The sequence below is a fragment of the Podarcis pityusensis genome (assembly GCF_964106645.2).
Source record: "Podarcis pityusensis genome assembly, chromosome: 3".
Lineage (NCBI taxonomy): Eukaryota > Metazoa > Chordata > Lepidosauria > Squamata > Lacertidae > Podarcis > Podarcis pityusensis.
This window is the reverse complement of record NC_138026.1, coordinates 94,620,393-94,749,408: the sequence shown is the minus strand read 5'-3', so window position 1 is coordinate 94,749,408 and position 129,016 is coordinate 94,620,393. Positions and strand designations below refer to the sequence as shown.

At 43.5% G+C, this 129,016-nt stretch overlaps 1 protein-coding gene across 1 annotated transcript; it reads left to right on the top strand.

Moving 5' to 3' along the window:
- Positions 1-10,837: 10,837 nt before the first annotated feature.
- TGFB2 (transforming growth factor beta 2) lies at positions 10,838-98,132 on the top strand. Its single transcript, XM_081000586.1, has 7 exons — positions 10,838-12,617; positions 72,397-72,560; positions 88,402-88,534; positions 88,653-88,763; positions 90,483-90,657; positions 92,931-93,084; positions 96,546-98,132. The coding sequence occupies exons 1-7, from the start codon at positions 12,272-12,274 to the stop codon at positions 96,702-96,704; spliced, it is 1,242 nt and encodes a 413-aa protein (XP_080856712.1). The 5' UTR covers positions 10,838-12,271; the 3' UTR covers positions 96,705-98,132.
- The last annotated feature ends 30,884 nt before the right edge of the window (positions 98,133-129,016 follow it).

Sequence of the window (129,016 nt, the reverse complement as noted above, 5' to 3'; positions counted from 1 at the left end):
GCTGGGCTAGGGCCAAGTTCTTGTAGTATCGAACCAACATTAGCTTAGTTTATGCATTTGTGAGGCATGTATAAAAGGTGCTGGCATTTAAAACCCAGTTTCAAGTTCTGAGTTTCATTTGTTTTCTTTCTTGCTGATAGTATATCTTGCTGATAGTATGGCTCTGGAACAGATCGTGAATCAGATCCCTTCACAGATAGGCTGCTCAGCAACAAATAGCACTTTGCTTTGGAGCAATCTTTAAAGCAATAAAATAAAGAGGAATACAGTCTTTAAAAAGCAAAGTTAAACATATTTAGAATAAGACATTTCCCCAAAAGGAGTAGTTTTAAGAACTGCATGTCTGCACCTGCACTGTAGAACATAGATTCTGGAACAGAACTTGATTTCCTAGGAGATGTTCTTCGTATAATGAAAGGGTAGGTTGTCCTCATGGTGGCAGTGATTTGAAACTGGAAAGCATATTTGTCAAAGGGATGGTTGATTCTTAGGCAGTTTGACTTCTAATACATGGTTATCTAGTTTTACTGAAATGTGTGTAGCTGATACTGCTAATTCTTCTTTGGGATGGTTTATGAAGCATTCCTTGCTTTGTTCGGCATGCCCAAATAATATTTGACCTCTTTATTGCTCTCCTGTGATTTCCATCCTTGGGTGGGCATGTGCATTCCTCAGGTGCTCAATTTGGGTTCTGTAAATGGAAGCAAGGGGCTTCCATTGAACCAGGTCCTTGCGCAAGTGGAACAACTTCACTTTGCTTCCCCGTTCCCCCCGCCTGCATCTTGCGCCACACCCAAATTTGCTCTGGAGACTTGGGGAGCGGGGACCCAAAAAACAAAATTTAAGAAGCATACAGTGGAAGGGGGAAGTCTGTTGGGCAAGAAAAAGTAATTCCGCTAACGCAATGATTTACTTATGGCTATGTTGAATACAACCCAAGATCTGTGGTGAGTCATTTAGCCACCAGTGAGCCTTGCAGTAACCTTGTGAAATAGTTTCTCATCTGTAAAATGGGAATGATGTTGACAAGGTGCTGAAACCATTACAAATAAGGCTACGGCTGACTATGGATTTGGACAAGGGTGGAAAATGAAGATAGAGAAGGATGTGTGTCTGTGAACCTCTGGCTCCTGTGTGACTGGGATGCAGAGAATTGTACAAAGACAGTGGTGGCATCTGCCGTCCCAGCCCATTTTTGCCCCTTGATGGCTGCCCATGGCTGACTGCCGCCTCTGACTGGAAAACGCTCCCCATCCCTGATGTAGACCCAGACATCCCATGTCCGTGTCCAACACCTGATGGGATGTGGAGGCCACTTGCTTTTTCATCTTGTGTTTGTCTGCTGCCCTGACACGTCATGAAATCAGTCCTGGTGTTCCTGTACTGAGCCAGCTTGAGACCAGTAATTGACTCTTTGCATTGCTTTTTCAGCTCCTGAAAGGCTGTGAATAAATCTTAATTATTTTACTCCTTTCAGCCATTCGTTTTTTGTTTTGTTTATGTTTTTTAAGAATCTTTCAGCCATGATGCAATCATCTGAATTCCAGGCCATTCCTCCTCCTAATTAACCTGCTTTCATCATCCTAATAAAGTTATCCAAATGGCAAAGTGTAATTTAGATTAATTTGCTTCTCCCTGCAAGTCATGTTATTCAAGTAGTTAGATTTTCCAGCCAGATAGCATGCATGGTTGGTGACAGTAAATGTGAATGTTATGTCAACAGCAGGGAGCAGAAGAATTAAAGAAAGCCAAATGAAGACCATTTGGGTCAGGAACTGAGCGCAATGAGCGGATCTGAACATTTTCTTTAGAAGACGATGTATAGACCCAATTGGGGATTGTTGGCCATTCCGATTTTGATGAAGCACAAATAAGGATAAACATTTGGTCTTTTCACTGTTTCCCAAATGTAGACCTGTTGATAAAAAAACTAAACACTTGGCTGCTTGTGCAAGACTAGGGGTTAATCAGGGAATAATTCCCTGGATGTTTGCATAAATGCTGGCTAATTTAAACGAACAATGAAAGATGTTTTGGGGCCAGAGCACAGAGTCAAAAGCATTTCCATACAATGCAACGTGGTTTGTCATCAGTTTTGCCCAGACATACAATCGTATTATGTGACCCGGCAATGATGCCTGTGGTCCAGTGTAACTTTTCCAAGGCATTGAGCCATGGGAGATGACCTTACTTCACTTTACTAAGCCAAGATAGTAATGATCCTTTTGGCTATGTATGCGGTTTTTGTACCACCAACCAACCAAGTCTCCCATTAACTACAGTTTCCCATTTTGTTAACTATGGTTAACATCACTGGAATATGCCAGGAGGTTAAGCCATGATTTGAAGTTGGCTTAACATCCTGGCTTGTTCCAGAGCTGTTAACCGCGGCTCCCCAGTTTGAGTGAAACGGGAAACTCTAGTTAATGGAAGACAGCCTTGGTTTGTCTGCTCCCGCCATAAAGGGAGGAGCGAAAGGGCTGCAAGGCTGGCCAAAATGCTTGTTCATATCTTGGCTTGTTAAGATGGGAAATGATAATCTGAACTCTCCCAGTATGTGGCCCGGCAATATTATTATTATTATTATTATTATTATTATTATTATTATTTTATTTATACCCTGCCCATCTGGCTGGGCTTCCCCAGCCACTCTGGGTGGCTTCCCCCCCAAAATATTAAAATACTATAATACATCAAACATTAAAAGTTTCCCTGAACAATGATGCCTGCGGTCCTAGGAGAGCTTTTACAGTGCATTGCAACCACAAGAGTTGCCATCAGGAGGCTGAACTGTGCCTGGATGTGCCAGGCTGCATATTATTTTTGACTACATCCATGTGGGTGGCAGGGATGCCTCAGGTGGAAGTACTTTGTTCGCCCCTGAAAGCAGGTTCGGGGGATATCTAAAACATCGTTGAGATGTAATAAAGCAATATATTTAGGTTGCATTTGGAGTGACTGGTTAAAATAGTTCCCGATACTGAGGTTGCATTTGTGCAAACCTGGCTCAGCAGTTTCCTCTGCCAAATTATTCTACTTCCTTGATTAATCAAATCATTCTGCCAGTAATGATACCTTCAATCATTTTCTCCTTTCTGCATTTGAAGCTAGGGAAATATGCCAGTTCAACCTATGGTATTTATTTTTAATGTAATTACATCTATAGAACTGCCTTTCTTCCATGATGGAAGTCAAGGTGGAAGTTACAAGCTTCTTAAACTCTTACCAGAAATGTCTAATGTTTGAAACTAGTAAGCTTGAACATTGTTGCACCTACACTATAAATGGGGGGGGGGGGGGATTGTTCAAATCTGCTTTGCATTTCCCCCAACTAAATCTCTTATTTATTTATTTATTTATTTATTTATTTATTTATTAGCTATATTATTTAACTCTAGTCATATTACAGTGACACCACTGTTCTATGTTGTGCTCTCAGAAGAATGGACATGATGAAAGATTTTTTAATCATCATAAATTTCCACCACATCTTGACACTTCTAAATAGGGCTGAGGACCACAGTACCTTAAGGACTGCCTCTCCCCATATGAACCACCCAGACCCTGCACTTGTCATCTGAGGCCCTTATCTGTGTGCCTCCCAAGCGTTTTGGAGAATTACAACATGAGGACGGGTATTTTCTATGGTGGCTCCTCATTTGTAGAATGCTCTCCCCAGAGAGGCTCGCCTAGCATCATTAGATGTCAGGCGAAAACATTCCTCTTTACCCAACAATCTATGGCCTTTAAAAAGGCTGCTACCATTTTCCCGTGATTGTTTTAATTTTTGGTATTATTATTGTTATGCTTTGTAAATTAATCTTTATCTTCGGATAAAGGGTGGTATATAAATTAAAAAAATATTTTAAAACAGCAAATTATATGTTGTACTGCAAAAATAATCCTGCCTTCCTTACACTGTTCATTATCACCTCCTGAGGAAACTCTCATTAATGTGAGATCTATTTGTGGAAAACTAAGTATGTTGCATAATGATATTCTCTCTCCCCCCCCCCCCAATATTTTATTGTGCCTGCTGTAACTGTTGAACTGGCATTTAATAGGCCGTATTCTGTGAGATGCCCAGAGAACTAAATGTTGGCCACACAAACATTTAGTAAATAAGGATACAGTAATGTTCTCATGTTTTGGACCAGAAAAGGATAGGTCCCTGTTCTGAGAAGCTTACAGTCTAAAATTTGACACAAAGGAAAGGGAGGCAAGAGGCCAATAGGTTAAGATAGGACAAGGGGTAGTTTTTTGAGGATGGGAGATAACAGCATGTGAGAACTATCAACTTCCCTACATTTCCAAATACTTAAAGAGTAGTTTCCAGTGAAGGAGATTCATTAGAGCAATGATCCCCTCCCTCTCCTTACACCCCTGCCATCAGCTCTCAAGGGTTGGGGGACCCCTGAAATATATATAGCAGTGTGTGGGAAAGGTAGAGATATTCCATTGTGCAGCCCAAAGCCCTTTTATGAACTGCTTCATAGGAACCACCCTTCGTTTTTCACAGCTGAAGTCTCCCAGGCTACCATCTAAAAACAAATATTTCTTACAACTATTGTCTGTGGGGAGGTAGGTACCTGGGCTTCATTTGTCTCTTCATAAATAAAGAGTTTTGGCCCCTCTAGTGGCACCTGAGTTTCTGAGAAATACATGGATCAGGAGGTTGAGTCTTTATAGCTATTTTGGGGCACTTTCTTCAAGCCCAAGGCATGCTAGGCCACTGGGTGAAGTGACTTGTAGGTTGTAGATGAGGGTGGTCAGTGGTTTCTAAAGTCGCATCGATATATTCTGAAATATTGGCACTAGGGACGAAATGGTTGGATAATGTTCTCGAAGCTACCAGCATGAGTTTGACCAAACTGAGGGAGGCAGTGGAAGACAGGAGTGCCTGGCGTGCTCTGGTCCATGGGGTCACAAAGAGTCGGACACGACTAAACAACTAAACAACAACAGGGGGGCTACGAAAACCCCAGATTTCAAGTCACTTTCCACGTTTAGCAAAATCTGATGACTCTGCACCTGCTCAATGTGCATTTTCTTACTTTCGTTCCTTGGCTCTTGTGCTCCAAATGCAAACTGGTTTGCAGGCCGTAAAAGTAGCTCTACCAAAGTCATGGAGCCTGGAGTAAATGTGAGGTTTGAACGAGGGACAGCTGAGAGCCAACTATAAGCTTGGGTGGCCTTTGCAGCTGTTTGCCGCTTTATTTTAAAGGTGGATTAATTTGGGAATGCTATAGAACAATCTCTCAGGATTCTAAACCGAATAAGCAGAACAGCTGAATGAAAGTGAAAATACTGATTTATATGACAGGTTTGGTTTTTGTTTTTTTTTTAAAAAAGGATATATGAAAGAGGTCCTAGATGTGCCTCTTTTTAGATGAGAGATGTGCTGCTGAGAAGGCAAAGCTATTATTGTCATGAGAGAAATGCTGGTTCCATTGCCCACTATGCCAGCTTGCTGTAAGCTGCTGAGGCAGCATATCTGAATCAGCCTGGCCTCTGTCATGCCTCTTCTCTGCTGTCCCCTGAACCACACTGTGCTCTTGAATTGCCTAGAGCTGGTCCTATCATTAGGCAGAGTGAGACAGCCTCCTCAGGCAGCAGTGTGGAGCTTATAGCAGGTGTGGACAATTTTGTTTGTACCAGGTGTGGGAGCTTTGCTTCTCCAGACTACAACTTCCAGAATGGTCAATGGCTGGGAATTATGGGGGTTCTAGTTCAGCAGCATCTGAAGGGCCAAACGTACCCCATGCCTGGCTTATACCACATGGTCTGCCCTGTAGGATCAAGCTAGCCTGGTCCCCTCAGCTACGGTATGTTGCCCCATTACCAGTGTTCAAGTAAGATTTCACTCCCCGTTTTGTCAGTTTCTGTATGCAGGATGTGGAGTCCCAGTTTATGCTTTGCCCCTGGACAGCAGATTATCTCTCACAGGCCCTGCCAAGACTATCTTCTGCCTTTTAAGACTGGCAAAGAGAGGATTTCTTGTGAGGCTTTCCACTATTCAGTTTCCATACCTACCTTTCTAAAGCCAGTGTGAAGCTTTTCCTAGACAAACTTTCACCTCCCTCACTTGAAGCTGTTGGCAGATGGTCCATTGTTTAGAATTAAGCGGTTAGGATGGTCATGAGGATGATAACACAGCGTCACAGGCAATGACTGGGAAGGCTTCCACATTGCTGCCAAATTTCATCTTATGTCATTACAATGAGGGTTTTGTGTTCTAAAATTGTATTTGTTGGGGAGAGCCTTCTTTCAACTGTTAACAAGAACCATCTTAGTCCCAGCATACAACTTGGAGAGACAGTGAGGGAGAAAGAACACAAATTAAAGTTTTTTGAATAAGACTTCAATCTGCCTTAGGACTGTAACTACCTTGCCACAGAGAAGGGAAATTGTGCAATTCTCTGACGCTTGTTGTCATTGTGCAGCGCATGAAAATTACCTCTTAAATTCCAAAACATATTTTTCCTCCAACAATGGTCTTTAGTGTAAGAAACATAGCCAGCCTTCTTATGTAATGACTGGGTCGTCAGCAGATGCAGAAGGAGTCTTACCTTTACGTCTTACATAGTGCATTTGCACTTAACAATGTAAAAAGAAACCACAAGATTGTTTTTAAAAATCTAGATCACTTAATTTTTAAGTTAACAGGAAACAGAAGATCCTTATGCTCAATAAAGTAACTTTCCAGGTGTCCCTATTTTTGTCATGAGAGAGCGAGAGAATAATAATAATAAAAAGTATGTGGAAAAGGACACCATTGTATTCACATGCCTGTGGTGGAATATGTATGTTAGGAAGTTGATTTTAGAAAAGTACATCCCTTTCCAGAATGCAGAGTTCAGAAATGTATTAAAGTCAAGCCCCAGACTTATTTTGGGGCCTGCTTAGGCCTAAATGTAACACAAACAAGTGAAAGGAAAGTGAAATTAAAGGAAAGCAAATGCTTTGCCGCTAACTGCTTAATTGGGGAACATATTGCAATGCAATGGTGGGCTTAGTTTGAGGATACTTATGCTGTCCTGGGAGGCATTTGCTTTCAGGACATCAAAACCTGAATTCAGGCATCATCCAAACTGAAAAATGTCATGTCAGCCTTCATGTCAAGAGTTCTTTCCTCTTTTGTCAAACTCGTATTAGTTACAGAGGAACGAGATCTTTGCATATAATTTCCTGATAGAAATGTAGAAGCGAGTGAAACTCATTCTAGCAGTCAACTCCTAAGGAGCCAACTCCTAAGGGCCGAGAGGTCTTTGGGGCCCCCAATAAAATATTTGAGGGAGCTGCCGCCCAAGTTGATGGGCATTGCCATTCAAATGGTGTCCGTGCTCCATGTTTTGTTGTTGTTTAGTCGTGTCCGACTCTTCGTGACCCCATGGACCAGAGCACGCCAGGCACTTCTGTCTTCCACTGCCTTGGTCAAACTCATGCTGGTAGCTTCGCGAACACTATCCAACCATCTCGTCCTCTGTCGTCCCCTTCTCCCTGTGCCCTCCATCTTTCCCAACATCAGGGTCTTTTCCAGGGAATCTTCTCTTCTCATGAGGTGGCCAAAGTATTGGAGCCTCAGCTTCAGGATCTGTCCTTCCAGTGAGCACTCAGGGCTGATTTCCTTAAGAATGGAGAGGTTTGATCTTCTTGCAGTCCATGGGACTCTCAAGAGTCTCCTCCAGCACCAGAATTCCATGTTATGTGATCGATTATGCAGGGCAGGGCTTACTTGACCCCCCCCCCCCAATATTTTATTCAAGTTTGCACCCCGACTGTAAATTTGCTAGTCTTGAGATGTACCTCAGGATTCTTTGTTGTTATACACGTAGTACAGGATTGGGCACTTAGGCTTGCCGCCCATCACGTTTGTGATACACTATGTAGCGTATATACCTGTGCGTGTTGACGTATATGCCATTTGTGCTATCCTCTCTTTCTATATTTTTAGGGTTCACTTAAGTCTATAAGAGCTCACCTATGGCTTGACGTTATCTTACCAAATCAAGCTACTGCGGGATTCTTGTCATGCAAGAAGTATGGCCGCATGACTAAACTTCGGCTGCTATTTCTGAGTGCTGAGATATTTAGGATTCTGCCAAAGATAACAAATAATTGCTCTGGATTCTATGTTTAGGAAGAGGTCAGCAGCCACGCTGATTCACAGGCCTAATTCATGCACAGACCCTCTGTAGTTGTAGTAGGAGTAGGGGATTCACGAATGGTTTACAGCCACAATATGCCAGCCTTTTGTGTCTGCATGGATGATTTGCTTGCTCTTCCTTCTGTCCCTCGGTTTGACAGGGGGACTTGAATTCCCTGCTTTGAACCATAAAGTGCAGCGAGGTGGTTTAAGCTGGAATGTTTCCATGTGATTCTCTATCCTATCTTGCATTTAAATTCTTCCTTGCGTGCCATCAAGTGGTCTGTAAGTGATGATCAGGACATATGTCCGGTAAGGGGAAGCTGTGATCCTTCAGATGTTGTTGGACGATAAATCTATATTTATTCCAGGTAGCAACCATTTGCAGACATTGTTCATGTGAAGAGATCTCCCGTGACATTAGGAAGTTTGTAAGAATTCAATAACTGATGGACCTTATTGCATTTATACTTGGGGCAGGCTGTAACAACCCTCCCCCCAACCCCCCCCCCACTCTACAAATGAAACCAAACCAATATAAGAACATAAGAATAGCCTGCTTGCTCCGGCCAGTAGTCCATCTAGTCTAGCTTCCTGTTCTCACAGTGGCCAACCAGATGCCTATACGATATGATACAATAATCTTTCTTGTCATTGTCCCATACAGAACAACGAAATTGAAAAATCTACATAAGACATTCAAAAACCAACAAGCCTGCTATCCCAACCTGGTTAGCCCCCTAAAAACTCTGATACCCCATTTTTAAATACAATATACTCCCATAGAGACTCCTTAGGTAAAGGTAAAGGGACCCCTGACCATTAGGTCCAGTCGTGACCAACTCTGGGGTTGTGGTGCTCATCTTGCTTTATTGGCCGAGGGAGCCAGCGTACAGCTTCTGGGTCATGTGGCCAGCATGACTAAGCCACTTCTGGCGAACCAGAGCAGCGCACGGAAACACCTATTTATCTACTTGCACTTTGACGTGCTTTCAAACTGCTAGGTTGGCAGGAGCAGGTACCGAGCAATGGGAGCTCACTCCGTCGCGGGGATTCGAACTGCTGACCTTCCAATCAGCAAGTCCTAGGCTCTGTGGTTTAACCCACAGCACCACCCGTGTCCCTCTAGAGACAACTTAACACTACATTTAAAACCAAAATCGCATTTGGATAGAAACTGTTTCTCAGGCGGCTAGTCCTAGTTTTTATAACCCTGTACCTTCTTCCAGAAGGCAGAAGCTGAAAGAGATCATTTCTGGGGTGCGCACTGTCCTCCACTATGGGAAACCAGCGAGCAGAACATGAGCACAAGAGCCCTTTCCCCTCCTGTGGTTTCCAGGAAATGGTATTTGGAAGCATTGCTGCCTCTAGGAAGAGCGTGGTGATCCTGGCTAGTGGCCACCGATAGTCCTCTCCTCCATGAATTTGTCTAAACCTCTTTTCGACCCATTCAAGTTGGTGGCCATGACTGCCTCCTGGGGGGAATGAGTTCCACAGTCCTGACTATGAAGAAGTGAAAACAAGATTTACATGCTATGCCGGCCTTCCCATACCTGGTGCCCTCCAGATGTTTTGGAACAACCCACCATACCATCCCCAGCCAGAAGAGCTGTGCTGGCTAGAGCTAATGGGAGCTGCAGGCAAAAACATCTGGAGGGAAGACCTTTATTGGGATCCTACTGCACAATAACTACCCAAGCACTGTCTGTATGTGCGTAAGTCTGAATAAAGCCCCAAACAGCTCGTTGTTCCTCGTTGGCATCCGTCTGCCTGGGAGGCAATGGAGAGGTGCGGTCAGTTTGTTGGAAGGTTGTAGCACCTGCGGTGGCTCTAGAAACAGATGCGGGAGAGACATATTTTATGTCATATACAGTGGTACCTTGGGTTACAGATGCTTCAGGTTACAGACTCCGCTAACCCAGAAACAGTACCTTGGGTACTATTTGCTTCAGGATGAGTACAGAAATCACGGCGCGGTGGCAGCGGGAGGCCCCATTAGCTAAAGTGGTACCTCAGGTTAAGAACAGTTTCAGGTTAAGAATGGAACTCCAGAACGAATTAAGTTCTTAACCCGAGGTACCACTGTATATGGCTCCTTCAGATGCTAAAAAGAGGTGGGAACCATATGAGCCAACTCCTATGGGCCGAGGTCCCTTTGGCCCCCCAATAAAATATTTGAGAGGGCTACTCCCCCTCCAAAATTGATGGGCTTTGCCATTTAAAGGGTGTGCATGCACGTATCCAATTATGCAGGGCGGGGCTTACCTGACCCCCTCCCCCCAATATATTATACAAGTTGGCACCCCTGGTGGAAATCAACTTTTTGCATAGTCTCTCTTATCTTTTCGAAGCTGGCTTTAAAAGTAGGGGCTCCTTAAATCTCACCGGATTCCTTTATTTCAAGACGCGTGAAATACTGTGCCCTTTCTCTCCATAAAGGAGGAACTCTTTAAGTTGAGAGCTGGCCTGGCCCAAGGAAACTTCTTCCCTTGGCCGCGGACGGGGCTCCCCGTCTCCTTCCCTGGCCCCGGGGTCCAGGGGCGCCTCGGCCCCACCAGTGACAGAAAGCGACGGCGGAGGAATCTTCCGCTGCCGCCTCCGCCGGCAACCCCCGCGCGTCACCTCGCCGGGGAGGCCAAGCACACGCGCGCACACGCGGTGCGGGCAGCCCTTATAAATTCTCCCTCTGCCGGCCCAAGCCCGCGATGTTGCTCTCGGCCGGCGAAAGGGTCTCTCTCTCGCTAGGGCAGGAGCGGCGAGAGGGGCGGACCTGGGGCAGCGCTTCAAGCCGGGGAGGAAGAAGAAGTCCTGGGCAGCAGCAAGAAAGCACCTACTCGGGGGAGGAAGGTGCCAAGCAAAGGAGGAGGAGGAGAGAGGCTGCCTGGAAGACTCCAACTCTTGCAGTCCACTCGAAAGGAAAAAAGAAAGAGGTTGGGGAAGGAGCAGCTCAGCTCGCTTGACTGTGTCTTGGGTTTTCCTTCTTCTTCTCTCCTTTTGTATTTTAATTGTGGAAGAGGAGGGCGCTCCTGGAGAAGTCGGGCAGCCAAAAGTAGCCAGAGGAGAAGAGGGAGACTAGCTGGCTGCTTGGGGAGCAGCAGGAGCAGCAGCGAGAGGAGCAGCCCGCGGGCCCGGGGAAAAGGAGGAGCAACTCCACGCGGGTGCAGGAGACGGCGGGGAACCCGGCGCAGCCACCTTAAGGCGCCCGGCCGCGCGCCCCTGGCACGGCTCGGCTGCTCCCCCGGCGTGCGCGCACACGCATCCATACAAACACGCACACACGTGGGCGCTTGCCGCCTCCCAGCGCGCTGGGGCGCCGGCCCCTCGACCAAAGGGGGAGCTGCGGACTGTCTCCGGCAGGAGGAGGAGGAGGAGGAGGAGGACCGGGGGGCGGCATCCCCCCTGGACGGGCTTCCCTCCGACTACCAGCCGGTGCCATCTCACTTGAGGAGCGCGAGAGCTCGTGGGAAGCCGGAGATCCGCGTCTCGGAAGCCCGCAGTTGAATTGGTGGCCAGTTGCCTCTCTTTCTCTCCACCCGCCCAAACCCCTTCAGCTCTCTAAGAAACTATTGACGTGATTATTATTATTATTATTATTATTCTTTCGGGGTTTTTTTTTTAATCAGTATCGCCCCTCTTCTTCTTTTTTCCTTCCTGGCGGAAGCGCAGCTACCATTGCTGATTTGCAATCTGTTTGCTGTGGTGGTAACAACCTGCTTAAAAAGAAAATCTTTGCAACCTGTTGCAGCTATTTTCGAAAAAAGAAAAACCGCTCATCAACCTGTTGCAGTTTTTAATAAGAAGCGACTGCCGGGTTGAACTTGCTGCTTCTGCTGCAACGCCACGGCTGCTCGCAATCTTGCGACCCAAATCCCAGCATTTTGGAGGCCAGAAATCCGGTGCAAGCTACTGTTTGGACTAGCGATCTGTTGCATTCCTCCCCTCTCTCCAAAATCTATAATATATATATAAATTCTCAGCCTTATTCTCACGCATCCACATAAGCAAGAAGACCGGAGGGGGGAGGGGGGAAACCGGTCACTTTTTTTTTTTTTTTTTTGGGTAGGGGAGAAGGTGAAGAGTGAGAAAACGTGCTTTTTGGTGCGTTCTCTCTCAACCTTCCTAAAAATGCACTGCTACCTGTGGAGCGTCTTCCTCACCTTGGATCTGGCCACGGTGGCCTTCGCCCTGTCGACGTGCAGCACCCTCGACATGGATCAGTTTATGCGCAAGAGGATCGAAGCGATCCGGGGGCAGATCCTGAGCAAACTGAAACTCAACAGCCCCCCGGAAGAGTACCCGGAGCCCGAGGAGGTTCCTCCGGAGGTCATCTCGATCTACAACAGCACCAGGGACCTGTTGCAGGAGAAGGCGAACCACAGGGCAGCTACTTGCGAGAAGGAGAGGAGCGACGAGGAGTATTACGCCAAAGAGGTTTACAAAGTAGACATGCAGCCTACTTTCCAGTCCGCAAGTAAGTGCGAATGCGCGCGCCTGCGGCTGTTTGGGGGCAGAAAAACGCGCACGCGGTCAGAGCGAGCCTTGCTAAGATCAAAATCTCTATAAAATAATATAGGCTGTCCTGACTGTTTAAGCACAGCCCAGGGGTACAGCTACCCAAGAATAAAATAAAATTTGGGGTCGCCTCTAAGAATACCGAAGCTCCTCCCAATTTTAAATATTTCTGCATTTTAAATATTTTTCCAGATCTGGTTCTGTGATGCTGGGGTGGAGATGAGATACGGAGAGGGCAGGTGAATGAAGCACCTTTGCACCTCAATAGGGTTTATGTTCAGGCTCCTGTGTCTTGGGGATCATCCCCCCTGTTTTTCTGTGTGGGACCTCAGTCCTGGCACATGACACATAGTCTCTAGAAGGGCATTCTCCAGAGCATGTGCAGAGTGCTTTTCCTTTGCCTCTCTACTGGACAGGAAATCTGAGATCCAGAGTTAAGGGCTTCCTGGGAATACTGTGCGACTCCCACCTAATCTTTGTCTCTGGCACCTCTCATTTTGGAATCTAAGCACCCGGGAATCACCCTTCGAAAAGAAGGGGACATCTGGCAGTTCTCCTGCCTCACTCCCATCGTTTTTGGCAGTGCCTGGTGCCTTCCGATGCCAGATACATTAATAAGCCTCCTTATCTGTTCTCATCCTCAAATTCCCTGTTTATTTTTCAAAGCCCTCCCCTCCGCCCCCACTTTGGGTGGGAACAGTGGCTTCTCAATCTGTTCTCCCTGGATGCTCTCCATCCAGTCTTTGCCTGCCCCTAGCCAGCCAGCAATCAGTGTATGTTTCCCCTTAGTATTTGGCCAACACCTGGGTCAACAAACTTTCCCCTTAATAGGATTAGTTTACTTTGTTAAAGCCCACCCCCCACCCACCCCAAAAGTATTCTCTCAGCTCTTTTCTTATCACCTGCCTAGCCCCTCCCCCCTTCAGTTCAGTTGGTAGCTTCCAAAGCTGATCACTTCACTTCCCACTGCTGGTTTGTGTCTGATATGGGCAGTGGTCCATTTCAATGTACCTTGGAGAGAGGGGAGCAATCTAGCTCAGTAGTGTATCCACCCCAAAACCAAGTTTCTTTTGAAGCTGGCTGCTGCAATTGGTACAAGCAAAAAAAGGACAGATCCTCCAGGAAGTGCCTCTTTAGATCCTATTTTCAACTTAGTCGTTTCCATTTGTGGTGACCTTATTTCCAGGTACAAAATGATACTCCCTTAATTCTTTTTTTTTTCTTTTCAAGTCCAGCTTCCTGGACACAGTCTGTGAAGGCTTCAGCTGGAACTGATTATGTGCACTCTTTTCTGAAAAATAAATTAGAGCTTGAAAGAGCTGGCTCTGTGCATTGGGCCAGAGCCACTGTGGTCCAGAGACTTAGTGTTTGGAGGTGGGAGACATGAATTCAAATCCCACCTCTGACTTGGACTTGTTGGTTTGGCTTTGGCCGGCCGACTCTTGTCTAGCAGCCGTTCTGAGGAATTCTATGCATTTACTCAGAACGAGTTTTGTACCCGAGTAAGTGTGCATAGGATTGCAGCCTTGCTGTGCAGTAATTTACAAGCTTACTCAGAAGTAAGTTCCACTGCATTCAACAAGGATAGAAGCCTTAGTCTTTTCAGCTGTAAAATGGACCCATTCACATTCCACTGTAGTCAGTTCACCTTTTTTGCCAGCTGGGGTGGGTGGGTAGGAAGGGAAGAATACGTAGAAAATCAAACCCCAATGTTGATCATTGTAGGAAACTTCGTATGAGAAAAAAAATGAGGCAGCTTTACTACATGCCTAGGCTAAGTGTTTCTTTCCTCTGATTTGTTTTCCAGTCTTCCCCCTCCCCTCCCCCCCCCACCCCTATAACTTTATTTGATACTCATATACTTGGTCTGTCTCTGAAAAGCGCATACCTCTTTCCGAAATGCGTAATGCAGCCACCTTGGCAGCTTTAGCCTAGACTTTCTAATTGTAGCCTCTTCTATTTATTTTGAAGGCAACCAAGGTGTAGGCTTTTGAGGCTTGCTGGGGCTTGCTAGCGAGAGTCCCAGGATGCCAGCCAGGGAGCTCAGACCCCCCCCCTTTTTCTCCTTGTGCTGCTGCCTCCCCCTTTTTTATTTGTTAAAAATGACAATCTCTGGAAGAGGACACCGCTGGCAATCAAAGGGTTTTATTATTGCAATTAAGGCACCATCCAGAATGTCTGTGATAAATGTGCTCCACCCTTGTTGCCCCGAGGGAAGGAAGACTTTGTCAAGTGTGCTGGAGCCAAGTGGGTATGCGCAAGCTCTCTAGCGTAATTTGTAGCAATAACATTGAGACACAGAAGAGAATGGCAAGGCTGCTCCCCCCCCCCTTCTTCTTAAATAGACGTTTCACCCACCCACACTGATCTTCCGCTGGCTCATTGGAGATCTCTTTGTTTGTTTCGCAGGAGTCTGTGCTCTGAGACTGTTTACCAGCCAATCTATAATCCTAGCAGCATCTTGATCTAGGCTTATCACCTTTTAGCTGGAGATTTTTGTTTTGTTTTGTTTCTGACATCTTTCTAACCACACTTCTCCTCCTCCCCGTAAAGAGGCAACGCTAGCCTGGCTAAACATTGCCTTCTGGAGAATGTAAACGATCCAAGCTGCGATCCGGGGAATAATTAAAAACCCTGTGAGAATCTCCTCCAAAGCTGGGGCTGTAGGCAAAACAGCCCTTGGAGGACAAGTGCGGATATTGCAGGTACCCGCCAATAGAGAGCATCATGAGTTTAAGAGCTGAGGCCCCGTCTCAAGCTTCAGCCAGCCTTACTGTGGAAATGCTTGGTTGGGAAGATCACAGTAAGTGGGTTAACTGTTTTTCCACTGTCTAGTTATATATGCTGGGCTGGACAAGACATTCTAAGGAAGAAAAAATATACAGCCAAGAAGAAATATATAATCTGAATGAGTGAATTGAAAATGCAGGTTTGGACTGCTTTGTACACTTTCCTTCAGACTTACGGGGTGGTGGGTCTTTTTTCCCTTTTTTTTTTTAACTCTCCAGTTCCTGCATTAGTTGAGCAGGCAGTGATGCGGGAAGAGAAAGGAGATCTCTGCAAACACACTGAGGTCATAGAGTGAAAGGCATGGGAAAGAGCCATCATTCAGAGTTCTTTTTAAAAACTGCCCCCCCCTTTTTTTACCACAGAGATGTTAGCATTTGGTAACTGACTATGGCCCAAGTATTGCAAATATGCTCTAATTATACTCACAGTCGGCTATATATCACTAAGCAGATCCCTGATAGGTCTTTGTGGGACATTTGTAACATTCAGTCTAAATATTTTTAGCAATGGAGAGATTTAAAAGGAAAACGCAAAGAGATATTGTATATATCCCAGGGCATATTTTGTCTTAAATATTATCCTTGGCCAACTGTACTATATAAATACAGTAAATATGAATAGCCTTGGCATGTTGCCAATCTCCTGGGATGAATTTTAGTCAAGAAGGTATTTATGGGATATAAATAATACTGTGTCAACATTTAAAGAAGGGATCTGATTAGCTCAGAATTTATTCGTATTAATCTTTTCACGTGCTGTTAGTTTAAGGCTCAAAGCGAAGTTGTGTTAAGGTTTTGCCGATAGTTTGCACCAAGGGAATGAAAGGGCACTGGGCTTTTTTACATGATGGTTTGTGGGAGCACAAAAGGAGACAGTGACTCGGGTCGGGCATGGAAATCAACGTGTATCAGGAATTAACAGGCCTAGATTTCTAAGATACAGGCAAGGAAATATCCCTGAGTGGCTTGGGGCATCCTTTCATTAGCTGTGCTCTGTGTCTCCCTTACAAGTCTCAAATTTGTTTCAATTGAGGTTACACAAAGTTCACAACTATAATGTACATTGCATGGAGGTCAATGGAAAAAGCTTAATGGACTTCCATGGGTCCTACAGCTGTGAATCAAGGGTGGGGAACCTTTGTTCCTCCAGATGTTACTGACCAGCTCCCATAATCCCTGGCCAATGGTCACATTCAGTGTTTGTTTTCTGGAGGGACGCAGGGGTACGTATACCCCTAAACATTTTGTGAATCTAAGTTTGGCCTCATTGAGGGGCAGAATTACAATATGAGTAGGAAAATGAGAGTACCCCTAAACACTTTTTAAAGAAAAAAAAAGCACTGGCCATGTTTGCTGAGGTAGATGGTATTTGTAGTTCAAGAACATCTGGAAGGCCAAAGGTTGCCACACCTGCTCTAGATAAACACCGCAAACATAAATAGCAGTTCTCTTTATCTAGGAATCCTAGAATTGTAGAGTTGGAAGGGACCCCAGGAGACATGATTGAGAACCCTGATCTCCCAGGCTTTCTCAATCCCCCTGGAGCCTCCATAGATACAACAGTTGTGAAGCCTTGGGGGAGGGGCTTAACGTGTGTCCCTGCAGTCCCACTCTACCTGTGTTCCTCCATAGCTCTGAAGGACTCATTGCTCTTTGGCTGTGAAACCTGTGTTGATTGTGTGTGGAATTATAATTTTAAGAACATAAGAAGAGAGCTTGTTCGATCAGGCCAAAGGCCCATTTAGTGCAGCATCCTGTTGCCACAGTGGCTAACCAGATGCTATGGGCATCTGGCAAGCAGAAGATGCCTTCATGGCTGGTGATTTGGTAAGATGTCCAGAGAGTAAGCTGTCCTGTATAGCAAGGATGGGCAACCTGGGGCTCCTCTGCTGTAGCTGGACTTCCAACTCCCGTCAGCCCCAGACAGCAGAGCAAATGGTCAGGGATGATGGGAATTATTGTAGCCCACTAACATCTAGAGGTCCACTGGTTCCCCATTGCTGTCCTGTAGGATGACCCTAAACAGCTTTTAAATGAGTAAGAAATAAATGCATGCCTGATTACTTGTCCCCGAGTGTGCGGATGGAATCTATTGAAAGTATTGTGTTTGAAATGATACAAGAGGATATTGTAAGAGGATATTGTACATGATATTGGAAGGACAAAATGTGGGGTATTGCATCTTTGGTGGCTATTGACACATGCAGGCTATCATTTGATAGGCAGTCCATAAACATAGATGCATGAATCACAAGCAGAACTGTGTGTGATAGGGCTGGTCTTGGTAGTTTAAGTGCTGATGAAGCAAAATCTGGCGCAGCTTTTTGGTTCCAAGCATCAGTCACCCATTTGAAAGCAACAACAAAGCCTCTCTAGCTTTTAATAGATGTGAAGCGCATCCTCTTTCTTTTTGGCATTATAGTATCAATTCTCCTTCCCCTCTTCCTCTTCTTCTTCCTTTAATAAACTTTATTGAAAAGATAACAGGATTACAGGAGTGGAATATAAAAGCAAACCTCATGTCATACACAGGGCATTGAGGATAAGAGTCCATCAGGACAACCAGATTTTCCTCATTTGGGGCAGATTTTGTGTATTGGTTCCAAAAGTGTAAGAAAAAAATTCCCACCGTGTAGCCGCATAAAAACATTCCAGATCTTCTGATCCATTAGAGACCTTTAAATTATGGGACTGCATCTTTTTCATAATTTCTTTTAGCCCTGAGGTTAACCAGGACCACATTCATGGTTTCTGTGTTAGTATCGAACACTGGAAAGCAAATTAGGATGACATGGGAATTTAGTTCCTCCTCCAGAGAATTAGTAATGTACCTTTCCAGAGCCTGACTTGTACACCTTGTTTCTAATAGCTATAAAAGGACCAATTATGTCTTTTCTTTCTCCTTTCGCTGAGGAAAAACTTTGCTTTCTGTAATGAGAGTTTTGCTTGAGTAAGAGCTGGGCTTAAGTTTAGAGAATAACTTACCCCTTTGAAGTTTGGACGTTGGGATATAAATTTACAGAGTCCTGAAAAACTGCAACTGTTTATACTTTTCGTAGCAGTTCCACATGAAAGTTAACTAATTTAATGCAGAACAGTTCACCCCCTGCACAACCGTACTCCTTAAATTGAATCTCTAGTCTACACCTCAATTTTATGAGAGCCACTGGTGTGATTTATCCTTCCATTAGCTCTGTTGCATGAATATTTGCTTCCCCCCCTTCCTTTGCTGAGTATTTTACCTAATGAAAGAAAACATTATAAACCAGCTACATACAATGGCATGTTTCTACTTTATCAACAAGGAATTGATTTACTAGTGTTTATATGTGTGTAGGTTTCTTGTCTTCAGAGGAATTGGGTTACTAGTAGAGTACAGAAGTAGCTGTGGGCTTTTGTTTTCCAGAGGGTTACACAGCCCCACCAGGGTGGAATGGATAATGGGGGAATTAAGATATCAGCCCTAATCACACTTACTGGGAAGTAACTGAATTCTGTGGAACTCACTTCCAGTAAGGATTTGGGCTGCGGGGAATTTGGGTCATGGGAATGAGAAGTGGCTGAAGGGAATGGGAGATATCACAGCTTCAGAAAGTGTGCTGCTGCTCTGGTGTTTGGAGGAGGGACGTATTGGCGTGGAGTGACATTCCTCTTCTTCATGTGGAAGTAAGATTAAGTGTTTCTTGTAACAGGTGCCAGATAGGTGGACAGATGCCTAGCAAAGAACATAAGAGCCTGATGGATCAGGCCAGTGGCCCACCTAGTCAAGAATCCTGTTCTCACAAGGTCCAACCAGCCTGCAAGCAAGGCCCGACAGCGTTCTCCCAAATTGTGATTCAGAAACTTGCCTTGAGGGGCATACTGCCTCTGACAGTGGAGCTAGAACATAGCCATCATGGCTAGTAGCTGTTGATAGGCGTTATCTTCCACAAACCTGTCTGAATTTAGTTTAAACGCATCCAAGTTGGTAGCCAGCACTACCTCTTGCAGGAGTGAATTCTAGAATTTAACTAAGATGCAGAGGCTAGACTAGTCAGGAATCTGTTGGAATTTGAGGACATAAGTTTTGATCAGCACATTTGAAGGAGATGGGTAAGGTGTAATGAGTTCTCAAGTCTTGCCAAAACAGATTTTGAATCATTAATACACGGTAGCCAAAGTGGTGGTGTATGGACAACATGCCCTACCATCCCTGTCTGGTGGCCATGCTGGCTGTAACTGATGGGAGCTGTAGTCCACCAACATCTGAAGGTCACCAAATTGGCTACGTTTGTATTAATATGTTGCTTAGGAAAGTTGTGGGACCATCTTCTCTGAAACTTTGAACACCCTGTGAGACAGAGAGGCCACCTTGACAAGTAAGTGAAGCATGGGGGTCCCCACAGTGGTCTGCTGTGTCACCCCATTGCCTCAGATGCTACTCCTCTATACTCCTCCACTCGTTCTGATGTGGTATCACTCGAGAGAGCTAAACTTTGCCCAGAGCCCACGAGTTGTTGAATCATATTTTGAGATAAATAGGGACTAGCTTCATGCACTTGCCGATAAAGCTCATGAGTGAATCCTTTACAAATAGTGAAGTAGCTGGCTCTTGGGGCTGCCATGCATCCCACTTGTGTTGCAAGATATGGTAAAGGTAAAGGACCCCTGGACTGTTAAGTCCAGTTGAAATTGACTATGAGGTGTGGTGCTCATCTCGGCTTTCAGGCCAAGGGAGCTGGCAATTGTCCACAGACAGCTGTGGCCAGCATGACTAAACTGCTTCTGGTGCAGTTGGACACTGTGACGGAAACCAGAGCACATGAAAACACCATTTACCTTCCTGCTGCAGTGGTACCTATTTATCTACTTGAGCTGGTATGCTTTCGAACTGCTAGGTTGGCAGAAGCTGTGACAAAACAGGAGCTCACTCCGGCGCACAGATTTGAACTGCTGACCTTAAGATTGGCAAGCCCAAGAGGCTTGGTGGTTTAGACCACAGCACCACCCATGTCCCACACGATATGACACAGGTGGTGCTGGCTGCATTCAAGATTCCATATAGCAAGGCAAGTCCATCTTGATGCTCCTATGCATAGCACTGCCTTCAGATCTTTCAAGTCTCTGTATAAGGGGCATCCAGTGTGAGACCCTCCAGAAGTTACACTCCCATCATTCCTGACCATTGCCGATGCTGGTTGGGGCTGATGGAGCATGGGTCCAATAACATCTGAAGAACTCAATGTTGGTTTCCTATGGTATGTATTTTATCACTATGCAACATTGTTAGATTTGGTACCTCAACCAGTGGAGGCTGGTCCACTTACTCTTGGTCTCCTTGCCTTCTCCCCAAAAGGCGCCAGCCACCACTGCTCAAAGCATCTTCATCAGGTGACTATACTTGATTAGTCCTTTTGCACCATTCTCTGCAGCTGGCAGTGCTGCCCATATATTATCATAGGAGATCACCATGCATGGCAGTTTACTATTCATTGTTAGCATTTATTCTATACCTTTTTAATAAAATATCTAAGGTAGCTTGCAAGCAAAGAAGCTAACCAATGCTGGGACCTGGATTCTGACCTTCCTGAGAAATTGCCTGGAGTGGAGTTTGTCTCATTTTGGAGTGGAGACTTAAATGCAGAGACTTGAAAAATGAAGTGCATCTTCTCCCCATTGTCTGCAGTTGGCACTGCTACGCAAAACATGCATTATGACATTTTCACGGGACACCATCACGCGTGCCAATGGTAGAACATGTCTTTAATTCTGAGCCTATTGGGGGAATTGGCTTCAGATGAGCTTCTCTCATTTTGGAACAGAGACTTAAATCCAGACACTTGAAAATGAGTCATATCTGGGAAAGGTTTATAGGCTGTAAGTACAATTTGTACCAAAACCCTCTAGTGTAAAAAGTGAAAACTATAGTCACCAGGGACAGTGATCTGCTGAGAGAGAAAGTGCCTTCACATTAAACTGGCTGAGGCTTTTAGAAGAAGAGGGTCAGGGTTCTTCACTGCTCCTTATTAAATTATGAAAAGAGTAATTGGATCTCCAATAAAGAATGTCTTAATAGAAATGGTAACATCTGGTGGGTCACAGGTTCCCTATTGCGGTTTTCCAAGATCCCAGCCGTCAAATCTATGAGCTGTCTCTGGGTGAAGTAGTCGTCGTTTTCACCTGGAGGGCTATTGCCTACATGCCACTGTTGGAAAAGGGATGCCAGACTAAATGGACTTGGGGTCTGCTCTTCTTACTGTTGCGGGTTGATGGACTTTCTCCCTTACCCTGATAACCATAGCTATTCTGCATAGCCTAGGTGTGCTTAAACCAGGCATAGGCAAACTCGGCCCTCCAGATGTTTTGGGACTACAGCTTCCATGATCCCTAGCTAACAGGACCAGTGGTCAGGGATGATGGGAATTGTAGTCCCAAAACATCTGGAGGGCCAGGTTTGCCTATGTCTGGCTTAAATATATGTGCTTAAAGCTAGGTGTGCTTCAATATGTGCATAGAATCATAGAATTGTAGAGTTGGAAGGGACCCTAAGGATCATCTAGTCCAACGCCTCTGCAATGCAGGAATCTCAGCTAAAGCATCCATGACAGATGACATGTCTGTTGAGTCCACTGAGACTTACTCCCAGGTGGATGTGTATGGAATTGGAGCCTAAATCATTAGGATTCAGTTATGATTTGCCAAACTTTTCCCATTGACTTCTATGAGACTTCAGAGTGATTTTTTGTGTGCAGAGTGGGAGCAAGGAGTGTCGGAATCTGCATGACCTGAAGTAACCTTTGTAGCTCATAAGAACCTGGCATTTCATAAAGAATCACAAGACTCTCTGAGTTTTAACTCATTTCCGAGAAGAATATTGGCAAAATGCCCATCAATATAATGTGTGTGTTGTAAAGTTTCTAGTGCTCATGAAGACAGAATAACAGAATAAAAACCTTGCCGTTTCTGCACAAGCGTTAAGTGTTAGAGAGGGCCATCCGATTGCCAAGAAATTCATTGGGCACAACTGTCTTCCATCTTTACCTCGGTATCTGACAAAAAAATTTATGAAATGACAAATGCTCGAGGGAGGGGAAGATTAAAGTACACAGTTTAAGAACATTTGTCACAATGATTTGTGTAAATCAACATTAACAAAATGCCCATCTACATCGGGTGTGTGTGTTATATAGGGAACTTAAAGTTGCAGTGTCTGTTGCACGCATTCCCAGGGAATGCTTTCGGCAGAGCAGGGAAAGGGGCAAGTTTTGCCTTTACCACAATGGAATGCAGCAGTTTCCTTTTTATCACAGGAGTGAATGGCAGCCATTCCCTGATATGGGAGAAAGCAAAAGTCTGTGCCTAGAAGGGGCTCCATTTGTGTTTGGGGTTACCTTTGTCCCTGGCAGATCCATGGGGGAGGGAGAATAGGTTTCCCCCCACCCATCAGTCTTGCTGGGGGTCACCCACTTAAATCTGTCCCATTCAATTTCACGAAAACCATGAAGACCTGAATTTGCTACCCTGGCGCTCAGTTCTCTTTCTTGCCCACTCTAGCTGATTGGTGGTGAGAATCATGGGGCTCCACAGTGCAGCCAACCCCTGCCCATAGCAGGACTTCTTGTACAGGAAGCCCCAATGGAATCTGCTGCTCAAAGTGGTAAAAAATACTTTGGGTCACTTGGTGCTACTGTGATGTCAGGTGCCGGCTGGATCCTAATTTTCACGTCTGCTCTGGAGTGTAGACAGAGAACCCAGGAACTTTATATCCACAATGAATCTATTGGAGAACTCCACCTCCCTTCTGAGGAGTGAACATTTACCGAAATGCCTCACACAGCATGGACTGCTAACCATCAACATCAAAGGAAATGAAATACTAGGTCTTCAGTTTTTAGTTTTTCTGCTTTCAGGGACAACGTGATCTGAGAGCAGGCTTGCCCAACCTGGTGCCCTCCAGATGTCTTGTACTACAATGACCGTGCCCTCTGGGGCTGACGGCTGTTGCCATCTGAAACATCTGAAGGGGGTCAGGTTGGGAAAAGCTAAGGAGTCCCTTCCAGTTGGCCTGTACAGTGTCTCTCCTTGGAGTCTTTCTCTGCTACAGATTCAGTGGAAGTTCCCAGTGCATCTTTGACAAAACAAGTCATTAGTGAGAATACACAAATGTTTCCACTCCCGTTGCAAAACCTTATGCTATACTTAGTTCTCTCTCTCTCTTTCTCTTCCTCCCCCCCCCCCCAAGGCATTTTTCAGCATGGGAATGATATGTTCCCCAGGTATTATTTTAATTTAATAAGTGCATCAACAGCATTGTTTAGACTAAACACATTTATTTGCTCATTTGTTTAGAGTGTGTTTGCTTCCCAATTGTAACTGGGCTGGCGTTTGTTTGTTTTTTTGCTTCTTTTTGCAAAGATGCTATCCACGAGTCGAGTGCTTAATGGCATGATTTCTATCACTGTGCTTTTCAGCATGGTTCAGTTTCTAATAGTTGTTTTCTTTGTTGACAAAATCAATTTTCCCCACATTGTTTTGATTTAATGACTAAGAATGCAACGTCTGCAGTGGACAAAGAGATTATAGGAAGGGTGCCGTTTAGTGAATGTGTATGATGGCAACCTTAGCTCAGTTTGGATGCAAACACTAAACCGTGGTTTAGTGTTACAGGAAGAAGTCCTGGACTTACATGCTTCCTCCCTCTCTCATTGCATCCTTGACTCTGTCATGGCAAATCATAATTACGTCCAGTAATTACAAACTAAAGTGCATCTGTAAATCAGAAATGACACAGTGTGATTTCCAGTACTGGCTTGTACACAAGCAAACCATAGTTTGCTCAGCTTAATGTAATGGCAAACTGTGGTTACAATCTAGTTCGTAAATTTATTATTCTAGCCAAAGGCCATGACAAACTTGTAGCAATAGTATTAATAAAATAATACAGACCACCTATCTATAGTTAACCTGTGGTTACATAGAATCAAAGAATTATGGCATTGGAAAAGACCTTTGGAGTCAAGCAACCCAACTTCCTGCTCAGTACAGAATCTACAATGAACATATAAGCCCACAGCGCCTCTGATAGATCTCTTTTTGCAGGACAAGAAGGAAGGGAGTGTGGGAATCCATGATTCATTCACGTAACATGAACTGAGCTGAGCTGGTTTCCTAATCTTTTCATACCTGCAGCGCATTTCTTTTTCCTAGGCTGTAACTGGAATAGCACTTCACTTACTAAATTCAAAAAGATACACCTGCATTTCCTTAATCAGCTCCCAGCAAGTTGGTACTGGTTAAAATTGCCTCCTGGTGTTCTGTGTCTCCCTTTGCCTGGTAAGTCAAGGTTCAGGTATACGCTTTGAATACAGTTATGTTGCTTCTGGGATTCCCTGAACCTACCAGGTATAGAAAGAACTGTCAGTGAATCCTGGCAGGAGCCTCAGGACAAATGCCACTATTCATATATTGAGAAATGGCGGAACTCAATGAGCCCAGGCTGATGGATGCTTAACTTTTCAAACAATGCTTCCATCCCTGTTGTGATTCACTAGAGCAGGGGTAGCTAAACCGGTGCCCTTCAGATTGGACTACAACTCCCATCAGCCCAGCCAGCATAGCCAGTCATCAGAGATGATGGGAGTTGAGAATCCCAAGAACATCTGGAAGGAGTCACCATGTTATCTACCTCTGCACCAGAGTCCCATGGCATGCATTTTAAGAACTGCTGGGCTTTTCGTGCCACTGACGAACACTGAATGCACATCTGCAGAGTCATCAAATGCTAAAAGTCTGGAGAGCTCTGATACTTGCAGATGGTTACTCTATTGGAAAGGAGCAACGCTTTCAGCGGAGGGAGCTCATTGTTGTGCCTGTGGATAGGATCTCCCTTTTGAAATGGGAAGCTCTGCGCACACACAAGAACATGTGGAAGGATGGATTGGTGCACTTTGTAAATGCGTTTATGTATAATTTGCAAAGGCAGAAGTAAAGTCAATGTATTGCATAAGCTATCCTTGAGTAAGAGTCTGTGGAAAAAACAAGACCATATCTACTTATTACCACCCACAATTGCTGTATACTGGCAATTGCTTAACTTAACATTTGTGGGCGTTTCTCTGGGTGCCCCCACCAAAGAATAATAACAATTAATAATAATAATTTATTATTTATACCCCACCCATCTGACTGGGTTTCCCCAGCCACCCTGGGCAGCTCCCAACAGAAATAATAATAATAATAATAATAATAATAATAATAATATAATGTGACAAAACATAAAACATTAAAAATTTCCCTAAACAAGGCTGCCTTCAGATGTCTTCTAAAAGTCAGATAGTTGTTTATTTCCTTGACATCTGATGGGAGGGCGTTCCACAGGGCAGGTGCCACTACCGAGAAGGCCCTCTGTCTGGTTCCCTGTAGCTTCACTTCTTGCAGTGAGGGAACCGCTTCTCGAAGACTTAGAGTTTTGAGAGGCAAGGCAGATGGGGGTCAGTAGCTAAATCCTTGATGGTGGCCACATCATCTTTGTATGACAATCTCTGGTGTGCGATAAGTGTTGGTATCTTTTAAAAATACTGTATTCGTGTAAACATGGGGTCTGTGACTAATTCTGTAGCTATTTCCCCAAGAACTGGCCAGTATTCTGTCATTGTTCAAGTAGCTTAGTGTCTTTTAAAAAGAGAATTGGCTGTTTCAGGTGATCTCTCCATAATGGCACTACATTAGAGGATAAAACCTTGGAGTTTTCAGAGGACATTTGTCCTGCTTGAAAGGCAATTGGTGGGAAGCGTTCACAGATTTCCACAGTCCTCTGAATCCTGGGCTCCTGGTTTCAAGAATTGCAAGGTTAACCATTATAATAAGGCAGGGCCATCGTTGCTTTCAGCCCTCTAGCAGCTCAAACAGCAAGGGGCATGCATACCTCTACAGGACTTGAACCCTCCCACAACAAGAGCAGGGAACATTTGGCCCTCCCGGCGTTGCTGAACTACAACTCCCAGCAGCCCTTGCAAGCATGACCAGTGACTTGGGATGATAGAAATTATGGTTCAGCAACATCTGGAAGGCTAAAGGTTCCTCGCACGTGTGCTATAAGAACCTGAGAGGGAATTGCAGAGCAAATAGTTTGAGGTACTTCAAGCATGGGGAACCTGTGGCTCTCCAGATGTTGTTGGGACTCAACCTCGCATCAGCCTGAACCAGCAGCTGTAGTCTATCCACATCTGGATGTTTCCTGCTGTAGAGGAAAGCACAGGGTTCTGATCATCTGTAGCCAATGTGACTTGAGGGGAAGATTCCAGTATATAATCATTTATGTACAAGGTCAGTCAGGCCTTGAGGAAGTCATTCCAAAGGAAAATTTAGTATGCTTGACTCTTTTCTACCTTGGCAATTTGTTCCGGTGGTCAACTCCAGAGTAGCAGTCTAGAGCTCTACTTGCATTTTATACTATTTTTCATTAAAGTCAAGTACAGTGGTACCTTGGTTTACGAACTTAATCCGTTCTGGAAGTCCGTTCTTAAACCAAGGCATGCTTTCCCATAGCAGCAGGGGACTCAATTTACAAATGGAACACACTCAACAGGAAGCGAAACATGTTCTTATTCCAAGGCAAATTTCACAAACCAAAACACCTACTTCCGGGTTTGCAGCATTCTTAATCCAAGTTGTTCATAAACTAAGCTGTTCTTAAACCAAGGTACTTCTTTCCCTGGACGTATTTAAGGAAATGCTAGATGACCATCTGTCAGGAATGTTGCAGATTCCTGCACTGAGCAGGGAGGGTGAGGCTAAATGTCCTTTGAGGTACCTTCCCTCTTTAAATTTCTATAAGCTTTCTGAATGGCGTTTATTGTAAAGTTAAAAGATTGAAAATAAAATCCTGTCATTGATAGTAAAAAAATACTGGCTTGCACATTGCATTTCAGTAACCCCGGTAACATTATTCTAAGTCAAATGCAAGAGGAAAGTGAGGGGAGGAAAAATGCTGTGAATTTGACCTTGGCCACGTTTGTTTGGCTCTTTGCCTCACTGTCAAATTCACACTGTACTGACAAATGCCGCATCTGCCCTGACACATCTGCAGGCGTTCATTCATAACGCCAGGTTCTCATAAGGATCCATTCGTTACTTCCTTTCACAATTTTGGATTGCATCTTTTGGGGCTGGATCCAGATCTTGTGATCTGAATCTCCACTCAATTTTTCATGTCCAATTGATTCTTTAAAAAAAAAAAAAAAAAGTTGTTGCAAAAAATCCAAGAGGGAACTCTTGCCTGGGAGAGAGCACTGTATTATATATGTTTTAGATAGTACGTGTATATCTGTTTAACAGCATCAAAACATATGTTGTTGCCAAAGCCCAAATTGGAATGTTCTGGGAAAGATAATTTAATTTTTAGCGCTTGGATCAGTGTCAGCGATGGATGGGAATTTTGACACTTCCTGGGGAGAGTCTGCCGGTGGTGATTATACACACGCAGCAAAATGCAGCAGTAAATCTCTCATTCTTTCAAACTCCCTTTCTCCATCTCATAGAAATCCATGATATTTTCCTTGTTTGGCCAGTGTCAGGGTGTTTACACTGGCATACTGTCATTCAAAACTCTGCCCTGAATTTTAAAAGGCAGCCCAACTGCTGCTGAAGGCGTTTTGGTTTTTCTGATTCTGTTTTTTGTTTACATTTAGCATTTGCAAGTCAGCAGCTTGGTCGGCTCAGATAGAGTTTTGTGGGTAAAAAACAGAGCATCTGTCACACTGCCTTGCCTGGAAGGTAGGGAATCGCAGCAGTCTACATCTCTGCACAAATATGAGGATGGTATCTGGCCTATGAGGAATGGAAAACACTGGTGCCATGTTCCGAAGTGTGACAGGCTTCTGATACTTAACACAGAGGTCCACAGAAATGATTTGCACCCTTATCAATAGAAACACTAGGGATACCAATAGAGGCACTAGGAATGTCAGGCATACACAAGGGCCGAGTGCCAAAGTGGGTTTGAGCAGATCCCTAGGTGACTGGTTTTTGGGGTGTGTGTGTGTTTGTGTGAGGATGCCAGCTACTTCATTTTAAAACAGGAAGCCCAAAAAGAGGAGAAATCGTTGTGTGCATGTGCACAGTTGAAAGATTCACAGGACAAACGTTGGCATGTTAGTGGATACACCAGAAAAAGCAACATGGTCTGTGAGGCAAAGAGGTCATAGCAAGTGGAATGCGATCAAAACTTACATTTCCGCTCAGCCTAAAAAACCGTCAGAGGGAAGCAGTAAATATTCCCACCCCAGTACATTATAAAAAGTTTGCGAACTGACTTGAAGCGACTGAGAGAATTGAGATATCTAACTGGCACATTTTAATATGCACAAAAGCGATGGGGGAGGGTGCCAAAGGAAAGAAAAAGAGATACAGTGGTACCTCGGTTTTTGAATGTAATCTGTTCAAGAAGACCGTTCGAGTTTTGAAACGTTCGAAAACTCAAGACGGAAAACTCAGTACAGAAGCCGCATGGCATGTTTGACTTCTGAGGTGTGTTTGAAAACCGAGGCATTTACTTCTGGGTTTTCGGCGTTCGAAAACCGAAATGTTCAAAAATGGAGACATTCAAAAACCGAAGTACCACTGTAACACCTAAGGCGTATCTGTATGCCTTTTAACCATGTAACATTTAACCATGGTTTAGCAGCGTATGGATGAGCCTGAGTGAGAACAATGAAAATGCTGGGCTTTCCACCTGTCACATGGCCAAGAGAAGGGGTTTGGCAGGTAAAAAATCACTTTTGAAAGGATTCCAGCTTAGCCTTATGTTCAAACCTAGGGATCCTGGTTTAAAATGAACAATGGTTAGTTTAATAACCCAGCATCATAACTCATGGTTTGAAGTCATGTTGTTTAGCAACTAACCATTACTAATGCTCAACCGAGATCCTTAAAAAAGTGAAACTCAATACTTGCTGAATTTCTCCCTGCCACATGGGGTAGTTTGTGAGCCTGACTCTTCACCCAGGCTTGGCTACGTAGCACTGAGCCATGGTTTAGCGTTACACAAGACAGCGGGCAGAGAATAGAACAGGAGAAGCAGATTTATTGTGAAAGGAGAATAGCAGTCGAAAAATGTGGGATCACTGGACTTACTTGCAAGAAAAGGCCTAAATCCCCCCCCCCTTTTAAAAATGAAGCACACAAGAACATCTCCACTAGGCCAGAAAGTATTGAGTTGCTATCTTAAATGTAGATATTCTTCTTACCCATGACCGCTAAGTCTAATTCATGCATTATCAGGGACTGTTATACATTTGGCTTCAATTTTTATATATATATATATATATTTAAATGATATTTATTAAAGTTTCAAAAAAAATACAAAAAATACAGAATACAGAAAGAAAAAGAATAAAGTTTTTTTAAAATATAACCAAAAAAGTAAAAAATAAAAGAAAACATACCAAATAAAACAATTAAAAGGACATTAAATTTCCATAACCTATCTTCCTTATACTTATTTCCCCGGACCTCCTCATACCTCCCTTTTTTGTATTCCAGTTCAATTTGTTGATTCAGCAAATCCTTACCATTGAAATCACCCAGTTGCAAACCTTTTTTCATATCTCTTAAAGCATTACAGCTAAAAAAAACCCTTCGTTTCTATCCAACATCCTTCTAAGATTCCTTAATTTTACAATATTTCTGTAAATAGTCTTTAAATTTCTTCCAGTCTTCTTTCACCGTCTCTTCTCTCTGGTCTTGGATTCTGCCAGTCATTTCCGCCAGTTCCATGTAGTCAATCACCATTTGGCTTCAATTTATAACCTCTAAACTCAAACAGGTTGGGAATACCTCTTCTAGGGGGTAGTATATTGGCTACAGTAAGAAGCAGGAAGTTCCTCTGTGTCGGTTTTCCGTCATTGGATGACCACACGGTATTGTCTTTCTTGCCCTCATTCATTTATGGCAGTGCCCATGCAGAGAGGAGGAGAAAGCAAGGCTCTAGACGTTCAAAGCTATGTCTATCTCTTTTCCTCCTGTTGCTTTCAGATATCAGAGTTGGTCCTTTATTGTCAGGCAGAACCAAAAGGATGTGTGTGAGAGCTCTAACTGTGGTGCAGTGTGTTCCTGTCCCCATCCCTGTTTACTGCCCCAACCCCTCCTTCCCCTGGCCTTTTGCTCACTGAAAATGAAGCTCAGCAGGGAGAGACTAAGCTGAACACAGAATCTCTCCCACAATTTGGAATCCCAATTGCACAGGGTTCCTGCATCTGCTATTCTCAGAATAGTTCCAAACAGCCATTTGCAATATGGCACTTATGTTTGCACGAAGTTCTGGTTGGTTGTATATCTGATGCCAAGATAAGTGTCGCCATGTCCTCTCCTCCCCCTGGATTTTTGAGCACAAGAACATAAGACCGTTCTGCTGGCTCGGGCCAATGTCCCATCTAGTCCAGCGTCCTGTTCTCATAGTGGCCAACCAGATGCTTGTAGGATGCCTGCTTGCTGCCCACCTGCGACTCCTAGCAACTGCCATTCAGAGGCATGATGCGTTTGCAGTGGTGTGGCCAATTGCCTCCTGGCAGGAGCTCAGCGGAAAAGCTTGTGCTTTGCATGCAGAAGAACCTAGATTTAACCTCTAGCATCTCTATGCACGTCTGGGAGAGATACTTTTTTGAAACCCTAGGAAGCTGCCGCCAGTTAACATAGACAATATAGAGCTCTGTTGCACTGAGTAATGGTCTGAACTTGTATAAGGTGGCATCATGGGAGTCCTTCATTGTGTCACTTGAGCTGGGATGGGGAATCTCTTTCAGTCTGAAGGCCACATGACTTTCGGGAGCTGCAAGCCCAGTGGTGGGCGGGGCAATGCGTGCAATGTTTACCTTTGTACAACAGGTGACATTCTAGCCAAGCGAAATCCAGAAGTTTCTACCCGCCATCCTCAAAAAATCTCTGCATCCAGGCAGGGGAGAGGCCGTATCACAGTTCAGTGATAAAATCTGGCCAGGCAAAAGAGTAAAACGAGTGCCATCTGGGCCTGGTTGTGCTCCTGTTGAAGAAATGGCACTGTGCATTTGTAGTCACCCTTTCAAGAAAGAGCCCCAGTTGCAAGGTATTTTGGAACACCTTTTTGAAATGTGGTTCTTTGCCTTTGATGAATTACCATCAGAGCTGTAGTTCTACATGAGCTGTTAAAAAAATAAAGGAAAAATAAACAGAGTGGCAGGTTACTGGTAGCAGCATTTGATAGCAGTTGTCATCTGGTAGCAACATATGGCAGCAAGATGGGAATAGCGTGTGGTTTCGGAGTTCAGGGAAATAAGCACAAGTTTATGCACTGTACCTTTCTGGTATTCTACACGCACACTCCTTCCCATAATAAATGATAATCTGACCGTGAAGACCTTCCAAATAAACATGTTTTAATGTCTTTCCATCATTCCTTCTCCCAAAGCTGTTACTCATCTAAGAGTCGAAGTGGGCTGTATATCTGAAAGGCTCTCCAGGAACAAATGCAAACTCGCACCTTTTTAACGTGCATAAGCACTAAATCTTCCAAGAGCTACAAATAGGCAACTATGATTAGAAAGAAAAGCAAGGATAACATCCGTCAGCCTCTTTTGACTGAGAGAAATGGAGTCAGCTGGCAACAGAAGTACGAGCCTTGCCAGGCATCTTAGAAGCAATATGATTTCAGAACGAGGCATGTGTGCCAAGGAGAAATGTGTTGTTTGGCTTTATGTGGGGTAAACAGATGATAATCATAATGATAGTTGCATGACGTGATCTATAATACCAAGGAAGTTGCTTGGGAAGTAAACTGATGCAGTGGAAATTGTAGTCCACCTTGGGCCATTTGGTTGGGTTTGGGGATCTTTCATCCAGGTCATAACCTTGCATATTGAATCCTACCAAGTGATCATCCATTCCAGCCAAGTCCATAGCATCAGATTTGTTACGGGTACAAACAAACCAAACAGCTTGGTTGCCATTGGTTCCTTTTATGAATGACCTACCAGAGCTTCCTGGGCTGCCTCAAAGCAGGACTTCTGGGCATATTGTGAATCAGTCCCAGTGACATACAGGGATTTAACCCTAAAACCTGGGTGCAGTGTCAGGGATAAGTCCTCTAAGGTATATTGTGATAAAGGAACTCTGTGTGAGAGAGTACTTCTTCATTACCATTGATTTAATGACTTCCAGTGATCGCTAATGAGGGATGGGTTAGGGAGAATTTCTAAGTCAGGAACTGGTTCTTTTTGGTAGGCATTTACCCCAACACAGCTCATTTGGTAGACCGTGAGACTCTTAATCTCAGGGTTGTGGGTTTGAACCCCACACTGGGCAAAGTATTCTTGCACTGGAGGGAGTTGGACTAGAAGACCCTGGGGGTCCCTTCCAACTCTATGATTCCATTGGAATTTCCATCTGAAAAAAGTCATGCTGGTGTATATCATCATCATCAAACCTTTATTGGCATCACATACAAACATTCAGAATAAATAGGCCAGTGTGATCTCATCGCCATTTCAACAGTACAGTACAGTCATTTGCCAAAGGGAAGAAGAGGCGAGCAATCTATTTCATCTCTGTGGGTCTCCAGCAAGGGCAGGATCCTGTAGCGTACTTTGGTGACAAAAAATCAAATAGAGGAACTTACCTACTGTCTTGGTGAGCTACTGGTCTCTCCCCTGTAATAAGAAGCGTATAACCTCTGTCTCTGGTTTCCATGTTGGAATACATAGATGTCTAAAAATTGTTGGCTTTCATGGTTACTCTTTTGGCAGAGTGCAGGATTTTTAAAGTCTAAATATGATGTCCCATGTATCTGTATTGATGTGGGGATGCTTAGTATAAATGGGAAAGGCCCCTATACTGTCCTGTTCTAGTGGAAGGCTGACTAGCACACTGGTGTTTAACTAATCTACTTAATGACTGCAGAGAACAGCCTTTGCTCAAAACACTTTCAAAGCAGCCATTTCTATAGCTGCTAATTAACTGACATCATTCCTGTTTTGGAATGGAAGAAAATAATTTGTGCATGTGCGTACATCAGCCAAGCGTAAAACCGGGTAGTCTCCAAAACAGCAACAAATACATTGTAACTCTGAAATGATCTGGGATTCGCATTGATACAAGGCACTGCCTGCCAACCGTGTCATTCTGCCATTTATACACAGGCCAAACAGGTCACTCGTTATACATGGACACAAACCAGTAACATGAAAAACACCGCTGGGGAGCGTTTCAATCTTCCAGGAGATTCTGTCGCTGTTGTGCGCCAGCAATAAAAAATAATAAAAAGTTTCAAAGGACATGTTGACCTGAAGCCGCTGAATTGGAATTCATTAGCAATTTTGACACCGTGAAATTGGGTCTCAAATGCTGGAAATGGCTAGCTCAATACAAACTCGGTTTTCTCCCATTGAAAACAATGCCAGCTTTTACACTTAAGCAATTTGACACACTTCATTTGAACGTGCACTGCAACCATGGTTGGCTTTGCACTAACAGAAATGGTTCTTGTTACCGATTCCTCCCAGAACAGTTTTCCAGGGTGATGCAGTGGGTGGGGTCAGTGAACACCTTGTTCCCCCTCTTGTGTGTGAACAGAAGGTTTTATTTCTGTTTGTAACTGGATACAACACTGTATAGCCATGAGTGATATTGTAACTAACCAGTAACACTGGGTTGTAGCCATTGCTCATCCTACTCAGCGTAGACCCCTTGAAGTTGATGGACTTAAATGAGTCACGGCCATTCATTTTAATGGCTCTACTATTGAGTAGGGACTAGCATTAGATGGCCTACAACCCTGTTTTGCTGGCAGATCCAAATCGTTAAATAGACTTGGGGAGGAATTCCTTGTCATGCTATTCTGATCCTTCCATCAGTGCAGATGGAATGATTCTCCCTCTCCTTGTGCTGTTCTTGGGCTTCTCCTGATGGTGAGGGGCATGCAGGGAGCAAGGGGGAAACCCTGTTGAGCAAGCAGAAGTCCTTACAAAGGGCTTCTACTGATGGGACCCATTAGGTGACTCCTGCCCTTGCTTTTACTTGAATTTGCATGGCTTATAAATTTGTTCTTTGTATTGTCATGAAAGGTACTGGTAATGCCTGAGATATAGTTCATTTGGAAAATTCACAGTGAAATTTACAAGCAAGTTCCCCCCCCCCCTTAAACAGGTAAATCCAATGTCTATTTATAGTGTACATTGGTTTCTTTGGTGACTTTTGGAAAGAAACTAAAAGCACCAGGATTTTACTGCTGTTAAAATATTTGCAATTTTGTGTGTGTGTGTCTGACTTGGCTTGGGTTTATTCATCGTTTAGTTAGCCATCACCTACATTTGTTTTTCAGTTTCATAGAACTTTTCGAATTTGGTTCTTTGGTTGACATACTAAACTTCCCCTAAAGTTTGCTTGGAGTGCGGTCCTACACCTATAGACATCGGTGGCAAACTTCATGTTGGTTTTAATGGCGCAGAATAGTAACTTTGGACAGTCCAACCTGCTTTTCTTGAAAATGACTGACTTTCATTTCCTTCTGTAGCCAGGGAATGGTTTGGAAATTCTGTTCTTTGGAGCCCTTAGAGAACTCTCCAAAGCCAGCATTGCTGCAGCGTGCCAAAGAGAACAGGAGTTCTTCCTGGCAGAGAGAGCGCGGGGAGCGGAGGTTTGATGAACAGAATTTATCTGTGCAACAGAAACCTCTTGCATCATTCTATCTCTTTCTCCATCAGGATGCTACGCTTTCCCTGATGACTTTAACGTTTTCTGTTCACAAATGACTAGACAATCGAGGTCCCGTTTTGAAAAAGACAAAGGGAAAGCTACTTGGTTCTCCTTCGCCGCCATCCCCCCTTTATAAACAGTAATTGAGTAAAAATGTTAAGTTAGCCTGTGCCAAAGGGGCAGGCTTCCAGCTTAAGAGTGAATTTCTCCATCCTGAGTGTGATTTTGAGGACTCGTTAAGGGAAAATATGCTATGCCAAGTCGCTGTGAAGTACCATCAGTATCACCTTGCATGAACTGGCTCTTCTCAAATGGCTGTGCTCAAAATGTCTCGCTGATAATAGGGATAGTGGTATAGTTTGCGCATCTCTCTTTTATTGCTTTACATTAACTCTTTAAAATGCCATGCTAATCAAAGTCGCTCAAAATAAACAGCAACCAAGTATAAGTACATTTCAAGGCAGGCAAAAGCCCCTGAATTCAGAATCACTTTTTCCTATCGTGCTGCCAGTCGTCATAACTGCACTGCAAGTAAGTTCAGTTTGTGTTTCATGCTTGTGTTTCAAAGACCCTGGTGCTGAAATGGCTAAAATCGCAGCTTCTTTTTATTATGTGAATAAAAGAACATGGGAGTAATTGCCCCTGAGGGGGGTCTTCTGGGGAAGCCACATTTCAGTGGGGGCAAGAGCAGGAGGGCATGCCCCTGGCTTGCTTTCATGGCCATAGGGAAAAATTTGAACATGCAAATGTAGCCCCTGGTCTGGATATGAGCAGGCAAGACTATAGCAGTTGTGGGTTTCAGGAAACCACACGGCAGTATTAATTGCTGAGGAGGTTTGGAGTGGGGAAATCTCTCCCAGGATCTTTTGAGGTCTGGCTAAATTTTCTACAGTGCTCTGGAAGATACTGTGTTCAGGGCGTTCTTGAAGAATTAAATGGCAGCTGTGGGACCACCACTGTTTACTGCCAGGTGAGCTTATTGGGGATCATAGTGGGTGGCACCATGATAGCAGGAGAACTAGAGAGCACAGTGCCATACTTAACATAACCCATCAGCCATGGTGGCACACCAGAAGCTCGATAAAGCGCTTGGCTTTGTCGCCTGCAGAAATGGCAAAGGTTTTGCCAAGCGCCTGGCAGGCTACATGGCATGGCTAGTGATTTGCACTTTGGCTTTGCAAGTCGTGCATGCCTCTGGTAGACTAAAGTAGATTTTGCATTTAGCATCTGCTTTCACACAAGTAGCTGTAGCAGTGTCCATAATCTCCTCTGTGTGGGTTTTTTCAAACATTGTGAATTAAGAGTGCTTCGTCAGATGCTGGTGAGCTACTGACCCACTTACTGTCGGAGTCCTTTGAGATGTCCTCGTGTGCAAAGATTGCCAAGCTAAATGTGATAACCTAAGCCTGACACACACATGTTATTGCGTGCCCAGCTGCAGAGTCCCCCCTCCCGGCGCACCTAACTGCTAAAGTGGGGAAATGAATGGACACAACAACAGTCTGGGATTTTAAATGGCCGCAACTTTATTGACTTTAGATATAGGAAGCCTTGGCATAGGCACTGGCCGTATATCCCTCTCAGCCCCTCCACACTGGGGTAGTGGGAACTGAGGCATGACAGGGACTATTCAGGAATGGATCCATCGCAAACCCCAGGTTTATGCAGATGGCGACTCTGTGGCCCACTGGCCCCATGCAACTGGTTCTTTGGACAGAGGCTTCCCAACAAACCCATTTAATGGGGTACCCTGTTATCGCCATTGCAGAGACTGGGGGGGGGGGGGTTGAGTCACCACTTCACCACACCCCGATTGGATGAAAGACTATAGGATTCTGCCCAAGGCCTAAACCGCCAAGTTGTGACTAGTGATATGGGGAAGGTGAAACCTGCAGCACAGGGACAATTCCTTCCCGGCCCCAAATCAGACCAAAGCAAAGCCCTCCTAGCTGAAAAGAAAATGGTTAAAGCAGCAAGGAAGAAGAGTTTGGATTTGATATCCCGCTTTATCACTACCCGAAGGAGTCTCAAAGCAGCTAACATTCTCCTTTCCCTTCCTCCCCCACAACAAACACTCTGTGAGGTGAGTGGGGCTGAGAGACTTCAGAGAAGTGTGACTAGCCCAAGGTCACCCAGCAGCTGCATGTGGAGGAGCGGAGACGCGAACCCGGTTCCCCAGATTACGAGTCCACTGCTCTTAACCACTACACCACACTGGAATTAAAGTAGGGAGGGGAAGGGGGGGTGACGCTCCTGGCCGACTGTATAAAGAGCACAGTGTCGGCCAAGATATATAGTAGGAGTTGAGTGAAGCCTGCCTGACTCAGGTCCACTCGCCAGGCAACACACCCCAAGGCTGCCATGGATTGGCCCAATTTGAAATGGGGGTTGGTGAGAACCTGTGAGCCTCAGAGGGGGACGCGCACAGACAAAATGGTGCGGTGTGTCCGGGCCGACGGAGGAGGTGCTGCGTCAGGCCGCAACCGCGCTCACCTGTAAGGGAAGTAAGCAGCCATTAGCAGATAATTTAGCTTTCCTTAAACCAACTCCCTTCTATCAGGAAAGTCAGACTTCACTTTCACTTCCAATTAGGCTTAAGGCTGTAAACCTTATCTGAGAATAAGGCCCATTGATCTGAGTTTGTTGAACTTCTGTGTAGACGTGTATAGGATTGCAGTGCAAAACTACAGTAGCATCCATGCTCTTAAATATATTTACATGGAAATATGCTCCACTGAAATTGGTGGGACTATAAGAAAATTGGCTTCCAGGTGGAAAAATCAAAATTAGAAACAGAACTGTTAGAACCCAAAACTAAGATTTTGTCAAAGATGTATAACTTGCTGTTGAAATGGAATACTCAGGATGAAACGGTGAAATCAACTATGATTAAATGGGCACAAGATGTAGGACGTAACATTATGATGGCTGACTGGGAACAGTTATGGACCACAGGTATGAAGTTTACGGCATGTAATGCCTTAAGAGAGAATATTATGAAAATGATATACAGGTGGTACATGACCCCAGTCAAGCTTGCAAAAATTTATCATTTGCCCGATAACAAATGTTGGAAATGTAAAGAAACTGAAGGTACATTCTTTCACCTTTGGTGGACGTGCCCAAAGATTAAGGCTTTCTGGGAGATGATATATAATGAATTGAAAAAGGTATTTAAATATACCTTCTTGAAGAAACCAGAGGCCTTTCTCCTGGGCATAGTCGGTCAATTGGTGCCAAAGAAGGACAGAACTTTTTTTATGTATGTCACAACAGCAGCAAGAATACTCATTGCAAAGTATTGGAAGACACAAGATCTACCCACTCTGGAAGAATGGCAGATGAAGGTGATGGACTATATGGAATTGGCGGAAATGACTGGCAGAATCCGAGACCAGGGAGAAGAGTTGGTGGAAGAAGATTGGAAGAAATTTAAGGACTATCTACAGAAATATTGTAAAATTAATGAATGTTAGAATGATGTTGGATAGAAATTAAGTGGTTTTCAGCTGTAATACTATAAGGGAATATGAAAAATGGATTATTAATAGGTAAAAATTTAACGTCACAATATTTTAAGATTAAAGATTAGGATAAACAAAGAGGGTAAGGATTTGCTGAACCAACAAACTGAACTGGAATACAAAAAAGGGAGGCGTGAGGAGGTCCGGGAAATAAGCTAATGAAAAATAAGTAATGGAAAGATTGAGTTGTTTTTAGCCATTTTTATTTTTGTACTTTTTTCTTCTTTTGTTTTTGTTTTGTAACATTTTGAAAATCTTAATAAATATCTTTTTTAAAAAAATGAAATTGGTGGGACTATAATGGATGTCAGAGCAAACCTGGGGGTTAAAATTCAGCAGCCTAAGTCCTTTCACAGACAGGCACCTGCTGATGGAGGCCAGTGCATTGAGGATTGGGGTGCCAGTGTGTCCTTACCTCACCACAGACCATATTTATTGTTCCCATTTTACAGATGAGGCTGAGGCATGGTAACTTGACCCACTGAGTCCACAGGTGAGCTGGGATTCAGCCAGTACCAAATAGCATACTTTCCAGATGTGGTTTCTAGAATTTTCTCCCTCTGCCTTGCTCTTTCTAGTCCCCTGTATACTGGGGAGAGGGAGGAAGAGGAGTGAAGCTCATGCTAGCAGCACTTAGGCTGAATTTATTCCATTAGCTGTGATGCAGTGAACAGAATACTAATGTTCACAGCCTTACAAGCACATTGAGCTGTCTGTGTTCTCTTGCACAACGCCATTGCCCCTTGAAGACCTGGAGCTGTTTCCCTGGATTGCGGTGAGGGATGTCACCAGGACTAAGTCAGATTAAATCCAGTCACTTTGATTTAATAACTGGGATAGAACCATAGGAACCTGCCTTATACCAAGTCAACCATTGGTCCACCTAGCTCAGTATTCTCTACTCTGACAATGCTTTTCCAGAGTTTCGGACATGGGTCTTCCTCAGTTCCCACTGGAGATCCCAGGGAAAACAAAGCACTGCACCCCACAATTCAGAGCTGTGGGGGGAGAAGAGGATAGGCTTGCCTTTGCATCCATAGCAGGTGATCTGAACTCAAAACACCCTTTGGACGCAACATCTAATCCTGTACTGCTTTGAGTGTTTTGTCTTGTGACTACTATGCTTTTTTAAAAATACCTTTTTCTTCTTTCTGCTTCATTTTTATACAGTGGACCCTCTGTATACGAACTTAATTCGTTCCGGGGGTCCGTTCGCATGCCGAAAATTACGTAAATAGAGGTGCACTTCACACTTCTGCGCATGCGTGCGGTGCAATTGAGCACCTCTGCGAAGGCGTGCAGAGCACTTCTGTGCATGTGCGCACGACGAAACCTGGAAGTATGCACTTCCAGGTTTGCCGTGGCCATAACCCAAAGATTCTGTATCCAGAGGGATATGCAAGTAGAGGTACAACTGTACTTGTAAGCTGCCTCAAAGAACTTTGGATGAGGCAAGGTGAATAAATGAATGAAATGTGCAAATGTTGTGCCCCTGCTTAGCATTGTTATTTGTTATGTTGCCCCCTCAGTCTCTGTATTTAGAACTTCTTTCATTTCCCCTCTGGATCTGTTAGCATCCTGTGGATCTACAGTGGTACCTTGGTTTGCAAGCTTTTTGGATTACAACTGTTTTGGATTACAACCACGTCAAACCCGGAAGTGTGTGTCCCTTTTTTTGGATGACAACCCATTTTTTTTTTGGAGGCCCCATTAGTGAAATCGCGCCTTGGGTTACAACCTGTTTTGGTTTACAACCAGACCTTCAGAATGGATTATGGTTGTAAACCAAGGTACCACTGTACTCTTGTGTAGTGCCCTGCATTGATTAGCTATTCCTGTGGAGAATATCTAGATCAGTTCAGTTCTCCTCAGAAGAACAGCCTCCCAGTGGCCTTGCTCTCGGCCACTTGAGCTGCAGCTTGGAAGACCAGGCCTGGCATTCTCTTTTCTCCTCATCCAAACTATCTCTTTTGTGTCACCGAGACTCAACCACCCATTAACCAACCAAGTATTTGATCAGCTAGTTGTTTGTTGCTCGAGTTGTGTTATCAACAAAGTTGAAGGTGAATCTGCATGAGAGTCTGAATCCCATGTATGTTTAGCTAACAGGATAAAGTGGTTCACACCCCAATGTGTGTTGATACCAGAACCTTATGTGTGACGGAGAAACTTTTTAAAAATACGTTGTGTTACCCCAGCTGTGGGATGGACCATAGATCTACGTTGAATTAAATCCCTATCACCATCAGTTAGCTCACAGAACTCTTTTAGCTGGGCTCCAAGACATGTTTAAATTTAGAAACCTTATCAAAATGGAGGTGGTCAGGTTATCTCAGACGAATGTCTCATGACACTATGTACCTGGGAAATAAATTAAAAACAAAAGTACTCTTGATTATTAAAGGTTGTTGTATGATGTCTTTGTGTGGGTTCAGGGAGTACCTTTATAAATTTTCTGTGTAAGAGAGTTTTAACTCCACTATCTGTGGGGTGTCCTCTAAGCTGGGGATCACTGTACTACTGCCAAGTAGAAGAGAAAATTGGGAAAGAGAACATAAGGAAATCTATTTGCAGTTGTTTATCCAACGTTGGGTGTTTTTATTAGCACACTAGATCAGAAGCAGCAGTCAGTTACTTCAGAATGCTTTTAGTCAAACAGTGTGGGAAGAGAAACCCTACCTCTCCATTTCTTATGCGCTTGGCCTGTGATTTATTATTTTTTAAATGGAAATGTTCTGACATTCTGTCCCCATTAAGAACGAAGAAAACCTTTGGCACACCAGAACTTTCTTTAGGATGGAAATTCCATTTTTGAAGCAGATCTCAAGGGTGTGCGGGGCTATCCAAGGGATGAATCTACCCTGATAGAAGCATAAATGGTGCTGTTTTGATAGTTGCATACTGAATGAATTCAGCAGCTGTTTAAGTTTCCAGCTGCTGACCCAGTAGTCTCGCAGAATATCATGCCTGACCTTGAGCTAACCAAGATCCCTGGAGCCTTTGCCTGAAATATTAACTTTTCATCCACTTGAGGGAAAGGGGGGCTGGGCTAGGGGAGGCATTCACTTTCTGTGAACGTATCCCTTCAGCCTTATTTGGGGCCTGCATTACTTTGCCTTCACCCGTTCACTTCAAGGGAAGCTTTTGTTTTCTTTTTCTGTCTCCACTGCTGTGGTCGCCATCTTTCTTTACAAAGGACACATAGTTCTTCTTGTCAAATCAACAGTGTTCTGTACGTAATTCTTTTAGCGTCGAGGAACATGCCGAAAGGAGGTATTTGGGTAGCTTTGACAAAATGTGCATTGAATTGATAGGTTTGAATGGGCAAAGTGCAACTCGAGGTGGCAATTGAGATTTATAGATAAATAATGAAAAGAAGCCATTTAGGGTTTGTTTTTGGTTGGGTTTTTTTGTTTTGTTTTTTACCCAGTGGGCTCCAGTGGTTTTTAGTGGGTAGGCTTGTTTGAATGTGCATATTCAGCAAATTGTCATGGAAGGATAGAATTTCTGTGGAAATATATATACAAGTCAAGTTGCAGAAATAAAAAAGTAAAACTAGTTTATTTCCCTCTTTATTCAGTGTTTCCATTTGAAGATATTAGTAAACCATAGTTTGGTGTTAGATGCGTGAACCTACTGTCCCACTTCTGGAATGGCCATGAGGAAGAGATATGAAGCATTTGCTCCTTTCTTCAACTAAATATGGTTTGTCATCATGTCAAAATCTGGAAACGTGGCTAGTTTTAACTATGGTTTATCCTGACAAGCCAGTTTGGAATTGATTTATTACATTAGCTGTAATATAGCATAGTATACAGGCAGTGACCAGTTTAGGCGCATCCAGTATGTGCCTGACTGCGCACGTGCGCATCACACCAAATCCGGAAGTGACCAGAAAACGTCACAAAAAGGGGCAGTGCAGGGTGGAATGAGGGTTTGCAGGCGTTTTCAGTGGTGTTTCAAATATACATGATTTCATTTAAACGTGAGGTGCCTTGGAACGTAACCCCACACACATTGGGAGTTGCCTGTAGTATAGTATCAAAATAAAGAAAAAACATCTGGATTTACAACCAGAAACAGTATTCATGACTCCAAGAGCATTGGCTATTCTTCTACAGTTCCCCACAACATATTGTTGTGAACAGGGAATTTCAACTCTGACAAATATGAACTATCAGAGAAAAGTGTGGTCCAGAGAATAACGTTTGAGAACCACTGCCTTAAACTAATGACACACTATGGTAGTTGGAAATGGGATGGCAGCTGGCATCCCGCCCACCAGCCAGAGCTGGCTCACTGAGGTGGTGGTCTACTTTTATCTAGTTTTGCTCAACCCTTCCTTGATAGGGTCCAGGATCACTGAGGTTTTCCAAGGCCTCAAAACTCCTCCCTGCAAAGGGTTTCTGAATCACCAGTATAATGGTATTTAATGTCTCCCTAGCAGAGAGATGGAGAAACTGCAACCCTCTGCCAAACTACAACTCATATCATCCCTGATCATTGGCCATGTTGGCAGGGACTGATTGCAGCTGGAGTTTGACAACATAGGGATGCTTCCTTTCCCTACCCTAGCAGTCAGGTTCTTAGCCTAAGACATTTTACAGGTAACTCACCTGCTGCACTCTGGAGTGCTTCCTGAGCTTTCTCCTGCCCAGGTTTCCTTTACCTCTGCATCTGAATAACTTCTCAGCTTTGAAAGAAGACCGTGACTTTGCCCTGTTTATTGGGAGCAGGAGTTTGACTTAATTTCAAGGATTCCTGAATAAAGCCCAGTGTCGACTGCCCTGCGCTCCACAGCACAAAACATTAGGAGCTTGCATCTGCATTCAGTTTGCCACCTTATCTTTTGCTTGTTTGCTTTCCTCTTCTGTTTGCTTTAGCCCCCTTGAGTCAAACACTGCGGTCTCCCTTCTCTTCGCTTTCCAGCTCAGTGGGAGCTTTGCTACGGACACCGGTGTGCAAGCCAGGACTTCCTTCTATATTTCTTCAGGCACACTAGGTTTCTCTGACCCACTGAGTGCCAGTGGTGGAGATTAATTCTCTCCAGATGTAGCTGAATTAGACAACATTTTTTCCAGGTCCGGGACATAAAATACACAGGCCTCTATTTGATACCAGAAAAGGGACTTCTGAAACATACGTCGTTGTAAATATTCATGATGCATAAGATGAATTTCATGACAGCATCATGTGAATTTTCAGAGCACTGCAGTCAGGGGCTCCTTGCTCATATGTTGGGATAGCTCATCAGTTCTCCAACCTCTAGCACAATTCCATGCTTCCCAGCCTAGCTGACTGAACGATACCCTTTATATTTCAGTGTATACCTCCTCACTTCAGACAGTGTAAGCTTTTCTCCAGAGCTGTTTAGTAACCTGAACAGTAGAGGTGGGGTTTTATTTCTCCTGTCAAAGGCTGCACTCCCTTGGGGGACTCTGATTGGGGCTACTTGCTGGGAGTATAATGTACTGGTTGCATTGCCCTTTCATACACCAGGGCTAGTTTCTGGGCAGCTCACAAAATAAAAAACAGTTTAAAGACAACTATAAAAATATGCAGCGCAGTAGGCAGATTGCAGCATTAAAACAGCTCCAAGCTAAAATACAGAGCAAGATGAAAGATGAAAGAGCAGGGAATAAAACAGCTAAGAGAAAGTTGCAGCTAGCTTTTGAAAGCCTAGGAAGAGAAGAGTTTCACTAGGTCCTGAAAAGAGAATAGCAGTATGATCCTAGACATGTCTACTCAGTCATCTCGCTTAGAATTATTTCCAGGCAAGGAGCCACAAGGCTTTGCTGCACTCCTGGGTAGTGATATAGAATTGCAGTACAAAGAGGGTGCCAGGTGAGCTTTCCTGGGAAGTATATTCCACAACCAGGGTTCCACCACTAGAAAATCCCCTTTAACTTGTAAAAGAGGTACCCAAAGAAGAACTTTGAATATAGATTTTAGGTTCCAGGTAGGTACATGTGGAAAGATGTCTGGTCTTCCGTGTCAAGGTTTTTCTTGTTACAGGTAGGTAGCCGTGTTGGTCTGCCATAGTTGAAACAAAACAAAACAAAAAATAGAATTAAATAAAAAAAATCCTTCCAGTAGCACCTTAGAGACCACCTAAGTTAGTTATTGGTATGAGCTTTCTTTTGCATGCACACTTCTTCAGATACCTTCTTCCATTTTATGCGGCTCAATGTGGGGCCTTCCATAGTGCTAGTTACAGGTAGGTAACCGTGTTGGTCTGCCATAGTTGAAACAAAACAAAACAAAGAAAATAAAAATAAAAATAAAAAAAATCCTTCTAGAGACCAACTAAGTTAGTTATTGGTATGAGCTTTTGTGTGCAATGCACACTTCTTCTTCCTAAACATGTATTCTTCTAGGCAACAGCAAAAGTAGTTTGTGCACAAACTGGTATTCCTGTGTAAAGACACTAGGAAGTAACTTTTGCATCACTGACAGAAACTGCTTTTATGGCCACAGGTTCAATGTCTTTATCTGAATTCTCTTCAGCCAGTTGAATACAGTCTGGCACCAGGCAACCATGTCTGTGCAGTTAGATGCCAAGAAGAGACTCTGCATGGATGCTTTAAATTCCAAACCTGTTTTCTTGCAAGTGTAATATTTACCAGGTTTCACTTCAGCTGGGAATGCAGAAAGACCGTTTGGGGGCGGGGAGGGGGAGGAGGAGAGCAGGGAGAGAACAAAAGAGTGGCTCTGATATAGATGGAGTTGGTGCTTTTGTCAAATTGGTGCTGTGATGTTTTCTGGGGTTACAATGTTCACCCCTCATTTACAGCCTCCAGTTGTTGATTCCTTTTGTAAAGGAGGAGTGGAAAGGGGAGAATTCACTTAGGGACTGTGATCCTACTTCAGCAAAAGAATGTGAGAAGCAGTTTTATCAAAAAGAAGGAAAGACGTGGTGATTCGGCTTCCTGTGGCAGCACCACTGTTTCCCATATTTGGAGAGTGCCATCCATTGCAATCTGTGGTTCCTGTTTTCTCCTGTGTGGGCTGGTAGGGATTCGGGGCCAATTTGCATGTCACAAGCTTCGTATAATCCCATCTGAGTGGATTGGGTTGGGGAGATGTGTATGAATTTACCTTCCATGTTTTCTCACATTTTTTCATGTCCGATAGTGGTTACGTGCCTAGTTTATGCTTTGTTTTCCTTCTTCCTTTTATAATAAAAATAACAACAATAATAATAATGTTTTATTATTTATACCCCGCTCATCTGGCTGGGCTTCCCCAGCCACTCTGGGCAGCTTCCAACAAAATATTAAAATACAGTAATGCATCAAACATTAAAAGCTTCCCTAAACAGGGCTGCCTTCAGATGTCTTCTAAAAGTCTGGTAGTTGTTCTCTTTGACATCTGGTGGGAGGGTGTTCCACAGGGTGGGTGCCACAACCGAGAAGGCCCTCTGCCTGGTTCCCTGTAGCTTGCTTCTTGCAGTAATGGAACTGCCAGAAGGCCCTCAGCACTGGACCTCAGTGTCTGGGTAGAATGATGGGGGTGGAGACGCTCCTTCTGATATACTGGACCGGGGCTGTTTAGGGCTTTAACGGTCAGCACCAACACTTTGAATTGTGCTCGGAAATGTACTGGGAGCTCAGAAATGTATATGAAAGGGTTCCTTCACTGTCTCCTATTAGCCAGTCAGGAATCCTGTAGCGAACATAGAATCATAGAATTGTAGAGTTGGAAGGGACTACAAGGGTGATCTGGTTCAACTCCCTGCAAGTTGATGGGACATCATATGTCCCTTTCATGCATTTGTCACACATAGGACCATCACACATAAAAATGGGGAGCAAGGCCACCCCACTGACCCAAAACCTAGCGTTGCAGTGCCCCACCATCAACATCCAGTGGGATGTATATTTAGATCCACACCCCCACTCACTTTCTGTCCTTGAGAGGATGACCCAGAGCCATCTCACTAGGCAGTTATGAAAGGGCAAGGAGTTGTTCACTTTTTAGCTTAGTATTACAGTCATACCTTGGATCCCGAACGCCTTGGTACTCGGACGTTTTGGCTCCTGAGTGCCACAAACCCGGAAGTGAGTGTTCTGGTTTGCGAACGTTCTTTGGAACCCAGACATCTGACGGGGCTTCCGCGGTTTCCAGTTGGCTGCAGGAGCTTCCTGTAGCCAATCAGAAGCCGCGTTTTGGTTTCCGAATGTTTTGGAAGTCAAATGGACTTCCGGAACAGATTCCATTCGACTTCCAAGGTACAACTGTATTGCTTTTTTGTGTGCCAGGGATGGGAGAGAAACTTGTGGAATTAACTTGGCTAACCATAGATACTATGTACCTTGATGTGGGAATGCAGAACTTTGCTGGTGCTCCTCAGATAGCAAACTGTTGTGGGCCAGACCTTTGGGGAGCCTTAGCCTGGTTGCCTTGGTAGAAGAGTGGCAAGGGGATGTGAACTTGTCCCCTTGGTAGCAGTTTTGCATCTTTCACAAAAGGTCTGTTACAAACGGCCCAATAAATTGCATTATTATTATTATTATTATTATTATTAAAATTTGTATACCGCCCTATACCCGCAGGTCTCAGGGTGGTTCACAGGATAAAATCAGAATACAAAACCACAAAATACATAATCAAAATGAAAACAAAAACAACCCAATAACATCCCAGTTCCATCGGCAGGTTCAGCACCTAAAGATGCAGTATTATTATCCAGGTATTCAGAGAAATTTACAAACTCTATGTGTGTCTTGGATAGCCTTAACTGCTGTCAAACATAAGCAACATTGGATTGGTCCTTGTAACTAGGGTTGCCACCTCTACTCTGGGAGTGGGGGAAGTGGCGGAAATCCAGATTATATTCATTTATATATCTTCATTTATTGAAAGGTTTGCCTGTTCCAGAGTAAGGAATTTGAAACAGTGCCCTGCTGACGGTGGAATAAATTTATTGGATCAAACAATTAAAATCAAAATCCCTATTATGCTGGTTTAAAACTCTGTAGGAAATAACCTTGTATGCAAAAGCATACATTTGCACATAGCGCATCTAGCCACAATACTTTCCAAGGATGGAAATGGGGAAGGTAGTTCTTTGATCATCGCTGGAACATTTGCGTTCAAAAATAGGATCAGCAAATGAATAATGAGCCCAAGTCATTTTCCGTTCATTTGCTTAGTAATTAGAATTACAACAACTGGAAATGGCTGCCATAAGCTGATTTTGTTTGTGACAGTCAGATGTCACGAATGCTGCATTGCGTTTGACCATCTTTGCAGTTCTAAAAGAAGAAATACGGCCGTTTCCCAGGCTTTAGAACTGAAAGGAATTGGAGCAAGTTGCCAGTTATCTCCAGACAAGACAAACATATTAGCTTTTTCAAGACTGCAGTCTGTGGAAGGTGCTGCAAAAAAATAAAATAAAAAAAGTTTTATTGAAAATAACTTGTAAATCAAAGAACAAGGGATGTTTTTATTGTAAGGAATTAATTAAGGAGGGAAGTGACTCAGTGCTCAGAGGGAGGAACATTTAGTTATGTATTTATTTATTTATTTATTTATTTATTTTCCTGCCATTATAGACCATCCTTTTTTCCAAGCTGGCACACATGTGGTTTCCAGGTGGCCGCCCATCCAGACACTGACCAGATCCAGATCTGCTTAGCTTCAACAAGGTGGTGGCCTCATGTGCCTTCAGACCATATCCTGGGAATAAGGCTTTTCCAAGGGAAAATGGGTTCATAACTCAGTCGAACCACTGGTCAAGTGGAATAATTGCCACTGAAATTGACTATACCACTCTAATGACTACCCTACCCCAGAAGTCAAGAACTTCTTAGTTGAAATAGAGCCAGTGCAGGAGAACTTCTCAACAGAGATTCATGCTCCTGCTTTAATAGCAGTGCAGACAACTGTGGAAAGCTGCCATTACACAGTGGCAAACCTGAATCCACGTGTTTCTTTTACCTGCTACGTTTTTAGATTTACACCTGAAAACCTAACCTGTGCCAAAAGTCAGAGTCGAGTTCAAATATCTTTAAGAAGGAACCTTACAAGGGGAGATAGAAGCCCAGTAGGTACTGTTGATATTTGCATATTGGTTGGCAACCGCCTGTCTCAGGAGACAATGAAATAGCTCACATTTTGGGAATGAAGTTAAACCGTTGGAGAGTTATAGCTCCCGCTGTGGCTGTAGAGATACGGGAGAGACATGTTTTATTGCAGGTGGAGCAGATGAAGATGTCCAGTTTTGCTGATGCAGGTGTACCATGGCATTTTAAACCCAGAAACATATGCTGTTTCGGAAAAGGTAGAAAAACAGGTCCAACTCTGCTTCAAAACTAAAAGTGTATTGTTAAGTTCTTTGATTTGCTTTCAAGGATGGAAGTCATCTTTTACATGGACTCAGGCAGCCCAACAAGCAGTGAAGTTAGTCTATATAGTATTGTTGACCAGTAAATATTTTAAATTAATTAATACATTTATATCCTGCCATTCAATGCATGTGTTTCCAGCATGACTAACAAAGTCACATCATCATCATCATCATTATTTACAAACAAAAAACAGTAAAAGCTTTTGGTTAAAAACCAAAACAACTGTCAGGAGCAGGTCAGCAATGACTCACATGGTGCCAGTGAAGTTAACTCTTTATTCAAAGAAGCAAGACAGCTCAGGAGGCCAGGCCCAGTGAGCACAGCAACTCTTCCTGGTAGATCTTGCCCCAATGTGGGGCTGAAGTTCCTTGTCTCCCCACAATTTCCTAATTCTCCTTCTTCCTCCAGTTACTTCCCAAGCAATCTGATACTTCGCCACCTTGTCTTCAGCAGCCTTCCTCAGCTCTGCCTTTTGGCACTCCTCCTCTCCAGCCTCCTGAAAATGCAGGCGTCTCCTTGCATTGAACAACCCAGAAGACAGGAACCCAATCTGAGAAGACCCATTCCTAGTCATTGCCAGCCTTACCTCAGACAGTTGGGGAGGGAGATTCAGGAAAGGCTTCTGCAGATGATGTGAAGTGCATCAGCAGGTGGATGTAGACATTCGTTTGTATTACTGATCCCCACCCCATCCCCAAGTCGATTCAAAGGCAGCCCCACATACAACACATTTGCAGTAATGTCACCTGGAGGTTACCTGACCAGGCTATTTTCTGCCTCACATTCCAAACAAAGCAGCACCCAGGCTACAGCTGGAAAGCAAATTCTTTGTCCAGGTACCTACCACACACCCAGGCTTCCTTTTCCTTTAGTAAATGTATCTAATATACACCACTACAGAAGAAATGAGAAATGCACATGTTAAAGTTAAAAATCTTGTGTTCATAGGGTTTACAGTTAAACCAAGCTCTGGAGTAAGAATTATTTACAGAAACTACTATGATAGAAGGGTGGCGATGTGGGTTAAACCACAGAGCCTAGGGCTTGCTGATCAGAAGGTCAGCAGTTCGAATCCCCGCAATGGGGTGAGCTCCCGTTGTTCAGTCCCAGCTCCTGTCAACCTAGCAGTTTGAAAGCACGTCAAAGTGCAAGTAGATAAATAGGTACTGCTCCAGCGGGAAGGTAAACGGCGTTTCCGCGCACTGCTCTGGTTTGCCAGAAGCGGCTTAGTCATTCTGGCCACATGACCTGGAAGCTGTCTGTGGACAAATGCCAGCTCCCTCAGCCTATAGAGCAAGATGAGTGCCACAACTCCAAAGTCGTCCACAACTGGACCTAACGGTCAGGGGTACCTTTACCTTTTTACTATGATAGAGCTAACAGTTTCCATTGTTCTTTGTTTATGCATTCAGGTGGACAGTTAGGTTTGACTGATTTGGTTTGGTCCACTTTCAGCTCTGATGAGGGCCCACAGTATGAAGGGATCCACAGCTCTCCTGCTTATCTGTTTGCTTCCTATCAACAGCACATCATTCATTCTATCTCTAGGCCCCTTGTGACTTAGTCTCCCATTTTTCTTTGGGTCCTCCTTTACCATCTTTTGATCTCCCCCTCTTCCATCCCTTCATCTCTCATGTCCCTGCTTCTGTTGCCTTGGGTGTGGGTACTACAAAAATAACAACCATGGTCAAGCCCAGTAGTTATGCCTGCTTGATGATGTTGGTAAGGAAGCCCTGAAGGACTGTGTAGCGCAGTGCATGCAAATCGCCACAGGTTCACATCTAGGCCTGTGAAATAATCTGAAACCATAGAGAGATCTGTAGCTAGTCGTTGTAAAGACCTAGACGGACCACTGGCCTGAGTCCTTTATTAAGGAAGCTTCCTATGCATGCCCCTTCGTGCCGTTGCTAGAAGGATATGGATACTGAAGGATTTGGATACTGTGACTGGATTACGGGAAAGGGATCAAGAAATAATGACCATGGAAGAAGGATAAGAAACCGTGAATTAGAGTAGACAGGTTAAATGGCATGCTGGCAGAGTGTCTTTCTCTGCTCTGCGGAGTAGTATTGCAGTACACTATTGAAGGATGCTGGCAGGATAGTATTACATACAGTTTTGCATTATGGACAAATAGAGGGATGCAGTCCAGCAGTTGTTGTTTTTTTAAATCACTAAAGCTATATTCAACCCCCACTCCTATCAGCCACAGGCCTTGGTTTTAAAAAGTTATAAAAATAATTTATTCAGGTTATTAGCTTTCAGGAGAACCCTCAAACTGAAGTTCATTTGGCTATATAGCTAAAGGCTTGAGTTTTCTGTAAATGTAAATTATTACATTAGTAATAATAGTTACTATCACCATCATGCTGTTCATCATGATTTTATCCATCTATCCATCCCACACACATTTATTTCCAGTTATCCAGATGTCCCTGGAGGTTAATCAAGAAACAGTTAAAATGTTTCTAGGGTTTTATTGTTTAAAAACATTTTACAAAAGCAAGAACATTGTGAGGGTTGAAAGGAGCAGATTTGGGGTGGACTCCCCTGCACTAAGGTGGAGACACATAAACACAACAGTATAATGAGCCCAGCTGAATTGTGAAATAGCTTGAGAATGTCGTTTTACTGCCATTTCCTTGATTTCAACACTACCAAGTTTGTCATGGATGACGGCTTTGTGGTTCTTGTGACACTGCTGGAGAAAATTGGATTTGGAGAAAGTTTATTTAGCTCTCTAAATAATTCAAAATGTTTTCAATTTGTCTTTCCCCCAGCACAGCATGCTTCAACTGTGCCTTACATTTCATACAATGTAAGAAGAGTAACTATCTGTCCTCTTCTTATTACCTCCGGGTTTGGTTTGGTTTGCTTTCCCAGGAGTGATGTGGGAGAGAGTGGTGTTCAAAGCATTTTCTTGGATGTGGAACCACACTTGTAGCTACAAGTCCTTTGACACAGGCAGCTATAATAATGAAGCTGTGAGTGTTTGTTCAAAGAGGGAGCCCACTGTCCTAGCAATACATAAGAAAAACTCAGCTCTGTGAAGTAAGTCAGGTTGCCTGATCTTGGGTCATGGCCTGGCAGGACCACAGGCAACCAACATTGTTGAGGGCAGGTCAGAGGGCAGGTTTTAGAGTGGACAGACAAGGATCCTAAGGGCTAAAGACAGATGTGGTCTAAAATGAGCTGGTGGTCAAATTCTGGAAGCAACCTTGAAGAAGTATCTATATAGTGATTCCGGCCACTCTCGAATCCCAATGTCACATGGTCTGGCTGGGCTGATGAGTCACTTTTTGGCCATTATATAGGTGACACTGTTCCTCAGCAAAGATCAGGCTATTAACTCCCCAAGCCTCAGTGCTGTCCTGGTGGCATAGTGAGTAAGGTGCCTGGACCCTACTCTCATGCCTTATTTGTAAGACTTGGGTCACATCCACACAATAACTGAAGGAGCGTCTCCACCCTCATCGTTCAGCTCGGACACTGAGATCCAGCGCCGAGGGCCTTCTGGCAGTTCCCTCATTGTGAGAAGTGAGGCTACAGGGAACCAGATAGAGGGCCTTCTCGGTAGTGGCGCCTGCCCTGTGGAATGCCCTCCCATCAGATGTCAAAGAGATAAACAATTACCTGACATTCAGAAGACATCTAAAGGCAGCCCTGTTCAGGGAAGTTTTTAATATGTAACGCTGTACTGGTTTTAACACTTGATTGGGAGCCGCCCAGAGTGGCTGGGGAAACTCAGCCAGATGGGCGGGGTATAAATAATAAATTATTATTATTATTATTATTATTATTATTATTATTATTAAAGCTCCAAAGAATCTTGGGAACTGTGGTTTATCCCTCACAGCAATTCCCAGCACCGCTGGCAAATCACATTTCTCAGAATTCTGTGGGGGAAGCCGTGTGTTTTAAATGCATGGTGTGCCTGTTACCTAACCTTATGGAACCAGGTTATTCCAGTTTCAGCATCATAGAGTTTTATCTGTGGTGGAATTCATCTGTGGTGGAATCATGATTCAGTCCAGATAACTTTGTGCTTGCATGATACCTGTCAGTGTCAGGCAATTAACTGACTGAAAATAAATTTATGCAGGCTGTAACCCTATACCTGGGAGTAAGCCTCATTGAACTTAATGTGACTTACTTCTGGGAGGTGTATCGGAATAAAGAACTCCTGTGAGCCCAGAGTAGCCATCCACAAATACATTTCTCCAGGGTTCACAGCTTTGCACTTGGGCTACATAGGAACTTGCACTGTGCCAGGCCAGACTTATTTTTTTCCATCTCCCCAATATTTGCCATTCTGACTGGTAGCAACGCTGCAGACTCTGGCAGAGATCTTTTGCATCAGCTGTCAGGGGCCGGAGTCAGGGGCAAGACAGCAATAAAACACCCAGTGTCGGTAAAGTTAATTCTTTATTCAATGAATCCAAAACAGCTCAGGCCTAGTGATCACAGTAGGTCTTGCCCCAAGAAGGCAGTTGCAAGGACTGAAGGTCCCCGCCTTCCAACCACTCTCTAAGACTCCTCCCTTGGGTCCTTCTCCAGCAACCTGAGGCAACTTCGTCTTGCCTCTCTTTGCTCTTCTCTCTTTGTTCCTCTCTGTGTTCTGGGAGACCACAGGTGAGGGAAGCTGGTTTCAGAGGAGGAGGAACCTCCCTGGCTTCTTCAGCAGTCTGCCTCCACTCTGCCTCTTGACCCCCATCTGCTGCTGCCTCTGATTCTGGACTGCTCTCTGCAGCACTCTTCCTGCTCACTAAACCCTGTTACCTCTTCACCTTCCAACACCTCCTTCCAGCCAGCTCCCTCTTCTCTCTCTGACCACTCATCGCCATCCCACCACCAGTCCCCTTCCCTTGGGGGTTCTCCAGCTGGTGCCACCCCACTCCTCTTTGTCCAGCCAGTCCCTGACACCACGCAAGCCTTTTAACTAGAGATGCTGCAAATTGGACCTGGGACCATCTGCACTGAAAGCATATGTTCTACCACTGAGCCATGATTCGTTGATTGGAATGAGGGCAAGCCCAGAGCACTGTAGGGCCCAGCTTCCTTTGAGAGTAGGTGTTTTTTTACTCCTGCGTATTCTAAAAGAAAAATGTCCAGGTGAAAGAATAAAGTGGGCTTCTGGTTTTAATTCATTATTTTCTTTTAAAAAAAACCAAGTTCCTCACTCATCTCCTCCTCTAACGTTTGAAGTTGGGGCTGAGGCATGTGTTCACTTTTGTAGCCGAGAGGAGTGGTGCAATTTCTGGAGACTTGAGGAAGTTCCCTCCCAACCTGCTGGATGGCCCCCAGAATCCTCAAATATTATGACCTACATACTGAACTGAGAATGTTTGTGTAGATTTCGGCTAGTTCTAAAAGCAAATCCCAATGCTGTGTTCCCTTTCTCTGCTTCATGGCTCCCTATATCTAGAACATATAAGCAAATGGACAGGAAGGAGCCAGCAAAAAGTAAATGGATGATTTTATATAAGCTAGCAAAGAGGGTAGGCACATTACTAGCTCTGTAAGTGGCCTAATTCACAGATAATGCTGAACTATAATTTAGTGCTATGTGCATGAGCTGGAAAAGGCCTAAGCCTTCTCTCTTTCCACACTGGCCGGAGAAGGAGTTTGTTTGCTGTTAGCTTCACTTTCCATGAATCTTAGCTTGTTGTGACGCACACATTAGAGACGATGGTTTAAAACAAGCAAGCGTACGTCAACCTACCGTTCAAGAAACTGTCTTGTTAAACTCCCTACAATTTAAGTTGCAATCTTTTGTGCGTACGTAATGACAAGCCAAAATTCATGGAAAGTGACACTAAATGTGAACACAGGCCTTCTCTTGGGCACATGGCAGGAGGAGAGGGAGGGGCACACAAATTTGGGGCTTCGTTGAGACTTAATTCCTGCTTGTTTTACCATCTGAACCAGGGATTATGTTTAATAGGCTCTCAATAAACCACAGTCTCGTTCTGATCTAACTGATCGTGGTTTGTTGGAGCAAAACCAACCACTATCTTTGGTTTGGGTACAACACTAAGCCAAGGATCGTGGTTTGTTCCATCTATACAAGAGCACGGTGGAGTAAAAAGGACCTGAAAGGTGCAGTTGTGGTGAAGCCCTAAAGTGTGGTTTCTCATAATGTGCAAATGAAGCCAGAATTGGTCAGCATAGATAACACAGGGACAGATGGATAAATTGTAGTGTGACCTGTTACAGGACAGCTTTCTTTGTTCCAGTTTCTCAGCGGAGAAAGAGAACCCTTGAAAATGTCATTTTAGATGCCATGCCATCAAGCCACTAAGAAAAGGCTTTTATTTTAGAACATTTCTCCTCCTTGCAAATATGGCAGTGGGTGAATCTAATAATAATAATACTTAACATATGTTTAACACTTTGGAGTGCATTATGTAGTTGTAATCCTTAACAACCCTGTCAAGTTTAGGATTACAACTAGCTAATGCACACGAACCACTTTGAACACCCAAAAGCACTGTGTAGATGTCAAATATTATTAGATTTACCCACAGTGTAAAGTAAGCCAGTATTATTATTTCCCCACATTGCAGAGGGGGAGAGTGGAACTGCATTTGGATGGTTATATCTTGGTTTAAAAGCCAAGATATAAAGCATATTGCAGTCCTTTGTGCAAAGAAGCAAACTAGGCAGGGATTCTTCCATTAACTGTGGTTTGCCATTTCATATGAATCAGTAAACCATGGCTAACTGTTTGGAACAAGTCTGAATATTATCTCATAGTTTGAAGTTGGGTAGTAGCCTTCCTGGCTTGTTCTGAAGCTGTAAACCACAGCAATAGTTCAAACAAACTGGGAAACTTTAGATAATGGAAGAAAAAATTCCTAGTTGGCTGGCTTGAGCAAAGAGTCCAGGTCAGAAGGATCAATCATATCTCAGTTTCTGAGCCAATATATGATCATCCATACTCACCCTGATGTTGAGAGAGAGAGAGAGAGAGAGAGAGAGAGAGAGAGAGAGAGAGAATAAGTTGCCAAAGGCCACCTAGTGAGGTCATGGCAGAGTAAAAGTTTGAAATGGGCATTTATGGGTTCATAACTCAGTTTCTCAGCCATTACACTACACTAGCTCAATGGCCAGCTCAACCAACTTTGCACAACCAAGCTAGAAGATCTACCTTTTGCCAGTAAAAGGAGGGTCAGCTTGCATCCTCCTCCTCCTCCTGTTTCCAAGGAGCAGATAGGAGACAGGGTTGTGACTCACACACATTAATCCAAGATGGAAAAGGAGCAGCGCTTCATGGAAGAAGATGAAAGACTTGTGGATATATATTTTTATTTGATTTAGAAAAAAAAAGATTCCAGCATAAGCAGAATAGCAAAGTGCATACCTGAGAATTTTCCAAACACAACACACATTGACTTGCATATTTGATTTCGGCAGCGATACATGAGAGCCTGGGATATTGCAGGCCAAGGATGCGAGTCTGATGGTGATTTGGAAGGAGCTTTGCCTTTCTCAGATGTTCTGGCAAAATGTGAAGGACTTTTTGTTGCTCGTCTGAAATAGCAGAGGAGAACATGGACAGCCTAGACAGTGCTAGAAATGCCTCTGCCAGCCTCAGTTGCCAAGAACTTGACTTAGGTGCAAGAGAAGCTGCCTTATACTTTGCTTTATACCCTTTGGGTCATCTTGCTTAGTATCTTTCCACACTGACTGGCTGTGGCTCTCCAGATTTTTAGACAAGAGACATTCCCAGCACTACATAAGAGATGACGTCGATTGAACCTTGGACCTACTGCTCCATCACAGAGCTGTAGCCCTTTCCAGAGAGCCTAACTCTCAGGTTAAAGGTAAAGGGACCCCTGACCATTAGGTCCAGTCACGACCGACTCTGGGGCTGCGGCGCTCATCTCGCTTTATTGGCCAAGGGAGCTGGCGTACAGTTTCCGGGTCATGTGGCCAGCATGACTAAGCCGCTTCTGGCAAACCAGAGCAGTGCATGGAAACGCCGTTTACCTTCCCGCTGGAGCGGTACCTATTTATCTACTTGCACTTTGACGTGCTTTCGAACTGCTAGGTTGGCAGGAGCTGGGACCGAGCAACGGGAGCTCACCCTGTCGCGGGGATTCGAACCGCCGACCTTCTGATCGGCAAGTCCTAGGCTCTGTGGTTTAACCCACAGCACCACCTGCGTCCCAACTCTTGGGTTATTAACATCCCAATATCCCTTATTTATCAACTGCTGTTCATTAGGAGAGGTGTAGCATCAATCATTGTGGAGAGTCTTCCCACTTCATATGTGATGGACCAGCTTCTACTTGTCACTGCTGATAAGTCCAGTGTGTGTGTGTGTGTGTGTGTGTGTGTGTGGGCGGGCGGGCTGTTATTTTATGCCAACTACCACCACGTTAGTTGAATTTCAAAACCTTCTAACTGCTGCTGCCATGTATCTAAACCATGGTGTTTGTCAAAGCCTTAATCTATAACCCAGTAGACGTGGTGCAAAATCAGCCCAACTCAAGTTGTAAGTAAAAAACAAAAAAGAAGTTGCTCTTTCATTATTATTAACCATAAAGAGAGGGGGAAATGTAAATACTATACATACCGTATATTGGTTACAGTTTCTTTTAAGACTTGCACTTGTAAGGTTACTGTTATAATTAGCAACAGCTTGCAAATACAAAAGCTTGCATGAGGCTTGCTGTTAAAATCTTAGTTTATTTTCCTATTAAATCCTGTGTGCTAATTACATACCCTCCAAAATTTATCTGATGAAAATAGGGACATCCCATTACATAATGATAATTTTACTATTTGTACCCCACACATCTTACTGGGTTGCCCCAGCCACTCTGGGCACCTTCCAACATATATAAAAACATAATAAAACATTAAACATTTTAAAAAAAACCTTCCCTAAACAGGATTGCCTTCAGATGGCTCAGGGGTAGGATAATTCCATACCCTCCAACATTTATCCAATGAAAACTGGGACATCCTAAGGAAAAGTGGAACATTCCGGGATCAAATCAGAAACCGGGACGGCTTCTCTAAATTTGGGACATTCCTTGGAGGGTCTGTAATTACCCGTAGCCCATTTTCTCAGGACAGTCAGTCTTGCCAGGAGTCAGTCTCACAGAGGCCTTCTGCTGGTTTTCTATTAGCCAAGCTTGCAGGCAGTTCTCTCTCTGGTCCTTGCTGAACTTTTCCTTGCTGCTCACAGTCCTTTGATGACCTCTCTGCCAATCTTCAGCTTAAGATAGTGATTCAGCTCTTTTGTGGGGAGGGCAGGCTATTTTACCAGACTGTTCCTAGCCTCTTCAGTAGTCGCTTTCCTATCTTCCACCTGCTTCAACTCCAGCCTTCTCTCCTAGCTGCTTCTTGTGGTCCATAGTGTCAGACAGTCTCACACTCCCTCTGAACAGAGTAAAAACTATCCAGCCCGCCTACCATTCAACCAATCAGGTTTGAGTGGCATAGAATTCTAGGCCACTTTGATCCAGGCAACAGGCCCTCAGGATTCTTATTATTACCAAACTGTTTTGGAGACAGTGACAGAATATGTGGAATGGGGGTAGTGAATGTGGTACCCTCTGGCTTTTGTTGGATTTCAACTCCCCTCCTCCCCAATCAGCACAGCCGATGATGAGAGTTGTAGTCCAACAACATTTGGAGGACACACCATGTTGGCAGATGTAAGAAGGAAAAATCCATGTTTGGTTGTCAAGAAATTTACAAGCCTTTACACAGCGGCCACCAATGGACCCTTCTGGTTTTGCGAAGGGGGTGAGAAGGGGCAGGTGTGGGAAATAACATAATTATTAAGCCCTCCAATGAATGCTTTCCCTGTCCTGCTCAGCATGGAAAGTGTAATGTAGTAGGGGAGATTCACAACCTGGGAAAGGCTCCACATTCACCACTGACCACGCCAAGCCAACTCTCCAATCTGTCACTGTGCCACCAGTAGTGATTGCTTAGTCCCAGATGCATTCCCTGTTCACTGGGCAGGGATATAGAACTTCATTAATCATTCTGTAATCCCTAAGATGTAATATTATCCATCACTCACATGGCAAATATAATAGTCTAGCACAGTGGTGAAGAAAGATGAGACTTAGAAGATGGATAACTTGGGGAAAGAAACATAGTTTTTCTGGAGGAGACTGCAGACAACTTCCCGCTCGCAGTTCAAAAATGAGAAAATCCACAGACCTGGCATTCTAGAAATGTTTGGATACATAATATTGATTAAGAGTTCTACTCATAACCATCCAGAACTCAGGGTTTTTCTTTGTTTTTCAATAGCTGTAAATGTTTTGCTTTATAACGAATCTGTCCTCTTAAACGTACGTTTCTGGCCCTAGTAGAAATCAACTTTATATTGCTAAAGCAAAGAGTGTTTGTTTAGTTGCTCCCCACCCACCACCAGAAACTGAAATCTTCACTGGAAAATACAGCTCAGACTTATAAAGGGAAGATAAAGCGTCTTTTTGCTGTTTAGAAATGACAGACTTCAGACTAATAGACTGTGAATTTTTGAGCTACTATTGCAAAGGTGGCCACCTTGTTTGTTATTGTTTTGTTGTGGTCTGCCAACAGATCACAAATAATATCAGTCAAGGCCCAATCAGCTCTTGCTTTCAAAAAAGCCCCCCCCCCCCCATGAGTCCGGGGATCTCTATTCAAGGGACAATGCAAAAGGTAATGCACTGCATCTTCCATCTCCCCAGTAGCAGAAACACATGTCTGCTGCTAAGGCACTCAGGTAATTTTTAAAATAGCATCAGTTGTACCAGTTACTTGTTTATGTTCAATGCCAATTGTCTACTTAATTGTAGCATTACTTGAACAGTAATGCCCTACATTGTGTAACCTGGTTTAACCTCCTTGTTCTACAAAGCCCCAAATGTTGTAACCTTTCCTTCTAGGGGAGTTGCTCCAGCCCCTTGATCATTTTCCTTTTGAATCTTGACAGTATCGTTTCTCAGTTGAGGCAAGCAGAACCATGCACAGTATTCTAAGTGCAGCCACACCATAGCTTTCTGCAATCTCCTCTTCCTCTTTTAGCTCGCCTTTGGCTCCCTTGTTATCCAAAGGTCTAATGGCCTCCTTTGCTGGCCTCCTTTCATACACACACACACACACACACACACACACATGTATGTATGTATGTTAACAATGTGTTCCTTACTTCTTCTTTTGCATCCCTTATTGCCTGCTTGCATTTCTTCAGCCAAAGTTTGCATTCCTTTTTGTTTTCCCCATTTGGACAAGACTTGGACATTTTCTGAAGGAAAGCTTCTTGCCTTTAATAGCTTCCTGCAGGTATCTTCTCAGTCCCAGTGGTTCATTTCCTGATCTGCAGTGTACATTGCAGCTGAGCTTCTATTATTGTTGTTTTGAACAACACCCAGGCTTTCTGGAGAGATTTGGCCATCTTCATTTTCCCTTTCACCTTCCTTTTTACCGATCTCCTCATTTTTAGAGAGTTCATTCTTCTGGAGTGACTGTGTTGGGCTTCCTTGACAATTGCCAAGTTGATTTATTCTCAGTTGAAAATCTAGCTCTGAAATTATCTACTAAATTGTCCTTCGTCAATATGGCACCTTCCAGATGTCACTGAATTGCAACTCCCATCCTTAACCATTGACCATTTTGGCTGGGGCTGAAGGGAGCTGTAGTTCAAAATCTCTGGAGAGCACCAAATTGGGGAAGACTGTACCAAATGTCCTTCTTGCATTAATCCACCAATGACACAATCTTATACATGTCAATACAGAAGCAAGTCGCACTGGGTTGAACAGGGTTTGGTCTTAAGTAGCTTAAATAGACGCTATGTTTGATCGGGTTTACTGCCCAGTAAATGGGCTTTAGGATTGCAATCTAAGTTGACTTAGTGCAACTTGCCGTATAACTCAGGCATAAAGCCAATGGGCCAAGACAGATTTCAGCAAACAATAAAAGCTCCAGATTTATCTCCCTTCCATTCTACTACTGTGTTTCCCCTCTCTTACTCGCTTTGAGACCACTGCTGTTACCTTCTGTGGTGGAAATCAAAGAACACAAAACACAGTGCTTGCCGGGAATGAGCACAGCCCACATAAAGCTCAGGAGAACTGCAGGAGAGATGTGAAAACTTGCTGATCAATATATAACTCTGCATGCTGTATTGTGCTAATGGAGGTCCAAATAGAAGCTTTTGTCAGACCACCCTGAATATCCAGCTACTGGACAGAGAATTGGAAACAGTCTTCAAACACTTCTGCTGTACATTATAATCTAGTGAGGAAAGCCAGCTACAGAAAAGACAACTGTTGCCAAGTTTAATGTAAAGTGCATGTAATATGATCTGTTGTACCTTTGGAAGATCAAATCATTTGCCTGTTTAACTTTCCAAATGGGAAAATCCTTACTTCCTGTTTTCTTTCCACACTTTCTCATATTTCTTTCTCTCTCTTTCTCTCGCTCTCTGTGTGTACAAAAACTAGTCACCTACATTGTGTGAATGTATCAATGGATTATCAGTTCCATCAGTGGATTGCAAATATTTGGCGACCAGTGCTTAGAAGATACACAGGGCTAAAAGAGTCAACATGTAGGTCTGTCTGCATCTCAGGATCGAGACAGAACCATGGTGGTGTCCCTTTCCTGAAAGCCCTCTCCTCTTAGGGCTGGGTCCACACACCTGCTTTCCCTTACGAAATGATTTATAGGTCAAGGAAGAGCAAACGTTTCCCCTGTAGGTTCCTGCAAATGTCTTTGTTGTTGCACTTGGCAGCCCTGAATGACTTGTAAGTCTGCCTTGTCAGGTGGCAGCCCGGGGCACATGCTTGTGTGAGGTCCATGGGTGAGACGAGCGCCAGCCTGCAGCTTGATGAGACAGGCAGGGAATCTTCAGTGTAAGATCCCTGAAAGCAATGCCACCATCTCCCCTGACCCATCCCGACCAAGCAAATTACAGTCTTAAGGGGAATAATTGCTTGGGCAGAAGTTGTCGGTGAGCCAATCAGTGTACATTTTGGGGAAGCAAATACAATACGATAATCTTTATTGTCATTGTCCCATACATAACAGCGAAATTGAAAAAATCTACATCAGACATTCAAAAACCCACAAGCCTGCTGTCCCATCTATCCCAGCTTGGTTAGCCCCTAAAAACTCTGATACCCCATAATTGAATACAATATACTCACATAAAGACTACCTTACACTGAGTTTAAAACCAAAATCTCATTTGGATAGAAACTGTTTCTCAGGCGGCTAGTCCTAGTCTTTATAACCCTGTACCTTCTTCCAGAAGGCAGAAGCTGAAAGAGATCATTTCCGGGGTGCGCACTATCCTGCACTATCTCTGCAGCTTTCTTATGGCACCTGGAAGCATAGATTTGATCCAAGGTGGGAAGAGTGCACCCAATTATTCTCTCCACAGCCTTTGCAACCCCGGACAGCATTGTTTTTTCCCTGACCGTGCAGCTCTACTAATGAGTAAATATGTCCATGTGACTAGGTGCAAAGGCACCTTAGTAGGAGCAGTGTTTTCTAGTGCTGTGTTTTGTCTGTGCATGGCCAGGAACACTGTGTGAAAATTTATTACTTGCTTAAGAAGCACTTATTGTTCAGTGAGAGAGAGGTGACTTGGAACAGGGATGGGGGACCCTATCGTCCTTTGGTACTGGCTGAGGCCAAAGAGAATTGGAAAATAACAACATATGGAGGACCACTTGTCTCCCAGCTGTAATTTAGAACATGGTGGAGACCACATCATCAATTCCTGGGTGTTTGATAATTCTGAAGACGCCTACTCAAAGCAACCACTGGGAAGCCTTTTAAAAATAAAAAAAAGCTCTTTAGCTAAAATAACAGCAGCTTGTGAATATGGTGAATGTGCCGTGTATAGTTAGGGAGCAGCTATTTTTAACTCAAAACAACAGTCCCTGGAAATGTGGTTATTAAATTTGAATGATCTGGTGGGCAGATGCTTTGCTGCCACTGTAAACAGATTAGGGATGCATCTCTTCAGTTGCCAATCACAGATTTCGCCAGAGAGAAATAAAAACATCCCGTCCTCTTGGGAATGTGCTCTCTCTCTCTCTCTCTCTCTCTCTCTCTCTCTCTCTCTCTCTCTCCCCCCCCCCCCATTGGAAGACAGTTGAAACACTTAGGCTGGCACGTGACAATAGGTTTTAAGATACTTGGAGGAGGTTGTCATTGTTTCTCGGTGCTCACACAGTTGTTTCTTTTGTGACACTGTCATTTCTGGCCGAATCGGTTTTGCAGGTTTTGAACAAAGCCAAATGGAGGATTGGCAAATGAAATCCTTCGCCCTAAATTAGTTGTTTGCCTTCCATCACGAATATGTGTGCATGCCCTGAAACCATTCAAGTAGCTGCATTCTCCCTGGCAGGTGCCTGCAAGGGAAAAAACAGCCTGTACCCAGTACCAGTCAGTTTCAAAGAACTACTCAACCCAACCCCAGTATCTCTTTCCTGGGTAGTCACAGCAAGCCTATATACACATCCAAACTAGATGTTACCCTCAGACACATGTATTATTGCATCAGGTATGGGGAACCTGTGACCCTTCAGATTCTGCTGGACTACAGATCCCATCGTCCCTGACCATGGGCCTTACAGGATGGGACTGATGCAAGTTCGAGTCCAGCAACATCTGGAGGGGCACAGGCTGCCCACCCCTGCATTGCACCCTTTTTAAACAGGGAAACCCGCTTTAGGTCCTCTCCCCCCCCCCCACTTCAAAGTAGCCCTCCACTACAAGGTTCGCTGATCCAAATTTCCTATTGGAACTCATTTGAAGCGGTGAACCCGCTGTGGGGGGGATTTGAAAATGGCAAGTTGGGGGGGGGGATTTAAAATACTCAACTCCCCGCTGCTTGTCCAATCTCAATCGCCCCTTCAGAAGTGGCCCTTCTTATTCAGAAATGACCACTGGGATGGCATCTATATGTGTGATTTGGTCCTTAAGATATATGTGAAATTCAGAATTTTTGTGGGGGTTGGGGTTTTTGGCCCCTTTGTACTTATTTTCATATATGATGCATGCCTGGGGTGCTCCCCCCCCCCCCGCCAGAACTTGCTGGAACTCAGTTCCAGCACCTCTCTCAGGTGGGCATCATTGCCACTCTTAAGAGAACAAGGGAGGTGTTCCTGGTGAGTTCTGGCACCTCTTTTCCTAGAAAAATAGCCCTGTGCATGCCCCTCTATTAACATCAGGGTCACAAGGGGTGAACAGTGGTAATTAGCAGTTTTTGAAGTCCAGCTGCGCTGCACACACTTCTCATTTCTTGGAGAAGCCTCCTATGAAAGAGGGGAGAAGGTTTGTGACCCTCGCATGCCTCACAGCGAGGAGAGGATCTTGCCGGAAAGACATGTGGTGACGGCCTAATAACCTCTTCCTTTGGATTTGCCTTCCATGCAAGCAGTATCAGTTACCGTTGTTTCATTGTTATGGCAGGAGGAGATGTTTCTGGATGGAATCCCATATGCAGATCAGGGAGCAGGCTTTAAAAACAGAGGGTGGGAAGTAGCTCTTCCACCTTGTACAGAAGTTCTGCTTTGTTTTTGAAACTGTGTGTGTGTGTGTGTGTGTGTGTGTGTGTGTGTTTTTCCGGCTGAAACTTAAACAACTGAAAGAGCCCTACAAGGCAGAGGTCTAGGGAAGCCAGCCAGAGCAAAGAGAGCTTTGCAAACCACTTTTAATCACAATCAAGTGACTCTTATAAATATTTGCATATATGCCGCATCAAAGCCTCGTACGTTCATGTGATTCAGTCATGAAAGAGAAAGGGGAAAGCAACAGGACCGCCGTGGCTTGTGGCTGCTTGGATTAAGGATGGGCAGAGCACCAGGAGAGAGCAGACGTGCGGAGGAAGAGGGGAGCCCGCCAAAGTTTTAACAAACACGAAAAGAAATAAAAATAAATCTCTGGAACATTTATTGCCCCCTTTCATTGGAAGGCTCGGGTTGGGGCTCTCAGCTTTCCCTCTCTCTGTGTGTGGATGCGAGATTGCAAAATAGTAAAAAAATCAACCCGGATGGTCTGACTCCCCCCTCCCCCGCCCAAATAACAAAGAGAAAGTTGTTTATGTCTCCCCAAAACAGGAAACATATTGAATTAGTTCCACTCACTTAGGATAGTCTATCAAAGAGTAGCTGATGTGTCTGCTCTCTAGCAGGGAAAGCTGCACTTGCAGTTGAAATGGACCAGACTCACATCAGCAGGGATTCTCATCAAATCTGAAAGATTTCCAAAGGGCATAATAACAATAATAATTTGTTTCGCTGTTGTTGTTCATGTAGAACCCTTGCCGCCCAGCACCATGGCACTTCGCTGCAGTCCAGTGGGTCTAAGCAGCTTCAAATTGTCACTAGAGGTGACTGAACCAGGAGACAAATTGAAGTGGTTGCTCCATATGGGTGCCACCAATGACAAACTAGGAGACAGAGAAAGAACTTGGTGTGCTCTATCAGAAAGTACGAGACAAAGCCGATAAACAACTGGAACACCAGCGCAGTGTCGTGCTCCTGCACAGCTCTTGTTCCTTTCACAAGGTCTTTTTTTGCACAGGAAAACTTTCTGGCAGATTGTGCCCCTTGCAGATTAGCATGCATTGGAGGAGAAGGGCCCACAGTAGGTCACCAGCTGGATTTCTCCTTCAGGGTGGTGACAGAACAAGTTGTGCATGCTTATGAAATTGCATTGTTGTCCCCTCACAGTTTCAGACTGTGAATATAAGTAGTGTTCACACCAGCATCAGTTAGCTGCTTTTAAATAAGTAGCAGTTTGAGCTATTATGTTTTGAGAGGGAAACTGTCAGAATTTAATTCATGTGTGCATGTGGATGGTGCACCCAACATCCCTTTAAAACAGTAGCAAGAAATAAATAAATATTTTTTCTTGTCTGCCATTGCATCTGAGAGTGTTGTTCTGCAAAGTTTTTCCAAGTTTTGGTGAACTTCGGTTGTGGTGACTTTGCAGACTTCATAACTCCCGTTTAGTGTGATTTGGGAGCTCCCACTTCAAATACTGAGCCAGAATCGTAGCTGTCCAGGGCTTTGACTTCTTACTTGAGGTGTTTTTACCCCAATCAGTATCACTTGTTGAGATGGAACCATGAACATAACTGATACATATTTCCACAACAGATATCCAATTTCTGATTTTAAGTTTTAAATATTGTTTTTATGGTACCATTTTATGTATATTTGTTGTGAACCACTTTGATGTTTTCTTTATGAATTAGTGTATGTGTATATATATATTTAGACCACGTGGGTAGCGCTGTGGTCTAAACCACAGAGCCTAGGGCTTGCCGATCTGAAGGTCGACAGTTCGAATCCCCGCGACGGGGTGAGCTCCTGTTGCTCGGTCCCAGCTCCTGCCCACCTAGCAGTTCAAAAGCACATCAAAGTGCAAGTAGATAAATAGGTGCCTCTCCGGCGGGAAGGTAAACAGTGTTTCCGTGCGCTGCTCTGGTTCGCCAGAAGCAGCTTAGTCATGCTGGCTACATGACCCGGAAGCTGTACACCAGCTCCCTCGGCCAGTAAAGCGAGTTGAGCACCACAACCCCAGAGTCATCCACAACTGGACCTAATGGTCAGGGGTCCCTTTACCTTTATATCTATCTATCTATCTATCTATCTATCTATCTATCTATCTATCTATCTATCAGATGTAGTCATTTCCTTAGTAATCTGCTGTTGACTGTCCCAGGATCTTTAGAAGCTCCCAAGCCAGATGGACAGATGAACAGGTAGATAGTCATTTTCCCCTTATATTCGTAGTCCACCTTTCCTGAGATGGAGCCCAAGGTTGGGTACATGTGGTTCCCAAGCAGTCATTCATCCACACACTGACCAAACCCATACCTGCTTAGATTCAGCAAGCTAGCAGCTCCGTATACATTCAGACCATACCCTGGGACAGACGGATGGCTGGTGCAAGAGATACCTGTCCATGAGCCAATCACTGTAAGCAGCAGTGTTGAAAGGGGGGGGGTTTAAATGGATAAACTGGTAGGTTTATGCTCTCCCCTCATGACTTCCTCTTCCCCTCATGACTCTCCTCTCCCTTCATGACTTCTGTACCTGCTCCAGATCTGCTCTGGATAGCTTGAGGAACCCACAGAATATATTTAAGAGAGGAGAGAGGAGAGGAAGTTCCGTTGCCCTGTCACTGCGCTAGTGGAGCCACTTCACTGGATACCGCGCATGACATAAAGCAGCTGTAAAATCAAGAGCTGACTTTTACGCACTTTTGCACCTGAAGCAAAAAAGAGAGAGAAAATTAACATGCAGAGGATGCATTTTGGTATTAGCTTCCTCAGTCAGCACCAAATCACGCGTGTTAGTCATGCAACACTAATTCCATATGAACTGCACTGCTGCATTTCCAAGCCTAAATTAAAGTGGCTGCTTTTAACCTCATAATTCACCAGAGTTGCTAGAACTGATGGAACTCCAATAACATCTGGAAGGCCAAACCTTTGACCTTACTTACTCCTGCTTTATAGCCTTAAATGATTTGGGTGTAAGTTATTTGGTTATTGGCCTTTATTGGCGTAAGTTTAAACAATAAAATCATATAAAGGCATCCAAATACATTCATAATCCAAACACATATAATATATAAAACGCTAGATAGCCTCCATTGAATAAATCAAGCAACTTTAGATTTAGATTTAAAGATCTCGGCTAAATACCCCAAAACAATCTTGGTAGTTTGGGGAGTATCATCCCTCAACAAATAATTGGATTACAGACTCTTTGTAAATCAATATTTTAAGCTGTAAGGGAGTCACTAGGAGATCCCTGTGAAGGGTGTCAAGAAGAGGACAATCCAAAATTTTGTGATCTGGTGTTTTCTTATTACAGGAGCAGAATCTGTTCTGGAAGGGGATTTTTTGGAACCTTCCAAACAAAACAGATGAGGGGAATGCATTTAGATGAGCTAGCTTAAAAGCTCTGTGATGCAATGGAGTATCTAAATTATAAAGGTAATTAGGCATTGGTTCATGGTGGGGCTGCAATCCTAAGTAAGCAGATGAACATACAAAAGGCTGGGAGGGGTAGAGTTTTTGGATTTCATGGTCTAGCAGTCTCTGCTTGATGACAGAGAAGATTTGTGACTCATCCAATAGAAGAAGGGAATCTATTACAATCCCCATTTGAGGATAATATAAGAAAACAATGCAAAATTATGTGTATCTCTCAATAAAGAAGTTAGTAAATTTTCTGGTTCTTTATTAAAGTGATTTTTTAACCAGTATTTGAAAGTCATAATCCAGCCCCTAGATTCTAAGAGATGCTGGCCTAACTGCACAAATAGCAAGATAGGAGATGTATTTTTGAACTCTTAGATTTTTTTGGAAAAAGGAGGCCTGTACACCCTCAACTTTGTTGTTAAAGTCAGTTATCCATAAAGGAGTTGCAAAACAGTTTTTGCACTATAGCCCCTAACTGCTGCAGGCACACTACCATTAAAAAATAGAATTGTTTAATTCATGCTGCAGAGCATTTAGCTAAGTCGGTTATCCTTTTACGATGGGTCACCCATTTTAGATTGTAATAAAAGGTGATCCATTAGTCTTTAAAGCTTTATCTTGTTTGGTTGCTTGATCACCAATACGCCATTTGGATGAATGCCAACTATTTGAAATACCAAGATCTTGGATTTTGAGTAATTAATCGCTAGGTGATTTCCTTGGCAGTAATGAAGGAACGCTTTTAGACATCTAAAAGCGCCCAACTCTGGTGCAGGAGAGGAGGACAGTGTCATCAGCATATAAAACTATGGGAACTGCCTTAGGTCCTAATCTAGGAGGGTGGCCATTCACAACAAGTAGATGTTGTTTCATTAAATAGATGTAGAGCAAGAATACAGCTTTGTTTGACTTCTTTAGTAGTTGTAAAGCTAGGTGATAAGTGACCGTCCAGGGAAATCTTCACCTGACACATAATATTTGTATGCAGCTTTTTTTATCAAGAAAAGTAATCGGGGTTCTAGCCCAATAGCATTCAGTTCCTCCCATAACAACCCCCTGGGTATCAAGTCAAAAGCACTTTACAGATCAATAAAAGCTAGATAGAACTTTCCCCTTTTGGATTTCATATACTTATCTGCTAAAAAGGCAAGTGAGAGACAGTGATCAATAGTTGATTTCTGTTTTGTAAATCTGATCTGTTTAGGGCCAATAATTCTGTTCATTTTAATCCAATCCAATAGATAGTGCTCTGTTTAGAGTAGAGTATACTTATAGTGGACAGAAGACTAATAGGGCAATAATTACACAGCTGCCCAGGATCGCCTTTTTTCTTAAAATAAATTGGGATTATTACAGAAGTTAACCACGACTTTGTAACATTTTGTCCATGTCCAGGAATTTGGCGATCAGCCCTTCGAATTGCAGGGACCATCTAATCCTTTTCAGAATACAGTGGTGCCTCGCAAGACGAAATTAATCCGTTCCGCGAGTGTCTTCGTCTAGCGGTTTTTTCGTCTTGCGAAGCAACCCTATTAGCGGCTTAACGGATTAGCGCTATTAGCGGTTTAGCGGCTATTAAAGGCTTATCGGATTAGCGGATTAGCTGCTAAAAGGCTATTAAAGGCTTAGCGGCTTAGATAAAGGGGGGGGGGCGAAAAAAAATTCTCAAGACTCGCAAGACATTTTCGTCTTGCGAAGCAAGCCCATAGGGAAATTCGTCCTGCGAAGCAACTCAAAAACGGAAAACCCTTTCGTCTAGCGGGTTTTCCGTCTTGCGAGGCATTCGTCTTGCGGGGCACCACTGTACTATGGGAGGCCTGATCTGAGTTAGCAGGCTTCAAGATCTTATTAGCTGGGCTGCATTGTATAGTCAGAAGTAAGGGGGGGGGGTGTTCACTTTCTGTATGGACTCCAGTAGAAAAGAAGTTGACATCAGAATATAGGTTTAGAGCAGGCATGGCCAAACTTGGCCCTCCAGCTGTTTTGGGACTACAATTCCCATCATCCCTGACCACTGGTCCTGTTAGCTAGGGATGATGTAGTCCCAAAACATCTGGAGGGCCAAGTTTGGCCATGCCTGGATAAGAGAATAGATAGAATAGTCAACTCCACTATGACCCCTTGTCGAGATAAAAGTAAACTCATCATCACCAGGTAAGTTATTTGGTCCATTTAATATAACTGCATTATGGGCAAAGAAAAATCCATAAGTTTTCACTCTGCTCTATTAGTTAATCTATCCTTAGAGGAGCAGGAAACAGACAATGGAGTGGGTATTATATCTGGTCGTTCAAAGCCCAATTGGCTTGTCCCAATTAGCAGTTAGAATCATCTCATCTCCTGAGGGAGGGAGGTAGAAATTTACCAAAATTACCAGTTCATTATTCATAGTTATTAGGTAAGCTTGGGCTAATGGAGGATAAGTGCCAAAAGGAGTTGTATTGAATGGCAGGCCAGATCTGATTAAGATCAATAAGCCAGCTTTGTGGAGACCTTTGGAGTATTGTCTATGAGTGGGTAGATTGTATGAAGAGAACCCAGCAATGTCACTAACCAGGTTTCTTGAAGTAATATACAATTGAATATACCCCTCCCATCCAGCAATGTTCCAGGAGATGAGGTGAAGAATCCCAGTAGGGGCACCTGCTGGATGCCAATCAGGATCTACAGTTTGATCCAGAGATCTATTCCTGAGGGACATTGTCATTTATTTGATGAGGGGCACAAGGAAGGGTTGGGTTAAGTTCCATATCCCCTGAAATCAGATCTATCAGTGGGCTTTGCATTTTACAGATCAGTTGCGGGGATTCTTGGTTTTCAGGGAATAAAAACTTTGCACCATTGCTCTCTATTTGATGGGCCACTTTCACTTCTGTCAGCCTGCCAGCACTTGAAGATAGCAACAGAGGCCTCAAAGTGTCACCGAGTTTGTGGGTATGAGAGACAAAGAGAAGACCTTTTCTATGGTAGCCCCACATCTCTTGAGTCACGTTACCAACTGCAATTGGACAAGTTTTATTCCTACAACTATTTAGGAGACCCCTACAGAATCAGTTGTTTTTGTAGCCTTTCCCCTAAGTTGCTGTGTTTCCCTAATGCTAATTTTGGTTACTGATAACGTTTGTCTTTCAGATTTTTAGGGTTGTGTGTTGTTACTGCATTCTTAATCATGGCTTTGTTGTTCTAACCGTGTTTTCGTATACTTTTTTAAAAAAAATCTTGAGATAGTTTCCCCTGCTTTAAAGGAGTCTGAGAAACATTTTAAATAAATATAATTAATTCTGAATCCTTGACTGAGGAGCTCATAGTAATCGCTAGGTATTTTTGTTGTCAGTCTCTTTTGATCATGTTGCCCGTTCTCCTTTACTAGTACTTAATTCAGAGAGATCCTTCAGAGAGCAGCTTTCCTCCCTATGGAATTCCAGATCTGTTTTTTGGGACATTTGAAACATTCTGGAATGTCATGGGGTAGGACGGGGCAGTTTGGTGCAGGGAAATTATGTGCAGAGAAAGGCCTAATTCTTCCCTCCCTTGCCACTTCTGCAATCCTAATCACCTCTCCTCAAGGAACACTTCCTGTTTTAGAAATTGCCATGGAGACAATATGGCTCACTACCATCTAATATGACAATGGCTCTTAATCTAAAGTGAGGCTCACTTGAACCTTAAAACACTTAACATTTTAAACCAGCAATTAATATTTAAGTATAGCTACACAAATTGTTAAAATAAGGAGTCTACATTATTGCTCTGATGCCCATCAGCGTGCAGAAAAGATTTTTTTGGTTTCATGATGAAATACAACTGGTTATCCCCCCTTCTTTAGAGGAGAGGGACTTTATTGCTTTGTGTAAAGTTTTAGATTTGTTATACAATTGTCTGCTTCCTTTCCTCTTCTTTGAGATTCAGTCGAAATATCTAAAAGACAAAACATATTGTCAAGAGTTTAGATATTTTTTTCCTCCAGACTTTTTTTTTCTTTCTTTCATAAAGCTACCCACAGCAAACTGCTTGTCATTAAATTCTATTTTCTTGGCAGTTGCTATTAAGCGTATGCAAGTCTGGAGTCATTTGTGAAACATCAGCTGTCATGAGTTTGTTCCAATTTATAATCATCCAGGATTTTCCACGTTGCTTTCAAAGAACAGGGTTAAATGCATGCCCTGAAAGAGAGTTGGAAATGGCTTGCTGATCTCTATTAATCTGCTGTTTCTATAATCAAACACATGTGTTTGTTTATCTGGTTAAATTGTTAATGATATCGAAATTGGCTGCTGGAAGCTGAATCATCCAGCAGACATTTCCGTCGCTGTTTCTTGAGTCTGCCTTGTGCTGTGGCCTGTAAAAGAACAATATATTCATAATAATTTTAAACCATTACACTAACTTCTTGCAGATCTCATCTCAACAAACCACCCCATCCCCTATTTTAGACGAGTGAGATTTGATGTCTCGGCGATGGAAAAAAATGCTTCCAACCTGGTGAAGGCAGAATTTAGAGTCTTTCGATTGCAGAATCCAAAGGCTCGTGTCTCGGAACAACGGATAGAACTGTATCAGGTAAAACTGTGGTGATCATTGCTGTCTCTTGACCATTGCTGTCTCTTGTCTGTGTGACCCTTTCTGTGCAAGGTAGAGTTCGGCTGATTTTAATGTACGCTTCTCTCTTAACAGGGAACTGTGAGAAATGTAGTTCATGTGAGGCAGGTCTGGGGATCTGCAACAGAATTCTCACTACCTCACCAAACTACCATTCCCAGGATCCTTTGGGAGATGCCAGACCAATATAAATAGTATAAAGCAGATCTAAGTTTGTAGTGTATGTATTAACATATTCAAGCATCTCTTGCACGTTTTCTGTCAGATATGAGAGAAATGGGAAGAACAACTTGAACATGTATCCCAGCCAATTCAGTTTCACACTTACTTTAGAAACCACAGTTTAAGCCTCAGATGTGAAAAGAACCATAGTCTGTCGAATTATTTTGACTGGAGTTCATGTTCTCCCTCTTGCTGGGCTAGATGGGTCTTTGGTTTGATCCAGAAGGGATTGTCTTATGTTCTTGGGAGCTGGAAAAGGAGGTTTCTCCTTAAGACGCTTTTACGGTAGAATTAAAAGAGTGGTACCTCAATTTAAGAACTCAATTCATTCTGGAGGTTTGTTCTTAACCTGAAATTGTTCTTAACATGAAGCACCACTTTAGCTAATGGGGCCTCCCGCTGCCGCCGCACGCTTTCTGTACTCATCCTGAATCAACGTTCTTAACCTGAGGTAACCTGAAGTGTCTGTAACCTGAATCGTCTGTAACCCAAGATACCACTATATTAGGTGGGCTGAAACTAAGTAGCTGTGTGAGCATTTTGCACTGGGTATTTTATGAAGGAACACTGCACTGTATTATTGAAGAGATGCCCTTAACACAGAAATGGTGGCGTCTTGTCAACCCAATGCATGCAGAAGGCCCCAGGTTCAAACCCCAGCACCCTCAAGTATGGCTGGAAGAGAATCCTTCCTCAAACCCTGGAGAGGTGCTGACACCCAACGTAGACAATGCTGAGCTAGATATACCAATAATAGTATAGGGCAGCTCCTATATTCCTCTGCTTGAATAATGCTTCTTTCTTAATTTGTGTCTTGCTCCTGTTGGCATGGTGATAGCACAGCACCCCTGAACAGTGAGGTTTAGGGTGAGCACTTCATAAGAATTCTGAACTAATATCAAACATAGTATTAATGAGGGCTGCATCCATGTATAATAATATAAAAAGGTAAAGGGACCCCTGACCACTAGGTCCAGTCGCGGACGACTCTGGGGTTGCGGTGCTCATCTCGCTTTACTGGCCGAGGGAGCCGGCATACAGCTTCCGGGTCATGTGGCCAGCATGACTAAGCCGCTTCTGGCGAACCAGAGCAGTGCACGGAAACGCCGTTTACCTTCCCGCCGGAGTGGTACCTATTTATCTACTTGCACTTTGACGTGCTTTCGAACTGCTAGGTTGGCAGGAGCAGGGACCGAACAAAGGGAGCTCACCCCGTCATGGGGATTCGAGCCAACGACCTTCTGATTGGCAAGCCCTAGACTCTGTGGTTTAGACCACAGCGCCACCCAAGTCCCTAAGTATAATAATATAAATATATATAAATAATGTCATACATTTATATTATACTCAGAACTATGTCCCACTGATTTCTACAGTTAAGCAAGGATGGGATCCCAGCTCTACAGCTGTGTCTTATAAACATTTACTCAGAAGCCAGTCCAGTTCTTATTCCCAAGGACATGTGCTCAGGATTGCAGCCTTAGTTTGTTAAAAATCAGAGCCGAAAGCTGGGTGGAGTCTTTATCTCATCCTCAACCCGTCTGACCCCATTTTGTCGTCTTTGATTATTGATGCTGCTATACATTCCTGGGAGTTTGTTTTATTTTTGTTTCTAACCATTCCGTCACTTAACTGACTTTAAAAAAAGAAGAAGCATTGACTCACTTATTTGTTTGTTTAACACGTTTATACCCCACCCTTTAGCAAAAATAAAAATAAGAAAGACTCTTAGAGCAGCTTACAAAAATCAGTACTAAATTAATCCCTGCCCTCTCAGGCTCACAATCTAAAAAGACATGGCACATAAGGAAAAAGGAGTGGGCGGGAGGAGGAAAAAGCAAGCTCCAGAACAAGTGCTTTCAACACAGTTATATAGTTCTATTCAAGCAGATTTCGGCCGTCTAAAGTAGCAGCTCCTTGCCAGTGTCAGTGGTTGTCTTTCCCGTGATAAAGCGCAGTCCCTCCCTGATGCACTCTTCCTGCCCCCTCTTCAGATCCAGGAACAGTGTCCAGGCCAGGAGGGCAGTTCCTGCCATACATTTCTTGCCTCAGACAGCTATTGTGACGGTATTTAGAGTTCTCCCTCATGGGAGTTTGATGGAGTTACCCCTCCTCTCTTGCTGATGTCTGTGGCACTTCATATATAGTGAACTTGCATCTTCATATGCAATTCAGTTAAATCAGAGTGCTGAGATTTGAGACGGATTAGTGCTGAGATATGAGACGCGGGTGGCGCTGTGGTCTAAACCACTGAGCCTCTTGGGCTTGCTGATCAGAAGGTTGGCGGTTCAAATCCCCGCGACGGGGTGAGCCCCCGTTGCTCGGTCCCTGCTCCTGCCAACCTAGCAATTCAAAAGCACGTCAAAAAGTGCAAGTAGATAAATAGGTACCGCTCCAGCGAGAAGGTAAACGGCGTTTCTGTAGGCTGCTCTGGTTTCGGTGTTCCATTACACCAGAAGCGGCTTAGTCCTGCTGGCCACATGACCCAGAAAAACTGTCTGCGGACAAACACTGGCTCCCTCAGCCTGTAAAGTGAGATGAGCGCTGCAACCCCAGAGTCATTTGCAACTGGACTTAACTGTCAGGGGTCCTTTACCTTTTTTTTTTTAGTCCCCCCCCCCCCGAAACCAGCAACAGGGACATGGCGTTTTCAGCTTAACTTCACTGTGATTTTTCATGCATTTGTGTTTAGCCATTTCCCTCAAACGACGTCTGTGAAATGATTAATTGAAATTAGGAGCCTGCCTTACGTTCTTACATCTTCAACCAGATAATAATAATAACACCACCACCCCTGAGCTAATTCATATAATTTAAGCCCTTTGTTTCGAACCCTGTTTTCTGCTTGTGTTTTCTGTTTCCTTTAACACATGGCTGCCAGGCTTCAGACTACAGATTGTTGATTATATTCTGTGTTGTTATACCGGTAATTCACCACCATATGAGATACCATTTATATTTTTATGTTTCAGACATGAAAACATATTGGGTTGTCTTGGCTTCCGGGAGGGGTGAGGACAGGGGGTGACTTTGGTAAGCTCTGGGGGGTGGCTTTGGGGAGGTAGGGGGTTTGTGCAGATAGGCAGGGTTGGCAGGCAAAGAGTCAGTGACTTTTTAGTTTGATATAATAAAACTTGATTTAAAATTTGCATTCCACTTTTCCAACAAAGTGTTGAGTGACTCGCAGTAATGACAAGTGTTAACAATTAGCAAACGTTTCAGTCAATACGATCATAGCCTGAACTGAATATGGAAGTGATCAGGAAAGAGATCATCTCATGGTTTATTCATGGACTCTAATACTGGTTTACTGTCTGCAAAAAGCCACTTGCAGTTGCCATCTCGGCCTGTGATAAATGTGCTCAGATGATTTATTTTACCACTTCCACATTTATTTGAGGCTGGAGAAACGGCAATTCCATGGATGGAAAGTAATCCTAGAATGTGGATGTGTGAATACTAGTCCTTCCAAATAGGGACCATTTGTGTACAGTCCCATTGACTACTGTACATACATCATCAGGCTGCAACGAGATGTTATGACAATCACCAAAAACAGTGGCTATGCCTCCTTTCCCCTCCAGTAATGTTTAGTAATTTATATTATTTATTCCTTATCTAGAGTTGTAGACCACCCTTCATCACTTATAATGATCTCAGGGCAGTTTCCAGAATATCATAAAATAAACATCATTTACTACACACACACACACACACACACACACACACCAGTTAAAACTATCATTAAAATTGCAGTTAATGCTGAATGCTGCAGCCCAATTGCTGACAGGAATAAGATTCTGTCAGCATATTACACCTTTGTTCAAAGATCTGCACAGGCTGCTGTTTTGTTACAGGGCCGAGTTGAGTGTTTTACTATTGGTATATAAAGACGTGCCTTCTCAACCAATTTCAGCCTGCAGAACTTGCCCTTTTACAAGTGCCAAATAATGTTCACTCCACATTTTCAAGGAATCAGTCTTTAGACTGTGTCAGCACCTAAAACCTTTTTTAAGCCTACCCAGACATATGAATTAGTTACCTGTATTCATTCTCAACATTTTACCAATTTTATTTTTGTTTTAATGTTAATTGTTTTAATGATGATTATTTTATTCATATTTGGTTTTCTAATAGTTTTTGTGGATTTTAGCTGTGTATTATTTTCAATTTTATTATGCACACCCCTTAAAACTAATAAAAAGAAACACCCCAGAGCATCCTAAAATTACTGAAAACAGAAAGCGGCCTTGCTGGTTTATGCCTGGTAGAATAGGAATGTTTTCCCTTGATGGTGGAAATCTATCAGGGTCTGTAGTCTGCTCTTTTGGCAGTAGGGTGCTCCATAGGTAGGGACCCACAACAGAGGAAGCTGTTGCACATGTCACAACCCAGTGGGACAAGCTTAACAGTGAGACAAGGGCCCGGGATGGATGATATAGGAGAACGTGTCTCAAGAAACATGCCTGCCATGACATCATCATGCACTGCTATGACATCATCGCCAATGTGTTTCACAGTCATCAGCCAATGAAGCAGATTTAGCAGGAGACTGTTTTGTTGGCAGCCATATTTCAGTCCCAGTATGTCACTCTAGCCTCAGAGCTACATAGCATTGTTGTTAAGGAATCATAGAAGGGACCCAAGGGTCATCTAGTCCAGCCTCAGTGATGCAGGAATCAGCTGAAGCATCCAAGACAGATAGGTGGCTACCCAAGCTCTGCTTAAAAACCTCCACTGAAGGAGAGTCCACAACCACCCGAAGAGATCCATTCCACTGTCGAACAGCTCTTACTGACGGAAAGTTATTCTGGATGTTTAGTTCTTTCTTGTAACGTGAAGCCATTGGTTCGAGTCCTACCCTCCATCCAGGCAGGGTGCACAGAATTCCCCTGTCCCTCATAATAGTAAAGGGTCCTATGAAAACCGAAACATATTAAAGAGCCTTCCTGGGTTTGTCTCTTCCCATTAATGGGAGCTTACCATATAGTTAAAGCTATGGTTTTCCCAGTAGTGTTGTATGGAAGTGAGAGCTAGACCATAAAGAAGGCTGATCGCTGAAGAATTGATGCTTTTGAATTATGGTGCTGGAGGAGACTCTTGAGAGTCCCATGGACTGCTAGAAAGCTCAAACCTCTCCATTCTGAAGGAAATCAGCCCTAAGTTCTCACTGGAAGGACGGATTCTGAAACTGAGGCTCCAATACTTTGGCCACCTCATGAGAAGAGAAGACTGTCTGGAAAAGACCCTGATGTTGGGAAAGATTGAGGGCACAAGGAGAAGGGGACGACAGAGGACGAGGTGGTTGGACAGTGTTCTCGAAGCTACCAACAAGTGTTTGACCAAACTGCAGGAGGCAGTGGAAGACAGGAGTGCCTGGCGTGCTCTGGTCCATGGGGTCACGAAGAGTCGGACACGACTAAACGACTAAACAACAACATAAGACACTGTCCTCAACATAAATTCTAACAAAAGACCAAGACTTTAGGTAATATAAGACGGATAAAAGTCCTTTAACAGGGGGAAGGGGGAGGGAAATAAAATGATTAAACAAACAAGCTCAAGCATCCACCAGTGTCTCTTGCTATGTTTTGAAAGATTGATGCCAAATGCGGGATTTATTGGAATTTGATCAGATAAAAATTTGAATGTTGTGGGAATGTCTTTGAACCCGTCGACTTGGCGGCCCCTTTGGTAGCCTTCACCACATCTTTATTTTATTAAGGTGCTTCTGTATTTAGAAATAAACCGCTGCTCCCATTTTTCTTTTTCTTTTTATGAATAGGCATCCTGAAAAGGCACCCCTGGCAGAGTAGGACAAGTGGTGGGGGGGTGGGCAGTGGTGGGAGGAAGCAGAGCAGGGCACAAATCCTATCCGTTGTTTGGAGTGGTTGCAGCGAGATTGTTTTTATGGCAGTTTATTAGCTACAGACTATAAAACAATAACGTGTTCAAATGACTTCCTATGGAAACAGTGCCATGTTTTGGTAACACATCATAAAGCATCATGAGGAATGGAGCTGAAATTCTGGGTTTTATTACTACTGTTATCTGAGGCTTTAGCCTGCTTAGGTACCTGATAGGCTGCTGGAAGGGAGGAATGCAATGATACAGGGAAGGAGGAGGAGAGGGGGGACACATTGAGCTGCACTGGGCTTCCAGCGGCAGCTCGGACCCCAAGGGGGACATTATATTACAAGGAAGGACTTGAGGAGGCAAAAGGTTTAAGGCATTTTTCTGCTCTCAGTTACACTGGTGTGGGTTTCGGTTCACCAGTACAATTCCTTCAGATCCTGCTGAAATAAAGATGGGAAGAGATTGCACAGGAGGAGCATGGTTGCATGATGGGCTCCACAAAGAGCAGAATAAGGTGGAATAGTTTGGTGGGTGGGTGTTGTAGAATGGACTGTACCACTTCATGCTGGAAATGGGTGGGGGCCATCTTTTTTTGGATTCTCCCCTGCACTAGCAGGGAATGGACTGGCTAGATTCAGTGGTGAGAGGTAAAAGGTAAAGGTAAAAGACCCCTGGACAGTTAAGTCCAGTCAAAGGCGACTATGGGGTTGCGGCACTCATCTTGGCTTTCAGGCTGAGGGAGCCGGCGTTTGTCCACAGACAGCTTTCCTGGTCATGTGGCCAGCATGACTAAACCACAGCAGGACGCCATGACGGAAACCAGAGCGCACAGAAACGCCATTTACCTTCCTGCCGCAGTGATACTTGTTTATCTACTTGCACTGGTGTGCTTTCAACTGCTAGGTTGGTAGGAGCTGGGACAGAGCAATGGGAGCTCACCCCGTGGTGGGGATTCAAACCGCCAACCTTCCGATCAGCAAGCCCAAGAGGCTCAGTGGTTTAGACAACAGCGCCACCCACTGGTGGGGGGCACAAGCTGGGGAACCCACAAAGAAGAAGGCTCAGAGCCAGGGGATCGGTGATGGGTCGACGATGAGTGGTCAGAATCTGAAGAAGTAACAGGGTTTAGTGAGCAGGAAGAGGCTGTGGCAGAGGGCAATCCAGAATCAGAGGCAGAAGTGCAGGCTGGAGAGGAGGGCAGCCAAGAGGCAGAGATGATGCAGGCTGCTGAAGAATAAGCCCTCTGGAATAAGTTACCAGCTGAAATTAGACAGGCTATACAGGGGCCTTGTTTATTGACATCTGTCTAGAAATCAAGATTGCTGGTTGCACCCATTGATCATCTTAAGTGTTTGCTACTATTGCTCCTTAAGATATTGGTGTTAATGCAGCTGTGAGACTTTGCAGCTGTCCACAGGATTCCTCTTGTGTAGCCTCACTTGTTTGTCACCAAAATGCTGATGACTAAGCTCTGTCTCTTGGCTTCATTCAGTCTTCCTGCAGCAAATGTATGTGACTTAGAGGAAAGCCAAGACAGGATTGTGCAAGAGCCATTCCACACCAGGCTTTATATTGGGCATAAAATCTAGCATCAAATTATCACCCTAGTTTATTTATTAATTCTCATGTTGAGATGCGATGGCACTGAATGCTGACCTCCAAATATTGGAAGAGGTGTGTCAATCAGCATCCCTAAAAACAAAACAAAAAAGAGGGCTTGCTCTGGTTTAGTGGCTTTGCCTTCTATGGCTTGATGTTTTAATAAAACCTACCACGCCTCAGGCGAGCTACAGCTAAATGCTCGTGCCTTTTTTTTTGCCGAGGTTTATTTGTTTTGCTTTGCATGACATCTTCGTTCCTGACAATCTCGACATCTCCCTCAACTTCAGGAAATTGCACTGAGCATTTCGGCATTTTCCTGGGGAGAAACTTTGTCTGTTTTTTGCTTGACGGTACTGAGACCGCTTTGTGCTGAACTGTAAAGTGAAGAAGACAGAAACAAGGGCGAGTTGTTGGGAAGGCTTCCCAGCTTTGTAGACGTTATTTTGCTCCGCTAGCTAGATCAGAGGTAGCAGCCAACCATTGTGGTGGCCTCCAGATGTTACTGAACTACATCTCCCATCATCCCTGACCATGGGCCATGCTGGCAAAGGCTGATGGGAGTTGGGGTCCAGCAACAACATCTGGAGGGCATAATATTGCCTACGCCAAAGCCAGATGGTTAGTGACTTCTTTGCAATGTATTCCCACAATCGATAACTCATTCCATTACCATGAGATTATCCTGCGACATGATTAAGGAAAATGTTTTGCATGGATCTCCACTTGTCGGGGGGTGGGTGGTACCAGATTATGGAGGTTAGTGAGAAATAACCTAGTCCACATGGAAGAATACTGATGTCATGTGGTATTTATTTGATTATCAGTTTCAGCAAATTTATACAGTACAGTGGAACCTCTACTCACATACGGAATCTGTTCCGGAGGTCCGTTCGTGAGTCAATCCGGGTTGCTGGTAGAAGCGCCGTTCTGCGTGTGTGCAGACAGTGGCAGCCGCTTCTGAGCATGTGCAGATGGCAGAAGCCGCTTCTGCACGTACGTGAATCACGGCAAACCCAGTATTTACTTCCGGGTTTGCTGCGGTCACAAGTCGATTTGTTCGTGAGTAGGGGCGGTGGTAAGTCGAGGTTCTACTGTTTCTAAGCGGTGTACAATGAAGATACAAAAGAGATGCAAATGATAAAATTTGTTAAAATGTACTGTTAAACCAGAAAAGCTTACTTAAAATGCCTGTTGAAATCTTTAAAAGTCTTCATCAGACACCTGGTGTTCAAAAGGAAGGGGACCTGTCTAGAGGCACCAGCTTCTCAGGATTACTGAGGGGGCCCTGATGTCACGCATGGAGGCAGAGGGTGGAACCCAAAGCCCTCTGAACAATGTGGGGCCCAAAGTGCCTCCGCCCCCAGGAACTAGCACCTACGGTAGAGCTTTTCAAACTGTGTGTTGCGCGACACGTTAGTATGTCAGCTGCAGTGTGTAGGTATGTCTCACAAACGCTCCTGGGGCTGGAAAGGGTTCGTTTCACTTCCGGTTTGCTAGTAAAACTGAATTACTGTGTCATGAAATGATGCAAAACTGAATTACTGTGTCTCAAAACGATGCCTGTCCAGAAAGTGTCACCAACTTGAAAAGTTTGGAAAGCTCTGACCTCTGGACCTGTGTCATCACAGCTGGGAGAGAAATCCAGAGAATTAGGCCCACAAATCTGAATACGCAGTTTCTGGTGGATGCGAGCTGTGCGTCTGACCCATGAGAGACTACTAACTGTGACTCCCCTGAATATCTCAGTGATCAGGCAGGGATATAAGGCACCAAACAGGCCTTATGATGTCCTGGACCCAAGATTTGACCTTGAACTTGGCCTGGTACCGTATGAGCAGCCCATATGGTTGTGTTACTGTTGTGCTATGGTTGTTGAAGTACCACTTCCTACATTTTCTGCCACACAGGTAGTTGTCATGTGAAAGGATACAGCCTTGCAGTTGCAACCCATCCTCATTCTTTATTGCTCTCCACACTTTCCATATACCTGCCCCTTAAACACAATCTTTGGCAATATTGAGAGTAATCATTTCCAACGTAGGCTAAAATTAGACAGTGTAGTGTTGTAGCCAGCAATGAAAATGGGATGTTGTTGGCAAATGTGGCTCTTTGATCAGACTGTCCGCTCCAGGAAAAAGACTGACACAGAGCAGTTCTGTATATGCAGTGTTACCCTTGCAGATAGCAGGCCCTGAAGTTCATAACAGCCAGCATTAAGAGCTGGCAGTGAAAATATGGGGGACCCAAAGAAAGAAACAAGTGTGGATGGGGACAGGAGACCCACCAGCCCATTGTAGTTTGTCAACAGATCTCTGCACACATTGAAAACCATTTCTCATAGTCATGAGGGCTAGTAACATTCAATTTTTAAAAACATGTCTGGTTTTTACTATTGTTCAACATGGGTGCAGAGGATGGAAGCAACCCTGTTGTGACTGTGTGAATTAATGTGGCTGCTACACCCACCCAAGCCGTAATTGGGTTTGGTCTGTGTCTGCAGCATGTACTCTTTATTTGCAAACTTGCATGATGAACGTGCTTGGCAATTTCTCAGGAAGCGGATCACAGAACTATAGGCTTTAAAACATTTGGCAAGTCATATGTACCTTTTGTATTTTGGCAAGAACTCTGCACCTCGTACAATAGTTTATAAGGACCACATTCTGCTCTCAATTATTGCCAGATCCAAACCTCGTTGAAACCAAGGGAAAGACCCCTGTTGGCTTCCATGGCTGCAATGCCATTCCCCTTTGCAATCGCACACCATTACGCAAGGCTGGCCGACAGAAGAGCAGGACGTGGAGGGTTTGGCAGGTCGGCCTGGTTGCCTAAAAAGGCCTGCTTGAACCCCTGTTGAATGATGTCCGTGCAAAATGTGCTGGAGTGGCTTTGCAGTAAGTGATGGACAACCTGAGTCACTTTCCCAGAAGAGAGAAGCAAACGCATAGGATTAGTTGACACCAGAGCTGAAACCTCAAGTTTCTCCCCTCCTTCCATGAAACATAAATGGTTCTCTCCCACCCCCGCTTTATCTTCACAACAGCTGGGATAGTTTGGGTGGTAGAGCATGAGACTCTTGATCTCAGGGTCATGGTTCATGTCCCACGTTGGACAAAGGATTCCGGCATTGCGTGGGGGTTGCACTAGATGGTTCCTTCCAACTCCACACTTCCATGATTCTAACCCTCTGAGGCAGGTTAGGCTTGAGAGATAGAGACTGGCCCAAGGTTATCAAATGGGCTTCAGGGCTCAGTGGGCAGCTGAACTGGGATCTGCTCCCATCATAGTCCAATGCTCCAACCACTGCAACCCAGCTGTGGCATGGGCCAGCCTTTAGCAGTTAAGATGGTAGATGAAGGTACTAGCAAGTTAACTTACCAATTTTGTTTTGAACATGTTTTCCCCACCCCTGTGCGTATAAAATCTGTTTATGTGTTTATGGTGTGACCGATGTAACTTAGAAGTCAACTTGTAGTTGAAAGTTGCATTCATGTCTTTATCGATGACGCTGGGTTCAGAAGAGCATACTTGGGGATTTTTGCTCACCTTAGTGACCTTAAGGAATGTACAGCCGAACTCTGTATTCTCATCATACACTGCTCACAAATAGTCGGTTATATAACCAAGTAAGCATTACCTTAGGCTAGTCACACTTCTCTGAAGTCTCTCAGCCTCACTCACCTCACAGAGTGTTTGTTGTGGGGGAGGAAGTGAAAGGAGATGGTTAGCCACTTTTGAGACTCCTTAAGGGGAGTGAAAGGCGGAATATCAAGTCCAAACTCCTCCTCCTCCTCCTCTTCTTCTTCTTCTTCCTCTTCCTCTTCTTCTTCTACAGTATAGGTTTTGGAGGTTTGCATGAGGTCATCATTTTGTACTTTGGGTGTGAGACAGAGGGAGGGGTGGTGGTACCCATAATGGTGGTTGTGGGTAGGGGGATGGGGCACTAAGGTAGAGACACTATGTGGGGAGACTCAGATGCCTACATTAGGCCATCCCATTAGGCAGGTACCTTGTGGAATGGCTGCTGTGCCTTCTGGCCTGCTAGTATTCTATTGGTTAACAATGAAGTCTCACGCCTCCACCTTTTGATTGTAGATGAAGGAGGTGACTTGGCATGTATTACTGAGATCTAGACGGAACTGATCTAACCCAGCTTTGCCCACATAGGTACTTGGTGCAGCACCAGTTTGTCACCCTTCCTTTATTCAGCTTTAAAGTACAGTGGTACCACGGGTTAAGAACTTCATTTGTTCTGGAGGTCCATTCTTAACCTGAAACTGTTCTTAACCTGAGGTACCACTTTAGCTAATGGGGCCTCCTGCTGCCGCCACGCCGCTGCTGCATGATTTCTGTTCTCATCCTGAAGCCAAGTTCTTAACCCGAGGTACTATTTCTGGCTTAGCGGCGTCTGTAACCTGAAGTGTCTGTAACCCGAGATACCACAGTATCTTATTTTGGTATTGCATCGTATTGCAGTTGTAGCTCATTATACTTCCCTTGCCACATAAGACGGGAAATTTACATGCATGGATGTTGCACTTTTCCCTGCAAGTTAAAACATGTCAATGCAACACTGGCAGCGCAGGTCAGGATTGCCAGTTTTACAAGCAATAGCACTGGGCAAGTTGGGATGTCACAACAAACCATGGTTTATCTTGACAAGAGCGAGCAACTGTGGGCCTTGGGTTGGTGTGTTCTGTTCCCCACCTCCTCTTCCAATGCAATCATGAGGCAGTGGTGGGAAGGTCTTGTTTCCTTTTTAGATTTCATTTTGCCTGAATCCGACAAACTGGTTTGAAATTAGCCTGCTTTAACAAACCACGGTTAAAATTAGGGTTTGGACAGCACACGAAAGTATGGTTAATTTTAAAAAAATGAAAGTTAGAGACCCCGACTCACTTTGTCTCTTTCCCATCAGTGTGCTGTAATGGTTAACTACGGTTTGGGAGACTAGGGTCTAAATCCCCACTTGGGATGACTTAGTATTGACGTTACAGGAGCCAGAATCTAGTACTAAAAGGGTTTTAGAACTGATTCAAGAATTTGGTCAAGTGGCAGGATTTAAATTGAACAAGTCAAAAACTAAGGTTTTAGAGAAAAATTTAACACTGATTGAAAGAGAGAGGTTTCAGAATGAGACAGGTTTAACAGTGGTTAAGAAAGTTAAGTACCTGGGGATTGACATGACAGCAAAAAATGGGAACTTATTTAAAGATAATTATGAAAAATGTTGGGCTGAAGTGAAAAAAGATTTAGAAATTTGGTCAAATTTGAAGCTTTCATTGCTGGGCCGTATTGCTGCGATAAAAATGAATGTATTGCCTAGAATGTTGTTTCTGTTTCAAACTTTGCAAATTGTGGACAGAATGGATTGTTTCAAGAGGTGGCAGAAAGATATTTCTAGATTTGTCTGGCAGGGCAAGAAGCCCAGAATAAAATTTAAAATACTAACGGATGCAAAGGAAAGAGGTGGTTTTGCCCTGCCAGACCTCAAACTTTACTATGAATCAGCAGCTTTTTGCTGGTTGAAAGAATGGCTACTTCTTGAAAACACTGACATTTTGGACCTAGAATGGTTTAACAATGTATTTGGATGGCATGCATATCTATGGTATGACAAGGTCAAAGCACATAAAGCATTTAAAAACCACATTGTCAGGAAAGCGCTGTTTAATGTTTGGATAAGATATAAGGATTTGTTAGAAAATAAAACCCCAAGGTGGCTGTCACCAATGGAAGCGAAAGCCTTGAAAAAGGTCAATATGGAGGTCAAATGGCCGAAATATTGGGAAATTTTGGAACAAGATGGAGATAGACTGAAATTGCAGAGTTTTGAAAAATTAAAAAACAAAGTGCGAGACTGGCTTCATTATTTTCAGATAATGGAGGCATTTAAACTGGACAAGAAAATTGGCTTCCAGGTGGAAAGATCAAAATTAGAAACTGAACTGTTAGAACCCAAAACTAAGAATTTGTCAAGAATGTATAACTTGCTGCTGAAATGGAACACTCAGGATGAAACGGTAAAATCGGCTATGATTAAATGGGCACAAGACGTTGGACATAACATTATGTTTGCTGACTGGGAACAGTTGTGGACCACAGGTATGAAATTTACGGCATGTAATGCCTTAAGAGAGAATATTATGAAAATGATATACAGGTGGTACATAACCCCAGTCAAGCTTGCAAAAATCTATCATTTGCCCGATAATAAATGTTGGAAATGTAAAGAAACTGAAGGTACATTTTTTCACCTTTGGTGGATGTGCCCAAAGATTAAGGCTTTCTGGGAAATGATATATAATGAATTAAAAAAGGTATTCAAATATACCTTCCCCAAGAAACCAGAGGCCTTTCTCCTGGGCATAGTCGGCCAAATGGTGCTAAAAAAGGATAGAACTTTCTTTATGTATGCAACAACAGCAGCAAGAATACTCATCGCAAAGTATTGGAAGACACAAGAACTTCCCACTCTGGAGGAATGACAGATGAAACTGATGGACTATATGGAACTGGCGGAAATGACTGGCAGAATCCGTGACCAGGGAGAAGAGTCGGTGGAGGAAGATTGGAAGAAATTCAAAGATTATCTACAGAAACATTGCAAAATTAAAGAATGTTAGAGTGATGTTGGATTGAAAATAAGTGGTACAGGATAAAGTATAGATAGACTAAGATTAAAGATTAGGATTAAAGAAGTTTAAGGAAATGGAAATTGGGTACTTAAGAGGTAAAATTTTAATGCTATATTACATTAAGATTAAAGATTGGGATTAAAAAAGTGGAAAAGAAATTGCTGGACAAACAGTTTGGACTGGAATACAAAAGAGGGAGGTATGAGGAAGTCCAGAAAATAAGTAAACTCAAAAACGGAAATGAAAAGGTGATATTGTTTTTAATTGTTCTGTTTCTTTTTTTGTTTTCTGTTTTCTGTGTTCTTCTTCTTTTTTTGGATTATATATTGTGTATTTCTGTATTTCTTTTTTATGTTTTTCTGTTTAACTTTTTATTGAAACCTTAATAAAAATCATTTAAAAAAAAAAATAAATAAATCCCCACTTGGTGACCTTGGGCTAGTCACTTCCTCTCAACCTAGCCTACCTCACAGGGTTGTTGTAGGGATTAAATGAGAAGGTGGGGAACCATGTATGCCTTGAGTTCCTTGGAGAAAAAGATGGGATGTAAATGAACGAACCATGGTTCAAACTGTTACTACCATTTGCCTCAGCTGATCACTGGACAGGGGAGTATCTAGCCCATGAAAGGCAATTCCCAAGCCCTGTGCAATGCACGCCTGGCACCTTGGCAGTCACCTGGGGCACCTGCCACTAAATCTGGCTCTGGGCAATGGAAAATGGTATCTGGGCACAGATGTTGGTACACTGTTAAAGCTAAGCAGGTCATGTCTTAATGATGGACATTCTGCTAGTAAATAAATCAGTGAAAGCAAGACTAGCGTTTTTATTTTCCAATATCTTATTGAATCACGTTGTCCTGTGGAGAATTTTATATGCTTTTTTGAAAAGCTAACGCACTCTGGGTTATATCAGAAATACGTAAAGCAGGTCAACACAAGTAAAAGAGGATGTAGTCTGCATTTGAAATGTGCTTTTATTTTCCTCCAGTGTCCCGGCAATGATGAAATTCTATCCCACTTTGCTGTGGTTTGTAGTAACTTCTGGCTTTGAAAGCCTGGATCTCAGTTCTGTTACCTCTTTGTAGTGCACCGAGAGATTGAGCCAGGAGGGAAACAGTTCTGGGATGAGCAAAGAATCTTGGAGCCATGAGTTAAAGCTACTCTGATCTTTAAAACCCTAACCATCCTGCCATATTCATTTGCAACACAGGAACATACGCAGCAGCCCAGATGAAAAGCAGGATGCCACCAGGTCTGGTTGCAACATCAAAATTTGCAGGCTCAATGTTGGAATCCAATTTCATTCTATATATTTATATTCATATCTGCTGTATGTGATTGTTTGTAACCTGTTGGGTGCAGCAATTATTTTCTGTACCATTGCCATCTTGTTTTGAACTAGTTTTGAGCTAGTTTTTCTTCTCAGTGAAATCCTGAAAGCCCATAACCAACAGAATGCATGTTGTCTTTTCTCGTTTGCAGGTTCTGAAAACCAAAGATCTAACATCACCTATGCAGCGCTACATTGATAGCAAGGTAGTTAAAACCAGAGCTGAAGGCGAGTGGCTATCTTTCGATGTAACTGATGCCGTACACGAGTGGCTCCACCACCGAGGTGACCATATTATCCTAAGCCTTTGATCATTTAGAGCCTGCCTATGCTAAATCTAAATAGTTTCAGGTCTGCACTGGATCTAAAGGCAATTTCCCCTTCCTTCCCTTGTGTTTTGCAGACAGGAATCTTGGATTTAAGATAAGTTTACACTGTCCATGTTGCACGTTCGTGCCTTCAAATAATTATATCATCCCAAATAAAAGTGAAGAGCTAGAGGCAAGATTTGCAGGTAATGACAAAGCATAAAAATTAAAATTGTTATGTGATAAGTAAGAGGAGTTTTTACAGTATGTGGAAAATACAAAAAACCCAGTTCATTGAAAAGATTGAGATCTGTGTGTTTATTTTGTGTGTTTATTTTGTGTGTGTGTGTGTGTGTGTGTGTGTGTGTGTGTGTGTTGGTCTCCTTCCTGAAAGAAAGCTCACCACATTTCTCCAGGGCAGCTAAGAGGGAATGCTCATGGTAACACCAAAGTTTATTGAAGCCAAATATTGTTTGGATGATAACTGGGATTCCCTGACCGGCTCCACACCCAAATCCAAGTGGATTCGTCAACTGAATCAAGTGGGAGCAAGTGGGTCATGGTTATTGTGTACTAGCAAATGAGAACAAAGGAAACATTTGTGGATAGGTTTTTTTTAAAAAAAACGGCAATCCACAAGAGTGTTTCAGGGTGGAATACATTGGAATTAAAAATCCATCTTGCAACAATAAAGGAACCCATAAATTGATTTAACAGAAAATTACAACAAAATTGAGAGGAATCAAATTCAGTGATAATTTAAATTGCCTAAGAAAGCAAGATGAAGGGTCCCCATTCCATTGTCCATCTTAAATCAAGCCCCCACCCCTGAGTTTGCTGCTTTTGTGTGTAGTTTAATTTACGGGGTCTCAAATACAGTAATGGGATCTGGAAGGATGAGTGTGTGCTTGTGTACAGAGATTGGGTTGTTGTTTTTCCTTTAGTGATGATACCTGGGTGGGTTTCAGTATCCTGTCAAAATTTATTTCCTGTTATCTTCTAGTGCAATCTAACCCCATACAAATCAATGAGTCAGACTATTGTTTTCAGCCTTAGACTTCAGTCCTAAGCATACATATTAGTGTGTAAGTCCTATTGTGCTCAGTGGGACTGTAAGCATTCTTAGGATTGGACTGCACAGCATTTTATCTTAGATTAGTAGAGTGTATCAGAAATGTAGAGTTAATATTTGAGTTAAATAAATATCTAAATGCATGTTATACTAAAATAACTGTGAAAGAAAAAAAACTTTAATCTATTGTATTACAACTGACTAAATGACTAATCATGAATGCAGATGAAGTTTATCATATAGTTATCTCCTGGCATTGTTATGTGCTGAAATTGCATTTTATTTTATTTTATCTGATTGAGGGCAGAATATGTGTTCAGTTTGGATACTTCTCCAAACCACAGCTTGACAGATTAGGAACATGCCGTAGATTCACACAGCCTCCATCTTCTGTTGTACACCAGTTCCAACTTCTGTTTCTGGGTTGTTCTAACCATAGTTTGCCATGATATGCTATACCGAACCATGATTAGTGCTAACCTACAAAGCATGGTTTACAAACATATTTCAAATCATGGTTTGGGGCTCAGCATTAACCATAGTTTCTACAACTCAGACATCATACTATAGTAAAATAGAGATGAGTGTTGGTGTTTGATGAAGGAAGGCAGTGCTATAGAACTTCCTAAACAAAGGATTGGAAGATTGTCTCAAAGGAGCCACAGCGATCAACATAATGAGAACTTCTTATGAAATTTACATATGCATATCAGCATGTGATAAATGCTCCCACCCAATGCCAGTGCCCTCTGATTTTTTTATCTGTGGTTCGAGTTTCTTGTAAAAAGTTGGTTTATATAATTTGTTCCAGAAGAGCAGCACAATATTTATTACCAAAATGTATTTTTTAAAGGTATTGATGACTACTACACATATCCCAGTGGTGAGAAATCTTTAAAGCCCAGTAGGAAAAAAAACAGTGGGAAGACCCCACATCTTCTGCTAATGTTATTGCCCTCCTACAGAGTTGAGTCGCAACAGTCCAGTCGGCGGAGGAAGCGTGCTCTAGATGCTGCCTATTGTTTTAGGTAATTATGGATTGAGGCGTTGTCTCTGCCTGCATGCGTAGAAATAGGTTAACATTCATAGAATATAAATACAGCCCCATAATTCCATGATTCTATTTTTTTTTTTAAAAATGCCTCTTGCTGGGTATGAACAAAGAGCAGTAGGTGAACACCCGGGTTCTTATAGTCTCGTTACAACTGATTTAATGTAACAAAATTCAAATTTTCTTCCCAGTAAATTCCATTATCTCCTACTGGCCTTAGTTGTAATGAAAGATCACATTTACTTCCCACTACCCCACCCCCACCCCACCCCCCACAGAAAACAAAAAACCCATGCACATTGTGGCCAAGTTTAGATGTACAGTGGAACCTCAGTCTTTGAATGTAATCCATTCCGGAAGATTGTTCAACTTCCGAAACGTTCGAAAACAGAGGATCAATGGGCGGTCAGTAAAATCCATTGAAAAAATGGGAAACACGTAGCGAAAGCCGTTTGATTTCCGAAGCACGTTCGAAAATGGAAACTATTACTTCCAGGTTTTCGTTATTCGGGTTCCAAATTGTTCAGCTTCTGAGATGCTTGAAAACCGAGGTTCCACTGTAGCAGGAAACAGTATTTCCTGGCAGTATGGAACAACCTGTGATGAGCTTTGGGCTTGCATATACATTTCTATCTCTCTTCTACTGCTGGTTTGCTCTAATAGCCCAGGATCTGAAACAACAGTTTTAACCTGATGTGTGATCACTAACCATAAGTTAAATAAACCACCGTTCCCTGAGTTCTGGTGTCATGGGAAACAAGCTAAGCTAGCCCACATCCTATGCGTACCTGCTTAGGAGAAAGTCCCACTGAGTTTGTGAGATTTTCTTTTTTAATACAGTGCACAGGAAGGCGCTGCAGTATGCCAAGAGAGTGCCCCTAAAACTTAAGTGCATAAAAAAAATATGAAAGTCTCCTGTAAGTCCCTCCACAGAGCAGGCTGTCCACTGTATCGCTGAATGATTTGCTGTTCTAGTCTTACTTCCCACCGATTAGCTTCCATTGGAGATGAATAATGCTGTCACGTTTCTGCATTGTGTTTGTTTGAATCATCCATTCACTCCTGATGGAAAGAGCAGGGATTTAAGAAGACATTGATTTCCTTTCCGACCCATGTTCATCGCACGCAGCCCCGTTTCTGTTCTCCTGCAGCTCAGTTTCTGATGTAAAGTCATCTCTTTGCCTGCTGTGGTGGGACTTTATGGAATTAATTATGCAAATAATTAATTGCTGGATTGATTCCTGGCCCAGACAAATAAGCGAACGTTGGCCATTTCCGCTCCTGTTTCCATTGCCATGAGATTGCTTCAACACCCCTGGCAGTGAGATAGATTGGAATTAACTGTTGTTGGAGGAGATTTACCCAGAGGAATGACTCATGCAGAAACACCATTGGGCAAGTTTCAGATGAACTGCCTTGTGTATTAAAAGTGGGCATGAAAAGGCCGCGGAGTCACCACAGGCTAGCTGTATCCCCTAGGGGCCAGCGATGCTTCCATCAGCCGTGGCTACACATTTGGCCCATGTGAAAAGGACCCTACTTGCGTATCAAAATATAGAACTCATTCAACCAAGAACAGGATCCTGGTTGGTCCAGAGTCCTCTCCCAGCCCTATGCGGGGGCCTTTTCTCACATTTACTGAGCAGGTAGCCAACTGGAAGTTACAGGGATGGCCAGTGTGCTCCCTTTGCTCATGCTTTTATCTATTTCATTAACAAAATTTATATACCACTTTCCCAACAGAAGACCTGGAAGTGACTTATACTGGACAATATAAAATATTTGTTAACAGATACTAATAAAATGTTTAAAATATGCGAGGGGGTTATTACTATTGCCGCAGGGATAGCAAACATGGCACCTTCAGATGTTGTTGGACTCTATCTCCCACCATCCCTAACCACTGGGCCGGCTTAGTCCAACAAGACCTGGAGAGCGCTACATTGTATGTTTCTTACTATTTTGAAAGTAAAAGTTTTTCGATCTAAAAATGAAGTGTACCCCTAATTCAGAAGAAAGCATCCATTTTGAGAATCATAGTATTGTAAAGTTGGAAGGGATCCCAAGGGTCATGTGATCTAACCCCCTGCAATCTCAACAAAAGCATCCATGGCACATGGCCACCCAAGTTTGAGGGAACACTGCATAGGGCTTACAAAGAATCTCTGTTTGAGCTCAGCTTCTTGCTCCCCTGCCCAGTTTTGGTGGCTGTGACTGTAATAATATGCTTGTCTGCAATTGCATTTTCAGGAACGTGCAAGACAACTGCTGCCTGCGTCCATTTTATATTGACTTCAAGAGAGATCTGGGATGGAAATGGATACATGAACCTAAAGGATACCATGCAAATTTCTGTGCAGGAGCTTGTCCTTATTTATGGAGCTCAGATACTCAGCATAGTAGAGTAAGTCTCTTCCTTTGCGGGGTGGGATGGGGGTTATATTTGTTTCCTGACAGAATATTAACTCTATATTGGGTGGGGGTGGGTGCAGAAAAGCAGGGTGTCTGATAATAAAAATAAGTTTTTCTTTGTCTTCCCCCTGCAAAAAAAAAACACAACCCCTGACAGCTAGTGCATTATACTAGTGTATTATTGACACAATAAATTTCCAATACAATAAAATTTGGCGCTGCCAAAGTCTTTTAAAAATAACTGGTGCAACATGTCTAGTCTGCACACCAACTGAACATATTTCAAACACAGGTCTGCCTTAACAGCTTTTATTTTTAAGTCCAGTTGCACAGCACACTCTCTGGCAGAATATCCTCCATCTCCCATCACATGGCCAGGGATTATGGGAATTAGAGTCTGGCAACATCTGGAGGGCCACCGGTTCCCCATCTATGCCCTAAAACAACCAGCACCTGAGCAGGGCCAGGGCGATTTCATTCTGACCTCAGTGCCTTCTCCCTGCTGAAGCAGATGCCTGAGGAGTAGTGGCAACAGTTTCCTGGGCCTGTCCTGTTCTAAAATCAGTTTAGGCCCTTCTGTAGGCCAGGTTTTGATCTTCCACACGGCCCTAATGCACTGACTCCACCCATGGAAGTCATTCTAGGGCAGGCCTGCACAACACATGGGACTTCTATGTTGCGCAGGCCTGTTCTAGGGAAAGGAATTCTCCTGGGCGGCTGTGATCAGGATTGGGTGTGTTCCATGTGCTGGCTTGTGAAAACCCAGCACAGAATCTAGGGTCTGGCACACACTTTGGCATCCCGAAAATCCTGGCTTTCGTCGCTAACACAAAAGCCAGCTTCTCTTGGTTGCAGAGAGAAAGCTTGAAAGATTTGGGGCAGCGCCTGCTTCTTTGAGGAGCTAAGGAAAGGTTGGGAAGGGTGGCTTTCGGTCTGCCCTTTGTAATTCCTCTGCCCCCAATTCTACACCTATAACCTATAACGCCCTTGCCATTTTTCCTTTTTTTTTTTTAAAGCAATTTATTGGGTTTTACAGTAAAAAATAAACATAATAAACAATGTAACATTTGGCTTAACATAGTTTCACATTTTCTTTGGACTTCCTCACATCTCCCGCTCCCACTTTCATCGTTGTAACATTTTGTCAGCAATTTATCATCTTATTTAAATTCTTATATCCCTTCTTTATTTCATGATCTTATAATTCTCGAAAGGAGCTAAGTTTTCACAGTCTTACTTATTTTCTTAAAAACTTCTAAATTTAGTGGTGCTCAGTTATTTTAGTCTAGCATCTTATTTAGCATTCACTCAAATTACAATGCTTTTGTAAATAGTTCTTAAATTTCTTCCAATCCTCCTCAATCCTCTCTTCTCCCAGGTCACGAATTCTGCCGGTCATTTCAGCCAGTTCCATGTAGTCTATCAGTTGCATCTGCCATTCTTCCAGTGTGGGTAGATCTTGAGTTTTCCAGTGTTTTGCGAGAAGTATCCTTGCTGCTGTTGTTGCATACATAAAAAATGTCTGGTCCTTCCTTGCCACCCCTTGGCCGACAATACCCAAAAGGAAAGCCTCTGGTTTCTTAGTGAAGGTATATTTGAATACCTTTTTCAGTTCATTATAAATCATTTCCCAGAACGCCTTCACTTTAGGGCAAGTCCACCAGAGGTGGAAGAACGTTCCCTCACACTCTTTACATTTCCAACACTTATTATCAGACAGGTGGTAAATTTTGGCAAGTTTGACTGGGGTCATATACCATCTATAAATCATTTTCATTACATTTTCTTTCAGAGCGTTACATGCAGTAAATTTCAATCCATTACTCCACAACCTCTCCCAGTCCTCAAACATGATATTATGCCCAATGTCCTGTGCCCACCTTATCATAGCCGATTTAACCGTTTCATCTTGTGTATTCCATTTCAACAGCAAGTTATACATCCTTGAAAGTACCTTAATCTTTGGTTCTAACAATTCTGTTTCTAATTTCGATTTCTCCACCTGGAACCCTAGTTTCTTATCATTTTTAAAAACTTCTTTAATCTGAGCATAATGTAACCAATCTCGCACTTTGTCTTTCATTTTCTCCAAACTCTGCAATTTCCAATTGTCTCCATCCTTTTCTAGTATTTCCCAATATTATGTATTATGAAGCCGCAGCGTTCTGCTGGCTAAAAGACTGGCTACTTCTTGAAGACACTGATGTGTTAGATTTGGAAGGGTTTAACAACGCTTTTGGATGGCATGCATATTTATGGTATGACAAGGTTAAAGCAAATAAGGCCTTTAAGAACCATATTGTCAGAAAATCACTGTTTAATGTCTGGACAAAATATAAAGACTTGCTGGAAAATAAAACACCAAGGTGGCTTTCACCTCTGGAAGCTAAGGCCCGAAAAAGACCCAATATGGAGGCTAAATCGCCCTTGCCATTTTTCCTCTGCTCTGTCCCAGTGCCACCTCAGCCCTTTCTCTCTGTCCTATTCCAGTGCCATCCTAGTCTCCTTTTTAAATGGAAACAGTCTTAATTCACTTTAAGCCCAGGTTTCAAGAGAGCAAAATCCTCACAGGACGCTGCCTCATCCAGAGTCAGACCATTGGTCTATCTATCTCAGAGTGGGGAACCTTTTACGACCAGATCCTTACCTCTGGGTGATGGAACCTGGCACCTTCTGCAGAGCACATGCTCTGTCCGTGAGCTGTGCCCCTTTCGCGTCACAGTGGCTATATGCTGCTTTTAGTATACTCTTTTCCGAGCACAATTCAAAGTGTTGGTGCTGACCTTTTAAAGCCCTAAACAGCCCCGGTCCAGTATATCTGAAGGAGCGTCTCCACCCCCATCGTTCTACCCGGACACTGAGGTCCAGTGCCGAGGGTCTTCTGGCAGTTCCCTCACTGCGAGAAGCCAAGTTACAGGGAACCAGGCAGAGGGCCTTCTTGGTAGTGGCACCCGCCCTGTGGAACACCCTCCCACCAGATGTCAAAGAGAAGAACAACTACCAGACTTTTAGAAGACATCTGAAGGCAACCCTGTTTAGGGAAGCTTTTAATGTTTAACAGACCACTGTATTTTAATACTTTGTTGGAAGACGTCCAGAGTGGCTGTGGAAACCCAGCCAGATGAGCGGGGTATAAATAAATTATTATTATTATTACTACTACTACTACTACTACTACATTGAAAGCTGTTGGATGGCAGCTATGGGAGAGGGCGGTTGGCCCCGTGTCTTGCCTGTGGTCTTCCCAGGAGCAACTGGTTGTCTACTATGAATGAATGTGAATCGATTAATTACGGTCCACTAAGGAAACAGGATCCTGGGTTTGGTCTTTGGTCTGATCCAGCATCCCAGTTCTTCATGTTTGTAAAACCAAGCTGAAATCCATGGAACCTATGAAATGTGTTGCTGAGCATCTGGAGGAAATGCCTTCATCTCTCTTTCCTCTCTTTCCAGGTTCTCAGCTTGTATAACACTATCAACCCAGAAGCCTCTGCATCTCCATGCTGTGTATCCCAAGATTTGGAGCCCCTCACCATCTTGTATTACATTGGAAAAACGCCCAAAATCGAACAACTTTCTAACATGATCGTAAAGTCTTGCAAATGCAGCTAAGGGATATTCTGAAGCAGCACGGCAAGTGCATTGGAAAAGAAAGGAAGAAAACAAAACATAAGAAGAAGAAGAAGAAATGTAAAGAACACATAGGGTCAAGCAGTGATTTAAAAAAAAAAAACAAAGGAGAAAAAAAAAGCGGTACTAGTCCAAATCATATGAGAGTTTGTTTCATTGTTTTGCGTTTTGTTTTCAAAAAAACCCACACACCATCATCTGAAGCAAAAACCGTGAAGGCCTTATCTTACATTTCAACTACTTGGTTAGTGAGATAGACAAGAAGGAATTTTCTTTTTTTTAAAAAAAAAAAGCAAAAAAAAAACAACTAACAAGAAAGAAAAGAAAATGACAAAAAAAACCTTTTAAAAAAATAAACACTGGAAGAATTTGATAGAGTTCTTATGTGAAAGGAAAAAAACAGGAAAAATATCCCATTCAGTGGAGTTGCTGTATCTGTTCCGTGGCTTACTTGACCTCCGTGTTACGCCATAGATTCTCTACCCATTCCCTGTAGTTCTTAGGAATTAACAGTGCATTATTTATTTTTGTGTTATATGATCAAATGAGGGAGCATGTCATTACCATTGGGGAGGGGTGGGGGGAACGAGGGAGCAAAAAAACAAACAAAAAACGAGCAGACCAAATAAACTGCAAGAAACCTGGTTTCATTCCTTAGGAACCTGAGCTCAAAAAAAATAGATTTTTTTTTTTTAAAAAACTGCAAACCATGATTTGTTTAGCTCAGTTAAAACAGTAGTTCGCTATTTTTCAGGAAGTCTGCCTTAAAAAGAAAAAGCCACATACACCGTTGTTTTTCTTGCCGAGAGCCTATGCAAAGCCTCGCACCATTTGTTTTTATACTGAAAACCTTAACAATAAAGGACATTTTTGTTTCAGTCTCAAAGACAAGTCTATTAAGATTCTTTTAAACATGCAAACATACCACCACCAGTGACTGTAAATGAACTAAACCGTCAGTTTAGTAAACCAGTGAAATATTTAACATGTACTGGTCTAATCTTCAGACCCTAATATGTTGCTGTATAGCTATTGCTTTGGGATTGTTTGTCTGTTTTATTTGTGTGCGCGCGGGATTTTCTTTTGTTTTTTTGTTTTGTATATGTAACCGTACCTATAGTATTACAATAGGTGGGTAGTAAGAAGCCAGCTTAATTGGAAACATATCTGTAGATCTCTATTGTAAACTATTAAAAAATTAAGTACTTTATGTGTAACGTGTAAATTTTCACCATATTTTTGTATTCTGTTAATACTGTCAACTCTGAAGAGTTTTAACTTAGGGGCTCTTGTTGATCACTTGGAATTGTGTGTTTCCCTCTAGCTGGCCAGTATGAGTGAAGCCCCTGATTTTTTTGTTCCCCCCCCCCAACTTGCACTACAAATACATGTTTTGTAATATTTGCTATACATGAGCTTTGTATGTTGTTTTTCATCCTGACGATATAAGCTACCTGACTCCAATTTCATTCTGTTTCAGAAGAAGAAAATAAGGTAGAGTAAAAACAAAGCAAACAAAAGGCAAGGCAAACTCCCCCCCCCCCCTTAGTCATACATTTGAAAATGGGAGGCTTCAAAATGCTGAAGTTTAAAATCTCTCTTTGGGTGCTGGAGCAGAAGGCAATTTTCTGTTTTTCCCCAGATGACAAGGACAACACAGAAGCAAAGACTTCTGCACTTCTGGACTTATCATTGATCAGCTTGTATAAGCCATTCATTGGCCTGATCAAGTTGTAGTCACCCGTAGTTTGTCAAAGGGCACATCCAGCCACTTCAGATTAGCATTGCGGTGGTGCTGGGGGTCTGCATGAGACCGTGTATATGCATCAGCAATATGCAGGGGGAAAGGCCACTTACACGTGCAGCCTCACTTCTTCCACTTAGGGGGATTGGTTAGTTTCTGTTCTGTTTAATTCCATAACGGGGTATCGGAGTCAGTTCAGCCGCAGTCAAAATGAAAAGAGGAAAGTCACACGCTACACCCCCATTCTGATATAGCAGGCGCAGGGGTTTGGATCTTGGCTCTGCTGTAGCACCCACTGGGTGACCTTGCGCTAGTCGCCTTTTCTCAGCCTAGCCTACCTCACAGAGTGGTTGCAAGGATATGACAGGCATGTGTCCTGCCTTGAGCTCCTGGGAGGAAAAAGCATTCTGTTTTGCAATCCCAGACAGTCCTGTATTTGAAGGGCTGCTGGAATAGGCTTCTATTTGAAGGAGTCCTCTGTTGCGCTTGTCTAGGCCAAGCCTGGCTTAAAGATAAAAACAGGAAGAAAGACTCAGGGCCATAAAGATGCCCAGTAACTGTTAGCAGCTGAGTGCAGGGTTCTACACATTGGCAATATGTATTGTATGCCTATTTAAATTAGAAATTATTTCCAAATTTTGCATCGCGACATAAATTAACACATGCAAAGTCCATGCAAATCTCTTGTCTTTTTTTGTGATGTGTGGGTTAAACCACAGAGCCTAGGACTTGCTGATCAGAAGGTCGGCAGTTCGAATCCCCGCGACGGGATGAGCTCCTGTTGTTCATCCCAGCTCCTGCCAACCTAGCAGTTTGAAAGCACGTCAAAGTGCAAGTAGATAAATAGGTACGACTCTGGCAGGAAGTAAACGGCGTTTCTGTGCGCTGCTCTGGTTCTCTGGAAGCAGCTTAGTCATGCTGGCCACATGACCTGGAAGCTGTACACCAGCTCCCTTGGCCAATAAAGCGAGATGAGCGCGCAACCCCAGAGTCAGTCATGACTGGACCTAACGGTCAGGGGTCCCTTTACCTTTACCTTTAAGTGGCCAACTTAGCTGCTGGATGGGGAAGGAGAAGTGTCTAGCTTGCCTGGGAAGATTTCAGGTTTGTTTTTAAAGGAAAGGTTTGCAGCTGGTTCAAATGGAATGGCATTTGTACCGCACAGTTGTGCTCACACTTCCCCACATAGCCCAAACCTGCTTCCCTGCACATGCAGCCTAGCTAGGTTTGCGCATCACATGCCAAAGTCTTTAGTCCTAAATGATCCAGGGTGTGTTTAAAAAATCACAATAGTGCCTTTAAATTGATACGGTCAAGGGTTTGTTCAGTTTCAAGATTGAGGTTTGATTCATACTTTCAGGAAGGTTTGAGTTTGAGGGGAACACAAGCCACGCATATGGGGGTTCACAATGAGGTAAATAAATTCAGCCACAGGGATCATTAGTTGTATGGTTGTATGGCTATTAAAATAATCCATATTAAATTCACATCATTTTAACTCTGAATTTAAGTAAATAACATTCAGTTTGTTTAAACTGTAACCAGTAGTGCAATCCTACATATGTTTACTTGGGAGTAAGTCCCACTGTGTTGGGTTGGGCCTACACAGCCACAGTGGGAACACGGCCTTAATTGTTTTTATCTGACCCAAGTGCCAAAGTGCTTTTCCCCAAGGCTACACAGATTACATTTTGACAGCCAACTTGAGGGCTATAGACTCAGTCCCTTCAAAAGGACAAAATCTACCTGTAGGACAGTCATTTGAACCCAGGGTTATTATTGTTCAGCTTTGCCTATCTTATCTGGAGATGATGAACATTTGTTTTCAAAGTTGTTGTCCGCAAATGACCAGTTTCTCAAATGATTTATAGGATCAGGCCTTCCATCTGTGCATTTTTATTTTGTCTTACATAATTTATTCATTGCTTCCCCTGATAACGCCTTTCTCTTTTTCTTCATTAAAGTGCAAAAGGAACCACACAAAAGCTCCTTTTTGTTCAAATTATTTTATTCTATTTTGAAAGTAGTACATTGGCTTCCATCAAATGCATTCTGTTCCTTCTTTTAGGAAGACACGTGAACAAATGTTGGCTTTCATATGTGATTTCTGACCATTCCAAATGGATTCAGTCAGTGTCCAAATCTGTCTTCACAGTACAATCCTGTGTATGTTTACTCAGAAACAAGTCGCACTGCATTCAGTTAGGCTCGCTCTCAGGTTAGTGTGCCTAGTCCGTATTTACTTGGGAGTAAGCCCAATTGAACAAAATGGAACTTACCTCTTAAAAGACATGAATAAACTACATTCCTTTTTTAGGCTTTGTCAACACCAACCAACTTTCAGACATTCACTATTACAGTGGTACCTCTGGTTACGTACTTAATTCGTTCCGGAGGTCTGTTCTTAACCTGAAACTGTTCTTACCCTGAAGCATCACTTTAGCTAATGGGGTCTCCCGCTGCCGCTGCACCGTCGGAGCACGATTTCTGTTCTCATCCTGAAGCAAAGTTCTTAACCCGAGGTACTATTTCTGGGTTAGCGGAGTCTGTAACCTGAAGCGTATGTAACCCAAGGTACCACTGTACATTAATGATTTGAATGGTTCTGCATTAGCGTCTATAGGAATATGATAATGAAATGAAGATGTCATTTCCCTCTAAGAAAACAGTCCAGAAATAGGACTTCCGAATATTTTATTTGGAGATGGGGATTTGGTTGGGTCTTACTTGTGTGATATATTAAGCGGGTACATTAGCCATACTCTAACTTTCTCACAATAGAGGATTATTTGCACTGGGCCAAATCATGATATATGCTGAATCGGTTCATGAAACACTGAAACAGAGGTACAAATAAGTCCTCTTCCCAAGAACCACTCACGTTGAAGCCATGTTCGCATGCTGAAGCCACACCAACCAGCCCTGCCCCCAGTATCCTGCATGCTGACTTGACTCCTCTTGGCATCCCTAGCACAGCATGAGCACCAGGAAATCGGGGAGGAGTCGCTTGGCATGACTCCACTCGCACATTGATTCAATGTGTGGGTAGTTCTTGTGAAGAGGGATGTTGTTGCAATAAGAATGACTGGAAACTGAAACAAGTTTTCCAGAATAATGGCCACACTCTCGTTCTCCGGAGGCTCGTAAGCTTTGGATCAAATGTTACAGCTCTTGTGCGGAGACTGCCAAAAAATGGCTCGAGAAACGTTGCACTCCATGCCGGCTGTGATGTTTTGAAAGCTGCTTTCCTCATGGTTCAACCAAATAATGTGTAAATGCTGAGAATCAACACTGTGAGTTGGCAGCCGCAGAGGCTGATGTGGAAGCTCTTCACATTCCTCAGGACAACCTTTTGAAAAGCGATTTCCAACTGTGATGGCTGCCATGTGGATTCCCACACTCCCCACATGGAGCTGGAGGTCTAAGTACAAAATCCCCAAGAGAAGACCAGACGGACATTTCTATTCCAACTCTAGTCTTGGCAGTAACTCTTACTGAAGTCAGTGCAGGTTACCTGGAATAGGTATCTAATAGCTCAGTTTCATATGAAGCCTGTTTCTAGCAACAGGGTTAAATTCCACAAAAAACGGTTTATTACTACAGATATTTGGATTGTCGCATTATATCAGTGGATATAACTGAGATATTTGAGGTAGCTTGGTCGTTCTGTCTTGGATGTTCTCCATATAGAAAAGGTCTGTCGGATTCTGTAATGCTTTATTTTCAAGGACTGGCACAGAAGTACAGTGGTACCTCAGTTTTCGAATGTCTCCATTGACGAACGTTTCAGAACTCGAACGCCGTAAACCTGAAAGTAAATGCTTCTGTTTTCGAACGCGCTTCGGAAGTCAAATGGCTTCCGCTGAGGTACCACTGTATTTTTCTCAATTTTCTCTATTAAATTTCCGGACCACCCTTTGCACCTCGGTTTTTTAATGTTTCAGAACTCGAACGGTCTTCCAGAATGGATTACGTTCGAAAATTGAGGTACCACTGTATGTAATCAAAACCATTTGGATCCTTTTAAATTTGAGAGATTTCTGCCTACAGCTGAGATGGGGTCCCTGAGGCCCTGCAGCCATTTCTGAGGGCTTCAACTCCCATCAGCTCCAGTCAGCACTGCCAGTGGAGAAGGGTATTGGGAGTTGTAGTCCAGCAATATCTGGAGGGTCACAGGATAGCTCCACCCCCTCCTGGTCTGTTGACATGGAGACAATGGAATCTCAGCTCCTATGCCATTAAAGAAAAGTTTAAACAAGTTGCACTTCAACCTGTGTATCTCCAATTAACATACGTATGATTCTCAGACTGAAGCAGGACATGAGATTCTGAACTGGGTATGAATTTGCTTTCTCTTGTGAAAATGGATTTATGTGGAAGGCCAGTCTCAATGGGACCAAAATGTGGTCCCACAGAAGTCCATAGCCATCCTGACATCTCACTGCTCATGAAGGATATATGTGCATTTTTTCCTAAGTGACCCAAACAGCAAAATGTACTACTGTAGTCCAGGCTTCCTCAAACTTGGCCCTCCAGATGTTTTTGGCCTACAACCCCCATGATCCCTAGCTAGCAGGAACAGTGGTCAGGGATGATGGGAACTGTAGTCTCAAAACATCTGGAGGGCTGAGTTTGAGGAAGCCTGCTATAGTCCATAGTGTACTACCATGAATAGATGAGTTTAGATTTTTTTTGGGGGGGGGGGGTTCACAGGTTTACATTATGCCTTGAGCGGAATCCCCTTTATTTAGTTTAAAACCAAAATGAAAACGATTTGCTGAAGTAGAGATAAGGAGAATAAACCTTTCTGAAGCAATCAAAGCTTGCATATTTTTGCTATTCTTTTCCAATTCGGAAAAGCAAGAAGCTAATTGTGCTTTGCTGGGAATGGATTTCTGGCATGACTTAACAACTGATTAAAAAAAATTGATGAGTGTCATAATTTAAAATGGAAAATCAAATATCAGAATAATGGCAATGGATGTTTTAGGCAAGAAACAGGACTTGATTTTGGATTCATTGCTAGCACAGCTGCTTTTTAACTGGGAATGCAGAATGTGCATGGTTACACACTGACACTTGGCAATCCCCTCTCCCTGGCACTGTAATGTTGGAAATGTAATGTGATTATTGCCCATCACTTGCACTTGACCCCAGTGTACAAAGTGCTTCTTAATTACAGGAGACAGTCAGTGTGGAGAGAGCCAGTGTGGTGTAACTGTTAGAGTATTGAACTAGGACCTAGGAGACCAGGGTTCAAACCCTAACTCAACCATGAAGCTTTCTGCCCTTGGGTCCGCCACAGCCTCTCAGCCTAACCTACCTGTCAGGGAACTGACATCGGAGCTAGAGGCGGAGGGAAGGCTCTCAAATGATGCTGGAGAAGGGCCCAGCAGGGAGAGAGGCAGCTCAGCAGATGGGGAAGCAAATCAGCGCAACACCAGGGATAAAGGGGGGCAGATGGGGGAATCGGCGAGAGGGCTCCAGGACTCTTCACCGGACACCAGCGGGGAGAGCACGGGTCCTCCACTACCCACGCCCTCCCTGCGCAGAAGACTTCCGCGCAGGGAGAGTAGGAGGAGACTTGGCGTCAAACAACTTTTATGTTGGAAAAGGTTTAAGAAACGCCCACTGACGGATTCTGCTAGCGACTGAGGCAGCCACGAAGTGAAGGGCTGTCCAGACAGAAAGGTTTAACAAGGCAATATAGCCAGGAGAGGCGGCAACTTACGCACGAGCAACCCATACTCATTACACTACCTCACAGGGATGTTGTGAGAATTAAATGAAGACGGGGAGAACCAGGTATGCCATCCTGAGCTCTCTTTGGAGAAAATGTGGGATGTAAATTCAATAAATAAATAAGGCATGTTTCAGTTACCATACAGTATTCCACAACTCTATACTTACTGCTGGGGTCAGCTACAGAGCAGAATAATAAAATTATTTTCCACCTTCTCATGAACCACATTATTTTGAGAGAGAGTTCTGCAATCTGGGCGACAGTGCCAAGAAGGTCTGCTCTCATGTCTTCATTGAGCACATATCCTAAGGTGGTTGGAAGCAGAGGACAGATGTTGAACATAGTGCACAAAGAAGTTGATGCAGGAGATGGTGTTCTAAGTGAGCACTTCTTGTATCCTGTCCTTCCTTCAAGAATAGCAGGCAATGTACATGGGGGCTTCGATTTGCCTTCCCAAAGGTTAGTTAGTTTGACAGCCCACAATTAACTCAGTGAGTTTCATAATTTTGTTGGGATCATAGCCAGACATCATAGCCAGACACTGGAGAGACCTGTCAGGAGTAAGCATGGAGTGGACCAATGGTACCAAGTAATATGCGAAACAGCCTTATTAGAAAAACTAACTAATAAACTGAAAATGACACAGGGACAAATAGAACAAGATGCCTTCACCCAGGTATTGCTCCCCTTTATCACATACACAGCCCAACAAGACAACGACAAGAATCCACCAACAGCATATGAATCAATATGGCTAACCTGATTCAAAAACACCCACCCACCCCACTCACACATGAAAACAATGTTCACCACAGTCAATCACCACACCCTAGGCCAACCGCAACTTCTCTCACCACCAAAGGAACACAAGCGAATAGGAAAGAGAACCTGCACAAGCGATGCTGACACAAAACCCCACACATAATGTAACACTAATGTCTCAACAAATGAAACTGATATGTAGAAAATGTAACTTGAAAAAAGAGACATTGCACATACTTCTGTAAACCAAGAAATCTTTAATCAAAAATATGTATAATAATAATAATAATAATAATAATAATAATAATAATAATTGTGTTGGGATCAGTGATGTAGTGGTCATTGGTTATGTGAGGTCACAATTCCTTACTATTTCTGCAGGAGGGACCCTCTCACCAGCATTCTAGGGGCATCCAATCAGCATTTAAAGAGGAGCTTTATACTCAAAAACTTAGCATATAGGAACACCAAAAACACGAGGTGCTTCAGTTTCAAGACAATAACATGCAAGTTCTATTATGTACAATGGAACTATATGGAAAACACAACTTGAGTCACTCTGAAAGAAGATACCAGAGCACTCCAAATCATTTGCTCATGTAGGACCACAGAAAATAATAGATCCTATTGAAGCACAGGGAGATCTGCATTGATTTTGCAATGCATTTCCTAATCTTAGAAGTTTGTATATAGTATATATAGCAGACTGTTGCCTGTTCCGAGACATCGAAGCAAGGGACGGAAAGTAAGACCTCTGAGAAGTTCGATATTCAATTCCGCCCCAAGTCACAATGAGAGAAAAAACAGCTAGGAAGTGAAAGCGACAACACCATGCATGGACAGAAGGATCTCCATGGATATAACAGTTTTCACGCGCAGGGCAGAATACAGATAATAGTTTGAGTTCCTCACTTGAAACTTTATAAATGTATATATTGTAACCTCACGAATAGAAATCATTAATTATGTAGCTGTTGGACTAAGGGATTATTATTATAACTGAAATGTAACTGACATTCATTAAAATTATGGAACGCGGTGATATAAGATCAGAAATACACCCAAACCATCATGCGGGAGCCACTTTAACTAAAATGTATTAATTGGAAGTTGATTGGCACTTTGATTATTGTATAATTTGGGAATTAATTGTTTTTCTTGTAATTTGGCTATTATTGGGGGTATATCAAAAGTAAAGGGACCCCTGACCATTAGGTCCAGTCGTGACCGACTCTGGGGTTGTGGCGCTCATCTTGCTTTATTGGCCGAGGGAGCCGGTGTACAGCTTCCGGGTCATGTGGCCAGCATGACTAAGCCACTTCTGGCGAACCAGAGCAGCGCACGGAAATGCCGTTTACCTTCCCACCACAGCGGTACCTATTTATCCACTTGCACTTTGACGTGCTTTTGAACTGCTAGGTTGGCAGGAGCAGGGACCGAGCGATGGGAGATCACCCCATCGCAGGGATTCGAACCGCCAACCTTCTGATCGGCAAGTCCTAGGCTCTGTGGTTTAACTCACAGGGCCACCTGCGTCCCTGGGCATATTTTAGAAAACTAATTTAAAAAATTATTAAAAAAGAAGAAGATTGTATATAACCTTAGAAGGGGTGTGGCCATGACTACCACGAAGGGATCCTCCACTTCTGAATTTGCAGGGCTTTTTTTCAGCTGGAACTCACCGGAACTCAGTTTCGGCACTTCTCAGGTGGGGGCCATTGCCATTATAAGAGAACAAGGGAGACATTCATGGTGAGTTCCGGCACCTCTTTTTCTAGAAAAATAGCACTGTGAATTTGCCACTACAGGTCAAGATCATGTCCAAAACTGTATACGCTACAAAAAACATGCAATACATATAAGTGGGGGAGGGGACTTTCATAAAGGGAACAGAATGTACTCTGAAAGGAGTTTATGATGTAGGATTGGAAATACGAGAACTGTCCCATCACTGTGAACAAGCAGCTATGTGTTATTAAAAGGTGGGTGCATGTGCCAATTTTTCTGCTAGCAGTACTTGTCTTTTCACTTTCCCTACACTCCTTCTATATTGGTTGAGTCAATATGTCGTTAATAAAAGTAAAATATTTGATACGGAGGGTGGGGGAGGAGAACCTAATTGTATAAGTGTCTTGAAAACTTTCTTTTTCCAAAGAAGAAGAAGAAGTCCAGAATCTGCCTCTTAGATCAGACAGAACAAAGTCTATCAGGAGCCATGAGTTCTGGGAGAAAATAAACTGCAAGGTTATGTAATTATATGTGGTTATAAAGTAGATGTGAAGTCATGTAGTTGGCTTGTCACTGGGTATGGGTGTAACAGTAATTTCTTCATCTGTATATAAAATAAAATAAAACGGAACAGAAAACTATGAGAACTCCCAATCAAATTTGATATGCTAGTTTAATGAAGTAACCTGCTGGAATCCAAGAGTGAGTCTCAGGGGAATAAAAGAAACCACGTTGTGTTGGTCCAACAATCTAATCTTGCCTTTGAATGAACCATTTAATGCCAAACCAAAAAGTTGGCAAGAAAGGTCGTGTGACCACTATTTCCTGGGTTTTTGTTCTGCTTGCACATACTTCAGCAATGCTTACTATTTATAAAGTAGATTCAGGATCCAGAGCCCCCCTTTTTTTACAGTGTTTAAGTAATTCATCTTTTGTGTCTTAAAGCTGTGAGATTGGTTGCTATTATTTAAACTAGCCACATGCCAACTAAATAGTAGGGTCTGGAGTGCTTACACAATGCAGAATGAGGGTTGGGTAAAATGTATGGGGTGGTCCTTAGTATTCTACACCCTTATTCTTGCCAAATTCAGAACATCATTCTTGTAATGGGGAGGCTAGCAGATGGTATATGTGAATGTAAATAGCAATCGGTACTTGGTGATGGTGGACTATTTCACAAACTACATAGAAATAGTATGTCTGAGAATTATGTCAATAATGTAACAGGCAGGCTACAGAGCATATTTGCACTTTGTGGACTTTCTGAAAAAGCTTGTAGCAGGTAATACTTCTCAGTTCATATCTGCAGTCTTAAAAGCTAGTGAGCATGTTGTTACTAATGATAGTTGGGATTTCAGGACATTGGTTCATTTTGAGGACTATTAATTACTAATTTGACACATTTTGAATTACTAAAGTAGGACATGATTATATAGCAAGGGTTAAATGTAACTGGAGGAGAGGAGACGTAACGGAGAGCTTAACTGTTATGCTACTATGCCAACCACAGGTGGTGCTGTATCTGAATTGCTGCTGTTCTAGACTATTTTTTAGCAATAAAGTTGTTGTTCTATTAGGCATCCATTTTGGCCCGGCCTCTTCTCTGAAAATAACCTGACAATTTTGTAGATGTACCTTCCTTCCAATACACTGATTTGAAATATGGTGTTGTACTTTAGGTCCCGCGGCACTACTCGGAAGACTGAGAAACCCTATTGCCGAAAATCCCACACTGATACAAATACACATAATTAATTACATGATGATGATGATGATGATGATATTTTATTTATATCCCGCCCTCCCCAGCCGAAGCCAGGCTCAGAGCTGCTAACTACAGTAAAATAATACATTAATCAAAAATCATTCCATTATAAAATCAGTTCAAATCAAATTAATGGCAACCATGATAACAATTTACTTCTCAGACTTAGAAAAATGTAAATATAGAAACTCTATAGAGCTGTTTGATAAACTGACATTCTATTCAGATACCTTCTAAGCTAGATCAGTTGCCTGGATCAGTCTAGGAAGACTCGGATACAATCATAGAATTGTAGAATTGGAAGGGACCCCGAGGGTCATCTACTCAATGCCCTGCAATGCAGGAATCTCAGTTAAACATCCATGACACATGGCCATCCAACCTCTGCTTAAGAACCTCCAGTGAAGGAGAGTCCATGACCATTCTGAGGGTGTTCGTTCCACCCAACAACTCTTACTGTTAGAAAGTTCTTTCTGATGTTTAGTCAGAAGCTCCTTTCTTGTAACTTGAATCCATTGGTTCGGGTCCTAGCCTCTGGAGCAGAAGAAAACAAACTTGCTCCATCTTCAATGTAACAGCCCTTGAGATAAGTGAAGATGGCTATCATATCTCCTCTCAATCTCCTTTTTACCAGGCTATACCAACCTAACTCCCTCAACCATTCCTCATAAGACTTGGTTCCCAGACCCTTGATCATATTGGTTGCCCTCCTGTGCACACGTTCCAGCTCGTCAATAATATTCTTAAATTGTGGAAATAGTACTTCAAGTGTGGCCTAACCAAGGGAGAATAGAGCAGAACTATATGACTTCCCTTGATCAGGGCACTATACTTCTGTTGATGCAGCCTAGGATATTGCAAAACATGAAATTCCATGAAAAGGAATAAAAGCATCCAGATTATTAATACATTACTATTCAAAGAAAAATTACTCAACTACTTTCTGTATATGGAAGATTAAGCACAATGGGGAAAAACACCCAGTGGCTGTGTAAGAATCCAGGCCTTCATAAATCAGTAAAAGGATCTTTTTCAGGGGTAGGTGATGGACATGTAAATGCTGCTACCCAATCTCAGACCATATTATGTTACTATTAATCATTATTTAAAATTCTCTCCCCTGTGCAATATTGATCATGTTTAGAACAGGCTGCTTCAAAGTCACAGTTGAAGAAGAAAATAGAGGCATGTTTTTTCCCCAGCCATTAGGATTCTATAATTTATCCATGAATAAACTACATGGCTGTTATGAAACTGCAAATCCAACATGTACAAAGTTGGCACTGTGAGGATGCTACTGAAGAAGAAGAATGTGCCAAGGTCTCAGTGTTCCAGTTCTCAAAGGGAGCTCTCTCATTTTGAGGCATGATTCAGCCAGAATTCAAATAACCAAAGTCATTTTTTTCATGTGAGCCTATGCTTAGACCTCCTACTGAAACTAGTGGGCTGTAAAAGTGCATACATGTGACTGGATTCCACTGTAAGTTGAAGGATGTGGTGGCTGAGCTAGACCAACCTCACTGGTCTATGATACCATCAACCAACCATGCATATTAATCTCTTAGAGCACAATCTATCCCTACTCAGAAGTTTAATTGGATTTATTCCAAGCTAAATAGGTATTGTTGTTGTTGTTTAGTCGTTTAGTCATGTCCGACTCTTCGTGACCCTATGGACCAGAGCATGCCAGGCACTCCTGTCTTCCACTGCCTCCCGCAGTTTGGTCAAACTCATGTTGGTAGCTTCGAGAACACTGTCCAACCGTCTCGTCCTCTGTCGTCCCCTTCTCCTTGTGCCCTCCATCTTTCCCAACATCAGGGTCTTTTCCAGGGAGTCTTCTCTTCTCAGGAGGTGGCCAAAGTATTGGAGCCTCAGCTTCAGGATCTGTCCTTCCAGTGAGCACTCAGGGCTGATTTCCTCCAGAATGGATAGGTTTGATCTTCTTGCAGTCCATGGGACTCTCAAGAGTCTCCTCCAGCACCATAATTCAAAAGCATCAATTCTTCGGCGGTCAGCCTTCTTCATGGTCCAGCACTCACTTCCATACATCACTACTGGGAAAACCATAGCCTTGTCGGCAAGGTGATGTCTCTGCTTTTTAAGATGCTGTCTAGGTTTGTCATTGCTTTTCTCCCAAGAAGCAGGCATCTTTTAATTTCATGATTGCTGCAGTAGAACAGAGACAGTGCTTTATGTGATGAATGCAGGGCAGGCAGAAAACAATGCCTTCTTACATTCTCACACCTGCGTACTTAAAAGTGGCCTCCATCCTGGGAAAGTAGTGTCCACATTATACATGTTATGGTATATCTATCTTTAACAGTCATGGTTGTCCCCTCCCCTGACACACAAAGAATCCTGTGATCTGTAGCTTGTTAAGGGTGCTGAGAATTGTCGAGAGACCCTCCTCACAGAACTACAACTCCCAGAGTTCCCTGGGAAGAGGGATTGTTAGCTAAACCAGTTTACCTCTGTAGTGTGGACAGGGGCAGCTTGAGGTGTTTTGCCCCATTTCTGCCCCCACAACGGGGGGGAGCAAACTCCACAAGGGCTTCTCCATGAGGTGGGGGGGGGGAGATCCTTTCAGGACCCTTCTGCCTGGAGGTGGGGTTTTGTGTTGGCTGTTCCCTTCAGGAGAAGCCAGTTTAAAGCCCTGTCACCCTGCTAGGTGGTGAGTGATCTCCCCCCACCCCACCCAGTGGTACATCTGAGTGGCAGAATGCCTCCCTTTCATTGACTCAGCAGGAGGGTTGAACTTTGTCACCGGTCTTTCTCTGCCCCAGAGACTTGGGAGACCAGCGGCAAAGCTTGATGGCAGAATGGGGGGTGCCGTCCCTTACGGAGTGCCGCCCAAGGCAGCTGCCTCCCCCTGCCTCATGCACGGGCTGCTCTGGGTGTGGATGTGCCCAAAAGACATATCAAAACTTGACCCAGTAGGTAGCCTGACAGAGGCCTTGGAATGAACTCCTTGTAGTCAGTCTCTCAGCTCAAGACCAACAGTAGGGAAATGTGTTAGCTGGATGGCTCCTCCATAGCAGAAAAGCTGAAGAATGATCTGTATTTGAAGAATTTATGCATGAAGAATTTCAAAAGCTGAGCTTACCTTATTGTTGAGAGGTGGCTGTGGGTTGCGCGAAGGGATGGATGATGCTGTCAATTGTGGTTTCAGTTTCTCACTCTTCCAATCTTGACTTCAGCTCTTACCATTTCAACATCAGTTTGCTTTTTTTTTTTTTAAGGAAAAAAAATCTTCTCAAGAATTTGTCAACAGTTTAGTACACATTTCTCCACTTCTTCTTTTACTTGTATCATATGAAATGATGACATGACAGCCTCCCATCAGGGTGGGAAGTTCACAGAGCAAATGCAGCCTGGCTTGGAGTTCCTCTCACCTCTTTTATAATCCAGTCCTGTCCCTTCAGCTTGATGGACTCCTTTGAAAGACTGCCAGTTGGCAATGATAACTCCTCATGGTACCGGCTTGTAGACTGAGCTGAAAAAACAACGACAGTGTATATATCTCAAGGAAAAGTGGGAGGTCAGCCAGATTCTTTCAGGACCTTTTTATAAGAATCAGCTCCTGGTATCCTAGGGCAGCTGCCAGGACCCCTGTTGAGCCCACCAGACACCTAGTGCTGTGCCGAAACCTGTTCTCCAATTTCTCAAAAGTTTCCTTGGCCTGTAAAAGAGGCTGCAATTCTTATGCCTCAAAAAGACGTCCATGCAACATTTATGACTAGTGGTAGTGGCTGGCAGAGCAGAGAGGGGTGAGACTGTGTTTCCTACCTGGCTTCCGAACGTGGAGGTTGTTGCCAGTTTTTGAGAGGGAGAAGGGCAAGGTGCTATGGAGCTCAGTGTGGTGAGGGGACAGCTCTTCAGTCCACCTCACCTCTCCCACTTTGCCTCTTGGTTACTGGCCACGTCCTCCATGTTGGGAAGCCCTGTTGGTCACGCTGCCCTGTTGGCCATTACTGATGATCAGCTAGCTCAGTGTTTCCCAAATTTGGGTCTCCAGCTGTTGTTGGACCACAACTCCCATTATCCCTGAACACTGGTCCTGCTAGCTAAAGATAATGGGAGTTGTAGTCCAAAAAACAGCTGGGGAACACTGAGCAAGACTGAATGCAGCTCACCAGGTAGAGAGATTGACCTGTTTTTGCTCTCTGCACAGCACTTAGCAGGTGGTGACTGGTGTAAGTGAGTTCTGCTGGATTGAAAGTGAAGGTTGTTATCAGTGATGGATCCAACTTTGGTGAAGGCTTGGGCAAGAGGATCTCAGTAGGCCCTGCAGCTCTCAGTCGGGCCTGCTCCTCATCTTCACACAGTCACTGCTGCCCATCAGCTTGGTTTCACCCACACAGCTGCCCAAAGCTGCCATACGTCTGGGAATCACGTCCTGGCGGATTTTTTCTCAGCCCTATGGCAAGCAGGGTAACTTTGATAAAATATCTACTACTTTTTGTATTTTTACTGTTGCTATGATAACTGCTTTTGTTTCTGATGTTTCTGATCTGTTTTATATTTGTTTTATGGTTCTCTTTTGTAGGCTATCTTGGAAAATCTAGATTAATAAAATTATGGGGATTTTTTTAAAAAAAGAAATTCCTACACCACATGAGTGTAAAAAAAAGAAGACCTCAAAGTGGTTTACAAAAAGAATAAAATTATCCATAAACACAGTTAAGAACAACCATTTTAAACCTAAAAAATTAAAATTTCATCAAAAACAGATTAAAACATGCATCAACCTTCTAGAAATGTGGGTAGGCTTGTCTAAACAAAAATGTTTTTAGCAGGCAGGGAAAGGAGTACAGGGAAGGCGCTTGCCTGATATCAATAGGCAGGCAGTTTCAAAGTATAAGTGCTGCCAAACTAAAAGATCTATAGAGATGCATGTACTGTCCAGAAGTGCAGCTCCACATTGAACAACATTGAATGTCAGCGACTTCTAGATCGTGCCAACATTTTCCAAAGGACTCATTTGCCTTAGTTTTGCCAGTTCAGTACTGCAAATGAACCGAGATGAAAGCATCTTCAGAACCCCATCTAATTACAAGCGCAGCCACAAACGTTAAGAGTGAAATGGGACTTGTTCCTGAAAGAAAGCACAGTGGAACAATATTATGCAGTGTACAAATTCCATCAAACCACTGTACAAATAAACAATGCTACTGAATCACACAACAAATCATCATACAATTAGGCCACACAAGACCATCTGGTTTACAAAGCAGCCTCTGAGCCAGAGGAGAAAACTTTGAAGATAAATATTCCCATATGCGAAAGGCAAATAAAACAAAATTACTACTCGCATGGAGCATCATTCTGTAATGTAATTCTCCGTGGGAATAGAGGGTTTCATACAGGGACTGCTCCGTTCTGAACGAAATTTGACAGATGCAAAAGGGGATGGAGTTACAAATTGGTTTGGGCGCCGTAGGAGCTTGACTAACTGGCAGTGCTGCTGGCTCTCTGGCTGTTTGTTTTCTGCTTGAGCGTATCATTGTGGATAATGCTTCAGAAGACAACTCAAAAGTGCACAATATATTTTAGTTTCTCTCCCCCCCCACCTCCTAGTCTAGGGGTGGATAGGTGCATACATCAAGTTCCTCTCTGCTTTTCTAATAAAACAGGCTTTATGCCATTTCAGACAACTGTGAGGTAAAAGTGCCACAACACTGAAGGCCCAATACCTATATTGTGTGGAAGGGGCTTCCTGAAAAGATGGCCTCTACAAGTAGCCCTCACAGGAACACAGGAAGTTGCCTTATACCAAATCAGACCATTGGGTCATATAGTTCAGTCTTTCTACATAGACTGGCAGTGTCTCTCTGGCGCTGTCAGGAAGGAATGCTCTCCCAGCCCTACTGAGAGATGCCAGGGAACTTGGGAACGTCTGACTGCAAGGCAGAGTCTCTGCCACTGCATCCCTCACCTGCACAGTGTAGGTTAAATCAACACTAATTATGTTAAATCAACACCCACCACCTCTAATTTTATAAAGTTAAATTGTTTTCTTGGATCACATGCAACACTTCCCAAGTGGATGCGGCAGCCTTTCCTTAAGCCAGCCTTAAAAGGGTCATTTTTCCTCAGTCAGAGCCTGATTGAAATGTTCATGAAAGAAGAAATCTCTGAAATCTCAGTGAGGCCTTTTCCCTGGGTCGACGTGCTCTGACAGCTGTTCCCTGAAAGACGCCATTGACCTCTTGAGCTTAGGGCTGTCCTTTGCCAGGAACCTACAAGGTTTCCAGAATCTTCATTTGTTTGCATAATGCCTGACATTTAGTAGCTTGTTTTCTATTTACCTCATTCCGTATCTAACTTTATTTTATTTGACAGAGGAGGAATTTCTTGTCCTTTGGCGTCATGAGCCCATGGAGGGCATTTTGGTAGCGTAAAAGAAATTGTATTTCTTTCTTTCATTTATATCCCACCTTTTTCTCCAAGAAGCTCAAGGTGGCATACATGGTTCCCCGTCCTCATTTAATCCTCACAACAACCCTGTGGAGTAGGTTAGTCAGAAAGGCAGGGACTGGCCCAAGTGAGCTTCCTGGCCGAGTGGGGATCTGAACCCTGATCTCCCAAGTCTTTGTCCAACAGTCTATACCACACTGGCTTTAAATGACATGGTTCTGTCATGTCTTCAGTAGAGCCTGCAACTATGTGATGTTCTCCTGTTTAGAATCTAATATGAACAGAGGTTATGCCCTAAAGCAGGGAATGGGGAAACTATGGCCCTCCAGATGTAGTTGAACTACAATTCCCATCATCCTTCACTTTGGCCATGCTGGCTGGGGCTGATGGGAACTGTAGTCCAACCTTCTTGCAGGGGGCTGTGGTGGACCACTTAATAAACTTTTTTTTTTGGGGGGGGGTGTCTACAATTCAACCTATATCCATAACTCATATTTTGATAACCATAGTTCTGCCTTTTAGCCGATAATTTTCAGGGGAGGAAATTAGTAGACTGCCCCAGTTACACTGTGAAAGTATCACAGGTCCCCATTTCTGGGTGTTGTTATGCTGCATGCTAAATCTGACCCTGGACAGAACAGCCTCAATCTCTGTCATCAAAATAAATAAATCAAGTGTGTTGTCAAATATATATATATTCAACTGTTCTGCATTTCCCCCTGCATGGATAGACCACGGTCTGAGAACCTCTCCAATACAACGCTGTAATTTATCCTTCTTGGCAAAGCACATTCTCTTTATTTTGAAACATATAGTGAGTCAGAGCATTGGTCCTTCTAGCTCAGCATTACCTACACTGGCTGGCAACAGGCCTTCAGGGTTTAAGGAAGGAGTCACTTCACACCACTCCAGAGTTTCTTTGTTCAGGTAGGATGTTGATTACATAGATTTCATTTCTCTGAAATGGCAAGCATCATGAGGAGGGACAAAGGAAAGGGGAGTTACCTCATAATTTCCCCCCTTTTCTCTTCCCATCACTCTTCCTCCAGCACCATGTAAGCGACATTATTCACTCTGTAAAGATACTTGGGAAACTTGCTAAGTTTTTCCCTCAGGCCTGCAGTGGATGTACGCTGGGGAACAGGAAATGTGGAGTCTTGTGATGCAGATTGTTATACCAGATGACAATCATAGCACATGCTATTTGTGTAGATCAGTGGTGTAAGTGAGTCATCATGCGGAGCTGACCTTAGCTGCTGTGAAAATGGGCCTTTCAGTCATCATCACCATAAAAATTCCAGAATCTTCGAAGCCAATGCTATGCTAGAATTTCAAGTTCTTCTCCAATAAGCAATGGTAATTCGTTCGGAAATAGTCGCAACACCCCTGAAATCAATGGCAATCTTTTCAGGAAGGGTGGGCTAAGACTAGCTACTGAATTTGGCCTCTGGTAACAGCCCTGGCTAGATTTTAAGTCAAAATCTTCCTTCTCACTCAATATTTCTTAGCTTGCCCTTATGAAAGAAGATTGAAATCAAGTATCTCAGAGAAAGCAAGTCATTCTTCTTTGAGATCACCTATGCTATGGTGTGGCTCTCCAGATAAGTGTCCCTATTTTTCAGGGATGTCCCTGATTTAGAATGTCCCACTTTCCCCTATTTTCATTGGAGAAAAGTTGGAGGGTATGCAGGTGTTGATGGTCTACAACCTCCATCATCTCTGAATATTGGCTCAGCTGGCTGTGGCTGATGGGAGTTGGACAACAACAACTGAGGGCCCACAGCTTCCCCTCTCATGACCTTATAGAGTTGTACTTATTCCTAAAAGGTGAGAGCCTGGCTAGGCAAAAGGTCCTGGAGGGCCACAATGTGGAAGAAGACCAGAAAAGCTACACTGGCTGGCCAAAATAGGAGCCTTGGACACACGTGAGCATACTTATGACTTGGAACTCCTTCTGGGCTTCCACAGAGGCATGTGATTGGCTACTGTGGGAAACAGGATAGTGGACTAGATAGGCCATTGGTCTGATTCAGTAAGGATCTTTCTTATGTTCTTGTAGACGAAGAATAAGAGTTTGGATTTGATAGCCTGCTTTATCACTACCCTAAGGAGTCTCAAAGTGGCTAACAATCTCCTTTCCCTTCCTCCCCCACAACAAACACTCTGTGAGGTGAGTGAGGCTGAGAGACTTCAGAGAAGTGTGACTAGCCCAAGGTCACCCAGCAGCTGCATGTGGAGAAGCGGAGATGTGAACCCGGTTCACTAGATTATGAATCCACTTCTCTTAACCACTACACCACACTGGAAGGACAAGAGGGATGCAATTGACTTCTGTGATTCTTAAATTTATAAGTTCTTTATTGACCATTTTTATCTTGCCTTCCCCCTGCAAAAAAACAGCCCAAGATGGTGTACATGGTTCTTTCTGCAACTGAAAATGGTTGGAATGGTGGTATGGTTCAGCCTTTGAATTGGGGACTGTTGCCAAATGATCAGCCAACCTCTGCCATTGTGACTTTAACAGCAGCCTCTTGCACAGGAATGAGCAGGCAATTTGAGGACCAGCACAGCTTCACTATAGCCGCAGGTTCCCCATCTCTGGCTCAAACCATTACTAAGCATTCACATGTCCATAAGAAATGTGCACAACTTGGCCTGCCATTAGTAAACCCCCCCCCCCCCAGTGATGGCATATTTTGAAAGTATGATGTTCTTACAACTGATTTACTTGGTTCAGTGCACAGGCAACATCTGGTTTCCAGTTGAATCTGGGGCTAACCGAGGCTCAGCAAGCATCAGATGTCTTGCCTGAGGTTGCACACTGATTGGTGCCTCAGTCCCCCATTTGAACTCAGCAACTTCTTAGTTCCCAAGCTCAGATCTGAAGGAATGAGTGGACCACGTGGGCCCTTCTAGTCTACATTCAACATTATGAGGCTATTTCCTCTGGCTCTGCCTTGGATGTTGTTGTTGTTGTTATTGTGGTGAGCTTTTTAAAATTCTCTTTCCCTTGCATCGGTTGTGCCAAGCCATATTATGGAGCTCACCATTTGACACTTGGGGCCAGCAGCTCCGATTTTGCTTCTTAATTGTATGTTGCTGCAAAATGTCAAGCCGCTTGTCCAAGATAAGGGAGATAAATTGTGCAGGAATCAGATGATGTTTTGCTGTGCTCCACTCTCCTGGAGCCTAACTGGAGTTAGGGCTACAGGGGCCTTAGCTTGAGAACCTTGTGGAGTATTCGGAATGAAGTTTCCTAATGGACATATGCAGAGTGTCTCTCCATAACCATGATTACCACTTACACACATGCTGTGGGGAAAAGGAATTCAAAGCCAAGGCAGTCATGGCTTCCCCCAAAGGATCCTGGGAACTGTAGTTTGTTAAGGGTGCTGAGAGTTGTTAGGCGATTCATTTCCCCTCAGAAAGCTATAGTTCTCAGGGTGGTTTAACAGTCCATCCCTCTTCCCAGTGAACTCCTGGAATGTAGCTCTGTGATGGAAAAGAGGGGCATCTGTGACATAAGAGGTGGGAAGGAGCCACATGAGAATGAAGTGAAAGCCCTGTGGGATCCTCCCCCATTCTGCTTTGCACCTCTGACACCAGAGATGCAAGGAAGAAGCCCTTTGCAAATGTGCTCTTTGAAGCAGCCACCTCCTCCTTTAAACATTAGAGCAAGCAGGTGGGTGGTGGTGTTTAAAGGAAAAGGGGCAGCTGCTTCAAAGAGCGTTTCTGCTCAGACAGGAGTGCAGGAGATTTGCAATGCAATGTAAGCAATTTTGACAGGTGGGCGGCAAGACAGGTCAATGCAGAAAAATCTATTTCATACCACTCCATTGCAAACCACTACAATGGAGCTGCTCTAACCATGCAGTCCTTTTATTTGTATAGACAAAAGCCTCCTCCTTCTACAGAGCCGAAAGGGGGAAATGGTTTCTCCTGAGCCACTGATAATTTAGAATCTGACACATCAGCTGGCTTCAGAGCCATGAAAACGCTCTGATAATGGGTTTTGTTGCGGGGGGGGGGGGCGTTGGTAGGAAAAAGAAATATTCCAAGCTGTAATGATTAATGAGCAGACATAAAGAGGGAACACAAACTTATGGGAAACCATTTCAAACAGTGATGTCAGCAAGGAACAATTCGCAGACATAATTGCTAAAAAATTATCAGAGACTTCCTTGTCAAGTATTTTGTATGTTTATAAAGCTGTTGGTGACTCATTGAAAGCAGTCTGGGAGACTTATTTGATTTGGAATCAGGGTTTTATTATAGCTTAGCTGTTATGTAATAGTTTATTCAGACTAACGGTCAGCTATTCTTTCATGTCAACAGAGCCCGTGTGTGTGTGGCAAGAGGCTCCTTGTAATTCTTTCAGCAAAATGATATCTAAATGCTTTTCCATACTTTTGCATTTCGGATGCTGCCTCCATTGAGAATGCACTGGGGGGAACCGCTCTTGGCTTCAATAGCATCTAGCTTCGCTGAGATGCCCAGGCCAATGCTGAAGTCCACAAGGATTAACTTTATATTGAGTGTGTAAATAGCCCTTCACCTAGTCACCAGTGGTGAGTACAAATCCTCCCCAAGTGAGCAGCAAGGAATCTTCTGTAAATTGGAAAAAGAACTGATTTCTTTATATTTCCACTTAGACTGTCAGTATGCCACATATAAATAATACAGGTATATGGGGACAGGTGGAGAGGTAAACTTGCAGACTAGAAACTTTTTTGAACTTATATGCAAGGCAACAGAAATCCTCAAGCTACTTGTAGCTGTGAGAGTGCATACAGTGGGTACCATCAATGCAGTTGTGATGACATCCTCTGCATGAGTACACCCTGCTCTGGTACAAGGAAACACTTTTTCCTCCTCTCCTTCCTCCTTATCTGTTTTCCAGATATGCTATTTCATCATCATTTCTCTCTTGCTAGGACTCACTCTATGTTCTTGTAATTTGTCATTTCTGTAATTTGTTTTACAGGATTTTAAAACTGTATATATATATTTTTGTAACCTGCCCTTATGAGGGTGGATGGGTAAGAAAGATAATCAATATTGCTACATGCCACCCTAGTCTCCCAGCAGTGTGAGCTTCCAGGCATGCTTACCCAGGGTTTGTGTTTCCCTTCAGGAATGAGGCACAGAGGAGACTGTGGTGTCTTTATGATATAAGGTTTATTTATACATATATACAACCTGAGCCCATGATGGAGGGATTCACAGCATTAAGAGGGTTTTGTTTCTCCTATAGCTGCAGCTTTGGATTCAATCAACCATTGTGTTCTGATCCTCTCTCCAGCCTTTCCCAGCCTGCAACTTTTTCCTCCCCTAGGTTACATCACAGCCACCTCTCATCTCTACTTCAGACTCTGGCTCTGTCTTCTAACTGACTCTGAGATGGCCCTACCCACTGATCATCTGGGCCACAGCCTTTGCTTTCTTAATGGCCCATTACCTTTCCTTTGTTTTCTTAATAAAAAAATCCTTCCAGTAGCACCTTTAAGACCAACTAAGTTAGTTCTTGGTATGAGCTTTCGTGTGCAAGCACACTTCTTCAGATACCTTTTTTCTTAATGACCCAGGCAATCTCCTGAACATGGGAAGCTGGGTCCAGGGATTAGGAGTTTTGAATCCAGTTTAACACACACAAACCTTGATTAAAATCTAACACTTACTGGACCCAGGAATTTAGGGGTCATAAGAATACTATTAAGAATCACCATTGTATACAGGACTTTAGTACTGTATACTGCCTCTTCCTCCTCCCAATCCGGCCATTCCTGCCATTAACTCTAAATCACCTCTTTCTTACCTGGACTATGAGTATGGTTTGGTAAAACTGATTTTGACTCTGTTTGATGCCTTGGATCCAGATCACTCAAACAATTTCCTGATTGCCTACAATCTGCTTTCCATACTGACCTCTGCCCCTTGGCTATGCTGACATTGCTAGTTTTGAACTGCCTGTGCATACATGAACAATCCATTATACGGTCACTAAGCCGAAAGCCGGCCTAGTGACCTACAATGCCATTGGTTGATATATAGTGCTGATGCTTAAAAATTGGCATTAGGAAAGTAATAGACTTGGAGGAAAACTCCAATGAATATCAGTAAAGAGAACATGAAGTTTCCCCTATCAGAATCTGCACACTTGAAGTTTAAAGACCTAACACAAATATGAATTCTACCTTCTAAAACTGCTATTTTTCTACTGTGCAATTTTGAAAATTGTGGTTGCCAGAATGGTAGCGTTGACCCAAATGGTGGAACACATAACATAGTTTACAGTGCCAGTGCAACAGCCACAGTTTGTGACATTGCTTTGGCACTTTGGTCATTGTGCTTTATCTAACTTGCTGTTTTCCCCAGGAGCAGCTTGTAGGGCTGGAAAATAATGGAAGTAAATTTGATTTAAGTTGTGTGAGCAAGCATATTGAACAGGCTAGTAGTTTTGTGTGCTTTTGACTAGGTTTATTTTAGTGGTGTTTTCAGTGCATACTTAACACTGTCATTTAAGCAGGGCAAGTGCATTTGCTGATCCTCCTGAGCCATGGTAGGTTTTGCAATTAGGATCACTAACGCTTTCCAGCGCCACTAATGTTCAAAGAAAATTGCAAATAATCTGGATGCAATTATTGGGTTGGCACAGGAACTATGATAGGGGGATTACACACTGCTTTTTCTTAAACACTTTAGCACAATAAGATCTTCAGTTATGTTACCACTTTATTCATTGGGGGTTTTTTATATTAAAAAACTAAAAAGACCCACCAAGGAAGATGTCACCAGACAATTCTCACCATTGACTCAGAAGGCTCCTTAGTTCTTTGTATCAGAGTTTTAGCCAGAGAACTACAACACGGTTAAGCCAGGGTAATTAGTGTTAAGATGACAAGCATCAGGCCAATTCATAACTTTTTAAAGTGTATAGGAAGTCGAATCCAGAGATCATTTCCAGACTTCAGAGAAACTGGTCTATCTGAATTTTCAAAGAAAAGATAAGTACAGTGGTACTTCTGGTTCCGAACTTAATTTGTTCCAGAGGTCTGTTCTTAAGCTGAAACCGTTCTTATCCTGAGGTGCACTTTCACTAATAGGGCCTGCCTCTGGCACGCAATTTCCATTTGCATCTTGGGGCAAAGTTCACAACCAGGAGCAGTTACTTCCGGGTTAGTGGAGCTCATAACCTGAAGCGTTCGTAACCAGAGGTACCACTGTAACAAGATTCCAGTTTAAGAAGGGACACTCTAGGACAGTGTTGGGGGATCTATGGCTTACTAAATGTGGTTGGTTCCCATAATCTCTGACCATTGACTATACTGGCTGGGGTTGATGGGATCTGAAGTCCAACAACATTCTCCTACCCTGCTAGAGAGGCCACTGAAGCTCCCTCCAAGTGGTGTGATGGCGAGAGGTGTAGCCCAAGTCTATGCATCTTCTACATGAGTAAATTCTATGGTGTGTCATGGGACTTACTTTCAGGAAAGAGAACATCAGGGCTCCTGCCACGTGTGCCAGCACATAATACACCTAGAGCTCCCACATAAAGACCAGAACTCAGGTACATCTGATGTAGCTGCTATGTTGGTGGTGGGAGGAATTAAACATTTGACGCTGTTGCTAGAAAATAGTTACTATGGTGACACGTCCTCTTAACCAAAAGATGATGTATAAGAAGCAACCAGCTTTACGAGAATTGTCCGTGCTTTTGTTCCACACATTTTTGAGAAAGATGAAGATGAACTGGAAAGAATTCCGAGGACAACATGGATGATAAAAGATTCAGAATGCCAGACCTCTGAGGAAAGGTTGGAAGAAATGGGAATGTTTAGTCTCAAGAGCAGAGAGCTGAAAGAGAACATGGCCACAGTCTTTAGTTATGTAAAAATCTGGAATGAAATGATGCAAAAATACAATTGTTCTGCTTGGCCTCTTAGGAGAGGGCAAGCTGGATTTATGGTATAGGAAGAACAACTTGGGCAGCAGCTCAGGAACTGTAACAGCCTTACCAGGAACAGATAGGCAACAAAATAAATTGCCCGCGGGAGCTTGGGGAATCTCCCTTATTGGGCTCTTTTGAAAAAATCAGGTTAAATAAGCATATGGCAAGACTTTTCCCAGAACAATTAATCTTGCCATAGCATAAATCATAGGCAGCATATAATGGCATATAATGTTCTCTCTCATATGCACACTTAACCTGGGGGTATATCCCATTGAAATGAGCAGACTGACTTTTGAGTGGATGTGTAGAATTGTGTTCTAAGGCTCTTCATAATTCAGTGGAACTTCCTTCTGGGCAGATATGTATAGGACTGCATAGTAAATTAAGCCCTTTTCAGGCATCAAATGAATGAGTGAGGACTCCGGTCGAATAGGGGCATGGGACAGGTGGGGGAAACACACCTGTGCCCCAACGTTACTGTGTTCACCTCCCCATCCCCTTCTCTTTTCTGTGTGAGCATGAAAATCTGCAGAAAATCCTAAAGGACCCAACCACATTCAGCTTAACAGGTTCCTGGTTGCAGGAAAGATTCTAACCATGGTTCAATGGAACACAGTTCCAGTCTCCCTTCAGACTTTCACACCGAATGCACAAAGCTTGGGAGAGGGAAGACAGTGAGACTTGGGGGCAGGTGGGCAGGGGAACTACACCTTCCTGAGCAAAACATTAGACCTGTCTAAAATAGTCACAAGCACAAGGAAACAGAGAGTGTGATTTAAGCAGAAAATGACCGTAGCTCTAGATGAGCTTGTAACGTTCCTGCAAGCCAAATGACCATATACAGATTTTATTTTTGAGCATGTTCATAGCTATGCTGCCACCAGTGATCTGCTCTTATTGATAAATATTTTCCAGGTGATATATTTCACAAAGTCCACAGGAAGTTAAATTGGGACGAATTAATAATTTATCGAGCCAAGTATACTGTCTCTGAGGGCCAAAGTACAGTACAAGCTGTTCTTAGTGTGTAAAGTGCCTCTTGCCTTTCTCTTTTACTTAACTGCAAGCAATTGCACCAATAAATGGGAGGGAGCAATTGCTCTTAGGCTTAACTTCACAGGCACCGCCAGAGATGGCTCCAAGATTTGAAAGGCCCACCCTCAGTGTATTGACTTCTTCATCACCATTCTCACAGCAGGCGGCTGCTCTTCCTCATCCTTGCCACCACCTGTTTGCTTGCCAGGTGGAGTGCCAATGAGGAAGTCAGAAAGGCCACCTGCCTCTCCTCCTTCTCACCACTGCTGGTCCAGAGGGAGACATGAGTGAACAAGCAGGTTGCAACTGAGAAGAGAGAAGAAGCAAGTACTGGGGGCTCTTGCCCCTGCCCACCTCCTTTCTTTACCTTGAAACTAGAGAGCTTGTAAAATAGAGGACACCTAAACAGGAATTTCCTCTATAAAGTAGTCATGGCATTCCTAGATGATGAAGATAATTTATTACCCTTCCTTCACCCCAGGGCCTGCTGGCTTGGTCCTGGGACAGTGGGTCTCCAGGGCCGTGTACACATGAGTGTCTGATGTCAGTACACCTACAGGTGCATTTTTGAGAGGGGGTGTGACTAGGTGCCCCTCATTCCCTCACTGGAGCCTGGCTCTGGCGTGCAAGTGGAGCTCCGCTCACGGGTCAAGTCTGACCCGGAGGCGGATTGGAGGAGAGGCGGCAGCAGCAGCAGTGGTGTAGGAAGGGGGCCGGTGGGGGCGGTCTGCCCCTGGTGTCATCTCTGAGGGGGGAGTGACAAAATCCCTCCTTGGTGGGTCGCCGCACCCCTGGGCGCCAATTGCCATGTCAATCGCCCCCAATGGGCAACAGTTGCCTCCAATGGGTGCCAGCCATAGGCTCCCGCTGTCCGCCCACTGCCTCCACCCCAGCTGTAGGGTGGATGAGGCCCATGGCATGCCCCATCTCTATGGGTGCCGTGCACCCCGTCCCTCCCTAAGGGCGCCTATGTGTGCCCCGCCCCTATGGGTGCCGCATGCCCTGCCCCTATGCGTGGTTCTCCCTGCCCCTGGGCGTGCTGCCCCAGGTGCCCAAGGGGCTTCCTCCGCTGCTGAGCATTACTGCCCCTCTCCTGCGCTGGGGTGCCCACGTGAGGGAGCAGCCAGCTCCTTCACACCCAGTCTCAGCACCGCTCCTGGGTCAGGTTTGACCTGAGAGGCAGAGAGAGGAAGGAAAGTCATGGCAGCATTGCCGCTCTTCTCCTCAGCTGGACCCGCGTAAAAATTTGTGGGTGCCCTGCCCCTTCATGGGGAATGTTGTGGGGGCTGGAGCACCCACAGCCCCTCACACTTGGCGCCTATGCTTCTCCCTAAGGTCCTAGGCTAGGGAATAAGAATGGTTTAAAACAACTGACACTCACAGAAATGAGGTGAGCCTTGAAAATATACACCTCAAGGACCAGGGCGAAGTAGTGCATATTCAGCACACACTGGAAGCTGTATAATGAAGGTTCCAGACACACCTCTGTAGGAATTCCACAACTTTGGCGGTTGCCACAGAGAATGCCCACTTCTGGGCTGCAAGCCCCCAAACTTTTGAGGGTGATGAAACAGCCAAGAGAGCCTCCTTCTGCCAATCTTAGCACCAGAGAGGGTCTGTTGGGATGGAGGTGGTCTTACAGGTATGAGGGGTAGCTCCAACTGGTGGTGATGAGTTGTGGTGGAACAAGCCTGCTGCTCAGACATTTGATAAGGAATGGAATCATGGAGTTCACTTTTCCAAACCTTACCTGCTCTACTTTATGAACCTACCTATGATATTTGGAAATACCTTTTAAAATAAGGGGATTCTGCTTTCTGGTGTGACTAGGAACGGAGACTTGCACATCTCTTACTTGCACAGTTTGCATGAGTACTGTTCAACATCTATGAGTCTGTGGGGGGAAGGAGGTGGGGTTTGGGAAGCAGAGGGCAACTGAGCAATGGAGGCCTGGAAAAAGAGTGTGAGCAGAATGCCAAAAAGCATTGTTGAGCAGAATCCATTCCATTCCATTAGCCAAAGAAGCTGAAAGCCCCCTTCCCCCAGCCCCCCACCAAATACACTTTTTAAAATTACATTTTGAGTAGTTTCCCAAAACTCTTAACACAAGAGAGTGGCGGATGGGTGAAACAGAGCCTTGAGAAATCACACTTTTCTTTTAGCTTGACAAATCCCAGAACCTTTTGCATTTTTAAACCTTTTAAAATTTCTTTTTGGCTCCTTTTTAAAATAAAAAAATAATGATGATATAACCAGACTGCCTAAAAATAAGCAGTAGCGTTTTTTCCTTTACAGATGGGAGAAACCTGCCAAAAAAGAAGTGCGGGGTTTTGATTTCTGCAGCGTGTTTCTAATACTTCCAACACTGAACCCAGAACTTATTCATTTTCTGCTTCCTCCAAGAAATCATCTCAGTGAAGGGATAGTGGGAATGGGTGGTTTTGTGTCAGTAACAACAACAACAACAAAAAGACGTCTCTCTCTGCTCTCTGTACTTTAATCTCGTTGCACTCAGAAATTGCACTCAGACACCATTTACTAAGAAATAGAAAGCCATGTCCAAAGTATCTCTCTCAGACAGCGGATGTTCCTGATAAGAAACTCTGGGAAGGCAGTGACTCCATTCAGGCTGGCAAATGCGGATGATCAAATTCACCTCTCTGTATGGTGCTGGAGAAGACTCTTGGGAGTCCCATGGACTGCAAGAAGATCAAACCTATCCATTCTGAAGGAAATCAGTCCTGAGTACTCACTGGAAGGACAGATCGTGAAGCTGAGGCTCCAATACTTTGGCCACCTCATGAGAAAAGAAGACTCCCTGGAAAAGACCCTGATGTTGGGAAAGATGGAGGGCACAAGGAGAAGGGGACGACAGAGGATGAGATGGTTGAACAGTGTTCTCAAAGCTACCAGCATGAGTTTGACCAAACTGCGGGAGGCAGTGGAAGACAGGAGTGCCTGGTGTGCTCTGGTCCATGGGGTCATGAAGAGTCGGACACGACTAAACGACTAAACAACAACAACATGTGAAGAATCCCAGGGATGTGAGAGTTGGCTTTCCCTTATGTGTGAATCCTCTGCCCACCTATAACCAGCCCTCTCAAATCTCCAGAAATAAAAGGTTCCCAGTCTCCTTGGTCTCCCCCTTGAATGCCTTCAGTGAACTGCCCAGGACAGGATAATAACCAATGCTGTCTTGCATGTCAGCTGAAGATATTGTGCGTGCGTTGCTGCCTTAGGAACAGAGGCTGCTTCCTTACACCAAGTCAGACCAGGTCAGTATTGTCTAGACTGACAATGGCTTCCTAAGATTCCTAGGAGATGACAGGGATTGAACCTGGGATTTTTGACATTCAAAGCAGATGCTGTTACCATTGAGCTGTGGCCCTTTCCTAATCTGAAGGGCCAGTTGCCCCCATATGTTCCAGTTTGTCCACTGAAAACCTTTTGACAGAGCTCTGATTCATTGTCTTGAGGTTAGATGAGTGGATACATGGGGAGCGACTCTTTTTTGCTGCTTTTCCCTTTCCTTTCACCTTGCAGGTTCAACCATTGTTGAATCTGTCGCTGTTTTGTGGATTTGTTTAATTTTAGTTACATGTCTGTTACTTATAAAATAATAAACAAGAATAAAATTGAATAAATTAATTTATTACATTTGATTACTGAGGCAACCTGGCCAGATGGGTGGGATAGAAATAATAATAATAATAATAATAATAATAATAATAATAATGAAACTTTTGCATGTTCCATGGACAAAAAAAATGCATAGAGAGTGGTACGTTGGTTCTTAAACTTAATCTGTTCCGGAAGTCCATTCCAAAACCAAAGCATTCAAAACCAAGGTGCGCTTTCCCATAGAAAGTAATGCAAAATGGATTAATCCATTCCAGACTTTTAAAAACAAGCCATAAAACAGCAATTTAACATGAATTTTACTATCCAACGAGACCATTGATCCATAAAATGAAAGCAATAAACCATGTACTGCAGTCACACAATCAATCAATCAATCAGTAGCTGAACTGGGTTCCACACAATCACAAAACAAAACAAAAGGAGCCGCAAAAAGAAAAACACAAGCCAAACACCAAAAACAGACCTCAGCATAACACTCAAAACGGAAGTGTGGCACTCAAAATGGAAGCATAACACTCAAAATGGGAGCATGTTCGGCTTCCGAAAAAAGTTCGCAAACCGGAATACTTACTTCTGGGTTTGCAGTGTTTGGGTTCCAAGTTGTTTGAGTACCAAGGCATTTGAGAACCAAGGCACCACTGTATTTATTAACAGGGACAGATGGGATCATGGGACACCTGGATGCTACTCTCATCTGATCTCTCCTTAGAGGCGTGTCTGCCTCCCACATTACCGGGTTTCAGAAACTGATGGATAATATTTTTATTTGCTCACAGGTGTCCTCCTCACCAGTAGTGTATGCATTTCTATTTTAATTGATCTGTTAAAGAAATTTGGGGCTGCTCAGGGCCCGAATGGAAGGCTGGATGGAACTCTTTGCATGTCCTCCTCAAATCCTTTGGAAGAAAAGAAGAATATAAATAATAAAATGGCAGCCGAGGTTGGGAGAGGTAACAGAACAAGTGACCTTTTAAAATTTCATATATTCCCATTGCGAGATCACAGTAGCCTGCATTATACATCACACTTAGCATTTCTGCTGCTCCTGTCTACTCTGCCCTCACTGCATTTCCAGCACTGGATATTCAATCTTTGTTCACAAGAAGTTAACCAAAATGCATACGTATCCCGTACTTTTGTTATAAAATACTAATGTTTGATGCTGTTTTTCTCCAACTAGTTTCATATAAATTGGTGTCCTTCAGCTGTTCTTAATTCACCTCTAGCCAAGGAGCGGACACTTTGGTATAGGGTAAAGGCATTCACGTTCCCCACATCAACCACCCCTGTTGTGCACACAGACAGGAACAAATTGAAGCCGTGTTGATGTGAAGAGCTGGGGGGAGGGAGGAGCTGGGAAATGTACAAGGAGGGGACAACTTCACTAAGCTGTAAGGCAGGAATGTAATCATGCTCTAGTTATCTCCCGCTTGGACTACTGCAACGTGCTCTACGTGGGGCTACCTTTGAAGGTGACCCGGAAACTACAACTAATCCAGAATGCAGC

Bases quoted from the DNA above. Each gene is read 5' to 3' on its own strand.
- TGFB2 (XM_081000586.1), top strand. From the start codon at position 12,272: ATGCACTGCTACCTGTGGAGCGTCTTCCTCACCTTGGATCTGGCCACG. The intron at 12,618-72,396 runs GTAAGTGCGAAT...AACTTCTTGCAG, and splicing joins GCCTACTTTCCAGTCCGCAA to ATCTCATCTCAACAAACCAC. The intron at 72,561-88,401 runs GTAAAACTGTGG...TCTCGTTTGCAG, and splicing joins AACGGATAGAACTGTATCAG to GTTCTGAAAACCAAAGATCT.